Here is a 121,103-nt window from a genome sequence, read left to right on the forward strand (position 1 = left end):
GCTCAGTTTAAAGGGCCTTAGGGCTCTTTTGCAATACTTGATTTTGATTGGTCACTCGCTGCATTATTCAGCAGTATTCGCCGTTGACCGTGGCAACATTAGTCCGCTCATCCTGAACCTGTTACTCTCCTCGTGATATCACACAACGAGCTCAGCTGACTCGCACTTTATCATTTCCAACGTAATAACTGGCGCCATTTTGCGTCATCTTAGTTGTCGACTGTAGTGAAAATCACCCTCAGAGGAAGTTGGTTTGGTCTTTTTTTTAAATGTTCCGCTATTTTCTCTTAGCGGAAGCGTTAAGATAATATACAGGCAATATAAACTCATATCAATATTTAATGGCCACGTTTTTATTTATTTGTGGAGTAGCCCTGAGCGGGATAATAGGGGAGAGCGAGGCACAACCAAGAGAGTGATAAAGAAAAAAATGCTCCAAAATGTAAAAATCTTTGGAAGATATCACTGAACATTTATTTAAAAATAACAAGTACATATTTGTATTTATTTAAAATGAAACAAATCTGCTAGACTATCTAGACTAGACTAAGATCTCCACTCTTTCACTGGCTTTGCCACTAGCTAACACAGCCAAGGATGATCAGATGGATTGACAGATGAGCAGCACTTCTCTCTTGACCTTGCCCGCGGCTGAAAAATGGATGGACGGATGGATGAATGATTCAGTGGTAGATAGTTATCTACCCCGTTCCTATGGTCTTTTTTGCCTATAGCCATCTGATTATCATCTCAACTTCTGACTCTGTCCCTCCCACATAACACGTGTTGTCATCAGCCAACATCATAGAAACAATCAAATAGGAGCTGATTCCTGTTCTTACAACACATGCATCTTTTAGGCAGTTTGGATGGTCCTCTGCCAAAGAGTGAACAAAACAACTGTTATGAGAAGCAGAGCCAAATTGAGAATACATTAAAATCATAACAGTGTCAACTGACCCTCCCATCTGTAGCTCAGCACTAACTCACCAGTAATACAGACCACCCCATCTGCACACATTCATTCACAGGCTTACCGTGCAATGCTTCCCACTTCAGCTGCTCAGTGCAACACAACCATCTATGAGCACTGTGCAATTAAGCAAGGTATTAAATTCATTATATTCCCAGGGGAGTATGAATAGACTGGTAAGTCCTGTATGATCAAAACTAATAAAAGCATGCGCGCTTTTTTCAATGAGGCAACAAATCTCTATGGATGACAGTATAGCCATGTCAAATGGAATTGTTTTCTAACAGTTAGAAAGATAACATTCATAATATAAAAAATATCGCAAGTATTTTCAGTATTCATTAAATAGATATCAACATGCTAACAGCTCTATCCATTTAACCACACCTCTTTAATGTTAAATGAATAAGGCCATAGAGAATTTTGGAAGGTTATGAAGGACAAGCACAGGATTATGATCATCACTTGAAAGTTTAGTCTAAATATAATGACATTTCTGTAATGCTGAAACACCTTTGACCTTAGAACTATTAAAATGAAGAAAAAAAAGACCAGAGTATTTGTTTATAGACTATTATGCCACTATTAATGAGCTAAAAATGTATACATTCAATATACTTTCTGACTCTACTCTCCTCACTTAACTGATGAATACATGGAGGTTTGGTCTTTTTGTTCTCAACTTATCATAGCCAAGATTTTTATGTTTATCTTTCAACATAGTCTGGTCCAGCTAACAACAGGGAAAATTGTGGGGTAGAAAAATAAGAATTGATACCATTTGTAATTACATAACTAAAATGGGTTAAACAAATCTACATTTATTTCTGAATGTTATCCCTTATATAAATGTTTGTTCAAACATTTCAATTGGATTAAGCTAAAATGTGAAGTGAAGCTGTGTGTATATGTGTGTCTGTGTTTTATTACCGTTGGAATGTAGAAATCTCATATTTAAATCTTAGGCCTGGTCTCATAGACAGAGCATGTCAGTGCAAGTTGCTTTCAGTTCAAACATGCATTTTAGTCTGGGACTAGGCTTAAGCCTTGTCTGTGAAACAGGGGGTAAGTGCATTTAAATAAATATCCAATCGTAATGACCAGTTTCTGATTGAGAGAATGAGTCAGTGGAACAGATGAGTTTCTCTGGAATGGATGTTAAGTGAGGATGATATCTGGTGTGAGAATAAATCAACATGCTTACAGTAGGAGCTAGCAGGCCTATCTCACTCACAGACAATCTGGGCTCTCTGTCCTAGAAAAAAAACATGAATAAATATGAAATCATATTAAACCTGCTTCTACAACACTTCTTATCAAAAATACAACACAATTAAACAATTTAAACAACACCCACAAACATCTATCTATCCGCTGTTTGAATCTATCTATGTTTGACCACCAACCTAATCATTTTATTTCCAGACTCGTAGGCCTACCAGTCGTCCACACACGTATCCATGAGTCATACTTTCACGAAATAGGAGTTTGCTCAAAGTTATACAGTCTCTGGTTTGCTTTGCTGCAGATAAGAAGAACCGTTATAATAGAGAAAAATAGCAACATGATCTGCGTCAACGTCATTATTTAACTTTAGTCGGTCAATTGTACTGTACACGCACATGCAGATCAACCTACTCTATTGGTCAATCATCATTTCAATCTCCACAGACTCCACACGATATAAGTAGACTAATGAACGCACACCTTAGATAGTATAAAAACAAAAACTATTCGACACGAGCATTATATTACATAGACTGTGTAGGATATTTCACGTCGGTTTTGATAGCCTACTTCATTGCGCCAATGCTTCATTCACTGCATTGCCAGGCATTTGCAATTGTTGGCCATTGGCGCCCCCAGGTGGAGAATTTTACAATATGCAAATAGCACGATTAAAACCTCGTTTCTTTATTTCCATTATTTTTTATACAGGATTAATTCCCTCGATTTCTACTGTAGGAATCAAGATTGTGTCTGCAAACTTTTTGGATATCTTTGTTGAGTTTTGTAAATGCAAAGACTCCTCTTCCGGACTCAAATAATGTCAGGATGACAGTATATTGTTTACTGTTTTTTTTCTTCCTCGGGTCAATGACCCCTTTGTGGATAAAGATATGAAGCAGGGATCCCCTGTAACATTTTATTACAAAGTCTTGCCTAGAAAAATGTGTAGGCCTATAGTAGGCCTACCATATTAATAAATCACTGTTCAAAAGTTTGGGGCATAAGGTTTTCAATATTGATAAGAAGTGTTTTTTAAAGCACCAAATCAGCATATTAGAATGATTTCTGAAGGATCATGTGACAGTGAAGACTTGAGTGAGTAATGGCTGCTGAAAATTCAGAAGCCTTGGTAGGTATTTGGGTTAGGGCCATTAAATACTATGCAGATATGCGTGTCCCAGAACCCACTAAACTCTTGACATTTAAAGTTTCAGAATTGCCATGTCATGACAGAGCCTTATGATAGACTGACCTACTTAAAGTTTGCCAAACTAGAAACTGTGATCTGACACCATGATGACTTGACCCCTGTCCCTGAACCAACTGCTCTGTTTGGGCAACCTTACAAAAAAAAAAGAAAAACACACACACACAAAGTTCAATAATTCGTACTAAATAAATGTACATTCTTAGAATGAAATGCAACTTCTGGCAACAAAAGTCACCTTGGTCTGTTTTAATTTCCTTGACTGTTCAGCTTAGAAACTGAAACCTTTAAACTGCATGCACTAATTAAAAAAAAAAAAAAAAAAAAAAAATTGACAATAATAGGTTATAGCATTTTTATTAAAACATTTGAAATACAAAAAGCAGGAGTACTCGCACAAGCCATGCCCATGCACCAGCACATAGTAATATAATATTGTTAAACTGTGACATGCTGCAAAATATTGTTAAATATACTGAACATTTAAAACTTAAGCCGCAGCATACATTTACTTCAAGTATTAAGTAATTCCAATATATAAAGCAGTCTCTATTTACACTTTAGCAAGCCTATAATTTTGTAACGGTATACATTTCATGTGGTAATCAGCTGTGTTCTTGTGCAAGAGATGAGAACATACAGGCAAGAAAGTACAATCACACAGAGTTATGGTTTTAACCTTGTTCAATAACCCTCGGACCAAAAATATAACATTGAACTCAAGTTCTAATCTCTACCCTGGGGCCAGTGATCACTTGAAAAATGTTGTGACACCTGGAAAAAAAACGCATATCAACTCAATTACTTGGAAACACAATCCATAAAGCAAATTGTTCAGGTTCAGATTTCCCCACAGCAGTGTAAGCATACATGTGTGTTTGTGCGTCTTACAAGAAGGGTTTGTTGTCATTAACCTGTTTCTTTAAATACCTGTCCCTCACTTTTCAGAGAACCCTCCACACCTCAGTAAACAGAATTTCAGCAATGGCCAGCAGCATTATAAATAAAGAATCACTGTCAGAGGGAACTGAAGTACAGTATGTGAAAGGACCAAAGAGAATCTTTATGTTATTAGCAGTGACAGATATGTCTCTTATTACGTTACATGTATGGAACTTTTGCCTTTATGTACAAACCATCAAATGGCCAACTTCTGATTCCATTTACAGGTAAAAAAATATATTAAGCAGACCTCTTTATCAGGATTTTTACAGTAATGGGAATATAATTTGGTTGAACTTAAAGATGTACTTCATTAAAAACGGCATCTATTAAAGGCATGCTTTTCAAAAAAAGAGAAGTCAAGTAAAGACTGCAAATGGTACTAACATAAAGCACTTTAAAGCATGAAAAACATTCGTCACTGCATTAGCAACTAAAATAAAACATAGTGTCACATCATTCACTCACTGTTGTTTCAAACCTGTATGACTTTATTTCTGCACAGCGCAAAAAAAAAAACAGCATTTTGTAAGTTAATGTGTCCAAAATAACCGACTGTCACTGAGGCATTTTTCAAAATATCTCGGTTTTGAAAACAGGTTTGGAATGACATGACGGTGAGTAATGACAATTTTATTTTTTGGGTGAACTAGCCTATCTTCTCATTACTCAACATATCTGTGACTGTTACAGAGCATTCTAATTAAAAAGTACTTATATGGACCTATTTCGTTTGATATTCTCTTTCTTTCAAACTAATTTTTAAATGACATTTGTTTTACTTCCCTTTTTCATTCATTCAAAAGATAAAAGCATTCAACATAAAAGATTATTTTGGCACACTACAGTCATCTTCACCATTTAAAGTCTCTCCTTAGTGTCACTCTTCTCTCCTCAGTCTCTCCTCAGTGCAAAATCTGCTAAACCTACAAAATCTACTAAATTTCATCAGATATGAGATTCCTAGTCTTAATTTATGGTTTTGTGTTGCATTTTGACTATTTAATCATGATAGCGGGTCTGTGGTGGGCTCAGCATAACTTTTTCTGTTTGGCTTCATTCCACATGTAACATTGGGAATCAACTCCTCTCACCTGATGAGATATAGGCAGCTGCCATGCATATGTGAAAATAAAAATGAACATTAAAATGTAATACATTCCACTGGTATAGGTAACATTTCGCTGTGCTGATATTACTGATAGTACAATGATGAGATGGTGCACAAGATATGTAACAGAGCACGTGGACGAAAGAGTCGGTCCTCTTTTACTGTCCGCCTATGACGTGTGGGTTAAACTGCACTATAATGATAGTGATATCATCCCTGTACATGCGAGCTAATTCCTCTGGCAAGCTTAAAGTCTTTGACAACCTCTCATGGTCCACCAATCCAAACTCGTTACTCCCCACCGCGTGCCGAATCAGGTGTGTAGCTGCATTCTGGTCCTCGAAGGTGGAGGAGATGCGAGCCTTCCTTTCCTGCAACAATCCCTGCATCTGACCCAGGGTCACCTTAAAGCCACCAACACTGACTGGCTGCTGCTGGTGCACTCCAGTGAGATGTTCACCCACAATCCGCACCACCTCCTGCCTGTGTAGCGTTTCCCACAGCCCGTCCGAGCCCAGCACCAGGAAACGATCCTGTGGACGAAGGCGGTGTCGTGTCACCTCCGGTGCCGCCGTAAGGTAGGGTGGCGTGTGGTAGTTGGGTGGGATGAACTTGGCATGCTCATTCTCATGGAGCTGGTCCGGTCCGGACTCAAGAACACGGCGCTGCAGCTCGATGCTCCACTTGAATTTAACGTCTCCGAAGGCGCGGAATGGCATGAGTAACCCCAAGAGACGATCCTGCTTCACCACAGTCTTGGCCTCGGAAAGCGGGTGCTCGGACCGTACGCGCTGCACCTCGGATTCGTTCTGCGCGTTGTGGTCATCGGAGAGCGTCAAGGCAGAAAAAGAGCCATCGGGTTCTTGTACGCCCAGGACTGCACGGCCATCTCCAGTGTTGGCAACATGCAGCTCATTACCATCGATGTGTGCAACGCATGCGGTAGCACCGGAAAATGCCACACGAAGCATCCAGTAGTGCAAGAACGCATTTGAGTCGCCAACCTGTGCTTCGAGGGACATGTCACTGTCCAACCTTTTAAAGGCACTCACAAGAGCTTCGGCAACATCAGGTTGCTCCCCAGGAACGCTCAGGTCCAGAAGCTCCTGCCAGTACGTGCGCAAACTGGCAAAGTAGAGCCGTGAGGCTTCCTTGCTGAAGTAGTCGTTGGGATGCTTGTGCCACTGCAGAATTGGGTGAACAGGTCGTCCGTTCTCCACCGCGTTCTCCAGCTCCGTTAACGTCTCATGCGGCAGCAACGAAACAGCAATGTAGTAAAAGAGCCGCTCGCTGAGCGCCTGAGCACAAGCGCAGCCTGCATGGCCATCGAATACTCCGTAAAGCATGCCGCGCGTCTGCAAGCACGTCGCTGCACTTCTCCGATCCTCAATGGGTGCGTTTGCCGGTAGCTGGTTGCTGTCAAAGCCCATGACTGAACTAAGGTTCTTGCCATCAAACTCAGGAACTTTGAAGTTGTACTCATTTGCCTTTAGGATGCTGTTAACCTGAGGAGGGGTCAGGTAGTAAGTGTGCCTTGCAGACGAGGTCCTGTATCCCCGTGACTGGTGATGCCGCCATCTTTGAACAAAACTATGTGGCTGAGTTGCATTGGTGCAGGGATGAGACGACAGACTGCAGTTTTGGCATGTTATAGCTGGCACCAGGATTTGACCAAATCTCCTGCCATGGATGACCCTGAACACCTGGGAGGTAGTAGCCATGATGATTTGACCTTACCCACAAAGAACCTGCAGGGAAACCACAGCACAATTACAAAAATGAAACAACTCAGATTTTACACTTGCCTGGATTTCAAGTCTCGATAGTCAGGATGCCATGATTATCAAGTTCTTTAGTCTTGATGTAAAAACCAAATTACTGTAGTCATCAGAAGATTACTCTCATTGACTAAGTCAAGGCTAAGGTCAAGGCATGGAAAATTCATTCCGTTCAGGATGGGAGAGTGACCCAAGGCTATTTATAGTCCCAAGCTACATTCTTGGCATTGGACACATTGACTGTCCCACTGGCCTATTACTGTTCCCTGTAACATTTAGCCATTACATAAAGAGTTGCAAGAGATGTGAACATATGTATAGGCTGCACATCACTGAAAAGCACAAATAATGACTGTAATAATATTTAATAGACGAAACGCCGCAATGAGTTTAATAACACAGGTCATAGATCATATACGGACTGGAGTAAGCATGTTTCAAGTTTTTTTGGACATATTTTATATACTCTTGTAGTAGTGCTCTAAACATGAACCAGCACAGTGTATGCACACATATTTAATCACTTCTTCATTTGAAATAGACTATTATGTGCAAATAAGGATACTGATACAGCCGTACGTCTGATCCTGAACATACACTGAAGTAGATACACAGATGTAGACAGAAAATTTTAAGAACAATGGACAAAAAAGTAGCTGTCTGACGCGTGTCGTTTTTGTTCAGAGACTGTAGTGCTTGTAAATGTAATGAAAATATTATTAAACCTTTTAAATGTTCTTCCGCGTTTCTCCCTCGTTCTTGTGAGTTTGTTGTTATATTTTTAAAATGCATCAAGGTGCCCTCAACTTATATTTTAATATTTACATGTCTGTATAATTAGACAAATCAAGTCACCTTCATTTATATAGGGCTTTTTACAGTACAGATTTTTCAAAGCAGCTTTACAGTGATAATAGGAAATTAATGACAAGACTTGTTCTGTACACAACAATAAACGACGATTGTTTTGGCTTTACAGCAGCTCAAGAAGAAAGTCATTGTCTAGCTTAAATACATTTTTAATTGATTCATTTCCGTTGTAAAAATCATTAGTTATCTTAGGGGCCGCTTACACAACACCGTTTTCAACTGAAATCAGAAAACTTTTAATGCGCTCTGGCAGTTCATTTACATGACAATGGCGTTTTGGTGGTAAGTAGTCAAAAGTAGTCGATCTCCAAATGCAATGTAACATGAGGAGAGTAAAGATGGAAAGCTCCTAAAGCTTGTTTCCATATAAATTCTAAGTGTCTAAATTATCATGCTTTTCATTGGAATTACAAGTTCATGAAATTTCCTCATGGAGTCAGTTCATTACGTTGCATTGGAGATCGACTACTTTTGACTGACAAAATTCCAGCCACCGGAAATACTAACTGATAAAGTGAGTTGAACAAACCCTTTCTTTTTAGTAAACTTTGTGTACACAAACAATGTAGTCAATGCTCAAGTTCATGTGTAGAGCCCCTGGTGATACTTTGAGCACAGTTTCATGTTGTGTCGAGCCTTCTCAGTGTTTTTAAAATAGCGATTTTGATGCTATCATAGAAGTGCCCCTAGCACTCTCATTCAAAAGGCATTTTGAGCTAAAAACGGTCAATCTTAAAAGTGCCGTTTCCATTATAATTATGCTTTTACACGAAAGTTTGACTCGAGTAGATTAACAAAAAAAGCCTAGGTTCTATTTTGGCGACAGTTACCATTTAATGGGACTGAGAAGTTAAAGATGGCGTGACCACCACAACGTTGCCCAACATCAAATGGCAAACGTAAGACGCAATGAAAGCGAAATGAAAACTGCGCTACTCATTATTTTGTGCTTCACGCTGTTTGGACCAATGTCAGTGCAGTGCGAGCCGATCTTGATCAAGCAACATTGTTACTACACACTACCTCAAAGTTTGCCTTGCCTTTTTCAAACGAGTCATAAGCCGTTTCGTTGTGATGTCAAGACGAAACATTAGCATATTGCCCGCCCACTTATTGCGCGCGCAGAGACCAGGGAAAACCTCAAACCGGCAGCTGATTCCTGTGGATAGTGGATACTGGACAGCCTCAAGACGCTGTGCTCTACAATGTGAAGGTAAAGCCAGTTTTTTTTTCACTGCCCAAGAACGAGCATGTGAAGAATCAGTGGTTAAAATTCATCTTTACCATGATACTACAGCAGTAGGCTATAATCCTAAACTTTTGCGGTGTTCCCTTTATTTTACTGACGACTGCTTCTCAAATCTCGGAGTTCAATGCAGGATTTGCAAACCGCTTGATCTTGAAAGATGGTGTTCAAAATACTTAGTTTTGAATTTTACATTGTGTAGGTCTCTTGCTAACTGGCTAACTCACATTATTACTGTCTAACTGATATACTTCTACTAATCAGCTGTGGGCCACTATTACCTAAAACGGTGTCTATTAATGCAGATTGTCTGTCGTTCTCACTACTTTGAGGAAAGATTAAGCATGGAGCAAGATTTGTTTTACCAACGTTTGTTACATCAGTCATTCACGCCAGAGCTCCGCTAATGTATACATTGCATACATGCACTGTTATTGATACAGTTTCCACATGTTCACCGGTCCGCAATATATTAGAAAAATATTAGTACAAGTAAAATAATCGGTTGATGGACATGCACTTGTTAATGCTGATGCTGAGGAATTACAGTTGCAACATCTCATAATGTACCTCAAACTGAGTAGTGTATCACTGAGAAACGTCTTGCTCGAGTCGTGCTTGCGATGGAGGTTCGGGTTGAATGACTAGTTCTTCCAATGTTTCATCATCGGACTCTCGCTCGGATTGATATGGTAAAATCGACGTCATTGTTTGTTACTGTGTTTACTTTACGGTGTAGGAAGCCTCAAACACGCAGAGCTGACGTTGTTATGGCAATGGGAGTTTTTGGTGCTGTACGCAGCAAACCAATCACAACAGACTGAGCCGTCTGGCCAATCAGAGCAGAGTAGCTCACAAAGGAGGGAGAGATTGATTCATCTGGTGAGTCGTTTGAGAATCATTGAAAATCTGGTGATGTGCAAATGTATATTATGACTATGAGAAAATTAAAGTTTTTTTTTTACCTTTGATCATGTAAACCTGTTGTAGGAGACTCCATAACAACATTAGGAAACTTTAAAATAGCAAAATAGTTTTATTTTAATAATGTGGATAAATAAATAAAAAACAGTGGTTTAAATTCAAACTTTTCTACATGTCTTTTAAAAAAAAAGGTTATTAAAAAGCCAATAATTATCGATATTGAACGATATGAAACATTATATATCGTGATAATTGTTTTAGCTATATTGCACAGCCCCAGTACAGGGGATATTCTAGTAAGTTAGTTGACAGGGCTGCGTTGTGGTCGAGCGCACTGGTCCATTTTCTGATCTGGATACGCACGGATCCAGCGGAGTACGGTAAACCTTAATGTGTTGTAAGTCTGTGTTTAATTGGTTATTTTCTCTCCTTTTCCCACAGCTTTACACGCCCATTTCTTGATACTTTTTCAACTCTTGAGGTGAGACTTTGAGACCCCGTCCTTTAGTTTTTACTTCCAATTTGGGGGTTCTTAATCTCAAAATATGTCACACCCTTTTGCAAGCATAGTACACATACAGTGCACATAAGTCATCAACAAAATTGATACAGAAGGTTAAAATAAAAGTGCCATACTCTAAAAACAACACACGCGAAAAGAAGCGGAGTAGGCTACTTCGCCCCGTCCACATCACCAGGCTAACTCGCTATTAAGTTTCCATGTTTACATTTGAGAATGGCAACATAATTAAATAGAAATAATCGCAGAGAAGCTTAATCTAATAAATGTCCATGTAATTAACGTGGAAAATGTTCAGATAGCACAAGGTTTGTATACTGCAACCCCCATGTTTTACTGCGTAACTGCATGTCTCGTGAACAGATATCAAACGCTAATGCGTCTGAAATACGCTGTTTGGAAATCATATCATCGTACGAACTGCATGCGCAACTCATTACCACTAAACAAAAGATGAGTATTCTTACCTGAGGATATTAGTGAGTGACTGAGTTTGTGGTATATGCTAGATTAGGCAACATTTGTTCATAATATGCACAGTTCACCCCGCCCGCATCCTGCGAGTCTAGTTCGTCTCCAGCCCACACCGCCCGGACAAGATGATTGGTTCACTTACGTAGCTGCTTCGTCATCAGAGGTGTAGCTAGCTGCGCTCACCAAACCTTCCTTTTTTTCCATGATAACAAAAATAAAAAACAGAAAGAAATATAGGCCTACCTAATTAATTTATTGATAATTTTAGGGAAATTTCATATTCACAACCAAATTTAGTAATTCTAAACCCTCTTTTGTTGTTTTTGGTAAGGAGACGGAACAGTAGACTACATCAAATCCATCTATGATTCAAAAAATAAGGCGGCTGCTAAAACCAGTCGGTTATGCTCTATTTTTAATGTATTTATTTGAATTTACCCCTGGTTCTGCTCTTGTATAATATTTTTGTATTTGACTCTATTTGTGTTCTGTTGAATCGCAAAGAGACTTAATAAAGATTTATATAAAATAATAATGATAATAATAATAAACGTCCTTTTCCGGTCGATATTATAATTAAGACAAAAATAGACATTAACAAGAAATATATTTTATAAATCTCACCTGCACCCACCTCTGGAGTAAATATCACTTGAGACTGAAGGTATAGGGCTAGAGGCCTTGCAGTGCACGCAGGCAGGCTATTGGTTTTTGGTTATTTGATCTGTCTTTGTTTGAAAGGAACAAATGGAAAAAGTGTTTGTTTATTTAAAAAAAAATGGTTGTGTTCAGGCATATCTAAATATAAAATATAATGACTTTTATATCTACTTGCAAAACCTGATTATTAACCCACACCAAACAACTAAATATATGCTGGTGATTTGCCATTAAATTATGTTGCCTAGACCTGTTTTCTCAAAGTGGTAGAAATGGGGCAAATTGAGCCACTTTTGGGTGACCACTTTTTACAAAAAGTGATATTTTTTATTGCCCTGTTATAGAAACATTCTTATAATTTTAGTTGTCAGGAGACCCAATGAAGCAAAGTCCGCATCTGAAACACTTCCCTATAGTTGGCAAAACTTTTGAAGAACTTTTTAAATGTTGAAGAAGATATTTTGAAGAATGTTTGTAACCAAACAGTTGACTATAGTATTTTTTCCTATATGGAAGTCAATGGGTGCTGTCAACTGTTTGATTATTTTGCATTCTTCAAAATATCTTCTTTTGTGTTCAGCAGAAGAAAGAAACATACAGGTTTGGAACAACATGAGGGTGAACAAATGATGGGTGCATTTAATGAAGTTTTCTAAACTCTTAACAAAAAGGAAACAAAACACCAATAAAGTGCACTATTTAAACAAACGCATAAATAAAAACAAAATCTACATGAATAAAAATTATTTTTGTGTTATAAATTTGAATTTATATGAAGTGAATCAGGGGGGAAATTAATTTATTTACAGAGATACACTTGTCTTACAATCCCTGAATTATAGTATTTTATATTTTATGTAAATATGCTTATGTAAGACACATGAAAATCCTAACTGCTAAAATGCTTCTTTATATCGGTGTTTGATGTTGGATTGGAACACTAGATTCTGCTCTCCTTTCATGAGAATGATTATTAGATGCACAAATACAAATAAGTGTTTGTTAGAGTCTAATGCAGGTAAACCCAATCTGGGTATTCAGAAACCCCAGGAAGTAAAAACTGGAAAAACTGAAAAGCTGTTGGTGGGGAACTGAGGACAACATCTCAAAAAAAGGTTAAAAAAACGAATTAGGATCATTTCAAATATTAGAAAATTAAGCAAGGATTCTGTGAAAACAGTATCCGTGGAAGAGCTTACGTGTGCTGTGAAATCTTCGGTTTTCCTGTAATTCTGTAATAGTCACAGTGTCTGTAAAGAATGTCTTCAGCAGTTCTAGAAAACCAAGAAAGTCCGGCAGTGTCCCGTCTGCAGGAATATAACTTATGTGTGTCCTTCACAGCAGAAACGGCTTCAGGGTCTAAGGTGATCTGCAGTTTGCACAATGAGAATCTCAGACTCTTCTGCTTGGAAGATGAACAGCCTGTGTGTATTGTGTGCGCAGAGATTCTGAAAAACATGCCAATCACAGATTCTGCCTCATTAATAAAGCTGTTTCTTACAAAAAAGAAACATTTATTTTCATTTGAGGTCCCTTTCATCCTTAATTAAAAAGTGTGTATTGGCAAATGTATTTATAAAATTTTGATTTGTGGCTCAGTGCTTGAAATACATACAAACAACATTTTAAACCATTCTAGGAGGAACTCAATACTGCACTGAAGTTCTTGCAAGAGAAACGTTAACACACTAAAGAAAAAAACATAAAACATCTCAGGACACCAAGGTGACCATTTTCTACATGGACAGAAATGTGTAAATGCAGAGGTGATTTAGTTTAATTTTAGTATAATTGTGTTTGTTTTTATATTCAGACTCAGTCTGAGCTCTCAGAGCGACAGATTAAAAAGGAGTTTAAGAAGCTTCTTCAGTTTCTGTGAGATGAAGAATAAGATACAATCTCTGCACTGAGGAAGGAGGGAGAACAGAAGAGTCAGATGGAGGAGATTGACAGACAGATCTCAGCTCTATCCGACACAATAAAACAACATTGAGGATAAGATGAACCCCGGTACGTCATTTCTACATGTGCTCTTTCTACATCAACTCTTTTTGTGCAAAAAACAACTGATTGCCAACCCTATTCAAACTCTCGCCCTATATTAAGAATCTCCTTTAACACAATCAATTTATGCAAATATCATTTAGTTGAGGAGATAATACATTTAGCAGAACTTTAATGCCACAATGACAAGGTAAGCGAGACATCGTGTCACTTTTGTGTTTTTGATTGTGAACTCAAACTCACTGCAGTTCTGACTATTGAAGGTTATTCCAGAGCCCAGAGTTTACAGCAGGATCCACAGATGCTTTCTGGAGCTTTGATTAATGTGGCAGATCAAGACAGAGACAGGTACAGAAAAACCAATGACTTACAACCACAAGAGAAACACAAGGGCAATATATACACAGGCTAACAAGAGGGCGTGGATAAATTGTCATGGGAACACAGGAGGGTAACCAAGGAAACTAGCATGACACACCTTTGGGAAACCAATCAACATGAAAACTACAAAGAACTACAAAACATGGCACAAGACAGGAAACAACAAAAGAGTCCACTAACACAAAGGGAATACATGACAGATGCCATAGAAGAACCATTTTGGATTCCCGAAAGACTTTTTGAGTAAACTTTTTTTAAAAACATATTTTTACTCTAAAGAACTGTTTTTCCAACTAAAGAACGGTTTGTGCAATAGAAAGGTTCTTCATGGAACAACTGATGTCACTAAAGCATCTTTATTTTTCAGAGTGTATTAAAAAAGTGAATTACATAGTGAATACAAAGTGACTACATAGACAGGGTCACTAAAACACACGAGTGGGCCCTCTTCTCCCCAGTCCCAATGAGTAGTACTAGTATGGTACTATAGAGACCATTAGTAACCCTGTTGTATCTCTCATCAGTTCCTGTGACTCTGGACTGCAAATTCACACCTGATTCTCTGATGATCTGACCAGTCTGAGATACAGCAAGATGCAGCAGCTGGCTCCTAATAACCAGAGAGATTTTACCCATATGCCTGTGTCCTGGCTCCAGAGGCCTTTGACTCAGGAACACACTTTGAGACTATTCATAGTGGTTTAGTAACCATAGAATCAAGCCAAAGGAAGGAAACAGCTTTCTTTTACACCAGTTTTACACTAATGTGTGTGGTAAATATTGTGTACAATCTCCAGAGAAATCCATCAGTCCCAAAGATTTAAGTTGCTCCAATCAATCCAGTGTGTTTGTGTCTGATCTTGACTCTTGAACTCATGAGTGAACTTATGTCAACTGAATCTGAATCTTCTGCACTCTGAAGTCTTTCATTCTGACTGTATGTTATTAGTGACATAGAACCAGAACGTCTTGCTCTTGTCAAGTGTCTTTACATATAATGTATCTATACAGGCAATTCCTTTTTTAGAACAGTTTCTTTCAAACAATTTGAGTCAGTTGGGCTATACAAGAAAGTGACCAGTCTGTTGTTTGTAGTTTAGTTTGATCATGTCGGACCAACAGTTTCCATTGATTTGCTATTGATGCTTTCTTACATGTAAGAATATGCATAAATGTGCAGTAAATTCTGTTATGATAATTAAAAAGTCACAGCAACTATACTGGAGCCACTTTACCAAGAGTTTCAAACATTGAACTTTGACTTTTTCTCAAAGCACTGAAGCATCTGTTAAGATATCTTAGGCTGCCTGCCAATTCCTTGAGGTGTGTCTTTGTCATGCTAACTCAAAGCACAAACACTCACGTGATTGACAGGCATCATGTGAGGCTCCATAGCTCAGTGGTTAGAGCACTGGTCTTGTAAACCAGGGGTCGCGAGTTCGATCCTCGCTGGGGCCTGCTGAGGGAAAATTTTCCAATGTGACCAGTTCTTAAAATTACCCTGAATTGACATACTGTGGTGACTTGCAATGCATGAAAAGTGAAAAGAGGTGTATCCAGACTAGTAATGCCCTGATTTATGGTAGTATCCACAAGTACTCCTGACCATATATATTAAATTCCATCAGTACTTCCGAAATTATACCAATTCTGACGTATGTTGCTAAGTCATTCTACCATGCTACAGACATTTGTTGCCATGGCAAGTAATCTCCTCAAGGATTTTGTCAGGGGACATTTTCACACCTAAACCAGACAGCTATTGGGCCATAGACTTTCCTCAAAAGTAATTTCATTGGTCAACTTGAAATTTATCCCACCCAAAACCCTTACAGCAAAGTGACATCATTGGTTACATGTAAAATAAACCACTTCCAAAACCCTTAAAATTAATGATTTGGTTGGTTTTCTTTAAAACATATCCCTCCCAAAACCATTGCAGGTGAGTGATTTGATTGGGTGCAGGCCAGGTGGGCAGACAGAAATAATATAGTTTAACCAATAATTGATTCTTTGTCTTCATTAGGGAAAATAAATCTATATTTAGATATTAAATATATCTAAAACATAAAATCAGTCAGAAAACAACATTTTCAACAGAAAACAGCATTTAAAAATACAACATCTACTTTGAATGAAAGATTTCAAAGGCAGTAAATAACACATGAGATGATGTGTCCCAGCAGACTCCATCAGCTCCTGCATGAATTCACTACATCTTCCTCATCTTACAGAGCTCCACCCTTTCTGTCCTCCACAATGCTCTTTCTGTATTTGTCTTTGTTGATTTAATCTCCAGCAACTGCAAAATAACAGTAATGTAATCACTGACAATACTCATTACAGCGAGTTACATATCAATTTCTAAACTTACTGTTGTCTCTCTTTGGCTTTTTGCCACAACCTTGATTGAATGAAAGCTGGGCCTTTCCGGAATAAAAAATGAATAGCTACTTCTTCCTCATAGCCTCATCATAAATCTGGTACCTAAAAGGCATAAAATATGTTTAGTAACAAAATATTCAGTTGAATAGGTAAAACAATGCAAACATGGATACCAGTACTAAAAGATTACAATCTTCTGAACTTCTGTTATATAATCTCAGGAGATGAGTTGATCCTTGTTTATACTGTGAAAGTACAGTACAAAAAAATCATTAATTTAGATAATCATTCCTGGTTTGTGCATGATGTTGAAGTGGATTCTGCTCAGAACTGTGCAGGCAGTGTTTCAGGCTGTAGAAATGTTGAAATGCCTCAAGAAGTGTGACCGACCAGAGATCAGTAAAAACACAAAGGTCTTTGCAACGACCCTTTGCAACTTTTTGGGGGCATTGATGACTATTTGTAGAGATACTGCTAGAGAAATCACTTCTCCCCTAAAGGACTAGATCTTAATTTCTGTGAAATAATATGGAAAGAAGAATGAAGTTGGGGAGAGAGGATACCTTTAAATTATAAATCATATGTTGTGTAATGGCTCTGTCAAAAATGATAAAGCTAGCTATATAAGAGTTCAGTAGTTAAGACACTATTTTGAGGTTGTTTTGTAAAAGCTTCCCTGCTCACCCCCCTCCCTCCATCTGAGAACACAGCAGCTTAACTACCGGTCATTAACATATGAAAGATCTTCACACCTAACAGCCATCAGTGTTTCAGCTGTGAATGTCCATGAAATTTCACGGATTCCTGCATATCTCTCTGTACGCCACGTATCTGGGTATTTACTGTTCTGTGTAACTTAGCTCAGTTTTATCCCACATACATCCGGCAAACCTGAAATTACACAGAAGTTTACCATAGGCAGATGTTACTAGATTCTACCCTTATCATGCAGTGTTGATGGACATGGACCTTCACAGAGGGAGGAAAACTGCCTCAGGTCGCGAGACCAGGTCCTGGTCTTCAATACAGGATCTTTTTGACATGGTAAAAAGTTATACCTCGGTATAGGCCAAATACCAGGCAGACCAAGATCAACTACTAAAATAAAATCAGACACTTTATTTATCTGCAATGTTGTGAGTGTTTCCAATGAGGGGTTTCAAGAGAAATTCATTAATAATTAAGTAATCAATCAATCAAATAAATGTACATTAGATACTGTTTAATACATACACATACTGTACATACACATACTGTGCAACTGGTTATATTTCACACCAGTATTTGGATCAGTTTACGTAAGATACACTTTTAAATATAAAGTGCTGTCTTCATGTCTTTACTGTCAAATTATGCCAAAAAGGCTATAAGGAGAAATATCTTAAATCATTGCATGATACTTTCAATGCTTGACATGTTATTTTGAAGTATGTTTACAAGCTGTTTAATTCAAAGCATTTAATAAAAATAAAAAAATGAATTACATAAAATTGAATTTAATAAATAAAATAAATTCATGATGGAAAACCCTTTAAGGTTCTAGAACCTTTTCTTAGGAGTGTCTTTTTAAAAGTTGAGGAGGATCTCATTTAAAAGACGAATTTCCAGGTTTGTTGGTTTATTTTCCTCTAATACCTCATGAGACTGGTAGATGGCAGCAAAATAAAATGTATCCAGTCATCAGGATTTACAGTGTGCATTGCATTATTTTATTTTTGGCTCACATACAATTACAAATATAGGTGATACATAATATAGGCTACATTCACAATCAAGTTCAACCATCCACAAGAATTAGGATTTAATCTGATTATACATATAGGCTTTTTTAAAAATATAGTTTTTTATTTATTTACATGAAAATTATTTATTTTTACTCTCTATCTTTGAATGTTTTTAATGTATCACCTGTTCTCCCAGAAACTGCACTCTCACAGATTTACACTTACACACAAAACACTGGGCATTGGGCAAAACAAAGGGCATTGTATGAACAGTCTAGCTCATCGAGGAGTCAAATACTCAACATGTTCAACACAGAACTGACAAAAAGTATATTTAATCTATTATATGGAAATGCAGCTGTGAATTTTTACTCAGTCTGAGCTCACAGAGCAGGAGATTAAAGAGGAGTTTAAGAAGTTTCATCAGATTCTTCAAGATGAAGAAGAAGCTACAATCACTGCAGTGAGGAAGGAGGAAGAACAGAAGAGACATTGAGGAAAAGATAAACGGACAATTTCGGGGGCAGCAGATAGCCTACTCAAGTGAAAAAAGGGCACTCTTATAATTATTTATAAAAAGCAAAGTTACATATTGTTGATCACCTTTTAAAGCTGCAGTCCGGCACTTTTTTGGGTTTAAAAATATCAAAAAAGACATTTTTGAAAAAAAACGTAACCAGCCAGTGTTCAAAACGATCTGCTTGCCTTACCTCGATTCAAAACGGTAAGCTTGTAATAATGATTTTAATTCCAGTGGTACTGGTGGATTTCCGCGGGAATTTCGAGCATGTCTTTGCGTCATTACGTCACTTTGGTACACATAGAGAAGGAGTCCCGGCTAGCGTGTGTGGATGATGGAGGTGGAGATTTAGCTTAGCACTTGGTATGGCGGATCCCGAAAGTTTAAAGCGACAATCACCAGTGACAACTGGAGATTCACCAGTTGTAAAACCCAAAGACTTCGGACTTCAGAGTGGCTACAGGAAAAATATATTTTTCACGTTTTGACGTGATATAAGCAATCGTTAGATTTAATCAGCATGATATAGCCTACTGCAATGCTTCCCCCCACCCCCCGAATTTGGTCAGAACAAAAGTGAATGTTACTTACTTGTTCAGATGACATTTTCCGATGAAAATTCTAATGTTGACACTTTCAAAAAGTATACTCTGAGATTGCTGATGACAGTAACGTGACGGTACGTTCACACGGGGCTTCAGCGTCAACGCTTGACGGAAGGCGTGGCTGAAGTTTGGCAGACGCCATGATCATAGCAGCGTCAGCCAATGAAATTAGACAGGAATGACAGGATGAACGTGATGAACGTGATTGGCTGCCGCCTGGCTACTGTATTTGCATAGAGCGATCCTGATTGGCTGACGCTTCCGTTTGCGGCGCTTCACTGGCGTTGCTCGCGGCAGAAGTTGAAAAAATAGGCTTGTTTGAGATGAGCAAAATCTGCGCAGAACCGATCACCGGTGATCAGCGCAAGATGCATGCCGGTTAGAAATGTGTCCGAGCGCGGTCCGCCTGGCTCTGATGCCATGCTGACGTATGTCAAAAAACTCTCGCGAGCGCAAGGCGCACGTGTCGGATTCTGCAGTCGCGCGCAGTTGCTCTCCACCGACTGCGCTGATCAAAAGCATGATGGGAAACGACTTGCTGACGACACAGCTTAATACTCATTGGTTTAAACAACCTTGACGTATTGTTCTCTTTTAAAATGTTTGAATTTAAAACTCTGATTTCGTGTTTTTATGTGTACAAATTATGTGTGAGTATTCCCAAACTCTCTGACAGTGCGATCTCTATGGATTATGTGATTATGCAATTTTTATCAAAAATATAGGCCTATAGGCTATAGGCTATATAACATGTCTGTATTAAAGAAAAAAAAAAGATTGATAAACAAGTGCTTTCGGTGTCTTGTTCATTATATTTATTTTCATATAAAAGCAACAGAACTTAAATTACATCCAGTTTATTAGCAACACTGTGCACGAGCGTGAATCCCGTGAATCCCGCGATATCCATCTTTGATCTCACAGGTGTCAGATCCACTGCGAGAAGAGAAAATTGTCCGGCTTGCCTGCGCTTTTTCCACTCCTCCCCTCACTGCAGCCGCCTACTCTCGCATACAATTCAGGCGAGGCAAGGCGCATCTCAAACAAGCCTATTCTCAACTTCTGCCGCGAGCAACGCCAGTGAAGCGCCGCCGACGGATCCACAATCCTTTTCGGCAACGCTTGACGTCACCCATTCAAAGTCAATGGGAAGCGTTGACGCTCACGCCCCGTGTGAACGAACCGTTACAGCGACGCGGCAGCCTCAATACATTGTGTTCATCCGCGCTGTTTCATGCCGATTTACTACCCACGCACAGTTAATAATTCCGCGAATAACTGCAATTGCAGATTTCTAACAGAGATGGCGACAAAGAGGAAAAACGACGGACTGCAGCTTTAATTAATTACACTATTTAACACTATACACTGTATGGGCTGTAAAACCAATTAAATGAAATCAGAATCAGCTAAATCCATCTTATCATTTATCAAAAGCAATTACTATTGCCTAAATAATGTTATGAGATGAATGTTCTAAATATAACATTTTTAATATAGAAAAATGAAATGTTGGGAAAAATGAATTGCTATGAAAGTAAAACCACCACACCAGTTGGCAGCAAGTCATAATAAATGAATCATATAATCGTTCCTTCAACTGATTCGTTCACACCGGCCGACTCATTCGTGAAAGCAGAAAGGCTGCATCCGAAATCGCATTCTTCCCTACTGTATAGTAGCCTACTATTAGTAGGTGAAAAACAGTTTGTGACAAAGAAGTAGGCCTATGTTCAAATTCACAGTAACTAATACCGTAATTCACAAAAACTAAAATATAAACTAAAAAAATAATAATAATCTTGCAAAAAGGCCACATATCTGGTCAGAGGTCAGGTCACTGTGCACGTGCCAGTGCCAGCAATGTGAGAAATTATTAGTTTTTCTAGGATGATAAATGTTTACCTCAGTTCTGATTATTTGTGTATAACTGATGTGTACTATATAAATGAAAATACAGAATTAAGATCAGCTACATTTTGTTTTATTAATGTTTCAAAATAATATATATATATATTTTTTTAAATGTATTCCTTTCTCAACAGTTTTTTTTTTTTTTTTGCACGAATGAGGAATCGTGGTTCTAAATCTGCCTTGATACGATTCTTCTGCACTCTGAAGTCTTTGATTCTGACTGTATTACTGTGTGACTCAGTTTAATGGTATCTCTATAGAACCAGAAAGTCTTGATTTGGTCAAGTGTCTTCACATATATCTACACAGCTGATTCCCTTTCAGAACAGTCTCTATGTAAATAAAGACCTCTTTCAAACAAACTACATACGTCCGTTGGGCTACAAGAATGTGACCAGTCTGTTGTTTGGACTGAGATTAGTTTGATCTTGTTTTTTCGCTGAAGCATCTGTTAAGATATCTTAGGCTGCCTGCCAATTCCTTGAGGTGTGTCTTTGTCATGCTAACTCAAAGCACAAACACTCATGTGATTGACAGGCATCATGTGAGGCTCCATAGCTCAGTGGTTAGAGCACTGGTCTTGTAAACCAGGGGTCGCGAGTTCGATCCTCGCTGGGGCCTGCTGAAGGAAAATTTTCCAATGTGACCAGTTCATAAAATTACTCTGAATTGACATTCTGCAGTGACTCGAATGGACATGGACCATCACAGAAGAAGGAAAACTTTGACTTGCAGGTTGTGAGACCAGATCCTGGTTTTCAGGACAATGTTGTTGAATCTGCTTTGATATGAAAGATCTGAGGTAAAGATCTTCCTTTTTCTCTATTAAAATGAAATAATTTAGGTGATGCTTTTACTTCATGGTAGATTTCATTTACGGCATCTTTTTTACTCTATACAGTACAGTTTCTCTATACTGTTTGTGACATCAGAGAGACATTGTCATATACATCATAGTACAGAAAGATGAGATGTTACTGAAATGTTACATTTCGTTCTTCATTAAAGATTCACTTATGAACAAACAAAATCATTCATTGTCATGTACATGAATGAAGTAATTAATTAGATGAGGTTCAGTAGCTGTGGTTAAAATAATAGTTTGTAAAACAGTGGTCATGAGTTTGGGATGCAAGATCTGCATTTCATCATTCACCCCATCAAGATCGATCAGAAATCTTGGAGTAATATTTGATGACCAGCTGACCTTCAAAGACCACATTGCAAAGGCAGCTCGATCATGCAGGTTTGCACTGCACAACATCAGGAAGATCAGGCCTTTCCTAACAAGCATGCAACACAACTTTGCGTCCAGGCTCTGGTCATTTCTAGGCTTGCTTACTGCAATGCTCCTCTGGCTGGACTTCCATCATGTGCAATTAAACCTCTTCAAATGATTCAGAACGCTGCAGCTCGTCTTGTCTTCAACGAGCCCCAAATGCCCCTCGTCACACCTCTCTTCATCTCTCTGCGCTGGCCACAACTCGATGCTCGCATCAAGTTCAAGGCATTGACGCTTGCTTACAGATCGACCACAGGCTCAGCTCCCTCCTACTTTCACTCGCTCCTACGAGTCTACATCCCTACCAGAAGCCTACGATCTGTAAATGAGCGGCAGCTCGTGGTGGTACCATCACATAGAGCCACAAAATCACTCTCCAAAACATTCACGGTTTCTCGCTGGTGGAATGATCTCCCCAACCTCATCCTGAATACAGAATCCCTGACAACATTCAAAAGACAGCTGAAAACTCATCTCTTCCGTGAGCACTTGACCTCATACAAAAATATTTCCTTTTCCTTGAATCCCTCCCTTGTCTGGCTTATGCTACTCTAAGCAATGTCTAAAACTTTGTATTTTGAGCACTTCTTGCGTTGTGTGCTGTATTCCTAATTTGTTAGTTTCTTTGGATAAAGGCGTCTGCTAAATGACTAAATGTAACCTATGAAAACCAAAGGCCATACAGCATCTTTTGGGGGAAAAAACAGCTTTAGAAGACCACTGACCAGGCAAAACAATATCAATACTATTATTCATTTAAATACTTTATTCATTGAACACATTGTGAACTGTTCTAATAAGGGGTTTCATGAGGTTGACAACAGAAATAGTTCCTTTTCTATTTATAATCTAATTTACACTGGGTTACTGGTTATAGTTCACACTAGTATTTGGATCCATATAAGAACTTAAGATTTGAGCTACAATGTGCATTTGCATTGTATCATATTTGGTTCACAATACAGGTACAAATATAGACAATTATTGTGTGAAAAACAGTGTAAGAAAAATAATAATAAAAGTAGTTCATTCAAAATAATCCAATGAATGTCTATGCCTGGAAAAGAGTCAACCCTCTTTATTTTGGGGTTCTCTCTCATGGAACAATGCAGGTGGCTTTACGGAGAGTCAGGTATCCGGTCACCACGTCTGTGGGCAACTGACGGATGTAGGAAAACTCCTCCGTTGACGCAAAGCGCAGTTTAGTCTGAGGGTCAGTATAGTTTGCCTGGGACACAAAGATGTTAAAATCATTAGATGAGGTTAGAGGGTACATCCAGTCAATTACATTAGCAATGTTTCTACATTATTAACCAACTTCATTTTACAACAGACTCACCGGTAGACCTGAGATGTCTGAGTACTTTTTAGCAGGTTTCATAGAAGGAGGTGCATCTATGCTGCAGTCTTAGAGAAAAACAACTAAAGATTTAAATCTTGTCAAGTAAATCAACACATTCACTGAGACTCTGACCTGAGATGTAAACACAATCTGTCAATTATTATTCTGATCAGATGTTTAAACTCTTATTTTGACAGAATTAATCAGAGTTCAATTACTTTTGTAAGTCAGACTTACAGTTAGGGTCAGATATTTTCCAGGGCAGCGCTTTCTCCGCTGCTAAAATCTGCTTCAGATTCTTCCAAGTCCTATTCTTCTTCCCTGCTGCTGCTCCACCAATACCTGAGTGCTAGTGGAGGAAAAACGTATGAATGTATTGAAATGTTTCTAAGTACATATGGGACTTTTTGTGAGAAGACTCTTACCACAAAGTTAGGGTTTTTAAAAGGCAGACACTTTGTGGCAGTCTCTATATCAACAGGTGCTGCTGGTTTTCCTTCACAAGTCCCCTCCACTGGAGCAACCTGAGACAAATGCAACACCAACGAGAAACGTTTAATTATTAAATTAAACATGTAAACAGTAACGTTGGTCCCGTCATGTTGAAGTCTAGTGTTTTTTTCTTTACCTGAGTTTGAGTAGTTGACGATGGAGGTTGAGTTTTTTTCTTTTTGCTGATGTTATTATTTGGCTGCGGTATTGTGTGGATCGCGGGACTGACGGCTCGCTTCTTGCTCCGGGCTTGAGCAACTAACGCCGCCGCTGTCTGTGCTTTACTCGTCGAGAGCGTCACTGGGTTCAAATCCCTTGCTTTTGATATTCCCGGTTCAGAAGACGCAGACATTTGTAGTTTTAAGCAACGAACATAACCTGGAATTTTGTAAAAACTATGTTGTGAGCTCGTTAGCCTACAGCTAAATCACAACATCCTATTCACCCGGAAGAGATGAGAAGACCGTGACAGCGTGCGTTATATTTGTATTCCGTTGCTACAATCGATTGCGCCCGATGGTTCCGCTGGTGTTATGGGTTGCAATCATAGACTGTAAAAAATTATAATATTATTGTAGAACAAATATAATATTATTTATTATTGTATTTATCTTCCAACTAGTTGTCTAGAGATGGCCTACATTTGTTCACAGCAAAATCGAAAAAAGAATAATGGATGTTCTAGAGTGACTGAGCCAAAAATCTCTGTAAAATATTTGTAATATAATTTGAAATAGGGTCTACAAATTGCCTTTTCCCATTCCCAGCAGTTAGAGCTGAAGTTAAGTTTGATTTATGCCCCATGACAGACTCGTTACAGAATATATGAGAATAATGGCATTTATATTTCAATCAAACGTGTTGCTGGGGAAATAAATGACTAATTAACTTTGTTAAAAACAGATGTCAGGTAATTATTTCTCCCCTTTCTATAGATTTTGATTCAACGCCCACCACAGTGGCATTGTCCTTCATTACTCCCTTCTCTCCTTTCTTTGAGTGACAGAGAAATGTAATGAAAATGTACACATCATCAAAAATAGATATTCCAATTTTAACCATTTTTACAGAGTAGTGGTAAATTCGGGATTTTGACTGATGTACAAACTATAAACATATCTTAAACATCTATATTTCTTCTCATTAAGGATGTCTATTTTGATTTTATTTTTACAGCAGTCATAGTTGCATTGTTGTTGTTTGCCAGTGTAGTTCATGGCAATGTAATACTGACAAGCACTTGAATTTGGTGGAAAAGCTGCATAGTTATATAACAATAGAAATATTAAGATACCATTTTCATGTTATGCCTATTTTACATTATGCCCACAGAGAGGAGACTTCAGAAGAGGTGAGTGTTTCCTTTCTTCATTTCATTCTCTCTGTTCTTGTCCTTTATATGAATGCCATTACTTGTCATTTCACCTTTTCTGCCATCTTAAATGTCAACTTCAGAGTTCACTTTGTTCTCTTTCATATGGACCCCTCTGCATGTTTTGAAATGAAATATAGTTGGAGGCATAAAGAGAAAAATGTGACAGAAATCACCTCATACAGATCGACACGCTCAGTAGAACATTATGTTGTCCTTGAGTTTATTCAGTAATGCCAGTACTTTTAGCATTCAAACTTCTATTCAAAAAGCAGACTGTCTTCTTTTTTCTTAAAAAAAATGCAATAAATAAAATAAGTAGCCTAATCCTGCCGAGGCAAAGGCAAATGTGTTGTTATAGTATTTTGTGATTTTGTGAACATCACCTCAGTAGTTTAATTTTGTCAGCACTACAAGCTGTTTGGTAGGTTAACATAATTCTTATATAAAAATTATTTGTATAAAACTAACATGCCATTCATACACACACACACACACACACACACACACACACACACACACACACACACACACACACACACACACACACACACACACACACACACACACACACATACACACACTCTCTCTCCTCTTCCTTGAAGAAAACAACTAAGATGTTGCAGGCGGCCGCTGATAAGAAGAGACAGAGCTCCTCTTTCCTGCTATAGTGTTGCGTCTGCATCCTCTTTTGGCATTTGACCTGAATACAGCTGTTTGGTTTGCCTCAGTTTAGTTCTCCTGTAGTGTTTTGGCTTTACTATGGATGAGTTACCGTTTTTATAAAAGGTTGAGAGAGGACTGGGGCAAAGAACATACTGAACACACTTGACGTCTCATTTATAATTCATCAAGACGAAGTTGCTACAAGTGGCTGGTGCATGCAATGCATAAATAAACTATAGCTGGAGATTCTGTATTGAGGTTCAATTGCAAACAACCATTGATATTTTATGAATAAAACTTAACTGCAATAAATGAAAGATTGGGCTTATTACCAGGTCATGTTTAGAATGTCCTTCCATCTCAAATACACAATGGAAAACAGAGATCTCAGCTGTGTGTGTGTGTGTGTGTGTGTGTGTGTGTGTGTTGTTAGTTTATGGAACAAATGCTCAGAGTATTTCAGAAGATAAAACGTGACTAAACATGCAGTGTCAGCAGTCCTAAATCGATATTGAATAATAGCACCAGATATGGCACTATTTTCCAAATTAATATTATTGCACTCCTAAAACATAAGCAAAGTCATGCAAGTACACGACACAAAAATAATATGTTAATTTTCATTCATTAGGATGTTGAATATTAATACTGCTTTATTATTTTTACTTAAGCAACTTTAAAATAAACAGAATAGAGATAAGAAATTGTATTTTATAAAAACATTAACACTGAAAATTAGGACAAAGCAATTAATTCTCTGGAAGGTTTTTACAGCTGCCAAGCAAACAGGGCAAGGGTCATTGTTGCTGTTGCCATTTTTTTTTTCTCAAACCAGGACGTGAGTTCTTTCTTTCTTTCAAAGTGCAAAAATAATCCCACAACAGGATGTCAACATTATAGAGCAGTTGAGCTTATTTCAAAGGGGGAAAAAATGGTGGTAGTAGGATGATGGCTGACATTATGTAAAATTATATAAGCAATGGAATAAAGTAAATATCACTTTGTAAAGTGTAAACATACTGTATTGACCAAAGTGCTATTATTTTAAAACGTTTAACAGTGGACACATCATTCTTTGATCTGAAAATGTCCTCACCTGTTTTACACACCACTGGTTTCACCTGGTGTGTTAGTGCAAGACAACTAAATTCAAATGAAGAAGGCACTAGTCATATAAACATATAGTACTGTGCAAATGCCTTAGGCATTTTAGTATTTTCACCCCAATTAAATTATTTTAAGCCAGTTATTTATATATTTTGTTGTAGTGTGTCAGTAGGAAATATTAGTTTACATTTCCAAACATTCTTTTTTCCATTAATTGTAATAATCCAGTGAGATTTGTGTATGCACAAGGAGTCCGGTAACAGTCGGTTTGCTCCACACAGAGATCTGATCTCACCATCATTGAGTCTGTCTGCGATTACATGAAGAAACAGAAAAAACTGAGACAGACCAAATCCAGAAGAACTGTGGAAACATCTCCAAGACTCTTGAATAAACCTACCTGCAAAGCTACAGTAGCCTACTGTGAAAAGTTTAAGGCACTTGTGTAAAAAATGCTGTAAAGTGAGGATGCTTTCAAAAATAAATAAATAAAAGTAGTCAAATTGATTTTATTTATCAATTAACTTCTACAAAAATCTCACTGGATTATTTAATGTAATTAAATGTCAATGTCAATGTTCATGTTATTTGCATGTTATGTGTATCAGTAGAAAACCAGTATTATTTTCGAATTACCGTGCTCCCCCCTGCCTCATATCCCCTTGAGATGAGATTTATGTATTTTTAGTCTGGAAAAAAATCATCATATGACGCAAAAATCGTCATATTGCGTCATATGAGGATTTTTTGGCCAGAGGCTAAAAACTCTGCATGTTCTCAACCCGCCCATAGAGGGTGGGATCTCACTCACAGAATACAAATAGTGTCAGCCATCTTTTTTTTGGAAGCTAAGCTAACAGGTTCTTATTCTGTGGAGAAAGCGGAGTAGTAGGGGTTACCATCCTCTTTTTCCCGGACATGTCCAGCCGTCGAGATCGTCCAAAATGTCCGGGATTCGGCTTTTGCTTTCTGCAGTTGCCATTCATTGTTTACACGCACACCTTTTATTTCAATCTAACTGAATTCATTCCAATTGGTGAATCTGAATATAGTGTTTACATGAACGCTAAACAAGTGATTGGTTAATGTGCGTTTTAGAATTGCTAAGAAAATTCCCGCTCCTCCGTGAGAGATACAAGACCGGTGCATTCTCCCGCGGCCGGTGCCGCTCATCAGCAATCACACCACTGGCCTCGCGCCATTCTCCCGCGGCCGTCAGTCTCATCCTGCTCGCCACAGTAAACATAATGAATGGCGACTCTAGAACGCAAAAGCCGAATCCTGGACATTTTAGGCGACATCAAAATACTGGGCAGACTCGGAGACTCACTAGTAGGAAATCCTAATAAATGAAAATTAACATATACTTTTTGTCTTATTTAGCCTTGTTGTTTACTGCGCAATCTCTTACCGGTAGGCGCGGCTTGGGAGTGGCCTCCTAGGGCAGCGAAGCAAGTGCATTCTGGGATTCGTTGTCTTTCATCCCCATAAGCCAACAATACATTTTCTGGCGTTTCTCAGTCTAGAAGGCACCAAATTCAAAAATATTTTCACATTTCTTCTACATAAATGACCCATTTTAAATACACATTCATCTTTCCAGAGGTGAAGTATCCCTTTAAACAACATCGTTTCGTGAACATTATGCAAAACAAAATGTTCCGGTTCAGCCTAGGTCATATTAGTCATTTGGCATTTTGTTCGGCCAGTGCAATTCATGGATCATGCATTTTAACAAATTTTAAATGTTTAATTTGAAAGCCATTTGATTATTTAGGCTCTCAACTATTTGAGAGCCATTAATGTGGTAAACTCTGCAAAACCAACAATAACCCCAAAAGTCAAACTAGTCCAAACCACTAAATCATCAAAGAGAAAAACAATCTGGGTGACATTTTATGAGCTGTTAAGATTTATTGGTTGGTTGGATACAACAAGAACAAGACCCACTTGTTAAACAGAATCAGGAGGGGTGGTCACATGGGTTAGCAAAAGAATGAAACTATACATAACTCTCCCATTCTGACACAATAATATCTGCAGCTGTTTTTCTTTACAAGGATTTTAGCCAGAGGTTAAAAGGTGGTTAATAATATTAAAATTTTCCACTGTCCATCCATGGCTGTCATTCTTGAGTGCAACTGATGTCATTAAAATGCCATTTCATTGACAGTTCTCTTCCGGGTTGACAGAGTGGGCGGGTCTTTTCAGCTGCTCCGTCTCCGTTAGACCGAATAGCGGCGCTCACTCAGTGCTTTTAGCCGGAGCGCAGCGCTCATCCCGCGGACGGAGTGTCCTCGATCCTCGGCCAATTTACACCATAATTACTAGCGAACAGGCCGCCCTGCGCGCACTAAACGAACGGGTTACCATCCCCCTCGGAACGAGACAGCGGATTTGGAGAAAAGCGCTGTATTTCGGGACAGCTCTCCGCTCGACCATGTTTGGGATTAATTGAGGTACTACCATCTGAAGATCACATTTTTTTTCAGCGCGTGGAGCCTCAGATCCGCACTGGGACGAAGCGAAAGGTCTCACCGGTCTCTGTTATCGTCTCGTGCGCTGTAGAAACGAGAAAAGGTAAATCATTTAATTTGTGTATCTAAAATTTAACCCGCATAATTGTCGGCTCCCGAGTCCGTTTCTCGGGCTGTTCTGTAGCCGACTGTTTTTCTGGTCTCTTCATGTGTCAGTGTTAAGCAGAGAGACAGGACTGTACAAGAGCACCGATGTTTCATTACAGGAATCCGACTTTTGTAACGTCTATAAAAATTCTTGAAAGAAAGCGAAACAGTGAATGCATGTATGGCAAGCCGTTTTAACAAATTTCCCCCATTAAAACGAACTAGTAGCCTTGTGATTAACTTACTGGTAACGTTAGTTATTTTGTCATTTACTAATAAGTAATCTAATATAACTAGTATAGGGCCTATTTTGGAAACACTATTGTATTATTACAATAATGTCCTGGTAGGCTAGTTATCGTTAGTTAAATCATAATGCATGACCTATCAATGAGGAATACATTTCTTAGAGTGTTTATTAGGCTAATCGTTGTAAGTAGCCCAACATTAATCTTAACGTAAGATATACAACCCATGTATTAATGTTATACATGTTGAAATTAAATAAGTTAATGCTTTAAAAGTTTTCAGTATTAGTTCATGAACCTGTGAATTGAATTGGTTACCTATAGTTTTCCGTTTCACTAGGCTACTTTTCCTGCATAAATGAGACACGTCTAGTATCTATCCCAGTTGTTATAAGTTATAACAACTACGTAACATTCCTTATGTCACAGTTTGCAATTTTTTTTTTTTGCCGTGTGAATGTAATTATTTATCAAAATGGCTTCTTTATAGGCCTACATTACAATCTGACCACTATTTAAAATGTTACAGCAATTGGAATAGGCTACATCTTAATGTCTACTTTTCAATTGTTATTAGGAAATGGAATAGGTATTAATTAATAACCATTAAAATACTAAAATAGTCACTCACTAGTAATATATAAATTAGTGCTAAACATTACTAGTTAAATTCTAATAGGTGCTCGCACTAGACAGAAATACATGGCTTATATCTAAATCACAGAGAATTCAGTGGCAATATTTTGTTCCAGTTTGTTACCGGAAACATTGGAGTACTTGTCATTTTGGCACAGTGACTAGTAGCAAAAAAAGAATAAGTACTGATATCTAATGAATATGTACTAGTGATTTATAACACCATCCTACCACTAGTAGGATCTAGTATGTAATGAATGGCTAAAAAAATGAGGCCTATCGAAATTGAAAAAGGCTACCAGTCTCTATTGGATTACTTGAAAGGGCTTGCCATAACTTTGGTGTTCAGATTGACTTGGCATGTAGCAGACATTTGCTCTTTTGATGGCTGCCTTAGTGGAAAAGTCAAAAGTAGGCTGACATTAAAAAGTGATCATTGAGCTGATCCTCAGTGAGCTGCTCCTATTCTACTTCTGTCGTATTTAGTGGTGGGAAACATTGACCCCCAGATGCCTTGTTTGTCTGTTCTGAATGATATAATTCTGCAATGCTTATTGAATTGCACTCTCCTGTTAAAAGAGCTGTTTAATGCCCAGTGGCTCTCAGGAGTCCATTGATGACATGACAGGCGAAATTGAGCATGCTTTTGTCGAACACCCCAAGTTGTCATCATCACGTATTGTGTTTCGTGCAGCTGAAGCACTATAAATAAGTTGTCAGTCATGCTTACAGCCAACGACGCCCCTCAAACTGCTGGCAGATCGGGCAGCGTCCACTCTTTTAAATTTAATTACATTTGGGGAGCTCTGTGGTGGGGCCGTCTTTATAGATCCAGTAGATGATTGATCATCAAGACAGACTGTGCACTTATGTCTCAGTAATCACTGGTAGGACCATTAGAAGATGAGAGCGTGGAGACGGCGGGCGGCGGGCCCCTGGAGTCAGAAATGAAGCTGTACAAGCAGAGGGTGCAGGAACTGATCTGTCATGTTTTTTCACAGAGGAGAAAGGACGAGCTATCCATTATTTATCTGCTGCTACTTTCACTGGCCTTCTCGCCTCTAAACAGTGCGCTGGCTATGTGGATTTCGGACAGACCCTGGCTACATGTGTGTTTTTAGTTGGGAGGAATTGATAGTCCCAGTGTGTGAGGGGGTAAAAGCGTTGCCTGAGGGCATCAAATGGTTGCTGTGCTTGGAGAATACGTTAAACCTAAAAGGATAGATGCAAAGCATCACTTTGAGACTGTCATGCATCTCTAAGTCTGTGCAGCATTGTTTTGCCTAATTCAATAAAACATTTTTATTTTATTTGTTAATTTACTGTAAGCTATTTTGACATGTCCAAAACCTCAACTAACAACATTCCAAAAATATTATGGTATTGCACAAAAATAGTAGTAGAAAATGCCTTAGATGCCTTAAAATGAAAAAGAAAAGGAACAGGCCATGTGATGTACATTTCAAATGGTTATAATAAAAACACTGGCATTCTAAGAATTTCATGCAGCTAAAATAAAAGAGTAATTGGATAGAGATCATCTTAATGGAAAAATATCAATTATTTTAATTATGGTGGCCTTTTTTAATAGGAAGTGGAAAATTAATTCTGTTGAAAAATCTATAAACAGACATCATATTTTGCTAAATTGCAAATAGGTTTTGATGCAGAAGTCTTTTTTTCCCATTGACAAATTAGTAGATTTAACCAATGATTAATTAATCATTAATTAATTATAGATCTTATTGTGAACGATTGGATTCATCCATGTATTTTTATTCATTTTACAGTTTTTTGATGTTGTAATGTTTCATTAAAACGTCATATATCAATCTTTCAGTGAAAATGACTCTCTGGTGATGTATACCGGACTTCTCCAATGAAACTGCTTAGTCTGCTTAAACCCCGCCCCTCCTCAATCACCCAAAACCAGCCACATCTTAAAATCCAATCAACAACCTTGAATAGAACCAAGTTCCCAACCTACATTTCTCCCCTTTTTTGATAATCCATCATACTCAGATTTAGACTATATCACAATATAGATGAAAAGATCTGTTGCTACTTCCGTTTCATCATGGCTTCGAATTGAAAATTCAAAAAGTCATTAAAAATATAATGTTCTTGGCAATAGATAAGGTCAGGCAGATTTGAAAGTAGCTCAGTGCGGAGTTATCTTGGAGAGGAGAGGCTGTCGGGTCCTACATTTATAGGAAATGAATCATATTCAATGGGACCGGTCTATGCAGCGAGCGCAGCATGCTGTTTCCCCCTCAGCAAGACTTCAGCAGAACTGCAGATGTGTGTGAGGCGCATGTTGTTGGGCTGACAGTGGCAGCGGCTCTGCGTACGACACTTTACTGTGCGTTTGTCTTTAGCTTCATTCCTGATGTACGTGTTTACACTGATGTGCGTTCGTCGACGTTTGTTTTGGGAAAGTGTGTGTGTGTGGTGTGGGGGGGGGGGGGGGGAGGTGGTATTTAGTGTGTTCCTCCAAGAGGCTTTGGAACAATAGTCCCATTTTGTGACTCTCCCTAGCTGCTGCCCGGGCCTGGCCGAGCGCTTGCCAGAACAGACGGACAGATGGAAGGGATCGTGTTCCTGCCGGCACCTGGCATCACAGAGCACAGGAATGCCATTGTTCCTCGGTAACCCAGCAGCCGACTCGCTTTCCTGGACATGCTATGTCGAAGAGAGGGTGGAACTGAATTATAAGTCGCATGACGCACTGAATAACAGTTAGAGTGCTGTTGACCATCATTGGGGCAACGTCTGACATGAGAGCTTGGGAGGGTGAAAACTTCCGAGGGAAAATCTAGGACTGTTGTCCAGGGTCATCGGTAATGGATTAGATTAAGACCCTCGGTTAGCACTTGTGAAGCACTCTGATATTGACATTTGGGTTAATGGGGATCTCCAGAGGGCCTGTTGATGGCAGATGCTAGACGAGACGGGACCTTTAAGGCCATATTTTAATACATTCATCTCAAATAGAAATGAGCGCAAACAAATAATGTTTCGTAACCTTTCCAGCTACTTCCTCTCAGTTAGCAAGCACCACCACCGTTTACTTATCTCATGTCTAACCTTAAGCTATTTGTTGAGTTCAAACAAAGATTGCCCAGCCTTATCTCTTCAAGATTACTGGTCTAAAGACGTGGTACACTTGACTCTGAGCATGCAAAATTTCTTTGGATACTGCAGCGGTTATGATATGACGTCATGCTCTGAAGGAGTGTAGTGTATGTGTAGTGTGACAGCCCCTTAAGTTATTAGAAATAGTACAATTTACTGGTCTCGATAGTTTAAATTTGGTTTTCTGATTATGATCGTTCTTGTACGCAGACACCTGTAATTAGGGCTCCACGTTTAATTGCAATTTACATGAAATCGCACTTACACCGATTTTGCTTATCGCATTTATGAAATCGCAAAGGCTGCGATTATTTTGTATGCGCAGCTTGTCATTGATGCACGGCTTTGCAAACGCTGCTCCATCTGAAAGCGCTGTGAACTGGAGTCACTTATAATGTGCATTTGAAAAAGCAACACGCGTCAAACACCTTTCCAAACATGAGAAGCATTTATGAGCCTCTTGTCCAACAAAAAGAACATGCTTTTACTCCAAACTCACTTCATAACGACAGTTGAGGATCATTCTGTGAGATGATGTGGCTTCTTACACAGAATAAGGCAGTCGTGTGTTTATAAGTCATGTTTAATCAATCAAAGCATCAATCTTCTGTTTATTCAGCTACAGTGATAATATGATGCCCATAGTAGGGATTTCCTGGAATGATGTGCTTTATCGTACTTCTATGGCGGGGCATATTTGGCGTGTCTGCGTGAGAGCGCCCACTGGTGTTCAGATGGAGCAGCATTTACTACCGATCAGCCACACCGCACTGACAGAAAATAATCGCAGCCTAATCACGTGGGGTTTCATTGTGATTTAATCGTGCAGCCCTGTAATCCATACATTGACATCCCTGAATGCATAGCGGAAGCTCACTCAGCTCAAGTAAAATGTTTGTGCCGCTATACAGAATTGCATTGCTTTAATTGTTTTCTGAACACTTCCTCCATGTGCATTTGGGTGGGCAAACATATATGCTTTTAAAGTGTATAAAGGGATACATCACCTCTGTAATGATGAATGTTTATTTAAAATGGATCATTTATGTAGTAGAAATGTGAAATTATTTTTGAATTTGGAGCCTTCTAGACTGAGAAAAGCTAACAAGTCTAGGCTACTAGTGAGTCTCCGTGACGAGTCTGCCCGGGATTTCGAGACCGCCCAAAATGTCCGGGATTCGGCTTTTGCGTTCTACAGTCGCCATTCATTATGTTTACTGTGGCGGGCAGGATGAGACTGAGGGGCGCTGGAGAATGACGCGAGGCCAGTGGCGTGATTACTGATGAGCGACACCTGTGAGACGCACCGGTCTCGTATCTCTCACGGAGGAGCGGGAATTTTCTTAGCAATGCTACAACGCACATTAACCCATCACTTGTTTAGCGTTCATGTAAACACTACATTCAGATTCACCAATCGGTGTGCATGCATGTAAACAATGAATGGCAACTGCAGAAAGCAAAAGCCGAATCCCGGACATTTTGGACGATCTCGACGGCCGGACATGTCCGGGAAAAAGAGGATGGTGGTAACCCCTACTACTCCGCTTTCTCCACAGAATAAGAACCTGTTAGCTTAGCTTCCAAAAAAAGATGGCTGACACTATTTGTACATTCTGTGAGTGAGATCCCACCCTCTATGGGCGGGTTGAAAACATGCGAATCTAGCGCCTTCTACTGGCTGTAGTTTTTAGCCTCAGGCCAAAAAATCCTCCGATGCAAAAAATACATAAATCTCTTGTCTCAGGGGGATATGTGGGAGGGAAGCACGGTAATTTGAAAATACTACAGGTTTTCTACTGATACAAAGCTAAATGCTAAATCCTGAAGTATCCCTTTAAGTACTATTATATGTTAAAGAGAATGTTGTTGTTTATGCATATATATATATATGTTATAATTATTATCGGCATAGTTTGTGATTTCTGTCTTCTGTTTTTGTTGAATGTGACCTAAAAAAACAACAAACAAAAAACAGCTCCTCCCCCAAATTCACGCCATTGGTTTAGCTAGTGTTGCTATGTCCTGCTATGCAACTGGTCCGAATTTTCAACGAAATCACCTATAATAGTTTACTTGAGAAGAAACTCTTGAGATTATCTGGAACTGGCTGATGTGCCATTGTAATTTTAGTATAATTTCTAATATAGTTTTAATAGTTTCATCTTAATTTATATATTTTTTGTCATTTTGTTCTGTTTTGTCATTTTTTTGTCTATATATATGTCTATATAGTTTAGTTTTTTATATATCAGTTTTAGTTATTTTAGTACATCAATCTAAAGTTATGAAAATGAGAAATGTTGGCAACTAGCTGAAATAAAATATTTTTATATTTTATTTCAGTCAACGTTTATATATAACAAACTAGTTTTTTTGGTTTAGTTTTAGTTAACTGTAATAACCCTGGATGTGCACATTTAGTAACTGGAAATGAAATGTTTCAGGTGAGGAACTGAAACATCAGGGAATATAGGAAGAAAGACTGCTAGACAGAAAGGGGGAACTGTCCTGTGAGCGGTGGAGCAGTAGACAGATGAGATCAGCAGAATATTCCTCCAACACCCAAGGTTACTTTTGAAAAAGTAAAGCAAAAGAGCTTATATGTGGAAATGGCACCATAACAGGCACGTTTTGAATAGTATTAGTAAGTAGGATGTTCTGTGTCTAATATAAAACAGAAAAAGCTAAATATTTTCTTTGATGTTCTGGTGAAAAAAGTCATACAGGTTTGGCACAAAATGAGGGTGACTAAAGATGTCAGAATTTTTATTTTTGGGTGAACTAACGTTTGAAGTTCCATGTGTTTGTCTAACAGAGGCAGCTGGACTGTAATTACATTTGCTCCAGAGTCTTTTTTGCTGTGGTGGAGATGCAGATCTCCAGCTCATGGTCCACCGGTTAGCAAATTCACCATTATGATGTTCTCTGTGATTTCTCATTCAATTGGGGGGAAATATCTGTAGGATATGTTGACAGACATTTGAGCCTGTGTTCCACTGTTCCACGCTGGTCTGAAATGAAATTAAAGCTCATTACGGCTGATTTGATCTGTGGCCCATCGGTTGACGTCGCATGTTCTTTATCACTAGGCCGTCTATCAGATATGCGTTAGGCTGCCATCTTGAAATCCCACGTCTTGAAACTGCATTTGGAGCGTATATTCGGCTTTGTTGACATTAACAAGATTATCTCTCCTCATAGTGGGCTGGAGGATGATTAATCACAGGAGATCCCCTTCTCCACGCATTGGGATTCTACTTTGATTTCCTTTCATCTTTGCTCTTCACAACTCCCTTGCTATCATTCTCTCCCTCTCTTTCCCTCCTCCTGTTTTTTTCTGTCTATCTTTTTCTTTCTCTTCGCCTGTCATATTTAGCAATGAATAATTTTGCCTTCAAGCGCAAGGACCTAAATGCAATATCATAATTTTCTGATCTGTGCCAGTTGAGAGACGGTGATCTAAATTGATGTTTTGTGATGGCCAGAGTTTTATAGGCAAGTTTTGTGGTAGTAAAACTTGTTTTAACTTCCTCCAGTAGAATTTTTTAAAAATCTGGAAATGGTTCAATAGAGCAGCCGGCAAAACTTCGGAATTAGACTGGAGTAATGAGTTAGTTGTCCACTTGCTTCCGTCCCTTAATGAAGTCAGAGATTTTAAACTATATTAAGTGGCGGATGGTATAAAGGCCCAGGATGTAAAGTGACTGGCTTTAGATCGGGTAACAGGGGCACAAAGGAAACAGGCAGATTACATCGTGATAAAGAGACGTGCGCTGAACAGAACTATAGAAACTGGGATGTTGGTCGAGTTACAGACGCGTGTGCTGAAGAGAACCGAAACTGGAATGGAGGTTGGGTTACACAGTTGAAGAGAGAGCTGTGTTGTGTGAATGTGAGTGGAGGTAAAGAGGGGATGTAACATTGAGACGGGGGTGATTCTTGGATTTCACTCTTTTAGGAGCTCAGCTTCTCGCTGAGCTGATGTGAAAAAGTGTGAAAGGATGCGGGTTTGAATCTTTCTTGAATCTCAAAATAACATATTAGAGAAGCACAATGTATTGATACCATACTGCTTTTTGGTAGATATTATTATTTTAATGTATTGCTATCACACTATATTGGATATACACTACTGCTCAAAATGTTGGGGTCAGATTTTTTTCTCTAAAGAAGTCTCTTATGCTCACCGAAGCTGCATTTATTCTATCAAAAACACAGTGAAAAAACAGTAATAAACAGTTATTCTGTGAAATATTATTCCCATTTGATTCTGTTTTAATATTTTTTTAAGTGTCATAATCCTATCAGAAATAATTTAAATGAAAGTTTCAGAAAACAACTTACTGACCCCTCCAAAAAAAACTAAATTGCTTTTTTTTGTCTGTAGATGTATATTATTAACAGTTTGTGGCAGTTTCTGAACACTTATCACTGTATTTGGCCTATAACCCATACGCCACTGACTATAAGGGAGGATAATTTATAATACTAATTTTAAAGTTTCACAGATTTTTTTGGGGGCAAACAGTTGGCTAAACTTTGAGACGAAGATGAGATTGAGCACATGTTGCAGCAGTGAAAGGTTAGACAGTGAGATGACTGGTGACCTCATTCTTATGACTCTAAAATGTCTTCTGACGTGCGTATTGGAGGAAAAACCTCAAGTGCGTGTGCTGGATGCCCTGCTGTTAGCGTGTATGTTTGACAGTGCTTCTGGCCTTCTCTGAGTACAGATAGTGTTTTATGGAAAATAGGTCATCCTTAGCCAAAAGGTATCAGAGCCAGACTTGTCTAAAGGAACAGCACTGAGTTGGGCCTGCTAATGCAGTCCATGCAAAACAATTTCACTAGCAAGCTGACAGGCCAGTTCCAGTATGTTACACCTGCAGTTTGGAAAAGTCTGGCAGGACTAATTGAATCTTTTCCTATCAGTGTTACAACATTTCTGTCATGATGAGCCGTAGCCTTCATTGTAGCAAACCTTTTTGCAATGGGACTCAGGAGGCCACAACAGGGTTAGTATATTAACTAAAGCTAAAATCATAAAAAAACTGCACAAAATCACCTCTTTACTTTTTGTTAATCTTTAACTTAATGCTTGACAGTATGAAAGCCATCTTATCTAATTCAGCAAGTAGCCCGTGCTAATCGCTAAGCTAACAGACTAATCACAACATGATTTCAGCAACAAGCAATGATTTTTTTTTTTTGCTTTCTCATTTATTTTTATTTTTTATTCGTAAACAGTTATAAATAATATTCATTATTATTCGTTTTTTTTTAGGATATGGCAAATATTTTTATATTCCCATTCACCGACTCTGTTTACTTGCAAACTGCCACCGTAGTCAGATTATCTGCTAAATGATGTTTAGGTTTGCTTTAGGGGATAGAACAGCGTGCTTGCTCAGGCTCAGCTACTGCTGTCCTAAACGTCTCCACAGACCTCATTCTGCAATGCTAAGTCCTCAATTGCGGCATGTTGAGCTTGTATCACTTCCTCAGTCGATGGGAAACCAACCCTAATGGTGTTCATGTTTATGTAGCTGGTCTCCAGAGCTGAAGAACCAGGCATTTTGCAACTAATTTATAACTATATCGCATGATGCTTAACAACAATACTGTGACTTGGAAAGAAGGATGTAGGTAGCCGATGTGAAGACCACTGAAGACTTAAATAATGATACATGATACCATGTAATGATGCAATATAGAGATTTTGTTGTGTGATTGCTGCTTTGCTACACAATTAATTTAAAAAGTGAACCAATTCCTTTACAGCATTCAGTTTAAATATACTGCCATTATGACAAAGGATTTTTTAATCCATTTATTCATTTTTGTAGCACAATTAAAAACAACTCATGCTGGCCAAAGTGAACAATAAATTGGTACCATATCAGTTTTCAGCAAATATTTTGGATATTTAATTGTACATTAATTTAAAACATTTTTAAATTTAGATTACCTTGACATAACGCTCACTTAAAGTTAATCTTCCAAAACACAAACAATTTAATAACATTGTTAAATGTGATCTTTAGCAGATTTCAAAATAAAAATACATTTCTCATACTGTACATTATAATGTGATGCCTCACATGTAGCATTTAAAGTAATTGGTTTTAGTTATTATCTTTATTAATTTAGACAAAATACTATCTGCAATTCTGCATATGTGACCCTGGAGCACAAAACCAGTCACAAGTCGCACGGGTATTTGTGGCAATAGCCAACATTGAATGGGTCAAAATTATAGATTTTTATTTTATGCCAAAAATCATTGGAATATTAAGTAAAGATCATGTTCCATGAAGATATTTAGCAAATTTCCTACCGTAAATGTATAAAACATTTGTTTTTGTGAGTGAATGCAGCACAATCGTGATCATAAATGGACAACTTTAAAGGCATTTTTCTCAATGTTTCGATTTTTTTGCACCCTCAGATTCCAGATTTTTAAATAGTTGTATCTCAGCCAAATATTGTCCTATCCTAACAAACCATACATCATTAGAAAGCTTATTTATTCAGCTTTCATTAAAAAATTGACCCATGTGACTGGTTTTGTGGTTCATGGTCACATATTATCAGTAATCTTTCATAACCAATAATGTTAATGTTATTATCATGTGCATGAACGCATTAACAAATCAGAGGTGTTTTGATTGTCTTATTGAGTGAGATGTAAAAGTAGACTGGTCTACATGTTAATGATTCATGCTTCTATTTGCGGTGACACTTGAAAATGAAAGCTGAAGAAACATCCCTTGACACTCAAAAAGAAGCTTTAGTACCAAAGTTGAATAGCCCAGTTGGTTATTTTCAATTTTGATATGTTGCTCCCCTTGCTTATGCAGAGAGTGTGACAGTCAATATTCACTTGGGAAATAAACAACTCAATGTAAATAAGAGAGTCATTCTGTACAGAGTCCAGAACCCTGTGCGTGAACAGTCGATGAGCTCATGCTGAACTGCAGGGTCTCTTATGAAAAAATGTGAACTTACAATGAAGCCTTCATTCATTATAACAGGATGAGTGTTCTAGTGTTGTTGTGTTGCTCGCTTCCCATGTATAATTTGAAAAAATAAAATGAATAACAGTTTGTTTTTCATGGTGATAACTGCTAAGAGTGTAAAGTTGACCCTTTAGACACTCGATCCTCTTCTTACTGATGTATAAAATAGCATTAAAGTTAATAAGAAACATGCTTTATGGATGCAGTCTAAATAAAGCAGCTGCCCCGCACTTAACATTTAACTGATGTTAATAATTGCAAGTGTCAAAAGAAATAATCTAGAATTGTCAATAATTGGAGCCCTAGTACTGCAATGTCTCGTGAATTTACCCACACACTGTTTTCACTTTGAGCAGGAGTGACGGCAGCTTGTGCCTTTCTTGAGAGGAGATGCATTCTCTCGTTTCACAACTCATTTCATTGCGTGTGTGTGTCTAGCTGGTTTGGGGTTGGCAGACGTGACTTGTCCATAGCGCTTGCATCTGTGGCTGTGCCTCCCTGAAGTGTTTACTCACACTGCGCTCTTGATTGATTTTCTCTCCCATGCAGTCGCCCTCTGTCTCAAAAAGAGAGAGAAAGGCTGTGCAGTGATATCATCAGGATTTTGCAGGGTGCTCTCTACAAATGGCTTCAAATAAATCGTTTTTATGTTCTCTCATTTTCTGCAGCCAAGCTTTGTCTAACGACGGCACTGCAGTGTAGTTCAGTTCAATCAAGTACATTAAAACTCTCGCAGACATTAAACTGTTATCATTGCTTTGTGTCTTCTGTTACATTAGTGCACTAGTCTGTTTGAGCAAACTGTCCGGGGAGTGGGGCAAGATGTGTCACCTCCTTAATCCAGTAAACCAAACATGTCATTTTTAGACACATGACCATACAATCATATACTGCTGCCTTTTTAGCTTTTTGTATTGCATGCATAGTCAATTTCCTGGAATGGCAGGTAATCATAAATTGTATGTTCAAAGCAAAATATAAAAATAGACTTTACATGATGGTAAAAATAATTGATTTGTTATAAATTACAAATGTAAATTATTTGGCTAATTATTAGCCATGAATTATTAAATGTTGCATTTTGCCCAAAATGTTAGCTGTGTTGTAAAATGTATTATTGCTATTTTAAAATGTTGAAAAATTTAGCATTACATTCAAATATTTTGATTATTAAAACATTTCCTAGCTTGTTTATGGAAATGTGGGATTATGCATTGGTTAATTGTTTTTTCCCCTCTCTCAATATTTGGATTAATGTTTTATTTGCAATGTAAATCATTCAAATATTCCCTAAAGATTAATTTGTAGACACTTTCTTCTAATTTCAGTTGAAATATATTAGGCATATTAGTTTTAGATCAAATTTCTTCATGCCTAGAGGACAACTTTGAAAGAAGTGGCACAGCTTACCCACTCTCTCCTGCTCAGTCTGTTAGCACAGCTTCTCCTGTCCTGCAGGTTTCTGATGTGCTGCGTGTTTGCACTATGCTCTCACAGTAAACTTCATGCCTGCAGACCACAGTCTGCCACAGAAGAAGAGCTCTCCACAGACCTGTGATAAGGGGACAGGCCTCAGCGGAGCAGAGCTGTGTGGGTGTGCTTCTGTCTCTGTATCTCTCACTTCAGCTTTCTGTGGCTGCAAAGGAGCAGGTTCACATAAAATCTCTCAAGAATTCAAGCAGACAAATCCAAGCACTGAACATGAGCAGTGCATTGAATGAACACTGGAAAAATAAAAATGAATCAGTCTTAATAGTTTTTTTATATATATTTTATTACTAGCTCATATAAATGTAATATTGGTCTTTAAAAAAAAGAAGAAGAAAAAAAAGAACAAATAATGAAATTACAAGCAATAGCACAAATAAACACAACAGAACAAACATACCAATGAAATAAACTGTTATTTTCAGGTTTTTCATGTAGGTCTAAACTAGATTTTCAGGTTCAGAGATAGTAATCAAATATAAAATATAACTGCATACTGCATAGTTTCACTGTATAAATATAGATTATCCCTTATTACAGTTATTCAGTCAAGAGCAGTGAGCAAATATTTTTTTTTCTGTTTCTTGTTTGATTAACATAAAATAAAAACAGCAGCAGGAATATTATTTAGGTTTAAGTTCACTTAAGACATAACTGACTGATGTTTACGATGATACTCGACAAGACGTAGCCTGGCCAGCCAGACTTACATCAAGATGTTTAGTCTGGACACTGTCCATAGACTAGGCTTACTCTGAGAGGCGGGATAAACGGCTGTCTCTCAAAATCCCTCTGCACGCAATAGGATAGCGCTACAACCAATCAGAGCAACGAAGAAGGTGACGTGGTGCGTTTTCCCACCAGCGGAGCTAATTGGTATATTAAACTTATTCCGTATCCAGTCGGCAAAACTCCGAACACATCTTCCTTTTTTAAAAATGATTTAAGTGCCGTTTTTTGCTCTTTTCTTAAAGAGAAACTTAACTCCAAGTCCTCCAGAGTCGTGGCCAAAGCCGATTTGAAAGACTGCTGTTCGACAGCTGCTGCCGCCATTCTTTGTTTACAAGTGCCTATGCCAGCCGTCGCAACTCTGTCGTCATATGTTAAGCCCGCCCCGCATGCTCTATACACGACGTGATTGGCCTGACCCAATCTGGGTTTTTGCTGCTAGAATGTGTATTGAGAGTTGCTAGACTGGCCCTGGCTGCAAAATACATTTTGCTGCCGCTAGGGGCGTCTAGATTTCTAGGCTAGACAAGACGGGCATTTTGAGTGAATATGTCCGTTCAAACTCAGGAAGACGTGAAATAATATTCGTGCACTGTGAGACACGGCGTTCTGGGTGTGCGCTTTGGATGTGTGTTGCTGGGCACACAAAACTTATCACACACCACGCAAGTACCAAACTGAGAGACGCAGGTGTCTATTTGCTTTGAATATTTAAGTTGGAAAGGCTTAAAAATGCGCACAATTGTTTGTCTGGCAGTCCGGAATCAGGCAGTCCTAATTGTTGAGCCCTGCAATCATTTTAAATGCTCCAGATAAATGTAGGCATCACAACATTATGATGCAATGTATGAGAAGAAGATATTCATTTTGAGATTTGCTAAATTTTACATTTAACAGTGTTATTTTACTTATTAGTATTAGATTAAGTGAATGTTTAATGACAGCAAAGTAAAATTTCCTGTTTTAGTCAGAATTGTCACATGCCACATTATGGAAGTAAATCGGGCTGTATATGTTAGTTCATGTTGACTTTAAACATAAACCGCTCACTAAATGTATTGTTTTATTTTCATATTTTTAAACAGACATTTTTTGCAATACCAACATGATTGTACAGTATCGCTATTTACTGGGAATTAGCGTCCCACGTCAGTCTCTTTGCAGCGACTAGAGCAGGTATAAAGTCATAATGCCGGAGGGCGGATAGAGAAACAGTCTCTGAGCAGACATTGCTGTTGCTGTTTGTTCCTTTGACTCATCCCAATGATGAACGCTCAAATCCCGAGCCCACTTCTGTGACATTGAGTCACATGGTGTCAGGGTATAGCGAAACACTTTAAAGTGCATGCTAGAGTAGAGTCAGGGATAGGGCTGACCTTTGGATCTGTGCAGAGGTAATTTCCCTCCTACTTTGTCTCCATAGCAACTCACCTCCTGATGTGGTCATATCATGCCCTTATGCACATGCTCGTTCATGTCTCTCCCCTGAGTCTCATCTTACAGTGAGTTGGGAGAATTATTCCAAATGTCAGGCGATATTTGTTTTGGAGTGCTTGGTTTCTTGTTAACATTTTGTGCGTGTCTCAGTGCAGGAACACAAACTGGCCATGAGGGCCCAGGAGTACGCTATTGCACAGACGGTGGGTCAGCCTATCCTCCAAGTACGCTCATCTGATTTTGGGTGTTGTCTGAGTTCTTGGTGATATGCCTGTGGTTAGTCAATGACTTGAAGTACCCAACTTTTAGTCTCAACTTCTAAACGCTCTTCAGAGTGTCTTTTTTTATTAGATTCCCCATTAAAGAAAAATCTACTTATCATTGGCGACAGATGGAAAAACTGCTCATCCGAATGTGGTTTTGTCATGTATTATCTTGGTAGGATGCGCACCAGTGTTTCCTTCATGCAACAATGAACACCGTATGAGTCGTGATGTCTGATTTATTTGTGAAATAGTGACTTATGAACTGGATCTTTTCAATGATTCAGTCCAAAGATTCACGAAACAGCCTCATACTTACTTGAGGCTTAAATCACTGGCTGCACCCGAAATTGCATACTTCCCTACTATATATTAGATGAAAAACAATATGTGAGCCAAGTATTATGTCCGAATTCACAGTATTCATAAACCAGTTGGCAAATAGTACCTGGATGATTAACTACACTTAGTGTGTAGCGAGTGTGCAGAAGTGCACATCTAAAACTTTGCTTTCCAATGAGGCCACAGGATAGGATTTGTGTATGGCAGTGAAGCAATGCAACTGATTCTGGTATAGGTCACATGACATTAACAACATGACAGATGTTGTATATGGATTGTATTCATACTTCACACATTCATTCTATGGGGCAGATTTACTAAACAGGGCAAATTAGCGTGAGAGCGCAATTCAGAAACAGCTCCTAAAAGGGAAAATCCCCAAAAAACATATGCAATAAGGTCAGCCGCAAAAATAACTGTCCACGCCTTTTCAGCGCTAATTTTTCAATGCGTGTCTTTAGTAAATCCTGGCAGTAGTCTTTTAACGCCAAAAGATTGTTTGCGTTGGTGCAAGCTGTTAGTAAATCTGGTCCTAGCAGGCCTTCAGTGTTCAGCATAAGTTAACACACCCATGCTAAAGTTGACTAAAAAGAGGAATAAAACATTTATCTTAATGCCTTAGTAAAAAAAATTAGGAAAACTCCAACCTTTTAGCACACCAATTTTCTTTGTGAATGAATAATATATCGTAAATAAATACATGTTCTTCCTTAAAATACAGGGTGCATAACAAGTCAGGACACCCCTATGTTCAATTCCCATAGAGGCAGGCAGATTTTTATTTTTAAAGGCCAGTTATTTCACGGATCCAGGATACTATGCATCCTGATAAAACTTTGGAATTAAAATAGCCCCACATCATCACCTACCCATCACCATACCTAGATATTGGCATGGTTTTATTTCAGTTCTAAGCCTAATAGCTGGTTTGATTTGGATTGAGAGAGGATCTTATTGAAAGTACCCCATGCCAATCTCTTAAAGGTTGGAGTTTTCCTTATTTTTTAAAATTAAGACATTTAAGATCAATTTCCAAAAGATGATCTTTTATTACTCTTTTTAGTCAACTTTAGCATGGGTGTGTTCACTTACGCTAAGCACTGTATATAGAACACTTTTTTTTTTAACTGTCGCAAAGTAGGCCTAATTACTTATGCAAAAATAGTACTTACTTAGCGAGTTTAGGGTTTTGGATGCAGTCACTCAGTCAGATAGTGAATTGTTCAGAGTCCTCACTTTCAATCAAACTTCATTGGTTCTTGCAGAAACTCGAACTGGCTTGCGTGACACGAGAACAAACCTCATTGGCTCTTGCACGGCAAACACACGTTTGATCTTCTGTTTACCATAATTGATGAGCTCTATGTATGTGCAATGTTGATCAATGTTTATATGTGAATAAAAGCATCATATAAAGGCGATCATGCCTCTTCAGAAAAGTTGGACTAAACCGCTTGATTATATTTATGTCTTTTTGAACTTTCTGAAGCATCATAGTTTTGGTGGAATGGGCTTTCAGTGGACGGACTGTGTTTCGAAGATGAATGAAAATCTTATAGGTTTGGAATGACATGAGGGTAAGGAAAAGGGCATTTGAACTATTCCTTTAAAAGCTGAAGCTAGAAGCTGTGAACGTAGGAGCTCAATGAACTGAAGCACTTCTGAACAACCATCTGTATTGAGTGATTCTATAATTTATCAACTAAAGTAATTTGGCTTCAAAATGTTTCATTGTAAGAGTCAAAACAGCTCCCTAGTAATTTTCTTTTTGTCTGGAGCCCTGGCATGAGGTTTTTGTTCACAATTGGAGTAATTATGTTTGCTAATAATAAACAAGTCCCAGCGAGCATTAATTATGAAAACTCTGCAGCATGCTTTGAAACTGAATTGTATTCTGCGGGAAACTTCTGGTCTGAAGAGAAATTAACATGCCTGCTGCTAATAAGGAATCAGTAATAGGCCTGGTTCATGTAATATAGCAAATCCGAAATTAATTTCTGGATGGACATACATGACCCACACGCACATGTGTGCACACATTCTTCATGAGATCACGAAGTTTGAGGGGCCTCTTATCCCAGTATCAGATGAACTTGCAGCAATGTAAAGCTCAAAGAGGATTAGTATAAGACACAGACACCAAAAAGAGAGATATTGTAAGCGTATGTGTGTGAGGTGCTCGCTTGACCGATTGGTGGCTTGATTGGTCACAGCCGGGTCACAAAAGCCACAGGAGATCCAGAAAGGATTTACGAGAGTCCAGCGGATCAACCCGGAACATCTCTGAACAATTCCCTCCCTCATCCCTCGCTCATCTCTCCATCTCTCTCTTCATCCTGTGCACAGCCCAGAGGATTAGGCTGGATTTAAGAACACACTGTATCAGGAGATGACTCCAAAACTCGACTGTCCCGGAGTGCTGCAGCTGGCGAGAGATTGCCACATCTCGTCTCTGTGGGCGCTGCTCAGTTCAGTTCTGTTCTTTCGTAGTGGTTCTGCTGGCTTGCACCCATTAGTTGTACTGTTTAAGCTCTAAAGCTAATGGTATTAGCGTGAATCTGCCCGGCAGTCAGTTAGTCATTCATTTATCACCCTAGCTGCCATAGTTTGACTCCTACAGACTGATCTCTGAGAAATTTGTTACATTTTTCATCAAATCATTAAATTAAAGCTGGTTTGAAATTTTATAAAATTGTGAGTACCGGTAGCCTAAAGTAGTAGTGTATAGCTTAAATTTAAAATATTTAGGGATGCACAATATACAAGTACTATATCGGTTATCGGCTGATTTAAATTTTTTTTTTTTATTATTATATATATTTGTTTTATGTTATTGGCTGAAATTGTATATTTAATTATTCATACGGACTTCCTCTAAGTTTTACATTTAGAATAACTTTGTCCATCATCTAACACTCACTTACACACATACTTTAATAAGCTAAATTTAGCTATTTTTTAGGGTATATGCATTTTTTCCATACCATACATTATAATTTCTTAATGCCTACATTTTCTGGATGATTGTTATTTTATTTTTTATTTAGACATTTTTATTTTCCGTCCTTCCATCCATTTCCATTTTGCTGGTTTTGTTTTTAATAATTTAAATGAGACGTTATATTATTTTTGAACTGATAATTTACATTAATAATATAATATACTGTTTTAATAAATATATATGTTTTGGGTTCACTTTAATGATAAATGTATTTAATGCTGTCTAACTTTCACTACTAACATTCACCTTTTTTTCAAGGTGAATATTAATAGTTGTCAATGTGATTAAGTTGCCATTTAAAAAAATCTCATCTTGCTCACTCGCTTCAAAGGTCAGAAAATTGCTGGAGGAAGACACCAGACAGTTGTTTACTAGTGGTCACGATGACATCACATCCTGTGCACCAGCTGTGTTTCCTGTCAGGCAGATAGCAGTAGTATCCATCTGTCGAGAGTTAGGAAGACCCGTAAGGAGTTAAATGTGTCCGTTTTGTGCATGTGAATAATGCCATTTGGCGAGTTAAGGAAGATAAAAAAAAAGTGTTGTGTCAGTGTCTGTCTACAGTCACATTTCATCATTTTGTTAACAACTCATCATGGGCTTTTGGAATGGAGGATGTTTTTGTGTGTGCATGGATGACAATAGACCATATGGGGATTTCCATATCAGACAGGAAGCACTGGGACAGTAAGCAAGCTCTCCAAAAAATCTCTTCAAATGCGCATGGGGGATCTCACCTCAGCAGTCCGCAGACATAATCGCAGCTTACTGAGATAACTGCGGTGTCAGAAATGCAATGTGTGTGTGTGTGTGTGTGTGTTCAAAGCCTGTCTTTGCTCCCAATGACTTTATCTTCAAGCTCTTGATAGAATGTATCAGCTCCTAGCAGCTGTATACACACTGCGTACAGTGTTACCATTGTGTTTGAGAGAGACATTGAGCAGAAGAATGGTCTTGTTAATTATTTACATATTAACCATCTGAATCATCGTGCCACTGTATAAACCTATTTTATTGCAGCGGTCATGTATGTATTAGGGAGACGGGAAATATTTACATGTATCTGCCGTGCATGCATGCGCTTGTGCGAAAGTTAAGCCGGTTGAAATGGCTCTCTGCCTTGGGCTTGAATGGCCTGAGCTCGGCCGCACAGAGACTCCACAGACTTAATCTGCCAGAAGCAGAGAACTAGGCCAGCTGCCGGACGCTGTGCGCACGTCAATTACCGCACAATAAATAGAATATTGATGAAGCTCTAAATCATAATTGAGAGGCCTTTATAACGAGTGAGCTGGAATGATTGCTAACCGGCTGATTCAATCTGAAGCCAATAGCTTAATTAGTTTAATTCATACGGCCTGACTGTTCCACTTTCCCGATTAAGGTCATCTGATTTGTGCGGCTCAACTTGGAGAATGCGTGGAGCTGCTGGGTTTTAGTGAATCAGAGGTATTAAGAGAAATAATTCACCATTAATTATCCTACCCTCATGTTGTTTGAAACTTGGATAATAATTTTTTCCCCTCTTTGGAACCCAAAGGAGATTTTTATTTTGCAAAATGTGTTTTCCACACGTGTGAGCATCAGTGACATAAGAGTGTTCACTGTGAAGAACAGGGAAAATCTTTAGCAAGATCTAAATTAAAGCTAATGTACCTGTTGGCTTCATATGTAAAAAAAAAAAAAAACACGTTTATATTATTTTCAAGGAATCCATCTAAAAATTTCAATGTCAATGTGAAAAGTCATTTTTCCTTGAACCAATAGATGTGCGGGTACACATTTTTAAAATATATATATATATATATATATATATATATATATATATATATTTTTTTAAATGTATTAAATATCATATAATATAATATTATTAAATAGTATTATACATGTTATATTAAATATAATTATAAATATTATATTAAAATATAATATTTAAAACTTTAATAAGATACGAAATAAGATTTCAAGATTTTTCAGGGTAAAATTGCAAATGTGACATGATGTCACCTTAAATTATGAATATAATAATAAAAAATAATTTTTTTCTACTATCACTTTTCTCAGTTTTCTAAACTGATGTTGGCATGTAGAGTGAGAGACTGAGACAAAGCAGAGGAATTTGTTCATTCTGATCATTCAGTCTCTCTCTGGGCTCTGATTTGCATGATTGGTCGGTCTTCTCGGCTCAGCGGCTTCACTGCATTCCTTAGTCTGACCCCCTGAGAGCTGGTCTGAGGAAAAAGGGGTGGAATTTCTCTGTGGTGTCCCTCTGTTTTGCCTCGCTCTTTGTTTCCTGTTTTCTTTTTAAAATAAATGTAGACATTATGGTAATTTATGAGAAAAAGAAGTAGTTAGCTATGCAGGTGGTCTAAATTTCCATATTATTCTAGTTCTATTATAAATAATTCTCAAAGTACTGAACTAGTAGTGTTTTTTTTTACATTTTGAATTTGAAAAATTAGGTAATTGAAGCAACTGAGTCCACACATATCCTTTATACGAGAGAGAGAGAGAGAGAGAGAGAGAGAGAGAGAGAGAGAGAGAGACAACAGTGTGATCAGTAAGCAGCAAAAGTGCATTGTGAATATTGATTTAAGTGGCTGTTATAAACTTCACAGTCTTTGGCTGATCCCTGGTTTTTGACAAACTTTATTATGAATGTGTTCAAGTGATTGGGCAGAATGACTCAGCAGACTGAGAATCTAAAATGAATGTTGTCTGCTTAAACTGTCTATATTCTAAGCCACAGGATTGTGTGGTGAAATGGCAGCGGGAATGAGACATGCCTCTCATTCCTGTAATTCTCATTAAGAGCAGATTGAGGCCAAAAGGAAGTCTGTTAAGCGTGTGCTGCTGGGGATGGAGGGGGTCTATTGAAGTGCTACAGGTTGGATGCTAATTATAACTTGATGTGACGTTGGCAGTGAGTTGCTATGAATACAGCAGGGTGTGTCTGCCTCCTTATTCCCCACCAAAGGGATCCGGTGTGTTTACTACAGATGGAGAAACTCTTTAGAGGAAATGGGCTGTTTGGATTGTAATCATACAGTGCCAACAAAGGCATGTTAAACTGCATAAAATGACTTTAATGAGCCAGCATTATTGAGTAGGTTTGAATTTAAATGAAATTTTAGTTGGACTGGTAATAGATTAAAAAGTTAATGTGACTCTTTCACCACATGACTAGTATGGACAGAGAAATTCACAATTATTTATTTGTTCGAATTTTGACCGCTATATTGGCATCTTTGTGTCCATGCCAAGGACAGTTGGATCAACAGAGGATTATGAGCAAAACAGTTATTGTACGAGAAAATTGTATCTTACTTTGTCTACTCTTTAAATGGCATTATGGTAAAAATGGAACTCTATTATGGCAACAGCTTTCTTACCTGTACTCGACAACAGCATTTTGCTTCTTTCAGTTTTTTCAGTTTTCCCCCATTCCGATTGGGCTAAAATGCTGTCCGTAGTCATCCAGTTTGAAATGTTAACTACAAACAGATATTTTTTTCAGATTTTAACAATTTAATTAAACAATTTAATAATCAATTAAAAAGGAATTTTTACCTGTTACGATATTATGCTGCAGCCACATTGGACCAGCTGGAAAATGGATGGATGAATAATTCAGCTGTGGGCGGCATCTTCTGGCGAGACGTGGGAATTAATTTGCCGTGTGACTCTCGCAGTGCATTATGGGTATTCTCTTGCCGTTGAGCGTAGAATGGTTGTACACTCATTATTGCGGTGCATTGTGGGATTGAATGAGTGCACTTGATATTGTCCACTATGGTTTCGGACACCACTGCAAATGGCTATCCCCTCAAATAGTGTCCTATTTAAGGGTATAGGGGGCGATTTCGTACACAGTCAGCCTTGGAAGGCCTCGGAAACATGCCCAGTGTTTGCCCACGGCAAAAAAAAAAAAAAAAGCGAGAAAAAAACAATAACAATTCTCTATAGAAGTCGATATATTGTTTGTTTTATCTCCATGCCATTGAACATATCACTTGCCTACAGTCCACATCAATTTTGCAATCAGTTGATTGTTTTTTCCAGATTGACTTAGGCCGTTCACACAAGATGTGTTTGTGCATTCTCTCTGTGTTTTTTTTAAATTGTAGATCTACATACATGTGTCAAGCTGATGTATTTTGCAGTCACGTTACCATGTCATAATGTACAATGACACCATGCCTAGCAGTTCAAATGCATTATGAAACCACTTTGTTCCATTCATTGTTTCTTTGTCTAGCTGTTTTTGAACACAAAGAATGTGTCTCATGCTTAAGTACAATACTTGTATCAGCTTGGCTGGGCTGATTGTCGGCTCACAAAAACATGCTTTTAATTGGTTTTGTTTATGTATGGGTCAGGGGGGCATGCTAAATACTTCTAACACTTTATTTATTATTTTAATTAAGTGTACTAAATTAACATGTTAATATTTACATGTGGTTTAAATGATAAAAATTTTTTTTTTACGTTTGGGATTACAAGGCAGTGGAGAGTTTCAGAAATCTTTAGACCAGTAGTATAATATTCAGGTTTTTTCTTTCTTCACTGCACCAAGGGCTTTTGGAGCACATCGTTTATCAGTGATCTGACTCTGCTGCTGTGCTTTAGAAAGTTCTTTTTAGGACTGCTTCAGTCAGAGAAACGCTCTGTGAAAGAGTTTGAGGAAGTGAGTCTCACTTCAATCCCATTCAAATACTGCATCGGCATGTCATAGGCCTACATTTATCACATATTTCCAAAGGAAAAATATAAGAATTCATGTAAATGCAAAACAGAAACATTGTCAGTTCTATTTGACCCATAGCCTACTGTTTATAAAGCGAAAAATGTATATAATTTATATAAACTTTTATCCAACTTTTGTATGCCTGTCACATACACAACTGCCACAAACAAACCAAGATTTTAAATGTCTTTTTCGAATAAATGAAAAATCTTTCTCTGCTAAATGCTGAACTCTCTTGCTATTTTCTCATAGAAGAAGTGGTGAGCCAATAATTGGATTCAAAGATGAGAAATTAATGCTTGATCATTTTAGAGGAACTGACTGTGGCAGCATGTGTTGTTTATTGTGTGAAGTTTAAAATGGAGAAACACTTTCACAGTGACAAAATTAGACTTCATTATCACTCTCTAATACTTCCACATTCATCCATCCCACAGAAGATTGTGTGTACATGTTTACACAGACTTAACACTGCATGTGTATCGGAGGGAAAGCTGTTTTTTCTATGCAAACAGATACAACAGATAGGTCTGCACAGGCTTTAAATTGAAGCCTGAACCCGGCCCGTACCCAAGATTGTTTGATCTGACCCTACCCGACCCTTACTGCTAAATTTGAAGCCCGAACCTGAAAACACTTTCTAACAAAAATTAACTTTTTGTAATGTACTGTATTTCAGGATTGCGTGCAACAGTCATTAATTATAGTAACGTAAACAAGCACAGTTTAATAAAGGCACATGCCTCTTCATTAAGCCTTTGCTGTAGAGTAGCCTACCTGTCTTCTTGCTATCGTAAGTCAAAAACGTCTTTGCAAGTCCTGCACGTCGTGCTGACCTCTTTGTTGGAACGACAAGTTCATAATTCTTTCCTCAGTGCAGCTTTCACCGCATCATTTGCCACGAAAATAAGTTCTCCCTCATCGTGCGTTGTGCCGTCTGCCGTGTTGTGACCCAAGTATGCCGCACAAGACTTGAAAAGTGAAGTCAAACAGTATTGCGGAGGTCAATCATTGGGTCGACGATTTCCAGCCCGAAAGCTCCCAAAAACCCTTAAAACGAGTATAACGGAGTGCATTCTGGACGGTTTAAAAGTTTAAGATGTCCTGGTCAGGCCATTGGCACGTGACGATGGACAGGAGTCATCCCATTCATCCCAGTCATCCCAACACAATCTCAATTAAGTCATTCAATTGACCATTCGCAGGGTCTGTTTGATTGACAGGTGATCTGACCAATCATAATCCGCCATCCGCTGAATCCGCCATTTTTGTCCGACAAAGCAGTCAGGAGAGTTAGTAGATTAACGTTGGAGGATTTGAACTTGAAAAACTGAGTGTACTGACGTCTTTCCACAGTTAAAACAACATTCCTTATGTTCATTTATGTTTATTTGATGCTATAAATTAACTAGAAGGAAGAGATGATCGGTTCATGAGCAGCTTTAACTGAGGCTCTACAGCAATCTGTCAGACACATTAAAGAGCCACAAACGGTATGTATTGTTTAAATTTCGTTTAAAAATGACCAAATTTGAAAGTTGAGACTGTAAGACTGTCCTGTTTGTCAGCACCTTGTCAAGTGTCGGCTCTGCTCCGTGATGTATTATTCACTGCGTGAGAACATGGTGTGTGGCGTGAGAGCGGCGTAGCTTGTCGGACATAGTAACAGTAACTAAAGGGGGCGGGTCTTTGCGAACGGTCTATAGAGAATGAACGCGGAGTGAAACGCGTGACGTCACATTCTCATTCTCTATTGTGCTCTCAGAGTTAGTTAGCTATTTTTATATAGAGCCTTCAAGTCATCGCTCACCACATGTGTAATCCACGTTTTGAGAATTGGGTCCCACTCTTTACTGTAGATACTTATAGAGCATACTATATTAATGTCACTTTGGCATAGCGATCACTTGAATATTCAGCTACAAGTTATCACACTAAAAACCTGTCACTCATGAATGATCATGCCTACCTGCTGATCGCTGATTGGCTAAAAGTGCATGCTCGTCGGCGACGTCAGCACCAATGCCAGCCGAGCCGACCCTGTGGTGGGCCTGTTTAACATCATGATGACTGATTTTATGGAGTACACATGCACACTTGAGTTTTGTTTATTAACCAATTAGATTATAAAAATTAAGATGATTGAAAACAGCTGAACTGACCCTAAACCCTCCCAAACCAATCAAATGCAAAACCGCACAATCTGGCAAAACTGCAGCCAAGGTAGTTCTCATCAGGCAAACATGTATGTTCAAGTGTTTGTTTTCCCAATAAGTATGGTTTTTGTTAGTTTTTTGATGGGGTAAAAACAGGGTGTAACATCATGATTGACAGCGGGGCTTGCGATCGAGTCTGTGGGAGCGGGAGTATGGGCAGGACCTTGATGCTGGAGCTCCACCTCAGGATCACTGCTGCGCGGACTCTGACTCCTGACAATGTAATTCGCCTTTGGCTAAGCCACGCCCTAGAATGTAGATTGACCAATCACAGCGCAGCCAAGAACGAGCTCCACAGAGGGTCCGACACTTTTTCACAGCGCTCCATTGACTTCAACGCAGGAGGCTCATATTTTTGGTCTCAGCAGGCTATTACGTCGTCGTTTTATAAAAAATATGGTTAAACGTTGTGCCTGGGGCATTTGTAACACAGATACGCGTTTCCCAGAGAGGAGGGGGGTGTCCGTTTTTTCCCCTTCCCAAAACCGAAGTTAAATACTAAAGTGTCGTCTTTGGATTAAACTGTGTGGACGTCCTCACAGTCAGCGAAACCCCTCAAGGATCAACAAGCTCACTTTTGTGCTCTAAGATACATTTAGCTTTTAACCTTACTGTGAAGTTATACTAGTTAGACAGTTTTATGCTGGTTTAGGTTATGATTTCGGTTCTCTGCCCTAATTGTTGATATGCTAGCACACGCTGCTAATAAATACAACTTTATACTCACGTAGTCCGTTTGCTTTGTAAATAATAACGATTATAGAAGTGAATAGAGACCTACCCGGCTTCGCATGAACAGTGTTTCTCCTGATATTGTGAGTCCCAGCCTCCGTCTCCATTAGGATATGCTGTGGTGGTTCATATTTTGACTGTGACCGTTATGCTTTTGCCTCTTTTTGGATGCCTTGTTATTGCTTGCGTTTCTCTGGTATGTCTTGAATAAAGCCTTCAAACGCACACTGCAGACACTTTTGCCTACTTCTATCGGACACTTTATTTGCTGCTTTATAAAAGTTTGATAAAATTTCAGCAGGAAGAGCCGTCACAGCATAAGCCATGTCGATACTAAACCAGAGCCCAGATGAAGTTGTCGGAGGTAGCAACAGTAACTAAGGGGGGCGGGGCTTAGCCAAAGGTGAATTACAACGACTGTTACTGGGGTATTTTGGCTTCATTTTTCTACTGTGGAAGGAGTCGGAAAAAAAGTTATATTTAGTTACAAACCCGAACCCAACCCTAACCATATCGTGTCACATGATTGTGATCCATGTGTAAAAACATGCATGTTATTTTTAATATGGCTGGTCGGTTGTTTTCTCTAAGATGTTTACTTGATTTATGGACCTCTTTCTCTTTCGCTCTCGCTCTCTCTGTATATATTTATTTATTAGGGGTGTAATGCTTCTCGGTAATAAACCAGACCGTACTGTTCTCCACCCACAATTCAGCACACATTTGCACCACAGTTAATCTCAAATCCAACGACGCATCTAAAATATGCTTTAGTTGAAAAAAAACAATGCATGTATGTGTGTTGCAGTTCAACATGGCAAGTGAAGGAGTCAAGCCACCGATAGAGCGACTGCCTGCATCATATAAATCTTCTGTCTGAGAACTGGCTTCCCAATACGTTACAACAGCGATGGTCAAAAAATGGTCAAAACATTGACTCTTCACAAACTTAGTTCGATGTGAGTGCCGTATGCTTAAAGCAATGCATCTAATCTGACCAGTCATTTACGTCGCCATCACCTGGGTGTTGCTAATAGCACACGAACGCAGGTGAGACCGAAACCAATGAGGGGAGAGGTTGATTTCAAATATCAACAGTGTTTCTCAGAAATCACGTGCTGCATCTTTGCTTAATCAAAATATACATTTATTTAAAAAAAATTGTACTGGCCCCACACTTCTTAAAGGATGTCTTCCGGTGTTTATAAAATATACTATATGTTCAATATACGTTTTATTATATAATAACGTTTATGAATTTAAAATCTATTTTACTTGATTAAAAATTGTTATTGTGAAATTTTGTGGAGATTTTTTTCTCTTACACATTCTTAAACCACATGCTCTCTCAGAGAACATTCCTGATTGTGTGTATGTCTGGGATTTAAAATTTAAGTGTGTCGTCCTTGTTCTGCTGCAAAATCCCTAAAAAGGAAACGGAGAGACAGACCATAAAGAAGACAGATTAAATGTAGTTAAAGGTAAAGCAGTCAATCCCTATTATAAACTATAATAACTCTCATCTCTTAATCGTATAGTGTGTTTTTACTAGCGTAGAAGCTCGTCGTTCTGTCCAACCATGAGCTGTTGCTTTTGCCTGATGCTCTATGGCTCTTGTATCAGCTTGTCCGCCCACCCAGGACACGTCTGGAAGCTTTCTGCGTTGTTTCTTTTTCCTTTTTCCCCTTTAAATTTACGACTGTAGTTGTGTTAAGAGGGAGGAGGGAAAGACGCTGAGATGGGGGATAGAGTGAAAAAAGTTTTCAAGAGCCGTACATGATGTTACAAAGCTTACAGACAGTCTTTCTTTCACTCTCAACCATTTCCTTTGTTACAGTTTCATTCCGCCAATCGTACGGTGAAATGTTCTACCCAAAAAGAGAAAGAAATTGGGTCAGGGAGTGAGAGAAAAAGATTGAAGATGAGAAAGAGAGAGAGAGAGCAGAGCGTATGTGTGTGCATTGGGGTTTGGTTGGGGTGTTGGCTGTAAAATGACTGAGATCACTGTGGGCCGCACTGAAGAGAATCACATTTCACTCACCACAACTAAACGCATGCACGCCTAGTCCCCTACACTAGAGCAAACTTCAGCCTTTTGATTATATGTGATCGATCAGGACTGGAGACTGATATATTGCTGTCATGTAGTTAAATGTGTCTTTAAAAAGAGTTTTTACTGCAAAGCATGTTTTTTTTTTCAAATGTAATTGAATTACCTTAATTTGACAGCAATCATTTCCATCCTTTTCTAGTTTCAGTTTTTTTTCTTCAGTAATTTAATTCAAAGTGGTTGTAAAACTGCAATGATTATCACATCAGGTTGTAACTTCAAGGCAGCAATTGCATATAAGTTTTATTTTAGGGAACAAAGCCCAAAGTACATCAGCATGTAATTTTTCCTGCACCATATGCATCTCAAATAATGCTGTTACTTTTCTGTGTCCACCCGGTGGGCAATTAAAGGGGCAAAAAAACATCCCATAACCTTACAGCTTAGTCTAGTACATTTACATTTGACAGATGCTTTTATCCAAAGCGATTTACAGTGAGTGCATTCAAATAGTCAACCGTTCATAATGTCAAATACGTTTTCATTTAAAAGAACATAATTTATATGTATTTTTTTTAATAAGCAAAAATCTACTTAGCTACAGTCTTGTTTGCTTGACTTTTCCAGCTCAATGACAAACAAGTAGCCTTGAGAACTCCTGCACATCTTACATCTTTTCTCTGTACTTGACCGTTGTATGTAGCAGTCATACAATCTGTACTTGACCCTTGTGTGGTGACTTGTTGGTCTTTTCACATGTACATTCATTTAGCAGGCATTTTAAGAAGCCTTTTATAAAATCTATGTAGCAGAACTGGCACAGTGTGATAGAACTAAAACTACTGAAATGTTTTTTTTCTTTTTTTTCTTGACTTCAAGTCATCAAATAACATTGAATTGGTTCAGTTCAAGGGTAATTCATATGCTGGATGAGTTTGAAAGTTAATCTGCCTCCAGATTTTCTGCATGTCAGTCATAATCCCAATCTCAATCCCAATGAATCTCTTTCAATGCTTTAATCCTGTTTTCTGTGTGGCTGTTGTCGGACCAGCTCTCCGACCGCATGTGCCAGTGTATGACCAATATCACACGAGTAGCCGTACGCTATATCAACACACAGCTGCTGCGTTTCGCCCGTATAGAGCCATATTGCACAGCTACGAGTGTGATATTGCGTTTATACAACAGTTTGACGGCACAAATATGTAAATAAATAAGAAACAACAACGGACTGTTTTTAAAAAACCCTCTTAGTGCTGAACTTCTTCCTTCCGCCACGGATTCAAATCTCAAGTTGACAGTTTAACAGCCCAAGCCTCCATTACTAATTCTAAAATGTCATTTTAGAACTAGCAACGAAGGAATTCTAAGTTGCTTCATTGAAGCTTATTATATTATGTAGAGTATTATGAGAGAGCGATCGACTAAGCGAGCACGTTACCTGCATCTGACTGATATTCTTCAGGCCAGTCTTATTGTGGTGAGCAGGACGAGGTCGAGGGACGTGAGAGAACGGCGCGAGACCGGTGGCGTGATTAATGATGAGCGACACCTGCAGGCGCACCGGTCTCGTATCTCCCACGGAGCAGCGGAGGCATAAAGGAAGAGCGACGACTGTGAAGATTGAGAGAGGAACGGGCCTAAGTTTTATGTGATGTTTTATTTTGTTTTGTGTGGCCAGCAGTCGTCCGCGAGGGACTGCTGGCTTATACTTTCATTTTTGTAATTGTTTGTTATTCAAATCTGTGAATGTTCATCGGTTCCCGCCTCCTCCTTCCCATAACAATGAACTTCGTTACACTTATATTCACAATCACAAAATCAGTTTGAATGTCCGCTGAGGAAAGCGATATCTTTGTTTTTGTCCTTGTCCTTTTAACAGTGACATCAATAATCAATGAATTTGTAAGTTGCATCTTATAAGGTGTTGTTTAAAGTCAAAACAGCATCTTTGTTTCAGTCCCTTTCAATACAAGTCTTTGCTCCTGACTCACTCAGTCTTTGCTGCCATATAATGGTGCAATAATGTAACTTTAACTGTAGTCGAAATCACAATCACTAACGGACCCTTTCTCAATACCAAATACGATACAACATTGTTTGTATAACATTTTTATTGAAAAATAATATTTAAATAAACAATAATAGCAATTATAAAAGTATAAGAAGTTTGTACAATAGCAAATAAACATAAGCAAACAGTACAAAAGCAGCGCTCTATTTTAGTACAGGATTTTATTTAAAAATATAAAGTTATTAAACTTAACTTTTGCCTTTAACCAAATGGATTTACTCTGGAACAAGTAATAGATTAATTAGACTAAAGATTGCCCGTTTTATATAGGCTACCCAAAATGAATTATACCTCATGTTTAAACATCCATCGGCAAATTCCCGAAGGACTGGTTGAGATGAAGCTGCTCTCAGTGGGTACATGAGCGCTGAAGCTCACATCTCTGAAAACGTCTAAACAAATAGTCAAATAGATGCAATATAAGTCGCATATTTGAGGTCTATATAACTACATTCTCACCTAAAAAGAACTCTTAAAACTACATTCCTTGACACAACAACGGTAGTATTTGTAAAATGGATTTTCTCGTCCACCATGACACTCGCTGTGAGAGAAATGCTGCAAGCAGAATGATACCAACGGTGAAATGGTTCCTGTGGTGATACTGGTAGAATATTGCATGGCTGGAAAAGGCTCTCAGCCAATCAGATTCAAGAACCAGAACGAATGTTTGTGTGTGTATATATTATATTATATTACACACTAGACGTGCGTTTGTGGTCACACTTTTTTATTTATTAAAGAAATTAGTACTTTTATTCAGCAATGATGCATTTTAATTTGTCAAAAGTAACAGCAAGAAAGACTGTATCAGGGTTTCCAAAAAAAAAACATTAAACCGCACAAATGTTTTCATCGTTGATGATAATAAATGTTTCTTGAGCAGCAAATCAGCATATTAGAATGATTTCTGAAGGATCATGTGACCCTGAAGACTGGAGTAATGAGGCTGAAAATTCAGCCTTGCCAGCACAGAAATAAATTACATTTTAAAATAGAAGAGTTATTTTAAGTGGTATTGTACAATATTACTGTTATACTGAAAAATATTTATAAAAAAAAAAATACTGACCCCAAATCTTTGAATGGTAGACTGTGTTTTTGAATGAAAGCCACTTTAATGTCGCATAAATCAAATAAGATATGAAAAAGAAATAAAAAATTGTGTATTTTATATCCTTATATCCTTTTACAAAATTCCATTAGCCATCGGTAGGTGTAGCAAAAAGTTAACATTACACCCTGGCTAGACAGTTATTGAGGTGAGTGTAGAGGCTCTTCATCTCATTCAATAATGAAGAGATGATAAAGCGTGTTTTATCTGTTGCCGTTTTGTGATGCTTTTGAAATGTAGCATTTTTATAGCAGTAAGAAAGAAGTTTGTTGTTGAGTTTATGATGGATTTTGTGTGCAAGATTTATTACATTGGTTGAGGTTGTGGCTTGCGTGCTTTGCATTTTAAAGAGGAACATTTTGTTGGTTTTCTCTGGGTTACACACACACACACACACACACACACACACACACACACACACACACACACACACACACACACACACACACACACACACACACACACACCAACAGTTTCTCCACCCATGGACACAGATGTTTTGCATGTTTTAAGCGTCTGTCTTGAGTTGAGTACCGCATGTCATTTGAGGCTGAGCTCTCTCAGACGTTTCTCATGCTCTCTTAGGCGTGGTGCGGAGCCAGATGGACAGAGTCACTCTCGCTCCCTCGCCGCCTTCAATGACGTACCTAATGTTCCAATGCTGTTATACACACACACACACTCTTCATAGTAGTAAAGGCCCCGGGGTGTGTGCGGTTTCACATGCTCAACTGCGAAATGGCACACACTATGGTCGCTGACCACTTCTGTATCGTATGTAAGCAAACCATACAGGCTTTGTATAACAGCTGGCTGAGTGCCAGCGCTTTACTCAGCGCGGTATTACACGCCATGTGCGTCCATACGCACCATAAAACCCTCGTAAATTCCTTAGCCTCGCTCACATTAGCAGCAGCACTTATGACATGGCACATTGACATTTGGGCTACGATTTCCTTCAAAATCCTGTCATGTTGCCCTTTCTGATGTGCAGTCAGATGAATGCACTAGTCGGAAGATTAAAGGATGTTGCCATCATTTACTCCCCTTCATGTCTTTCCAAACCAGTATGACTTTTTTTTTCCCGTGGAATGGAAGATTTTGCTAGTCGCTCTTTTCCATGTAGTTAGCCTAGAATTGAATGGAGACTGAACATTTCAAGCGTCAAACAAGACACAAAAGCAACATAAAGTAGTCCATACCACTCCCCGGAAGCCATATGATAGTTTTGTGGGAGAAACGCATTCAATTTTAAGTTATTTTGAATATAATTCAGTTCAAAAGAATAATAGTTATATCTAGGTCATGAATAAATTTGAGTTGGATCTTATTTTTTTTATTAGGTTGAACTGGTTCACAAAGATTAAGGCATGCCTACTTTTTTATGGACTTTGATATAATTTTAGGATATTTTGCATCATTTTCGAAGCTTGAAAGCTACACAAGAACTAATTGTGTAACTTTGTTTCATTTTATAATTACTTTATAAACATGTTGTTGATCATTAACTAGAATTATAATAATATAGGGTCAGATTTACTAAACGGTGCAAATTAGCGCCAACGGGAATGGAAAGCGTGTGATCTACTTACGATGCACAAATGAAAGAACACAGACGTAGCCGGATTATTTCCATGACCAACGCAATCTACCAATAACAGCGCAAATTAGCGTCTGGTTTAAGACATGCTTTTTTGGGCTGTAAAATATTACGCAAATACCGGTTAATAGACTAGCGCAAACCTTAGTAATGTGGCATGATTCCTTTAATACTCTCCTCCCATAAATTTTGCGTCTGAAAGGGAAACTTCTACAAATGCATATGCAATAAGGTCAGACACAAAAATAACCCGTCTACGCCTTTTCAACGTTAAGTTTTCACTGTATGTCAGTTGTTTCTTAACGCCAAAAGAGGGTTTGCGCTGGCGCAAGCTGTTAGTAAATCTGATCCATAGTGTTAATTACATTTTTTATTAATAATAGGCTATTATTTCACAAGTCTATATTATTTTGAACGCAAGTCTTTAGGAGTCCACTATACTTGTAGACTAGATGTATTCATTTTGATTAATTCTTATTTTAATAATATTTACTTATTTTATTTTTAAAAAATACAAAAAATAAATGTTTTCTATAAATATACCACACATGCCCAAATCACTTAATGTTTGAGGTTTAATAAATGATTTACCATGGTATTAGCATTCGACCAAGTGACCTCAAGTACACTCCTGTGCTTACAGTGTCTCTGTTTTCTGTAGTAATTTGATTGACTGTGTCATTGTGAATGACGCTTGTACTGTCTGATTCTCTGTCTAGTTTCATTTCCTTACTGAAACCAAAAGCAATGTGACTGCTGATCTCACGAAGAAAGTATCAATCTGAGTGAGCAAGCATATTTTCTAGTGTGCATGTGAAAGAGAGAGATTTTTTTTGTCCTGAATAGTTTGTGCTATTTCCTTATAGTTGGGATGATGATTGCACCGATGATCTGATCTATTAGCAGGAAGTCCGTGTCAGGCCGTGGAGTGGAGCAGAGACTGTATCCTGTCATGCTGCCCTGATGGCGTCAAACCTGAACATATCTGTCAGCGAGAGAGAGATAATGGAAAAGATGTTGACCAGAAATATTTAGTTTTTGTCCTTTTTTCCCCCTTTGGCATGCATGAAAGGTGCATTGGCAGAGCTGAGTAATTTGTTCCTTCAAGCAGCAATTCATTTTAAAACATCACGCCTAATAGTTTTCAAAGCTATTGAGTAGATTAATCACTGAATGGCTCTATTGACATCAGCTCTAGAAAAACAGTATGAACATATTATTGCAAACATATTATTCCATTGACACTATAGACCTGAATTAAAATTCCAGCATCAATTCTCAAGCACTTCCACCATCGCACATGCATCAAAAGCTTTTGCCAATGCTAATAGTATTACTATATATATGTTTACATAAACACTGTATATACATATATAATTTTGTATAATTCTTTGATTAATAGAAAGTTTAAAATAACATTTATTTGAAATGATTGCACATGAGTGCATAACTACGATAGAGAGGATAGTCCAAACTTCTACCAGTTAATTAATTGTCTACCGGTATGTTGCCCACCCCTTTATGTGATGTATTAATTTTTAATATGGTATTAGACGGATATACCCAATGTAGTATATTAGATTATAGTATATATTTAATTGACTTTACTGTCTAATTTGGAAAAATACTGATACAGACATTTACATATGTGTCACAGCAGGTGTTGCTTTGTGTGTGTGAGATAATGTGTGTTAATAGGGCAGCGAGTCAGCTCACCTGAGGAGTGCAGCTCTCTGAGGGTGATAAAGTGTTAAAGAGGGAAGAGTAAGTGCTTTTGTGATCAATGTAGTCCAGGAGCCTTGCTGTTGAAAAGTGAATTGATCTTCATTGAGAAACACAAAAGGTGTCACCTTAGTGTTTTATTATATGTGTGTGTTTGCAAGAGGGTTCATGTTTGTTCCTTTTTGTAGGTTCTTTTGTGTCCAGTGAAAATTGTGTGTGTGTGTGTGTGTGTGTGTGTGTGCACTGTCTGCCTGAGAAAATTGTATTTGCTGACATACACAGAGTTGTAGCATGTTTCAGTATGTCCATGGTTTTGTCCACATTTTATACTGATTACTTATGTTAGTGGCTTTCCTTTCCTCTTTTGAAATACAACAGATATGAGTGATCTATCATGTAGACGTGTTCAACAAACGAAACTCCACCCGAGTCCTCCATTTTGAGACAGTTTATGGAAATTAAGATGCAAACAGATAATTTAGAATATGTCATGGTAATTATCAGAATATTTAAATATGACTGCCAATTCAGTGTTCAGCAGTTGGACTCATTTCACAGGCAGATGAAGGTCATTTGCAAATAAAATGGTTTGTTAAACATACATTTCAAAATACGTATTTCAAAAAATTTCAATTTCAAAAATTTCAAAACACATTTCCCACACACCGCTAGTTTCAGTTTAATTTGGCTTTTATAATAAATAAGGCATGTGACTGGTATCAAATTTTAATGTTGCGATAATTGCTGAAGCTTTTATGACGGTATAAGATATTATCACGATATTGAAATAAGTTGCAAAAAAAAGTGTTGCCATGCTATAACAGACAAGTTTAATAACTTTTTCTTGTACCGGTAACTAAAAAAAACGGAACATATAAATACAATAAAGCAGTGCACGAAAATTTATACAGTAAACTAATGTTTCAAAAAAAGACCCTAAAAAGGACAGAATGTTCACGCATAGGCTACCTGTTTTTTCTCGCCATAGTCGCGATGTTGCTGTTCAGTACAGGCCTCAGAATCGCCTCTCCACCTTAGCCCAGCATAGAGCATAGTTTTGTTTTTTTGGTAAGTTCCGTCGCAAAATTTACATCATAAAAGCTGTTTTTTGTTTGTTTTGTATTTTTAGGTTCAGTGTTAAAAATGACTGTGTGAACGCTAAGAAAATCATGACTAAATTGATAATTTCAGTCGAATTCTTTACTTTGTCCATTTTCACCAGTATGATGTGGATAAAACGCACCTGATGTACTACAGACTGATAAAATACATTAAATTCTGAGTAATGCTAATAAACAACATGTAATTAATATATAATTATTTCAAATGACAGCTTGAATTTCCATCGTTTGTATTGTAAAAAAAAAAGTCATTTAAAACTACAATAATTTCAAGAAACTGACTAAAAAGTGAACTAAAATAAAATGCTAGAAAAATGTATGAAACATCTTGAATTTGTGCAAGTGTGTGTGTCTGAATTGTGTGAAGGATATAAAGACTTTTTGTTGCCGTAGTGACCTGCCCACAGTAGATGAGAGTCTTTAATTGGGCCTTTGTTCACCTAGCAGCCGTTTCCATGGCTCCTGGGAAAGGCGCTAGCACTAGCAGTGTCACACACACCTCAGAAACACAAGGTTTTTGGAAAGTTGTCTAACAAACAGTCTCTGGGTTTTGATGAGGTGTGTGTGCTGTGGTGGACTGTGGAAAGGCTCAGTGACCACCACCTCGCACAAGACCTTACTGCCAATGTTTGTGCGAGTGTCACTCTCCGTCTAAAAGAGATGTTGAGCTGCATGCTGATCTTTTTCATTCATCTTAGCTCAGAATGCAGTACGCCTGAGCCACATATAGGAGAATAACCTGGATGCCATCATCCCAAACTCACACACTATGCACTCACACACAAACACTTCAGTTGATAATCATGAGAAGGAGGTATTGAAGGATAGGAAAAGATTATATTAGTGTGGAAAGGCCACTAACTTGGAGGAGAAGAGGCTGTCTGAAATAATCATGCAGTCTTTTCCGATCATGACTTCCCTCTTTTTTTACTTTTGTACACGCAGAACGCTAAATGCGGCTGCTTCATTTTCATAAAGCGATTTTTGATTTCCCATGAGTCTGGAACTTAATCATCGTTGCGTTGGTAATGGTCATTCTTTATATCTCTTGAAACCTTTTTTAAAAGGAAAATGTGGGACATCTTATAAAAAAGGAATTATTTTTTAGGTATTTAGAGACAAACACATAAACGAGGGATTATGTGTTTGTATGTACATAAAATCTCAGGCTCTGCCTAAAATGCTGTGGACTTTGATGATGATTGTTATTTCTGTCTTTTTTTTTATTATTCAAATGTGATTGTATAGATGGTGACAGTCATTTATTATCTAAATGCTGGATCAATAGCATTTTAACAAGTGTATTTAATATGGCACACAAGGGTTTTATTCATTTTGATGAATGCTTATTTTAATATTTACTCAATTTACGTGAATTATTCATTGACAGAACTATATCGATTTATAAATATTCGCAAGGATTATCTGCTGAAGTAATAATCTCAAGTTGGCCAAAAATCAGCCTATTATCAGCTCAGCTTCTATACTGTATAGTGTACTTGTCAGTAATAAATGTGTGGTTAATGTAGTGTTACTGTTACACAGTGTAATCCCTCTAACAGTCGACTTTGTTTGTTACAGGGAGCATGCGTGAGTAACGGGTTCCTGTGGCGGGACCTCAAGCTCCTCCCCTCATCTGGAGCCCCTGCGCTGTAGGATACGAGACCGCCTTCCTTCACCCGCTCTGACCTCAGTTCAACAGGTACGCACTGAATATGCAGCAGACAATTATGCCATTATGTAATTATTCTTTATTATATAAAGTGTGAATTAATATCAGCTCAGTTTTACTCACAATGCATAGTTAATTTAGTGTGACAATGAAGCAGTTCACATATAGCGTCTGAAGGGGAAGAACTCTATTGCGATCTTTCCACATTTGTGTGTAAATTTACGTAACTAGGTGTTTCTTTAACTTCTGGGCTCTTTTGGGCATGTGGACTTAAATAGAAAAAATGTAATATCTTAAAACACATTTTTTTCACACTTTATTTAATTTGTCCAACAGTGTATAATCATGTAGTATGCTACAGGAAAATGTGGTCGTTGTTTTCGTTTCTTAGCACCCCCTAAGCACCCCCCGAAATTGTTATTCAGATAAAAATCTAAATGTGTCTTGTTGATCATTTTAGCTGTGTGTGTGTGTGTACATTGTAATGTAAGCCAGTAATGTACATTGATCTGGGTTACACCACAAAATGGCTGAATGATTGCAAATTGAAGTATTTAATTGTACTTATTGTTTCTGCCAGGCTTTGCATTGGTAATCAATTTGTGTTTGTTTTCTGCATTGGGTGCAGTTTTTGCATCACAGCTCCCTCCATCTCCGTCACCCTTTTTTTCCGTTATTTTGTGAGTCTTTGTGTGTGTGTAGCTTGTTAGTTGTGCTGGTTTGAAAGAGCCTGTGCTCGAGGCAAGTAATCATCTGTGAGAGGAAGAGGAAGTTGCAAACTCAGGCATTGGGGAACCGTGGTTGTATCTCAGTCTGATTTCTACACCAATTTTGATTTCTTCTTGAATGATTTCTTCCTCTTTTTATGATGATAATTTCTTAAACCCAAAAAGTTTGAAGTCTTGAGAGTTTTCTGTTCACTAGGTCCGTCTATTTCAAGCCCCTTGAAAACACACACACACACACACACACACACCTCGCACTTTTGTCTCAGAGTCAGTGACATCACCCCTTACTACCGGTTTCTGAAATTAGACTGTTACATTGTGCACTATTGTTACATTCTGGGTAATACTGCAGACCTCTGAAAACAGGGATCCTGTTATAGTTACTTTACCGATTGGCCCATCCCCATAAACACACATGGGATTTATGGGAAAGTGAGAATCATCCATCTCTTCAACTACATCCTCCTTTTATTTTCTTTCTTCATCTGTTTTTGCTCAAGTGCTGACTTTGGACTTTGTAGTATGTTTATTGAAGGACATTAGTTTTTACTATGTCAGGATGGATGGGAAATTGTTCATACTGCATATAGATCATCATGGTTATGAGTCCACACACACACACACACACACACACACACACACACACACACACACACACACACACACACACACACACACACACACACACACACACACCAGTGGTTATTTGAGTTGTAAGCTTGTAGTCAGAATTGAGTGTGTAAAGGAACTAACTGTGCCACTGAATAATTCCAAGAAAGAACGTCTTTCTGCACGCAAATAAACAAAACATACCTAGCAACCAGTATTACCCAAACAAATGTGGTTATTTTAATGAATCATTCAAAAAGTCTCAGTTTGAATCAGTATAATGAATCCTTCATTGAACAAACTCTCTGGATATCTTTACTTCCTGCAAATTACAGTTTGTAGTGGCATTTAGTCCCCCTGAGGTACAGTTCAGACTCCATTAGTGTATTAAAGGGGTCATGACATGGTTTTTTTTATTTTATTATTATGTTCCCTTAGGTGCAAATATAGTATTACCATAGTTTTTTTTTCCAAAAAACTTTTAAAATGTAGTGATTTATGACCTTTTCCCACCTGTTTCTCATCCTCTGATTCAAACAGTCTGTTTTGGGGGTGTTTCCCCTTTAAGAGTTCAGTGTTAACGCCCACTGTTATGATTGGCTAACGTCAGTGCCTATGCATCAATTATTAACGCCCCCAGCCAGAACATTTGCGGATTCGGCGCAACTGTTTATTAGCGGGTGATGCATGCAAAGCGATGGCTCTTGCAATGATAAAACCTTATTGTTGTGGTGATCGTTCATTTTCCTCTGATTCCGGCTCAAACATAAACGAAGACTGGATCAGCCCGTGTCCACATGGAAAGTGAAACTATTTTGAATTAATAAAAAAAAATTAACCCGAGACACTTGAAAACGGATTATTGTTGCATAATTATCCTATAGCTTAATTTGCTAACAGTTTAACATTATTTAACTAATTCCAATGAAATGATAGGGTGTACCACGGACAAAAATGCACAGGCCATATTTGAAGATGCAGCATTGATAAAGGCAACATTTTTAATTTTCTATCACAAGTAGGCCTACTAGAAAAGCGACATATTTTCAAGATTCTCTTATACAAATGTGTTTATATTAGCCATGGTAAAAAGTACGTTTGCGTCGTCGTTGTTGAGCCCAGAATATTCGGCACGGACGTATCTTTGAGCAACAGTTTTCTGGCAAAGCCAAGCATCATATTGGGATTTTTTCCTCAAAACAGTCATTCTTCAAATGTACAGAACACTGCCGTGACTGGGACGTCCGCAAAAAATAAAGTGCATCCATTTTTCCCTGACGACTGGATCTTTCAGCGTATTTAAAAAGTAGTTTAAAGTTTTAAATACATTACTTACAGTTTGCGTCGTCGATGTTGAGCCCAGAATAGACGGCACGGACTTATCTTTGAGCAACAGTTTTCTGGCAAAGCTCAAAACAGTAATCCTTAAATGTATAGAACAAACGCTTAAACTTAACACTGCCGTGACTGAGACGTCTGCAAAAAATAAAGTGCATCCATTTTTCCCTGACGACTGGATCTTTCGCAGCGTTTTCAAAGATGTTGTTTGTCCACAGCCAGGAACAGCACATCTGCGGCGTCGTAATCTCCCTGTACACACACCCACTCGCTGTCCGTCGACTGAACACTTGTGAGGCGCGCAGCGCGCGGGCGCGACAGTGATACGTAATGAGCGTAGTTGTCTTGCGCTTAAAGAGTAACTGTCTTCTGCTGGAGGCGGTCTATATGCAAACGCTGGTACGTCACTTCGTACCGTGACGTCACTTCTTACCATGGATCCAGAACGAGCTGTATTTAGAGCTTGATTAAATAAATGATTCGTTTATAATGGGGAGGACGTCTTAAGCTATGAAACTTGCAGGACGTTTTAATGGTACAAAGACCTCTTATATACCAAAAGATCAAGGCAAATTTGGTTTCTCATGTCATGACCCCTTTAAGCAGTGAACAGGTCATATTTTTTGTATTGCTGGTAAAAAACAAACAAAAGGTATTTGGTCACAATCAGCTACAAAACTGAAAAGCATCTCTTGTAATATAAAAAATAAATTGAATAATAAAAAACAAAACTTAGAGAATAGTTTTCTTTGCACATTAGAGTGACAATGGCGGATGCACAGTTTAAGCTTTTTCAAGAAATCACAGAAAGATGAGCGAGAAGGAGAAAAACATCACCTTTCAACGATGAGACAGCGAGTGAAGCGGCACCTGAGGCTTCCCATTTCCAGGACACACACATTTCATCACTGAACTGTAGTAGTGAGACTTCCACGACACATCATTTTGTGCTCTTGCGTGCTATCTGAACTCTCCAATCTTGTTTTGGGTTGGTGCATAGATCGTCTCTTCTTCTTCTGCTCCTTTTCCTGTTGTGGTGGTTAGCAAAACAGTGTTGCATTACCGCTAACCCCTTCTGGATTGTAGTGTGGATCACCTGACTTCTGACTGTATGCACCGAACCGTGACGTCTATGCTGTGACCGTTCGGAACGAATACATGTACAGTTACACACCTAATATTATAATAGCATATATATATATAGGCTACTCAAGTTAGTAACATCACTACTTTTTCCTTGTTACTCTTTAACACTGTCGCACACATTTATGTCTTGTCAAAGTATGTAATATCTGAACTACAAAAAGCACATATGAGTAGCAGAAACAGATGCTTCAGACAGAAGTGACTCCCACACAGAAGTTTTACACAGGCTTGAATGTCTCTATAGAGCAGGAGCTGGACGTGCTCTGCAGGAGTCATTAGGAGACTTAAGCTCGCTGTGATAACCGGTCTGGGTCTGTTAAACAGCCGCGATTCTTTTGCTGTCATTCACAGAGAGTTCATTATGCAGGACTGTATCTCGCTTTTGTGTTAATTATAAAACGAAGTCTGGCAGCTCCGTCCTGCTGATTTTTTTCTTCTTCTTTGATGTTTTATCATCACACACACACACACACACACACACACACACACACACACACACACACACACACACACACACACACACACACACACACCACATCTTGAGCATTTTTTAACAACTTGCCTGAATATCTGATGAAATATTATTTCAGGAAACTTTTCTCTCTCTATCAGACTTGGATTCTGTCCAAATCAGTCTCTTTTTTTTTGTTGCTCTCACAGTGGGTGGCTTGTGTTTCTACATTATGTGAGGTTTATTTGGTTGTCTATTTAAATGTCTGTTACTCTCTAACAGAAACAAATTTTCCTCTCTCTTTTTTTTAAACAACTCTGAATTGTCGATACTTGTTGTTGTTGTTGATATATATATGAAATGCACTCCAATTCGGGTAAGGTTTAAAAACATTTTTTTAAGCAGTCTCTTATGCTCAACAAGACTACATTTATTTGATTAAAATACAGTACAAAGTAATTCTAGCAACGATGACCTTCTTTGTCACTCGGAGGTGTTGTAGGATTATTTCTGACGCGTGAGATTCAAACAAGACGCTTCCAGTCCAGGACTGCATTTATCCCTTGTATTTGTCACAGTTCCGATGCCAAAACACACATTATATTTCATCTCTTCAGCTCTCGGGCTACCCAGATACCAATTAAAACCCACACTCCACTCAGTGTCTAACAGTGGAACTACAACATATTATAAATAGAACATAATGGCTCTTAAAGTAATATTGTAAAATATATTATTTTCATTTTAATGTATTTTCAAATTTAATTTTTTCCTGTGGTGGCAAAGCTGAATTTAATTTTCAACAGTTTTCAGTGTCACATGATCCTTCAGAAGTCATTCTAATATACCGGTACTAATTTGATGCTATTATGTATCATTTACATTTTTATTTATTTTTTATTAATGCTGAAAATTGTATTTATTTATTTACCATGTGTTTTTAGAGCTAGAATTGTAATACTGTCATATTTCACGGGACACTCTAAATTGTCAGTGAAGCATCGGCCTACTTTGCACATCTATCCCAACAAATCCATTCATCACCATTTATGCAAACGATTTTTTTGAAGTGCTACAGGTGTTTTGGAAAGTGCTGTGGTGGTTTTTGTTGCTATGTTGTGCTTTCGGAGAAATCACATGTACAGTATGAAGAGGATAATTATTAGCAAATGTAAAATATTTTTGGGACAAAAACTATTTTAAAAAGCTAAGACGGAGGAAGGCCATAACTGGTCTTTCAAATGTGGATTAGACAACACATGGAATTTTTTCATGTTGTTTTACCACTGCTTTTTTAAAATAATTGATTAATTAAATGATTTTATTATGTTTGTATTATATATCCTGGACAAGGTTACAAAGCATGGTATCAGTACCAAACACAATGAATATTCTATAGAGTATTTGATCAAAGTGTGATTCTGGAGGGACAGTGCCTGATATTCTGTCCAATTATTCAATGCTATTCCTCATTCCCAGGTTCTGATGTCCGTGACTTTCCTATAACTAAACTGGCTTTTGTTCCTTTGAAATATGTTATTTATTTATTTATTTATTTATTATTACAGGGACAGTGCATATTAATAAACATTTCTGCCAATATGCCAGAATTAGCCAGAAGGCTATTTTTCATCTGCAGTCCCCGGACAGATGTTAAAAGTCACCCTAAAAGAGAATAAAATTACATTAAAAAAAAATGTACAATACATTTTGTAAGAAATCCTATTATGTTAAAAAAATACAGTCGAAATACAGCAAACCAACAATCAAACAAACATCTGACAAAGACATAACATATACACACACACAAGGCAAGAAGCCAGCAATGGATAGAGCACATATAGAAATGTGTTAATGTTGACAGCTCTGAAATTCAAGAAGCCATTTCTTTAAGTGGTTCTTAAATGTACAATATGTGTTTTGATTCCTGATGATTAAAGGAATGCGGTTCCATTCAGTAGCAGCTCGAACAGAAAAAGAAGTATGACCAAATACACTTTTTCTAAAGGGAATGACACAATCTCCCCCCGCTGCACCTCTGGTTCTGCTATGATCAGCTGTACGGATGTTAACAAACTGGTGGAGTGGAGGGGATGATAAACCATGAATAATTTTGTATAGAAGACATAGATTTGAGTATTTGACCATGTTTTCCCAGCTGAGTAATCTATGTTTTTGTAGTATTGGACAATGATGAGAAGTAATTGATCTCTTATCCAAAATTTTAACTGATCGTTTGTAAAGTGACTGCAGTGGTTTCAGAGACGTAACACCAGCTTGTGACCAGATGGGTAAACAGTAAGTGATATGTGATAAGATCATAGAGTGCATGTACATTTTTGCTGCCTGTGTGGACATTTGATGGCGAATGTGTCTAAAATTCATGAGGTTAAACTTGATGCGATTACAGACCCTTTTTACATGCGATGTGAACGACAATTTTGAATCAATCAAAACCCCCAGATATTTGTATTCTGACACGATCTGCAGTTAAATGCAGCAGTTGTTTGTGTCAAGCAACCATCAACAGTCTGGCAGAGATGCAAAACTGCACTCCTGTTCTATGCACATCTACATTCGACCCTACAAACAATGAAGTGTTAACTGTGTGTTTTAATTCTAAAATAGAAGAATCCCTAAATGTGCAAACTATGTGCGAAGTGTGCACTTTGCAGCAGGAAAGTGCCTTTTGAGTAGTAGTGCTAATTGTATTTAGTGTGTTAAATGCCAAGGTATTTAGTACAGTATTGACTTTGAAGGAGTTTCTTGCCAAGGGTTGTGTGTTGTTCACCAAAGCACAACATGCTGTAAACATGCAAAACGAATCTTTTGTTGCATATCTGAATTCATTGCCTACAAGGCACTGCCAGTAAAATATTAAAGCTAAAGCAAAAATAAAGAGGGTGGGGGGGATTCTGAAGAGGGCCAATAACTAGATAACACACATTTTAATCATGTGATCCTCAGTGTACATAATGCATATTTAACTTGAACTGACAAGCATACAAATTGAAAAAGACTGGAATCACATCACACATGGATCATATGCACACAAAAATAGAGCTGTGTCAGATGACTATTACCCACCCAGAGCGTTTGGACGCTGCATGCACTCTGTTCTTCAATGCAGCGTGGATGTGCGCTCCTGCAGTTACCACGCATGTTAGTTGAGCTGAAATCTGATAAAGCGTAGCCCGTTCGATTTTTATGACCCATTCGTACTGTAATGCCATCAACCTTGTAATTGGTTTATCCGGCTGCTGTTTGGGATTGACTAATCTAATATGCATAATTCAATGTCGCACTGAAGTCAAGACCTGCACGAACTGAGTGTGCAAATGGAGTCTTGACTGTAGTAAGTGTAGACGCTATATTGAGTTTTCACGAATAAAAAAAAAAGAGCTCTGAGGAACAGATGTACAATCCAATCCATCTGTCTGTATGTCCGTCCGTCTAGTTTTTGTCTGTCTGTCTTTTTTTCATATTGGTTTGTTTGTCGGTCTATCTGTCGCTCTTTATATTGTCTTGTTTGTCATTCTATTTGTCGTTCTATCTGTCGTTCTGTCTGTGGTTTTGTTTGTCGTTCTATCTGTCGTTCTTTATATTGTTTTGTTTGTCGTTCTGTCTGTGGTTTTGTTTGTCGTTCTTCTGTCTGTGGTTCTGCCTATGATTCCTATATATTGTTTTGTTTGTTGTTCTGTATATGGTTCTTTATATTTCTCTATCTGTCGATCTATACAGTATGAAACTTCATATTGTTCTGTCTGTCTGTCAATCTATCTATCTTTCATTCTTTATATTTACATTTACATATCGGCCCTATGGATCAGCGGTGTGTCTGGAGAAAGAAGAATGAAGTATATGCTGAAAAGAACACAGTTAAGCATGGTGATGGCTCAGTGATGCTCTGCAGCTGCTTTGCATCATCTGGCACTGGAAACCTGCAGCGTGTGGAAGGCAAGATGGATTCATTGAAGTATCAGGAAATACTAGGGGAAAAGGTCATAACGTCAATGAGGAAGCTCAAGCTTGGTTGTCATTGGTCCTTCCAACAGGACAATGATCCCAAGCATACTTCAAATTCCACCAATAAGGCTTGGTTGCAGATGAAGTCCTGGAAGATTTTACAGTGGCCATCAGTCACCTGACTTGAACTCCATTGAAAATCTCTGGTTGGATTTGAAGGCGGCGGTTGCAGCACGCAAACCCAAGAATATTACTGAACTGGAGGCCATTGCTCATGAGGAATGGGCTATGGTTCCTCAGAAACGCTACCAGAAGCTGGTTATGCATCCTGTTCGCAGCAGGTCATAACAGCAAAAGGGTGTTCTACTAAGTACAAAAGATGCTGGCCATGAAGCGGTTTAATAATTTTGAGACTGCAGAACTCATTAAAAGTTGCATTTTCAGTTGAATTTGGGGAAACCACTTGAAACATTCTTTGTGTTGAGCTATTTCAATAACTTTTGTTTGATTTGTTCATTGCAAACAGCTGTTTTGGAATTAGCCAATTTTGCCAATAAACCTGATTTGAGATGGAGGTTGAATAATTTTGATTACAACTGTATTGTTCTATCTGTCTGTTTCTTTATGTAGCCTATATTTGATATAAAAAAGTGCATGAGGAGATACAGTAGCTTTCACAGAGACATCATAATCTCAGATGAAATGTTCTCTTTTCTCCATTGTGCTAGTGTGTGTCTGAAATAGGGAACTTCACCGAAACATTCCGAAAGGGAGATAACAGAGGTGGAGGCGTAGAGAGAAAGATGGAGGGACTGTGAATCGAAATAAGGAGATGCTGTAGGGGTTTAATTTGCTTTTCTCTAACAGACGGCAACAGCCAAAGAAAGTTAATTACCCTCCTGTCTCACATCTCGATGTGTGTGTGTGATGCGACCAGGGGTGCGAGCAAGTGAGCGGGTTTCTGCGCCCATCTGTTTTCCTGCCAGCCAGAGTTGTTAAGAGGCTCTCTGCTTTAGCATGTTAGTGGACCTCCCCGGTTACTTTTATGTTATCTGTTTTATGTACTGGATTTGTTTGTATGACCGAAGGCTAACTCGTATTCCTGTTTGTGTGTGGCGTGTTGAACAGGTATTAACCCCCCCCCCCCCACACACACACACACACACACACACACACACCACCACCAGCATGTGACACACTGGTGGTGTGCCTGTCCATATGTTTCAGTATCAGAAACAGCATGAATATTGCATTACGTGAAGACATGTTAAGAAGCCCTTGCAGGATGTAACACAGGAAGTGAAACTCCAAACCTTAAAAGAACAATCACAGTCCCGCTCTGATATTTGCTAAGGGGGTTGCAGGTGCAGAACTTGCATTGAGAAAGTAATGTTCTATTTTTGTAGTTCTCTTCGAATGATGATTGTTTATAAGTGCACTTGATGTTATTTCAGCTTTTCTCAGAAATCTGTTTTTCTCCAAAGATAAAATCTGAATTTACCTGCAGTTTTTTGAAAAACACCAGGTTCATGTGGTTCTTTAATTCCCATCCAAGTTGGCCTCTCTGAATTGCACCAAAAGTTGTTTTGAAATACTATTCACTGCTCGTCACAAACTCTTGTTTTTACATAACTAGATTAAGCACTTAGTGATGCCAGATACAGCTATCATACTTCTCCTGTGTATGTGTTGTTATTAAAATTAAAATTGTCACAATGTTCTCACATGACCTAATTGCTATCCGGATGCTCAAGCTATATCACGGAGTCATGCAAATATTATTTTACATACATCACCGTGAGAAAAAATTACTGTCAACTTCTTATAAGACAATGGTGTTTGTCCAAGGAAGTGTGTTTTGCATATATAGTATAGGTGAATGGAACAAAAGGACTGCCTGTAAAAGAACAGGAGGGTGAAGAGAGAGATTAGATGGTATTGTATTTTCATTAATTTTTATTCGTAGAATGACATATTGTAATTGTTTTTTTTATGTGATATTTAGTTTAGGTTAATGATGTCACACTTTGCCATTATGGGCCGGTTGCACTAGGGATATGTGTGTCTGTTTTCATCTTTCAGGCTTGTGCTCACTCAGGTGTGTGTGTGTGTGTGTGTTGTCACGGTGATGAATGTCTTGCCCAGCTGGCGTGGGCAGGGGCCTTTGGCGTTGCCACTGTGATGGACGAGGGCCACCAGAACAGTGGCATTACTGCTGTGCCAGTCATAACCTTGAGCTCAACACACACAAACTCTTTGACTGCTGGTGAGACTCCCTCAGAGACATCAGATGCCAGAGGATTTTGGCAAGGCTTTGACTACTTTAACATCGTACTGCTCCGTTCTGTCTGTCATTCATGTTTATGTCGTTTAAATATCTCTTAATAGTCGCACCTGGGCATATTAGCGCACTGACACTTAGATAGATGAAATTACTAACCCTGTCCTACAGTAATACAGTATATTTATAAACAAAAAATACATATGTATTTTTTTACAGTTCGAAAGTTTGGAGTTAGTAAGATTTTGTTTTTAATAAATTAAATCTCGTCATTTATGAGAAATGCTTCCCTGCCAATGACGAGTTTTTACGGCTTTCTGTGTTATCACTGTTATAAGGTAGGGGCGCTATTACGGATTTCCTGAACGAATATATATATATAAAATTTCATATATAAAAATAATACGATAATCAACAATAAACAGCATATAAATCAAAATGACCTAAATACTGAAAGAAATGTCGACCCAGGAAGTGCCATAAAACTGTAAAGCTTTGGGGTTGTTCGACTCGATCTACTCTTTCTAGGTGATTTTCTCAGCTTTATGCAGATTTTTTTTTTTTTTTCAAGTGTTGATAACTTAAAAACATTTTTTTTGTTTAAAAGCGTATTTATTTTGATATATTGTATGTTCAAATATTCAAACAACAAAATATTCTGGAGGCCTTGACATTTTTGTGAAAATTACCAAATTTGCTAGCGTTGGCCCTTTATTCATTTATATATATATAAATATATATATAAAAATAAATAAAGGGCCAACGCTAGCGAGAAAAAAAAAAAAGATATATATATATATAAAATAATTATTCAGCACCATATAAACATTAGAATGATTTTTAAAGGATTATGTGACACAATATAAATGGCCATGTATGGATAAATAAATAAAACTAATAAAAAGTACTTATTTAGTTATTCCTTAAACGGAGTAAGATCATGTTACCACATTCATTATCTTGTTAATTAAAGTAAAGTAGCAAGTCATGTACACATTTTAAAGAGCGTTTTTGAGATTTTGTGAACCATAAAAGTGCCATTTAACTTCGATTTATTGGTGGGCCAGAAAATAAAGAAGAGTGACAGGATGGCAGTGGTCAGTGTTTCTTTTTGTCTTTTGATGGCTTTCTGTCCCCTTCAAATTGACTGTCTTAAGCAGATTTACCTCTTCCCTAGAGCCCAAAGAGGGCCACACACACACACACACACACACACACTTCAAACTCTAGAGATACCGTTGGACGGGGACAATGACAGAAGTTTGGTACGGCTCTCTAGAGAGAGAGTCACTGAGGAGAGGCTTTCAGGTTTGTTTTTTGTCAAATGCAGTGTGCTAGACAGCCTCCTACTCAAACATGCAGCACAAGAGAGGCTGTAATGGACTGGAATAAATAAATGTTGTTCCAAACTTGTGTGACTTTCTTCTTTGTTGTTTTTTTGTCCATATATGAAGGTCTGTGTGTCCAATGTCGTTTTGAACCACATTATCCATTTTATGGACAACAGTTGAACAGTTGAACCTTCTTCAAAATATCTTGTTTTGTGGGCCAAGGAAGAAAGCCATACACATTCATTTTTTGGGGGAACTATCCCTTTGTTTCTTTGAGTGTGACTGTCTGGTGTAATACTTTTTTTGACCTGTAGTGTATATCTATATATGACATACTTTTACACACACATTTACTGAATGAAGTATTTGTAGAGAAGGATTATGCTCTACAAATTGGTTTTGAATTTTTAGGACTAGTAGGACTTTGATTTTGTAGCGATTCACTGGAGCTTCAAGTTCTCGGAGTGTGATTGGTGATGCCATGTAATTATGTTATAATGATCTCTCCTTTATCAAAGCATATCACACACTGCTCACCTCCCATAGGAACATCGTCCTTCCTTCCCTTTTATTTCTTCTTCATCTCTCCCCTTTTCTCATTGCATTTCTAGTTGGCTAATAAAAGATTCATTTCCAGTTCATTAATGAAGGCAGATGGCTGGATTAAAGAAACCCTGTTAAAGAACGGCATTTCCACCCACCAATAGGGCAAAGGTCAAATCTGAGATTCTGTTTGAGCAGTTTTTGGAATAATTACTCTGAATCATCTGCTAATGTTGTATATTGAGTCAATTGTCTTATTAGTATTCTCTGTTCTTTGCTTGTTGTTTGCCCTTAACGGAGGTCACAGAAAATAATGGAACAATAGATTTTTTATTCTCTTTTTATATAAAAATGCTTGATGTACTATGGAGAAATACTCATGTGCACAACGCAGAGATGCCCAGTCAGTCCTTCAAGACCATTTATTTGAAATTAAGATGTAAAAATAGGTCATTTATGACTATGATGTAATGAATACATTAAAATATGTAATGTTTTAGATTACACCATTCTCACACACACACACACGCACACACACACACGCACACACACACACACACACACGCACACACACGCACACACACGCACACACACGCACACACACGCACACACACACACACACATATCGAAGTCTGTTCAGTTATTCAGTAAATTGGTTGTTGTGTTGTTCCTTCACGTGCAAAGAGCTTAGGCAGTTAACAGTGGTCTTTTACATATGTCTTAAAGATATGTTAGTAAAAAGTAAAAAGACTGTTTCTCAAAGTTGTTCTACAAGATTTATTTCCGAGGGTTTAGAGAGACTTTTTTTGGTGCAAGAAACCATTATTTTATCCTTGGACTTTAGGGGAAAGTATCAAATGTGAAAACATGTCCACTCTATGGTCTCTTTGGAAAACCTCTAGTGCTTTATTTTGGTGTGAAGATGATAAAGTGTCTGTGTTTGTAACTTTTTCAGGTAGCAGTCTATGGTAAGCTATTACTCACCTTCGAGGCTTGTACAGATGTATTATGTTTGTTGCTTGAGTGTGGTGTTTAAAACAGGCTGGTATACTGTAAGCTGTACCAGGTTTCTGTATGGTTTAACCGTGGTGGTTGTAGGTGTGAAATATCACTGGCAACTTTTCAAGTGTTTACTTGTTGTCACTTGTGTTTGTGTGTAACATACTGTGCGTGTTTGTGTGTGTGTTTCAGGTGTGAAGATGAGGAAGTTTGCGTACTGTAAGGTGGTGCTGGCCACTTCTCTGGTGTGGGTGATGATAGACATGTTCATCCTTCTCTACTTCAGCGAATGCAACAAATGTGATGAAAAAAAAGAGAGAGGATTGCCGGGGAGAGACAGTAAGTCTCACACACACACACACACACACACACACACACACACACACACACACACACACACACACACACACACACACACACACACACACACACACACACACACACACACACACACACACACACAATCACATAGTCTTCTACTTTTCTTAAATTTTTCTGTTGATAATAAACTAACACTTTTTGGCATTATTATAAAGAATTGTTTTCTTAAGCACTGTATTTTGTAATAAATAAATACAGAATATTTTGGAATATTTTGTCATCTCATGTTTGATGAATTGTGGCTAATATAGTTGTATGGTTACCATGGTAAATTCTTTGTAAGCTGTCTTCTCAATACATGTTTTGACACTTTTTTTTTTTTATTTTTTTTTTGTGGGATTGACAAATAAAACTTTTAAATAGGTATACAATTGTGGAAATACCATATATATACTGTATGCATATAAAACTGACTAACCCAACATCCAAACCTTACCCACATTATGTTGCGTTACACTTTATGAGTCACTAATTACACTGATTTAAGTCACATGAACCCAAGTAGCTGCATCATAACAGTAGCAGATATTTCAAGTCGAATATGACCAGAATTCTTCTCTGGGTATCGTAAAAGAAATAAGAACCATTTCTCAGTTCCCAAACCAATTATTTACTGTATACATATTTTTTTTGCAATTTGAAGACATCACTGGAGGTTCCTAAAAGGAGGTTTTGTCAGATTTAGCTAACCTCTGCAGACATTATTGTTCCTAAAGTATACTGTAGCTAAATAACTGAAAACACAAATACAGCTAATACAGATCACACACACACACACACACACACACACACACACACACACACACACACACACACACACACACACACACACACACACACACACACACACACACACAGTAAGAGGAATATTTCCACTAGAAACAGTATGTGTCTGATGGTGTTATATTGTGAAATATGGGTAGGTATTGAACTGTGTGTATTTCTGTGGGAGAGAAAAATAGTAGAAGTATAATATGATAGTTTTAGAGCTGTATTGGCTCTACATCATCTGAAGGATACAACCACATTCCAGCTGTGCTGCTTATTTTAGAGGATGGAGAGAATGAGGAAAGGAAGAAATCACGAGCAGTGCTTCTCAACTGGTGGGTTGCAGAGCCATTCTGATGTGGTAATGGGCATTAGGGGAAATCCAATGCTAAAAGCAAATAATACAATGCCACTAACCATATAAATGAGCATAGTTTCAATAGCAAAACAACAGACTTATAACAGACAGATCAACCAGAAATATGGAGAAAATGCTTCCCATATTTTGTGTTGTTAATGTCAGTTTTAATAGAAAATGTTAATATTTGATTTAAGGACATTTTAGATTACTTTTAGATGATAAAAATGTAAGTACTGTGATTAGACTTGATAGGAATGTAAAATATGAGTCCTGAAGTAAAACCAGTTGAGAACCGTTGCCTTAGAGACTATAAAACGAGCAGAAAATCACTGAGAAAAAGTATGAAGTGGATGGTAATGCAGTGGGAAAGCTCATCCTCTTACAATGATTTAGTTTGTCTGACCCCTGTATCAGGTCACTTTGGTTTGTTCTGTGTGGTCACTCAAGAGCTGCTTTACTTTGACCAGCATCTCATGAAACAATAACCCTAAAATAATCTGCTTACCATATTAATAAAGCACATTTTCTGCTGCTTGTGTGTGTTTCTGTAGCGATGATTATACGATTTCGACCCCCAGAATACCTCATGAAAGCCATTGGATTTTGCTGAGCAGGGAAACAGGACAAAGTTGCCTTGTAATGCGCTCAGTCCGAACAGCTAAATCCTGCCCACTCGACACACGCGCGGCTCACCCGTATATACGCGCACGGCGTACGCATACACAAACACACACGAAACAGGCAGTTTGCCTCTTAGAGCAGATGTAATCTCTTACACTGTTGCAAATCTGACCTTAATCTCACCAAAGCATGCTTTTTGAGTTATTAATGATCAAAGCTCAGCGCTTATCTACCCACCCGAAATCTACAAAAACACACACTTCACACACACATGACACAATAAACAATTGTGCACAGACATCGAGGCCACACATTCTTTTCTGTGGGCAAACACTTATACCACTGACCAGTGTCAACTTCAGACACTGGTCGAGTTTTATTAAAACTAACATTAGAGGTGAAACGGTATGAAAATTTCATAGTACGATTATAGTGACCAAAATTACGATTATCAGTATTATATTATTATAGTATTTTGTTAAAATGAGATGAAAATGTTCAAAAAGAACTCATACACACCATGAAAACATTTCAATATATATAAATATATAAATATATATATATGTGTGTGTGTGTGCGCATGCGTGGAGGGCCTATAACTGTGAGTTATAGGACAAGAAAGTTTACCAGCCATAAATATTTTTTTCATATACCGTACTCGCCAACACTGATTTTTGCCGCTTGGCGAGTGTTAATTTTAGGTCCTGTATGTATGTTGTTGTTGTTTTTTAAAGTGTGTTTGCTTGTTTGTCAAGGAGACCAGTGTCAGTGAAGAGCATGACTAAGATAAAATATGAATGTGTTTTTATGTAAATAAATGTAAATGTGGGAACTTAATATTTTTACTCCACCATTTCCATTCAAGCTGCAGTTTGAATTTATGCAAAAAAGTGTCACAGTCTAATTTGTTTGTGTGTATTTAGGTTACATAAAATATGAGCTGTGCAAATTAGCCTTAGAAAGACAAAGGAGTCAGGCTTTTTTTATTCCGAAAATGTTGTTCCTGTTGTTCCAATCACAGAATACATAATTTGAGATGCGGTGGAAATGCAACTTGTGGTCCAGTGGTTTTTCATTAAAAAAAAATCTTAGAAACCCCCCTCCAGAATTCTCTGGTGATGTGTGTATATCCACTATTGGACAGATTAAATAAACTAGTGAGAGTGTGATGAGTTTATTTTCTAAAAGTCCACAGTATGGTATGGGCGTTTCTCCAACTATGTACACTTGTGCCTGCCTACAAGTGTCCATAGTTGGAGAAACGCCCGTACTTAATCAAAAGCCAAGGGAACAATCTTGAATCTGCGTGTTTGTGTTGCAGCTGTGTTTCAGAGGCCTCATGATGGCCCAGGGGAGATGGGAAAGCCAGTGGTCATCGCTAAAGACCAGCAGGAGAAGATGAAGGAAATGTTTAAGATAAATCAGTTTAACCTGATGGCCAGCGAGATGATCGCACTCAACCGAACTTTACCGGATGTCCGGCTCGAGGGGTGAGTGTCTGCTTGTGTGTATTCGTAAAGTGAGATTGTTTTTGTTTATTAGATGAATTTTAAGCCTGTAACTGGCTTAACTGTTATGTTTTGAGCCGTGAGGGTTGGGGTTTGACTGTTTGACTTTACACGGATTGGGTGACGTATCACAACGTGTGTGTGTGTGTGTGCGCGCACTCTACGCTGAGTGAAATGTGTGTGGCAGGGAGTGAAATGTAAACATTGATCCGTGAAATGTGTTTATTTTCTGCCCCTCAGATTAATTACTAGAGAGGTATTTTTTCTCAGCTGTGTTTGAAGCAAACCAATAGAATCAACATTTTCAATTAAAAGATAAGAGTGTGTCAATTACAGAGTCCCAGTCATGACCTAACCACACACACACACACACACACACACACACACACACACACACACACACACACACACACACACACACACACACACACACACACACACACACAGCATCAGGCCCATAACTTTCAACTTGACAAGAATGTGATCTAACTCTTATAACTTATAACTGTTCCTTGTAACAAACTTATTAGAATTTTTAATCTAAAAGCTTTACATTTGAGAATGTAAAAATTTGAATTTATGCCTGTCCATATGTAATACGTACACATAATTCACAAAGCGTGATATACAGTACCATTCAAAAGTTTGGGGCCATTATTATTTTTTTCTTTAAATTAATTGATACTTTAATTAGCTAATTTAGCGATCTCGCTTCAATTGACACTAATGCCAGCACAACTTTTTTTCAATGTTTATAATAAATAATAAATGTTCTTTGCGCATCAAATCAGCATATTAGACTGATTTCTGAAGGATCGTGTAACACTGAAGAAGACTGGAGTAATGATGCTGAAAATTAGGCTTTGCCGTTACAGGAATAAAACACACTTTAAAATATATAAAAATCGAAAAGAGTTATTTTAAATTGGTATAATATTTTATGTTTGTTCAAATAAATGCAGCCTGGGTGAGCGTAAGAGACCTCTTTCAAAAACATTTAAAACCTTTTACTGACCCCAAACTTTGAAATGGTAGTGTACAGTTGGGTGATTAATTATAGTAATGCATGTTACATGAACACTGCAAAGAATCAAAACTTATTACTGAACATTTAAGGTTTACATTGAATATTTCATATTTTAGATGCTTTCCCCCTGTATCTTCACCTAAGTTAACTTGTCTGGACTTGACTGTAGACTATGTAGCATGTGGTGAATTGTTTGACGTGTCGCAATCATTCACCCTAAATGTTATTTAAACCCCTATTAACCTATGCGAGTTTGCCACATCAAACATTGGCAGTTAATGTGTGTGTTGTAGAGGTCAGATTACTGTGTGTGCATAGTGCGTGAGTGTGTGTGTGTCAACTATTTATTTTAAGCTTTGCAATATTAGGTTCACTGAGGTGAGGAAGAGAAAAGAAAAGACGTGTAGAGAACATGTCAAATTCGTCCTTGAGAAAGCAAAGAAAAGCACGTTTGTGTGTGTGTGTGTGTGTGTGTGTGTGTGTGACGCTCCTTTTGTTCTATTGGATATCACTCCAAACTTTTCTCTCTCCGTTCCCACTGCACTAAATAATGTGTAGTTTGTCCTTCTGCAGTGGACACACACACACTTTCAAAAGACCTTGCCTTAAATATTTACGATTTTAATAAGTCCCTGGATGTTCTCTCTTTCAAGGCGTGACCATGGAAACTATTCCACCATGACAATAATGTCACCCGGGTCTCTGAGCCAAGTAAAGCAGAAGCACGACTATGAAGCAGACGTAATATTCACACACTCGCATACAGCTGCACGTCAAGCATTACGTCAAGTGTGTTTAATGAGCTGAATCATTAGCATATGCATCCTGGCAGTGTCTGGCGTGGTGATAAATCACTGGGTCACTGGAGGGATCTGTAGGTCTGATAAAAATGCCAGGATTATTGCTGTTTAATGAGTTTTGTAATTATGTTGTGCCAAATCTCTCTCTCTCTTTCTCTCTCTCTCTTTTGTGTGTAAATGAGTATAAATATACAAGCAGGACATTTTCCTTCAACATTCCTATCAAGCACTCATAAGCCAAGCCCAATTCCTGTCTCCAACAAGTGCTTAATTTGTGCCGGATCCTGTTCCGGAAAATGTTAAATTTGTTTGCATCCCAGTATTTGTTTTACAAATGATCTGACAGATCAGATACATTGTCAAACTGTGACCGTGTGTGTGTGTGTGCAGGTGTGCTTGGAGGTGACAGCCAGTCTAGTCTACAGTTTTTTTTTTTTTTTTTTTTTTACCTGTCAGACAGCATTTAACAATGCTTGTTAGTGCCCTTATTTCAATTATTTGCCCTGAACAGATGTATTTTTGACCAACCTGTTTTCTTAATATGCAGTGTTGCATGATCCTACTGACAAATCTACAGCAACCACATGATGTGATTATGTCAACATGCACAAGTTTCCAGCATCTTGTTAAATCCATGTCATGAAGGATTCGAGCTGTTCTGGGGTCCTACTGAGTATTTGAGATGTGTACTTAATAAACTGGCCACTGAGTGTGAATGGAAAATAACATGCACCTAAAAAACAATTCTGTTTAATTGTTGTACAATTAGTTTTTTTGTAATATACATTTTCACACAGCAGACCTATTGGCACCAAAAGCAACTGCAGAAATATCTTTTTTTAAAGCATGTTTACTAAACACTCCCTTCATTGGTTGGACAAACAGATAGACCCGCCCCAAACTCACACCATTGGTTGAGCCAATGTTGCTCTGAGCCACTATAGTTACACTATATCTAAACCTTAAAAAAAAACATCTTTCTTCATTGACAACCATTCAAAATTAGCTTTGTCTTCTGCTTTTAAAAAATTGCAAGCAATTGTTTATTTACTTATTTTCTCTGCATAAGCAGAAGGAAAAATAAAACACTTCAGCTTTAAGGATCCTTTTTTTTTATCTGGTTTGAGGATTAGATTCTGATTGGACTGATTTGACAGTATCTTAGCAACGCTCTTCAAACATGTAATTATGCTTTACTGTGCATCAGCAGATGAACCTTTTCCCAGTTACCTCACTGTTTTCCCTGACCTTCTGCTCTCTCTCTTGTGTCTCACACACACACACACACACACACACACACACACACACACACACACACACACACACACACACTGTGTGCTGTGTGTGATGTGTACTAAATTACTGTTTTGCTGCTCTGAATGGAGTAAAATGGAATACATTATTCTGTTTCTCTAAATTACATATCAAAGGAGGACAAGCTAGCGCCGGAGAGAGAGAGATGTGATATCAAAGAAGTAAGATATCTCAATCTCTACGGAAGGAAGGAAGTGAAATTACTAGGCAAGAAAAAAGGAAAGTGCAGATGAAAGCAACTAAAAATGTATCTGCCAAAGGGAAAAGTGTGTGTGTGAGCAAACATCTTTATGTATTTTTTTTTTAAGCTGGTTGTGGCTGTTTCTTCCCGTACACACCCCTGCATAAACTATCTAAATACTGTGTCGACTAGATGAGTCTCAGTGCCAGACATGATCCTTTATATTGGGAGTCAACACAGGAAACAGAACTTTGATTGACAGAAAAATCTGCCAAAAGAAGAAGAAAAGGAAATAGAGTTTCATATTTGAGTTTAACTGTGGCATATATAACATTAAATTAAGCACCAGAATTTGGAAAACATCTGATGTACTGTGTAGACGTAATTAAAACCAGGTATTACAAATCGTTCGAGGAACAAAAACAAGCTATTTTTTATTAAACAACTAAACTTGAACATAATAACCTTACAAATAAAAACACTGCAGGTGCTGGTCATAAAATTAGAATATCATCAAAAAGTTGATTTATTTCAAGAATTCAACTTAACAGGTGAAACTTATATATTATATAGACTCATTACATGCAAAGTGAGATATTTCAAGCCTGTATTTGTTATAATTTGGATGATTATGGCTTACAGCTTATGAAACCCACAAAATCAAAATCCCAGAAAATTTGAATATTACATGAAATCACACAGTAATTATATATTAATACCATGGTCATTGAACCAGGTTTTGGTTCTTTTGGCAGTGTGGGCAGGTGCAAATCCTGCTGGAAAATGAAGGAAGCATGAAGTGCTCTGAAAATATCCTGGTAGACCGCTGCGTTGACTCGGGATTTAATAAAGCACAGTGGACCAAAGTCCTCTTTTCTGATGAGAGCAAATGTAGCATCTTATTTGCAACTCCAGCAGATGACATGGCTCCCCAAACCAACACAGACTGTGGAAACTTCACACTGGACTTCAAGCATCTTGGATTGTTTGCCTCTCCTCTCTTCCTCCAGACTCTGGGACCTTGGTTTCCAAATGAGATGCAAAATTTGCTCTCATCAGAAAAGAGGATAAAAAAATAAAATTTTATGACCAGCACCTGTATTTGTTACTTGAAATAAAATAAACATTAACTGAAAAAATATAGATCAACAATTTTCACAGTAAAAATTAATCCTATTTCCAAATCCTTTCATTGCTCACACATGAGAGAAAGAGTTCACCTGTCCTATGCTATTCTTGCAAATATGTCAAGAGTGCATTTGTGTGGTTTTAATGATGCAGCTGACCATAGCACAGTGTGTATTAGATGTTGTTGGTCAATTCTTGTATAAAAAAATATATATATATATATATATATATATAAATAATGGTCTTACTCAGATTTTTTTAAATTTACCTGAACGTCCATTTCTTTTCTCAGTAAGCCTTATGTGCAACACACAGGTATCTGACTTTAAACCCAGTAGGCTAATAGTCTGATTAAATAACTGATCTTAGCTTTTAATATTCATATCCAGTTCTATTGCTGTCCACATGGAAACTTTCCCAAAAAAGTATTGTCCAGACCTCCGCTGGGAAGTAAATACAGATACCTCCAGTTGGAACTGTAATTGAACACCCCTGCTCTGGAATCTGGTGCCATTAACATATGATTTATTGTTGTATTGACCTTCATAACATGATTAGCTGTTCAGTGTTCATCAGTGTGCTTGATTATCTGATTGGCTGTTCTGCATACTGTTTAATGATGTGATTAGCATACAGTAATCGCTACGCGATTCGTCAGCTAAATTAAGCATTGCTTGGTTCTTAGTTTTGCTCTTTTTATTTTCGTTTTTTTGCCTCTGTGTGTGACTTTTATTGGTTTTCTTTCCCAATGTGGTAAGCAAAGCATTTTTGGCTTGTATTCGGTAATTAGCAGGTTATGCAGAACCATTAAAAGCATATGGTCAAGACTGTAAACTCACAGTCAGCATAGATTTACACAACCACGCCAACACACACTGTTTTTATAGTTGTGTGTTGCGTAGAGGGAACAGCTCACAGCTGGGAACAATACTGACCTTTTCTCCTTCACTGCATTCCTGCTGTCTGGGAGGGAAGTGTGTGTGTGTGTGTGTGTGTGTGTGTGTGTGTGTGTGTGTGTGTGTGTGTGTGGCTGAAAGCTGTACTGTGGTATGATAACACAACATTTCCTTAACAGTTTGACAGTTTTTCTTTTTATACGTCTCTTTTACTTTCAGATTCAGGTACGGTAGATTTTATTGGCGAAAAAAAAAGTAAGGGTTGAGAGGCAGTGCCTTCTAAAAACATTGGATGAGCAAATAATTGACAGTACAAAATAAACACTCAAATAAATACAATGAAATATGAGATTGATTTATGTGTAAATCATTTTTACTAGAGTTTTAGGAGTCAAAGAGGCAATCTGAAATGCAGACAAAGACATGTGAAATTGGAAAACTATCAATCATATTTTTTACATTTTATCCTGCTACTATTGTAGAATAAACGCTGAAACGTTGTGAAGTGGCATCACAACCCATTTAAAAATTATGTTAGTCCTATATTGGCTTCAATCTACAATGATTTTGACATTTATAGTCTGTGTTTTGGATTATGAAGCCAGCCTTGACACCAGCTGGTTGTTTTTCTATTTTCATGTTCTGTTTTGATTCTGTTCTTCGATATGATGAAGGTGCTGGTCAGAGAGATTTGGATTTACATGTAGCATGTGTGTGTGTGTGTGTGTGTGTGTGTGTGTGTGTGTGGTTTTGAGATTACGATGACTTTGAGAACTGATGACTAACCGATCCTGTGTGTCCTCTGGCTGTTATCGCTGCTTTAGTGGGAGAGGAAAAGTAGAAGAGAAAGGCTGTCCTTATCCCTCCCAGACACACACACAGCCGAAAATGTGTGTGAAATCACACTGAGCTGCATCATTGCACTCGATCAAGGAGGATGTCCTGTAAATGACTGAATAACTACAGCTCACATTCTTCTTCCTCTACATCTCTCTTTCTCTCTATGTGTGCTAAAGTCAAGCAAGATTTGGCCTGAGGAGCAGTATAATAATGTGCGTGTGTGTGTGTGTGTGTGTGTGTGTGTGTGTGTGATGGAAGAGTTCTACAGACCTACGGCTGTTTTTGTCTCTCTAATTGCACCAAATATATCCAATTATTCCTGGGGCCTGAGAAATGTGATTGTGTGCATGTCTGGTGTCTCTGAGGGTTTGTGTGTGTGCGTGTGTGTGTGTGTTTCATCTTTGATTCCTTCCATCTTTTGATCAGTCACTCGTTTCCACGTTGTTGTAGCTATTTTAGCCTGATTTAGCCTTTACACACACACACACACACACACACACGGCCAGGCATATGCTACCTCACCCACTCAGCTCACTCACACTTTGATGGTGTCTGTGCTGATTGGAGGGAAGGGATGCATGATCTCCCTGCTTTACAAAATTTATTTTTATATAGAGACAGAAAATCTAGGAGAACAGACGCCAAGGAATGAGAGAAAAATCTGTGCTTCATTTTAATCAGGCAGGTTGCAGGGTTGACCAATGAGAAGCCTCGGCTGCAAATTAAACCGTTGTCTGGGGTCCTGAGAGTCGACATCAGGTTAATGAATTTAAAAAGAGCAGTCTGCGTGTTTCCAGATGATGAGTTTAAGAAAGATGGGGCCAGGGGGGGCTGTGTTACTGCAGTGATGGGACATGATGGACTACAACCCCTCACCTTCACTTAATTAATCGTGTGTGTGTGTGTGTGTGATGTCGAGTTGTAGGGGTGCAACGGGTCGCAGTTGATCCGTGATCCGTACGGACCAGGCCCCACTGTTCGGAACGCATGTGATTCGCGGATTAATTGCTAAGTTTAACCATCATAGAGTGAAAGTTTATCATTTGCACGTGTTTTCTCTTGACTTGATCGTGTGCTGTTATCTTGAGCGTTCAGCCGCAGGCACCCAAAGTGCACACACACAGGAAGGTGCGTTTTAGATATAGCTCACCATCACAGAATTGATTCCTCTTTTGCGTCTCCTTGCATTTGAACGAACTCATACACACAAAATTGTCAAACTACCCGTCTCTGCAAATTCTCGTAAACACAGTCGGTTGTGTCTTAAGTGAACGGAAACAGTTGAGAGGAATCGGATGTGTATCATTATATTGGATCTGTTTATTAGGTCTTAAAGTGACAGCAGTCTATAAATACCTGCTGTTGTCTCTGTCATTAATGTTAACCAAACAACAAAACACATCTTTAACAAAGATTAATCTATATTCAATTTATACAGTGAACATCAAAGTGTTATTTTACATTTGATTACATTTCTGTACCTGAATACTGTTAGACCTTACTTTATTTGTAACTTTGTTATATTGTATTTTTATGCTTGTATTTTGTGTATTTGTTCTTATTTTATTAATGACTGTGCACTAGAGGGCGGATCGGGCCGCATTTTTCTGTCAGAGCCCGGCCCGCATCCGACAGATCAGTAACCGAACCCGACCCGAGCCTGACAGGCATTAAAATATTTTTGTCCGACACAGTTAAAATCTAATTTTCTCATACTAATGATGACACATGTACGTTTGTTTGTGTGGAAAGCCCGCTTTTATAAAGCAACTGTAGGAAGGCATTCGGAAATACAGATGAGTGCATCAGCACATGGGGCAACAAGGCAAGCGCACGTTAACACAGGCACGCGCACATTATGCACGTGTTTCGTTGTCACAGCTACATAAAAAAAATTCCGCACGCAGGAAGATGGATGTTAGTGTAATATTTTACATTTATTTTAATCACAAAAACAAACCTTTGCATCAAGTGAAACAGGCCCGTTGGCTATACCTACATAATAAGCTTTTTTAAATTAAAAATGTTCAATGCCTTATCGCGCTGATGTGACCGAGCCTGACCCGAACCCGAACACCATTTCTAAATATCGGTCTGAACCCGGCCCGGCCCATCGGGTCCCGTCGAGCTCGGGTCGGGTTGGGTATCCATCCTCTACTGCACTTGTCTTTAATCATGTTTAATTGTTAAAAGCTACATTTTTGCTGTGGTGTTGAAATACTTAGTTACATTACCCCCCCCCCCCCCCCCCCTTTTTTTTTTGTTTTTTTTTTTTGGCTGATCTGAAAAATGCTTTGCTCCACGACTCAAAAACCGTAATATGATCCAAACTGTGAATTTAGTGATCCGTTGCACCACTAGCAAGTAGGTTGGAAGGTGTTTTTTGCCTCTAATGTTGTTTTGATGTTTCAATGTTATTGTTTTTTGGAGCGTTGTGGTTATATTTTGCGTCTTAATGTGGTTTTGTGCTTGATGTTTTGTCTTTTTGGGTGATCGCAGGCCAAAATCCCCCAGCTGTGCCAGGGCAAACAGGAAATGAGGCAGGAAGTGGAAGCGTGTGTCCCACTTTAGCTTTCCAGATTCAACAAACACTGGCTTTCCTGTTCCTACCACAGCACAGACTGGCACAGTGACCTGCGCTTACATAATCGCCAAACAATCAACACATTCTCTGAACCCACCCACAGCCCCTTAAATGGCCAATGAGTGCCCTTTCTCTGACTGACTGACAGAGATTTAGACCAATGAGAAAGTAGAGGGATGGAATGCTTATGGGAACATTTATTGGAATAATTGTTGGAAAAACGTTCTGGAGGGACATGGTGATGGGGACAAAATTGAGATAGGAGGATGTATGTTGCAGTCCCTTGAGAAAGTTTGTGTTCGCCTGCAAAACTTTTGAGTTTTGCAAAGTTTCTCGGGGGAATTTTAAGGATTTACATGCAAACACAAAAGTTTTGCCAGGGACCAGAAAGTTTCTTAGGGGAACGCAAAACTTTTGAGAGATACTTCTGTGAGTGTGTAAAAAGCATTTTATACTTTTATGCTAATATACTATAGGAAATGAGGCAGGAATGCTAATTTGCATTTTATGCTAAATGCAAAAGAGTATTATTCTTTTACCATGTCCCTTTACGGGCTCTGTATTGCCAACTAAAATTGAAGTCCTAAGTCATTTACTGAAAATCTTCCCTTTTTTTATAAAAGCCCAAATTAAAATTTGATGTGTTGTGGTGGTTTATGAGACTATGAGAACTAACTATGAACAGTTATAGATGGACCGCTCAACCTTTGAGGGGACCAAGAGAAACATGATAATGTATTTCTGCTCAGCTAGCGACATTGTGCATCAACCACACGGCAAATGCTAATACTTTTTTTATATACTTTCTTTGTATAACAGTTCTATCTAAGAACGTATTAGACAGGACTGTTAAACAGATCGTAAACTAATAAAGATGAAGAATAGGAGCGCTCAGGCTGTGTGGCGTTGTGTGATGCTCTGGCGTTCTCAGCGCAGTCAAAATAAATGTCAGCCTCACCGTCAAAATAAGTCACAGCAACAAGTGGCTTACGTTACTAGTGGCTTACGTTGCTAGTGGCTTAAGTCACTTAAAAATTTCTACTAGCGGTGCGAATGTAACAACGGAAATGACCCTAGGGGAACATTTAGTTCTCTGGGAACCATCTAGTTCCTATAACTAAGTTCCTATAACTACCCGGTGTGAAAGACCCATTGACATTATATGGCCCATTCATTTTTATTGTATGAAAGCGTCAATATCCTGCTAAGCTTCTATTATTGATTAGACAAATGTTTCTCAGAGAACGAGATAAAATGAAGACTAGATAAATCAGTAATAATAAATCTCTTGTCTCTGTTAGTTGTCAGCTCATTCATACTGAAGGTTACACCTTAAGTAAGACTCTGTCATCATTTATTCCAGCATCAACTGTTTTTAGAGCTCCTCACACTGGATGAGATGCGTTCACAGTCTCTTCAGCAGCTCTCCACTTACCGCTTCTTCATAACCGCCTGTGTGTTTCGGATAAGTGCTAATCTCCTCTTATCTCTGCAGCTCTCCAGACCCGGTGTGTGTCTGTGCTCTGGAGAGGAGAGAATTTCGGAGAATGTAGCCGTTTAAATATTTTTATCTTGATTTATCCTGGTTTTGTCCATTCTGATTGGCTCTGTTTGTTTGTTTTTTTTCAGGTGTAAAACAAAGTTGTATCCGGACGATCTCCCACGCACCAGTGTGGTGATCGTGTTCCATAATGAAGCGTGGACCACACTGCTCCGAACGGTCCACAGCGTCATGGACCGGTCTCCGAGACACCTGCTAGAGGAAATCGTGCTAGTGGATGATGCCAGTGAGAGAGGTGAGTGTGTGTGTGTGAAATGTTCCCACAAATATAATAAAATCTGAAATCACCTACATTGATCAGCCAAAGGTCCAAAGTTTAACAGCTTTGTAAACATGCTAAATAATGCCTTAAAGAAAATATAAAAATGCAGAAAGGGGTTTAGGGTTAGGGGATAGAAAATATTAGGGGATATTATCTCAGTATAAAAACAATAGAAGTCAACGAAAAGTCATCACCATGAAAGGAAAAACAAAAGTATGTACGTGTTCTGGTTGCACCTATGAGGACCCCCAAAGTCCTTATGTTGTGGTGTGTATTCGGGTTTCAGGCCACGCCCCCTACATTATGAGGACACGCCGATTGTAATTCAAAATGCTAAATGAACTAATTATTTTTTATTAAAAATGTAAAAATGCAGAAAGTTTTCTGTAATGGGTAGGTTTGGTATGGGCTAGCAAATATCATAAGTCTGTTCAGTATAAAAACCATGTCTTCATAATTATAGGTGTACCGTCATGTGACTGTGTGTTTGCTGAAACCCTTTCTTGTTGTTTGAAGCAATAGTTAAAAAATAGTAAATATTATGTCATCATTTTCTCACCCTCATGCTGTTAAAACCTTGTATGACTTTCTGCTATGGAACTTAATAAAAAGAGATATTTTAAAGAATTTTCACCATGCTCTTTTCTATAGAATGAAAGGTTTTAAAGCTACAAAAATAGCATACAATGTTTATGCTATATTCCAAGTATTGAAGCAATATTATGGCTTTTAAATGTTCAGAACCAGAAAGAAATGAAGCCATTTTTTATGAAAAACCTTGAAAATCTTGTTGAAAGGCATCAACCATTCCCTTTCATTGAATGGAAAGGAGAAGCTTAGACATTTTGCTATACATTTCTCCATTCACATTCCACCAAGGAATAGTTAGATGTTGCGTAAGAGTGAGAAAGTAATAGTAGAATGTTCAACTTGGGGTGAACTGTCCTTTTTAAAGTTACAATGTAACGGACATCCTATAGAAATGGATTATTGGAAAAGAAAAAATGTAGGGTGACGAGTGAAGACTTCCATCAGTTGTTGATTGGATGGAGGCAGATCTGAATGTGAGCTTGAGGTTGAGTGTAAGAAAGAGGCAGGGTTTAAGTGGACTAAATCTGTTGTTTTCCCCGAAGACAGAGGTATGACATTTTGATTATGAATCATTCACAATAAGATCTATAGCATGCCTTTAGAAAATAGATAAGGTAAATTTCCATTTCATGCTGACAGATGTTTGTGGTGCTTACAGAGGAGAGAATGATTGCACAGATGTCTCTTGCATACACAAATAAATGCTCTCGCACAGATCTCGGAGTTAAGATGAGGACATTGAACTGCAGAGCTCCAGAAATAATGACATGGTTTTGTACTTTCCACTCTTTGAAAATGCCTGTATCATGTCAGCTTTGCTTTCAGTGTGTGTATGTGTGTGTGTTTGTGTGCAGTAAAAGGGAACAGAACACATTTTGAGGAAAAAGATGGCCGGTGACCTTGTTGCGTATTAACGTCAAAGATGAAATGTGATTTACGCACTGTAAAGCGAGCGTGTTTGTTAAGACAGATTTATAAAGAGAGAGAAAGAGAGTGTGTGTAACTCTGATGAGCTCTATTGTGTGTCTACTGCTGTGTGTGGGTTTGCAGCTCTAGTCTTTGCCGTTATCTGCACTAACCTGTAATTTGGCTAGATTATAGGATTAGTGGATTAGTAGGTGTAATGAATACATACCTGGAATTATATTATCATTAACTTGCACATAGACACACACACACTCACATATATCTATGCCTAAGCCACTTGTAGCATTTAAAACAATTGATTTTCATTTTAGTGTTTTATTTGTAATATTTTTAGACCATTTAAAAAGAAATTCATGGAGAAAGCAGAATTAATATCGCCCATTTATAGGTTATCAGCCATAACATGAAAATAATGATTGCCTTTTTGGTATTGACCAGAATTGTATTACCAGTGCATCCCTGATTTAGAATATGCGAACCATAATATTAAAGAATTGTGAAAACAAAGAAGAAAAATTAAAAGGCTTTGAGCTTTGTCACATTTCTAGCTCTTTCATAAACTATGCAGTGTGGATATCATCCACTGCGGTTTAAATTTTATTAAATCCTAAAATGATATATACATTAGTCTATTGAGGCTAACACCTCACTGTAAAACTCATTAAAATGACTCATGAGTCGTTTTAAATGATAAATCAAGTTATCATATGCATACTGCTCTGGAGGGATACGTGGGAAATCTGATTTTGCCGTGTTGTTCTTATTAGTGTAATTATTCAGTCCAGGTTTAGACAGAGCTGCGCTTGAATCTACCTGCACTTTTTCCCCATAGCACTGAATCATTTTCTCTGCCACTGCAGAGCCGTCGCTTCTCCCTGCATTGATGTAAACAGAGATCTGACGAATGTCGAGGCAGTGATACGACCAGACACACAGAACATTTATGAAAGTATAGTAAAACAAAGACAGTGAGTAAAAATTTGGCTGTTGAGCATTTTTTGTCATAAATTGTACAATGTCGTGAAGTTCAACTGAATCAGACAACTGAATTAGTTTGTGATAGGTCATGTTTCCTATTGATTGTTAAATTAAAAGAGAGCTTAGAGACGTGAGGTAAGAAGATCTAGTCTCCATGTTTACCTGGTATAATTTAAGTTATTTATCCAAATTGTAATTTTATTAAGCAAAACACAGGCTTTAAGAATAAAATACATGAATTAATATTATTATTTTGTGACATTTCTTTAGGGATAGTATCATATCTGTGTTAAACTATGCGTGTAACGTGTTAGATATGTTAAACTATGTTTCAGCTCTTTTTGTCCATACAATGAAAGTGGGGACTAAAAAAAACGTTGGTTTGTCCCTGTATGGAAAAAAAATAAAAATAATAATGTCTTCTTTGGTGTACTGGAGAAGAAGAAATTCATACAGGTTTGGAACAACACAAGAGTGAGTAAATGATAGAATTTTCTTGGTTGAGAAATAAAGTCGCAATATTTACTAAACTAAAATTAGCCCCTTTCACACATTTCATACTCGTTACTGGTAAATAACCAGTAAATTATAGTTAAAGGAGTAGTTCACTTTCAAATAAAAAATTTCCTGATAATTTACTCACCCCCATGTCATCCAAGATGTCCATGTCTTTCAATCTTCAGTCGAAGATTTTAAAATAAATAAAATACTGTTGTGAAGAGAGATGTGTGAAGAGAGATGTGTGAACAGGACCTTTTCAAAATACTTTGATAAGTTGGTTCTGGCAATTTACCAGTACGAAAAGCTGTAAATTTTACATTTCCATAATTTAATTAAATATTATCTTTTTTTGATCCACTCACAAAACCTTTGCAATTCCCTCACAATCCCCAGTTTGGGAAACCCTGACACAGAAGCTGTAATAGTACGAGAAGCTGTAATATTACCTGTAAATGTGTGTGAACAAAGAATGAAGATTACTGGTATGAGCACGTACAGTACAAGGTGAGGTAAGAAGTCTTCTTTGGCCCAATTTACAATGGAGAGGACACGATTATTCTGCGCTGTTTAGCTCTGCTGCTTTTCAATAGTTTTTCTATGTAAATATGTGCTAGATGGACATTGTTGACCCTTGCACTGTCTCATGACCCTGCCTTCTTTTTTTATTAATCAGCGCTGTGGCTCTGCAGTTGGATACTATTATGTGTATCTCGTGTTTTTAAGAGACAAACGTGTTCTCTGTGGTCATCCCTTTACGCCTGTCACTCAGAAGTCAAATTTTTTTTCTCAAAAGGAAAAGAAACTAAAGCACTTCTGCTCATGTGGGCGAATGAAGACAACAGCGCAGCGTTTAAAGATCATTGTTCTGCCTTTGCCTGTGTGAACAGCATTTTTGTGTATTTACTGGTAAAGCCATTCTGGTAATTGTAAAAGTAATTTACTGAGATTGCTGTGTGAAAGGGTTGATATATTTTCATATGTGTTAAGTTCATTGTTGTAGGTTGTGTTGGGAGTCCCACTAAGTGTTTTGCACATACAATCCCGGTTTCGCCACTGACTCAGAGTGACCCGAGAGGTCAGGAGTGTTTCGGCTGACTGTAGAAATATGCCTCTGCTCTGGAGTGCCAATGACTTCTGTATAACTGACCTCTGCGCGACACTGTTGCCCTTCGGCATCATTGCCATGGCTGCTGAAAGCGCTGCTCGGGTGCTCCATGTGACCCGGCTCGGGGTGGACAGCTCCGGGGTGAACATTCACTCACAAACACAGACAGCAGCCAACGAGACCGCTGACAGCACTGTGATGTGATCATGACACACGCACGCACGCACGCACACACACAAACTTACATAAACACCCACACCCAGATCTGTTAGGTATTTAGAAGAGGAACAAAACAGTATTGGGAATGTTGCGAGCTAGATTCAAACCCACATTGTGTGTATTAGTACCGTAGCTCAATGTTTTTTTGAGTTCACTGTGTCAGGGTTTCTCAAACTGGGGATTGTGAGGGAATTGCAAAGGTTTTGTGAATGGATCAAAAAAAGATAATATTTAATTAAATTATGGAAATGTAAAATGTAAATAAAATACATACCGGTACTTAAAAAATAAAAATAAAATTTTTTTGTTTACCTGCATGTCATGTGACCATTAACCAACATCAGAGAACCACACAAATGTAAATGTGTTGTTTAATTATTGAAATATTATCCTAAAATCTCCAAATTTCAAGTAAATATTCAGGTCTAGGGGGTTGGAACTTGGATGACAATAATAGTTGTGAATCTCTGCTCTAGGCTATTACAATAGGAGTGACCTAATGTATTTAACGTTTGGTAGTTTGAGACATAAATCAGTGAATATCTGCTCACTTCAAACCTTCATTCAGTGGAAACGCTGACCTTACAGTTTCAGAAGAGCACTATTTATCTGAAGGACACTACAGAAAACACTATATCTCCTTTTCTCACGGTGTCCTTCATATTTTTTTTACTGAATTGATTCTCTCTTTCTCTCAAGGTTCCTCTTTGTATTTATTTTGCTCTCTTTTAGTTATCAGATATATGGTTTGTATTGGAAGGTAAATAGTGAATGTAACTGCTAGTGATAAGATCTTTTCCTCATTAGCGGTTTCACAAGTGTGTGTCTACCTTCAAGTGCCTTGTACTATTTTGAGCATGTACAGTGCTATGCATAAGTTTAGACACCCATGCTAAAGTTGACTAAAAAGAGGAATAAAAAATCATCTTTTGGAAATTGAACTTAATGCCTTAATTTAAAAAAATAGGAAAAATCCAACCTTTAAGGACACCAATTTTCGTTGTGAATGAATAATGTATCGTAAATAAATAAATGTTCTTCCTTAAAATACAGGGTGCATAAGTTTGGACACCCCTATGTTAAACTCCCATAGAGGCAGGCAGATTTTTATTTTTAAAGGCCAGTTACTTCATGGATCCAGGATACTCAGCATCCTGATAAAGTTCCCCTGGCCTTTGGAATTAAAATAGCCCCACATCATCACATACCCTTCACCATACCTAGAGATTGGCATGGTTTTATTTCAGTTAGCCTAACAGCTGGTTTGATTTGCATTGAGAGATGATCTTATGGAAAGTACTCCATGCCAATCTCCAGGTATAGTGAAGAGTGTGTGATGATGTGGGGCTATTTTAATTCCAGAGGCCAAGGGAACTTTATCAGGATGCAGAGTATCCTGGATCCATATAGTAACTGGCCTTTAAAAATAAAAATCTGCCTGCCTCTATGGGAGTTTAACATAGGGGTGTCCAAACTTATGCACCCTGTATTTTAAGGAAGAACATTTATTTATTTACGATACATTATTCATTCACAAAGAAAATTGGTGTCCTTAAAGGTTGGATTTTTCCTATTTTTTTAAATTAAGGCATTAAGTTCAATTTCCAAAAGATGATTTTTTATTCCTCTTTTTAGTCAACTTTAGCATGGGTGTCTAAACTTATGCATAGCACTGTATGTTAGTTCATATTGAGTCTGTGTGTTGTTAACTACAGGAAGCTGAGTACACTACTTGGGTTTTGTTTTCACACCAGTGTGGCTAAAGGCTAATGTTAGCAAAAGACGTGTTACGATGTTACGATGTGTGTTTGTATTCTCAGTAGGATAAATGTTTGTTTAATGTGTGGGTCAGGTTTTGCATTCACTGTGTGGACAAAAACTTGAAATCACCTAAATGATGGACTCTAGCAAAGAAAACGACTTAATAAACATTAAAAAATGATCATCATTTACTCACCCTCATGTTGTTCCAAACCTGTGTGACTTTTTTTCTGTAGATCAAAAGAAGATATTTTGAAGATTCTTTTTTTTTTTTTAACTTTCGTCCAAACAAGGAAAGTCAAAATTGACATTTCTGGACCCAATTGACAAAAAATGTCCCCACACAGATTCCGTAATGGATATTATCTTCTTTTGATCTGCAGAAAAAAGTCACACAGGTTTGGAACAACATGGTTGAATAAATGGTGACGAAATGTTCACTGTGGGGTAAACTAATCTTTTTAGATCAGAGATAGGGATCGAAAAACATCATTACATCACTATAAAAGCTATGAAAGTCAATGGAAAGTGCCCACCATGACAGAAAATGTGCAGCTGGAATAACTGTAATAACATCAGAATTCAGTCTGTGGGTGAGAGACTGCAGAGACATTGACAGAGTGTTCATCCAGGAGTGCTTTGAAGCATCATTGAAGCCCATGGTGTGTGTGTACACACACACAAACACTCCTGTCTAACCACTGCGACATTTTGACAGATGCAAAAAAGACACATCGATGTCTTCTTTTCTCGCTCTGTCACGCACACACACACATGCACTAGTTCATTCGGTAATAGATTGACTGCGCAGGTCACGTCCTGCATAAGAATAGCTGCCAGCCCCCCTCCTCCCTCATCTGTGCTAATCTGCCGCTCCTGTGGAGAGATAAAGACCCAAATTCTTCCTCTCATCTTCCTGCCGCTCAATTTTGTCCTCTAATGATGTCCTCTCTTGTTCTCCTCCTCTCTTTCCGCCCACTCTCTCTTCCTCCTCTTTATTTCCACTTAAACGACTAGAGGAATACGGCAGGATATCGATTTACGTGTGTGCATAGATTTGCTCACGTGTCTGCAGAGAGTGATGAGTGTTCATTTGAGTGGAGCATTGTTTTAAACAACATGTAATGGAGTTCGCAATGCCTTTAATTTCCATAATGTGGCATATTTACGCCTTTAAGTGGGAAATATTGTAGGATGGAACTTATATGTTGTCAGGTTGTTTCTGTGGGATGGAGTTAAAAAGAGACATATCACCAGATAATGACATGAAAACAGGAATAAACGTTTCCTTTCTGTTTCTTGAGTGTTTTTTTTAGGGGGTTCGCTGGCATGAGAAATCCCTGCTGCTCCTGCTCTCTTTGTAGTTCAGAGTATTCAGGTCTGTTCTGTATATCACACCTCAAATAAAGCATGAGAGAGCAGATAAACCCTCTGTGAGACTGCATTGCACAGACATGTCCTCCTGTCAGATCTCCTAAAGGGCTATTATTGGATCTGTGGGAGTGTTTGACATATATAGATTTTTTTGGGACAGATTTGGACCCGTGTACAGATTTGTTGCTTTTTTTTAAAAGGAATGTCTCATGAAAATTCTGTCATCTACTCACCCTCATGTTGTTCAAAACCAGCATATTTTTTTGTTTTGTTTTAAGTAGATATTTTTGCTAGGAAAATGTATGTTGTATGTCCTTGCGTATGCCCTTTTCCATGAAATGTAGGTTAGTGGGTACTGGGGCCGGTTTTCTTTTCACGTTCATTGGTTGTAAATGAGGATCATGGACATTCTGCTTAATTTTGTGATCCACTGTTGAACTGTCCCTTAAAATAATCACTTACAGCAGTGGTTCTCAACCAGAGGCCCTCAGGAATTTTCCAAGGGGGCTGCAGGATGAAATAAAGTATTTAAAGGAATAAAATATTGTTAATTTATTCAAATAAGATAACTTAAATCTAAATTAAAATCAAGATGTGAACTGAAATCGCATATAACTCAATTTAACTTGTTTGTTTTAATTGAAGAACATACAATTCTGGAATACAGAACATAACTTCTAGATTCAAAGATGTTTCATGGTTCATTAATTTAATATATTACAATAATTTATGATGTTAATAAATTCAATGCATCAACAAAAAAGTAAAAAAAATAAATAAAAAAAAATCCCTCAATCGAGTCAAAAAGGTTGAGAACCACTAACGTACATGTTATCTCAACCATGAATGTAACCGTTGATGATTCACAGGCTTCTTCTGTATTGTTTCACAGTTTCAGTCTGATCTGTATGTGTCTGGACACACAGATTATTTAATGGAAACAGAAAGCACTGATATCCCACAGTAACTGGATGATCAGTATTTTAAGATGGCTGCTGCAGCTGAGGATGCTGATCCACATGAGCCGAGAGCCGATCATGCAGATGCTGATGTAGACCAATGCTTTATTAATGATTGAACTGGGGGGAAATTGTTAAAGAAAGGTTTCCTATACATCGCCAAGACCAAGAATATGCCCCCCACACACTTTTTGGGCAATAATCATATTTCAAGAGCTTTACTTTGTTTATCCATAGTGTGGAATAAAAGTTGTAGGCAGCCATGGAAAAAGACAAATTTAAGGGCAAGAAAAGCCTCAGTCCACTGGAGGCATTGTCAGTCTTACAAATGATCACGGAGTTGGTTAGAGGTAATCAGCAAATCAGTTACGAATATTGCCTGACCTACTGTAATTAATATTCATGAGCTAGATAAGATTGATATTGCTCCTCACCCAACTTTTCAGATTGTGCCTTAGTCCCTGGCTAAAACGTGTATTCAATGTATGTGTTTGCATCTGGAAGATGTCCTTTTTAGACCGTTTTCTCTTTGCATCCAATGATGAATAGAAGGAAATTATCATTTTGAATGTATGCGAAGTCACATCCTCCCCAAGTTACCTATATATAATTCTTGTTTATGGGGAGCCAGTGTGTAATTGTTTGTTACCTCTGTGTGCATGTAGACTTTCTGAAGCGGCAGTTGGAGCAGTATGTGCGGAAGTTGGAGGTGCCGGTCAGGGTGGTACGGATGGAGCAGCGCTCGGGCCTGATTCGCGCTCGGTTGAAGGGGGCGTCCATCTCCACAGGTCAGGTGATTACCTTCCTGGATGCCCACTGTGAGTGCACAACCGGCTGGCTTGAGCCTCTCCTCGCTCGCATCAGACTTGACAAGTAAGCACTACTACTTCTGAGATGCAATACTTTAAGGTATATACTTGCTTGAAAAAGAATACATATACATGTATACAGTATGTATGTGTGTGTCTGTGTGTGTGTGTGTGTGTGTGTGTGTGTGTGTGTATATATATATATATATATATATATATATATATATATATATATATATGCACACACTTTTAATTATTTAAAAATATATATTATTCAAATAAATATATACTACATATATATTAATGAAAATATTTTCATTTGGAGTTGGTAAGGTTAGTGACATGGTGTTTTCTTTTAGGGTAAAGGCTAACGTGTAGTCTGTAGTAATAATAATTAGCTTTATATAAAAACATTAAAGTGTAACTTCACAGATTTTTAACCTGCTTTGTTGTATTGTTGCAATCAAGTTCAAATTCTTTATTGTTCCCCATGGGGGCAATTTGTTGTGCAGCAGATAGTATAATACAAAACACACACACACAATACAAAAATTGCCTACCTTGCAGGCATAGTTAAAAAACAATACAAAACAATAAACAATCCATAAATAGTAAGTTAATATGTTATCTACGGTTCTTTATAGAATCAAAAAGCAGAATTGCTGCAGGTACAAAAGAGTGTTTGTATCTATTTGTTCTTGATTTTGGGAGTTTAAAGCGTAATCCTGATGGCAACATCTGAAGGGATGCGAACTGTCTGGCAGGATAGATTCAACCCTTCTTAGCATCTGATTCTGATAGAGTTCCTCCAGCTCTTTCTGCTATAATGCAGCTACTCACCTTAATTAACCTTGGAAGGGAGTTTTTTTGTTTTACAGTGATGGACCAACAGATTAAAGAGAAGGTAACAACTGACTCAACAAACGACCTATAGAACAGGGTCATCAAGGACTTGTCCACATTAAACTTAGCCAGCTTCCTAAGGCAATACAGACGCTGTTGGTCTTTCTTGCAGAGCAAACTAGTTTTTGGTTCAAAACACATGCTATCATATTTTGTCTACTCTTTATGGTAAAAATTATGCATTATGGTAAAAAACCTGACATAACTGCAGTTTTTTCCAGCCCATTTTTTCCCAGCAGTGATACTTCCGAACTTTTCCCCCCGATAAGTAAAGCATGAAGACTTAGAAGAAGACTTGGGAGAATTCTTTCAGATTTTGTTTCAGTGGTTGGGAAATAGCATTCCACTAGTCGATTGATATCTCGCACATATATGCGGTCACAAACACAAAAAATGTACACCCACAAGCACATGCCTTTTATTTAATTTCTGCAATTTGTGGTGGAACATAAAAGCAAACCAGTCATTTTCACACTTTCTTTTCCGCCCTTTTGGCATGCCGGTTTGCAGAGAGCTGAGCGATCAATAGCTCTTAGAGTTTCGTTTTTTCCCTGTGCTTTATTATTACAATTTTGTAGTTAGGTTTCACCCCGGGCAGCATTTGTGCTTGAAATGGAGAACTTGTAGCGTATAGAAACATGAACTCACTTTTATCTGAATTTGATTCTTTGAGGATTTATGTGCAGAGAATATCTCCTCTCTTCTAAACATGCGCACATGCCCACATACACATGCTGATTCTCTGTGTTGTGTTGCCTCGGGCGGCCTGTTGGGGCATCATTAGCTGATGAAGCTTCAGTCTGCTGAATTTAGGAGAGGAAAGTGTGCGTGCAGTGCATGTGCGTGCGTGTGTGTGTGTGTTATCCATCCTCGTTGCCTGGGTTAGCATCACAGCGGGCTGCTTGGTGCTGATTGATGACACAAGTTTAGCGAGACGTCCCCTCTGATTTGTGTCTGCATCTGTTTGAGTAAAGAGAGGTGTGTCTGTCGTGTGCCAGCTGAATTCAAAATAAAAAGGGCATTCTGTGGCGGACAAAACTCATTTATTCTGGTAGTTGAGGTTGTCTTTGTGAAAGTGCACAGCTAATATCTCTTTTGTGTTTGTGTTTCATAGGAAAACCGTAGTGTGTCCCATCATTGACGTGATCAGCGACGACACATTTGAGTACATGGCAGGGTCTGATATGACATATGGTGGGTTCAACTGGAAGCTGAACTTCCGCTGGTATCCGGTACCACAGAGAGAGATGGACCGCAGGAAAGGAGACAGAACGCTGCCTGTCAGGTAACACACAAAATGCTTATTATGCAGTTAGATCAAGATTAAATAGGATGGTTTATGTCCATGGTAGAATTACCTACTAGGCTTATAGGGATTGTTGACCTAAAAATTAAAGTTCTGTCATTATTTACTCACCCTGATGTCATTCCAGACCAGATCTTTCATGGCTTCAGCAAAAATATTAAGCAGCACAACTGTTTTGAACATTGATAACAATAAGAAATTTTACTTGAGCACCATTTCAGCATCTTAAAATGATTTCTGAAGGACCATGTGACACTGAAGACTGGAGTAATGGCTGCTGTCAATTTAAAAAATAGATATTTAAAATTGTTATATTAATATTTTAATATTTCAAAATATTATAGTTCTTACTGTATTTTAGGTTAAATAAATACAGCATAAGAGATATTACTAATATTATAATATTTTCCTCCAGTGAGAGGTTTAGACTGACATGAGATTACATGACATAATATTTTATGAGAAACATTTATATATTCAGTTTTAGTGTCTCCATGGGCAACAGACATTATTGTGAAATATTTGACTGCTGAATGCTGTGATTGACTAATCAGAAATCTAGAAGTACTCCTGAGACCTGTATAATAAAATTAATATATGGGGATATTGTGCATGTGTAATATTTTCAGTGTAACAAATTAACAGAAGTAAATTTAATTGCTTTTTTTACTATCTCTTTTTTGATTAACTATTTCACCAGGCAGCCAAGAGTAAAGGATTTTTTTTACACAAAATTAAACATACAAAGTAAACTAAGCAGGATTATTTCTGAGAAAATGGGTCTCATTCACTAAGCATGCGTGATCCTTTTAAAACCCTTTCCCATTTTTTAACGGACAGTAAAAGATATGGCATATGAAAATAATAAGCGAGAAGTGATATAGATGTCACAAACCAGAATTGGATCACCACGACACAATGAATCAGAGCATTTGTGTTAACCACTAGCCAATGGCTCATATATGTAAAGGCCTTTTAAATGTAAATTCAACATACATTTTTTACTTTCCAAAAAGGTATTGTACATGCAACTTAAAGCGAAAAAGTTCTCCAGCCCTGCAGCTAAACACTAGAGTTAACACACAGATGAGGGAGTTTTAATCCACACCAGCACTTTGCCAAGAGGAGAGTGTGTTTTCTTGCTCACCTTATAACTACAGGAACCGAGTAGCTCTTAGCTTTCTGCTGCTTGATTTCTTTAGAGACCCTGTGTTTTTCAGAGCTCAACGTTCAGAACGTTCTGACACCACACTTGTACCCCACACACACACGCACACACGGCCCCTCGTTTGCTTCATCTTCTTTTACTTCAGTGCTTGGTTTTCTCTGCTGCTTTGAAAACAACTTGAGAGCATAACAAAAACAGGTTCTTACTTGAGGAAAACATGACTGTAAATGAGACGTGCTGCAGGGGATGGATGGAAGGAAAACAGGAAAGAACAGAGGGCGCCTGCTGAGGGAAATGGACAAACAAGAGTGAAAGATATTTAAAGAAGGATATGCTGTTGCCAAAATAGGCACATGCAAACATGTCATTTCTATTGAAGATCTCGTTCCTCTGAGTGACACGCGACGTGCTTGTTTGTGACGGAGTGAACTGGAGAGGAAGAGCTGCTTTTATAAGATATGATCATTCCCCTGAAGGGCCTGTTTTTGCATCATAGAATTAAACACTTGTGTGTGATTTTTGTTTTGCATTGTCTATCAGGACCCCCACCATGGCAGGTGGTCTCTTCTCCATAGACAGGGATTATTTCCAGGAGATTGGCACATACGATGCAGGGATGGACATCTGGGGAGGAGAGAACCTGGAGATCTCCTTCAGGGTAAGTCTCACCCCCGAGATGAAATCATTCAACCGCAATCCTACCCACAATTCCACTTTTGCATGTATAGTATGCAGTTCGGGTGTTATTAATGATTCGTTCATGCTCTGAGAACTAATATGTATCTGTGTTTATCAGATTTGGCAGTGCGGGGGGACGCTTGAGATCGTCACGTGTTCTCACGTCGGTCACGTGTTCCGTAAGGCGACGCCGTACACGTTCCCTGGCGGAACTGGGCAAATCATCAACAAGAACAACAGACGGCTGGCAGAGGTCTGGATGGATGAGTTCAAGAACTTCTTCTACATCATCTCACCTGGTCAGTCACATTACATGCTACACATCTGCATCCATACACAAGACGCTTCAAAAATAAAGATGTGTATGGTAACTACGGGGCTATGTGAAATATATTTGGCAACTTTCTTGGTTTATTATTTGTCATTTTTCCCCCTGATATCGCCGATAATCTGATTGTTAAAAATCGACATCAGAGCACTTGCGAGATATCGTCGATATATACGATAATATCGTAAGACAAAATATAGCAGTTATTTGAAATAACGTTTCCTTATCTCCTCTCTCAGTCACGTCTCTTTGCCATTCCCTGTCTCTGTCTTTTTCTATGACTGTCTCTCTATCTCTGTGTCTTTCTCTTTAATGTGGTGTGTGTGTGTATTATCAGCGCTCTTGGGCACTCGAGCCATATTGACTCAGAAGGAGATGTTGGATAATAGATATTAATGTCACTGTCAATAGTGTCCAGTGCAGCACAGAGCTATCTGTGTGACTGTGTGTGTATTGTGTTATTCTTTCCCTCCTCTATACTAATGCCTCTGTAGACTCTCTCCTGATTATTAGTGCTGCAAGGCAAGTGTTTGAACAAAATCCTAACAATAAGTATCAAAGTTCAGCATGTATCTCGTCCTTTGTTGTTTGTGCTACAGGCAGGAATGATTCCTCAAGTGATGCCGCTTGTGAAGGAGAGGTGTGCTATTAAATTAAGCGATCAGACTTTTGTCTGGGGAACAATAGAACGGTTTAATTGAAGGAGAGATCTCAACCAAACATCCTACAAACCACCTTGCGAAGCCATAGCAATCCAGAGCATTGCTTAGCAACCTGCTAAAAACCACCGTAGCACCCAAAAATGCGCTAGAATCATGGTGGATAAACTAAATGTCTAGCTTTATTCACCATTTTACATTCTGTGTACGTTTCTTTGTTGCAGGTGTGACTAAAGTGGATTATGGAGACATCTCTGTCAGAACATCCCTGAGACAGAGACTGCAGTGTAAGCCGTTCTCCTGGTACCTTGAAAATGTCTACCCAGACTCCCAGATACCGCGCCACTACTACTCGTTGGGAGAGGTCTGTATTCTCTCTCTCTCTCTCTCTCTCTCTCTCTCTCTCTCTCTCTCTCTCTCTCTCTCTCTCTCTCTCTCTCTCTCTCTCTCTCTCTCTCTCTCTCTCTCTCTCTCTCTCTCTAAAAATGCAGTACACATGCTGATAGCAAAAAAGGGAAAGCATTGCAGGGTGTGATAAACACATTTCTGTGTGTGTGTGTTAAAGAAGTGCAGGTGTGAATTAGCGAGGGACACTCTTTTTCTCGGGTCACAGGAATTGATTGTTGTTGTTTTTTCATTCTAGTCACTGTGTTCAGGAAATGAGAGGCATTTATTCTCTCCTAGTCTGCTCTCCCTCTGTCTTCGTCTTGTTTCCTTTTCCGTCTCTCACCCTTTCGTTCCATCTGTCCATCGCTGCCTCTCTTTATCAGACATTCTTATGAATAAAACATACATGTCATCTCTGATGTCTGAAACTCGCTGAGAACGGAGTCTGTCTGTTCTCCCGACTGGTTAAGGCTCTATCTTCCTTGTGCTGTCCACGGTTCATTCACTTTTAGCTCATCCTTGTCTCTCCTTGCCGCTGATGGTGACATTGTGAGGTGTAGGGCAGGACACTGACAGAATAATATATGGAGGATGTGACGTCACAGCGATGATCCACATGTTGCCAGTTACTGCCCAAACGTACAGCAATACACTACCGTTCAAAAGGTTTTTAATGTTTTTGAAAGAAGTTAAAAACTTCTTATTTTCTTGGTGAACTTATGCTCATCACCAAGGCTGCTTTTTTTTTTTTTATCAAATAGTAAACAGATATATTGTGAAATATTTTTATTCCAATTTAAAATAACTCTTTTCTATTTAAATATATTTTAACATTTTAATTCATTCCTGTTATGGAATACATTTTCAGCATCATTACTCCAGTCTTCAGTGTCACATGATGATCCTTCAAAAATCATGATATGTTGCTCAAGAAAAAATCTTATCATCCAGGTTGAAAACAGTTGTGCTGTTTAATATTTTTGTTGAAACCCTGATTATACACGATTTTACAGCAATTTTAGATGAATAAAAAGATCAAAAGAACAGAATTTTTTGTAACAATGTAAAAGTATCTGATCAATTTAAAGCATCCTTGCTGTGAGGAAATGTATTAATTTCTTAATTAAAATAATCTTTGTGACTTTTGAAAAGTAGTGTGTGAAAATAAGGTTTAGGAGCTGGGACAATACGCTAAAACTGAAAGCATGAGAGTTTAGGGCTGGGTAAAAATATAGATTTTACGATAATTTGCATATTTCATTTGAACGATCTCAGTATTGATTCTTAAAATCCCCAAATTGATCTTTTACTCTATGCTCGGGGCTGTACATTAACTTTTTTTGTTGTTGCACATAGCACTGGTGCTACAGAGGTTGAAAGTTTTGTAGCACGGGCCACACAAAAGCAAGTTATTTCAAACACTTGACTCTTGACGTTATTGACTCTTGACTCATTTGTTGTGTAAATGCTTCTCATTACGAGTTTAGAGATGTTTGGCGCGTGTTTAAAACAAAATTTCATAATCACACCAAACCGCATTTTCAGTTTAATTTTGGTTAATTGTGCAGCCCTAGATTAGCCTCACACACAAACAAGCACACAACAAGTGCTCGCTTCACAGTTCACACAAACATGCAGCTCTGTTTTACACACATGCAAAACTGTATCACACGTGTGCCACTGTGGTAAGTCTGTTCATCGCAATGCCTATTTTTGTATCTGCTTGAAAACGTATGATTATACCCAGGCCTATGAGGGGCTGTGCATTCCAGTAATTTAACCTCCATTTGTTTTTAAAAACGATTGGATTTTTTCTTTCATAAAACAAAACAGCCAAGTATTAAATGAGTGTTTACATGAAACATTGGCTAAATATAATAGCATGCTGCCAGTGGAGCTGTTAAATAAGTTTGTCATGGTTTAAGCCCCACTGATCTTGACGTTTGTGTAACTCAGTGTTTTGGATGAAAGCAGTGAGCTGTCTTTCCCTTCATCTGCTGTCTTTCATCAAGTACACATTTACGTGCGTGTTTGTGTGTTTGATTGGCACAGTTGCCTCTGTTCGTCGATACTCCCCCCCACCCCCACCCGGTGTGCGATAAGCTTTGGGTAATTAACCATGTTTCACACTCAGACAGAGACGTGACTGTTTATTCATGCAGGAGAGCTGCTTGAGTGTGTCTAATCTATTTGTGTGATCTGTCCGATTGCAGATCCGTAATGTGGAGACTAACCAGTGTCTGGATAACATGGCCAGGAAAGAGAATGAGAAAGTGGGCATTTTCAACTGCCACGGCATGGGCGGCAACCAGGTCAGCTCCTCATCTCTTTCTCACTTTAAAACGCTTATTTAGAGTAATGATGTTGATCTTTACAACAGGTTTGACACTGATGTATTGTGACCTTTTCCACCTGCTCAGGTTTTTTCGTACACAGCCAATAAAGAGATCCGAACTGACGACCTCTGTTTGGATGTGTCCAAACTCAATGGCCCGGTTATGATGCTCAAGTGCCATCACTTGAAAGGCAACCAGCTCTGGGAATATGACCCTTTGGTAAGTGTATCAGGGTCATGAAAAACCTGGAAAGTCATGAAATTTTTCAGGCCTGGAAAAGTTTTGGAAAAATTCATCAACCCAGAAAGTTTTGGAAAAGTCATGGAATTTTTTTTAAAAACATTTATATACTAGAGTATATTTTATAAATAGAATAAAGCAACCTCCGCGTCTGTTTTCAGGCCTTCCCGCTTACCGTAGCTCTCTCCAGTGCTGGAAAGCTTTTCTAAAATTAACGTGGATCTTAAAGCTCTTTCCTAATCAGATCCTTCATTTTCCAGTGATATTCTTATGAGCTTTTCTCTTTTGTGATGTCTCTCAGCCATCTCTCTTTCTACAGTCTTTCTTCAAATCTCCCTCTTGCTCTCTACACAGTGGAGTTCTGCGGATCAGACACAGTATTTTATCTAACCGACTTACTGGTGTGTCAGCGTTATTAACTTGTCATTAATTAGTTAAGATATGCTGTGATTTGAAAATTAAACATGGATTTTTATTTTTATTTTACATGTATACACAGATATTTAATGTAGTGTTAGGTCATAAATATTTGCCTCAAAAGTCATACATTTATTGGTAGAAATGTGTATGAACCCTGATTAGATTGTAACGGTAGGGGAACGTTACCATATAACTTTAAGATATGATAAAGTTAGAGGATAACGTTAGGAGAACTTTGGAGTGTAACGTTTGGGGACCTTTGGAATGTATCGTTAGGCGAATGTTGGATTGTAAGGGAAGGGGGAACGTTAAAATGTAATGTTATGTGAACGTTAGATTGTAACGTTGAGGGAATGTTATATTGTAACATTAGGGTTACATTAGAGGATAATGTTAGGGAAACGTTGACGTGAACGCTTTTTACAAGTTGAAATCACGTAATTGCGGTACTTACGACATGCCGTGAATGTACCTACAGTCAAACATGATCTAAAACAGCCACATAAACTAAAAAAAACTGATGAAAACATAAATTAGAAAGTGAAATTCTCAGGGCCAGACACAGTATTTTATCTAAGCATCTTACTGGTGTGTCAGCGTTCTTTAAACCACATAACTATTAAACCACATAACTTGTCATTAAAGCTGCAGTAGGGAGTTTTTAGAAAACGTTGACTTAGCCTGAAAATTTGAACAAGCACAACGTACAGGTTACTCCCCCTTGCTCTCTGCTGCGCTACAGCCCTCCCTCCACAGCTCCTCCGTGAACGCGCAGGCTAGTAAGCAGGGCCACCAATGACGGCGGATAAACAGTTATGGCTCATTCACTAGTAGGAACGAAACATCAACAATATGCTTTACATTGACTATGGCCTGGCCATACTTTGACTACAAACTTGGTTCTCAAATCATTACGTATTTTGCAATACATGTAATGTAACTTTATAACGTTGCACTCTTTCTATAAGTTAAATAGCTAGTAAGATAATATAACGGTAACTAACGTTACAGTATGCAAGTAATTATTCTAGCGATATGTAATGCAAGATAAGGTTTGCTAGTACATTATTTCAGCAACATGACAAGCCAGTGAATTAGCAGGTTTCAATTGTTGCTTTGCACAGTGCGTGACATTTTATCTGTATGTTATGCGGCTAGAGTTTTGACACCGAGTCAATGGGCTCCGACGAGGAATTCACCCCCACAGCGTGTAGTTCTTATAAAATGAAACAAATCAAGCAGGGATACTTACTTGTCAAGCAGAAATGTGGCTAACTCTGCATCGGTTTTTAATCCTTTCAGGGCACGTAACGTTAGCTCCCTCCACCTCTGAAAAGCCGCTCCGATGTTTACCATCGTTTTATTTCGGCTCTGTCTAATTCTTTCTTTTTCGCTTGTTTATCGTCATCAGTCTTTTTCCGTTTACCCGTTTTTGTTGTGTGAGCAGGTGCCACTCGAGAAATTGGCAGTTTTGGTTGTTTGTCCGCCATTAGCACAGCTGGGGCACACCGGCAATCTTGAGTTTGAACCACGGTACGCGCTGTGCAAGAGAGGGGTGTGATCAGCGCGTACATGAGCTTGATTGACACTGCTAAGACATTCCTCCTGGCTCTGATTGGTTGTTTCTGACCGGGAGCGGTGCATTTCTGCACATGGCAATAGGACCACTGGGAGGAGCCAGAGGAGCTTGATTTTTTCACAGATTATCTGTCTCATATTCTACTGTCAAGACATAATGACAGTTTTAACAAATATGTAAAAAATATATTTTTCAAAAGTTACCTACTGAAGCTTTAATTAGTTCAGATATGCTGTGATTTTGAAATATGAACATGGGTTTTTATTCTTATGTTACATGTATACACAGATGTTTCATGGAACGTTAGGTCATGAATATTTGCCTCAAAAGTCATGGAAATTAATTGGTAGAAATGTGTATGAACCCTGGTAGTATGTGCTGCAGATTACAAAATCACATCTACAGTAAGGCTCTTACTGTTCAATGGGGCAAGGCATTGGATAAATCTTAAAATGAACATTTTGAATGTATAGCCACAATATTTAAACATTGTAAGTGTTACCATGAGACTAGAATTGCTTACTAACCTAGTCTCAACTCATGTCATGTCCATGTAAAGCAGGAGTTGCCAACCCTGCTCCTGGAGGGCTTTCTTCCTGCATACTTCACTTCCAACCCTGCTTCAACACACCTGCCTGATATTTTCAAGTAATTCTGAAGACATTGGTTAGCTGGTTTAGGTGTGTTTGATTAGGATTGGAGCTAAACTCTACAGGCTCTCCACAAGCAGGATTGGCTACCTCTGATAAAAAGCCCTTTTGCATGACGAAGACACGTAAAGGATTGCAAAAAGGGCTGACTTTGACAACTTTACTGTTGAGATACACATTTATGTATAGATTCTAGAAAAATGTATTTGCTGTAACAAAAAAATACAAGTGTCTGCTTTTAACCTATTCTTGAATGCTTTCCCCCTAGACTTCTACTGCAAAGTCAAATACTGTAAATGTTTGTTTTTACACTCTGACAAGTGAAAAAGCTGTTTGTGGTAATCAACAACATGCCCCAGATGTTGCTAATAGAGCTTCATTTCTGTTGAATCCGGAATACTCCCAGAACGTTCCTGTTGTCTGATTCTAGACAACCACTAATCTGATTCTGTCCAATCCTGCTCCTGTAGGTGTACCATCATGCAGAGTTTAGCTCCAACCTTCTCCAGCACACCTCTAGATGTTCCTAGCAATCCCCAATACCTTGTATAGCTGTACTCTAACTAAAATTAGAGCAGGCCAGGGTTCAGTCCTACTCCTGCAGGGACAATTTCCTGCAGAGTTTAGCTCCAACACACCTGCCTCGAAGTTTCTAGTGACCCTGAAGGCCTTGGCTGTGTCCGAAATCACCCCCTATACCGTTAAAAAGGGCACCATTTGAGAGGACAGCGATGTGGTGTCCGAAACCATAGTGGATGTTATTAAGTTGAGCAAATCACCTTTTGAAATTAACATGGTGCTTAATAACGATTGCATTAGTTACATTGTTACTCGACTAGGTGGCGACAAGTGACTGTTAAAAAGTTCTCATTGAATCATTAATTCAAGAGATTCATTCAAAAAGGCTGATTCATCCAGTAATGAAATAAGTGAAGTATTTGAGCAAGTCATTGAATCATTCATTCAAGCCAATTTAAAAATAAATAAAAATGCATACTAATTTGTTAAATATTTTTAAATAGACTGCAGCTATTCATATTTTGTCAGAACCTCTAGTAATTTACATGTTATTTTATTTAGGTTGTCTGTTCAGAATCATGATCTCTATTTGAAACAAAAAAAAAATCATGATTCTTAATTAATCCCGAGTGTCCAACTGCTGTACACGGCTAGGGAATACCCATAATGCACTGTGAGGGTCATGCCTAATGAATTCCCGCGTCTCGCCAGAAGGCGGCACCTAAAGCTGAATCATCCATCCATCCATTTTCCAAAGCTCTGGCCCGGTGTGGCAGTGTTAGACACCCCTGGACTAGGAGCTAAACTCTGCAGGAAGGTGGACCTCGAGAAGATTCGACGTCCAGGGGTATCAGGGTGAAACCTTAAAATTACATTTTTCTGGGTAGAAACCAAGGCAACCATCAACAATGTTGTCAACCAAAACATTGTGCCAAACCACCATTCTGCTCACACATTGAGATCATTTATGCTTGTCTATGTTCCTTGACAGTTCTTTGATGCATATGCGCTTTTGACTCTTGCGTTTCACCTTTAGGGTGTTGATGGCCTCATATATGTCATATAACATCAAAGACAGTCAGCTAACCCTTTAAGCTGTCTGTCTGCAGGATGTCCACTCATCTTTCTCTTGTAATGTATGTGCATGAACATCCACCCTGCGGCTTCCCTTATAAACACTGTTGGAGGGATGCTAGTTTAGTTAGATCAAATCACCTCTCAGTCAATCTGAAAAATACATCGCTCCATTTTGGTATATGACTTAAACGCCACTTCAAGCCTGAGGAAAGTGAATTAGCCGAGGGGAGGAAAGAGGAAGATTGCTTTTTGCGTTCCTCTGCTGTTGGTTTAAAAAGATGCCTGTTACTCCAAAGCCTCCTCCTCTTCCTCGCCCCAGATTCGAAGCCCCCACCATGCTGGCCGTGCGCCCGGAGAGACGGAAGGCTGCACAGAATAGAGAACTCGAGCTGAGACTTTCCACTGTCAGATAAAGGTTCTGTTTTCCCTTCTGGAGAGAGAGAGAGACAGATAGAGTGGAAGGAAGGGGGATTCAGAGTGAGCGAGATCAGGAAATCGCTTGCCAACAAGAGCACCTCTCCTGCATGCATTACCATACATTACCATCGCTGGCTCATCGACGTGTGTGTGTGTGCGCCTTCACACCTTACGTCTTATAGGTTCTACCGCTATCCTAATTGTATCTGTGCAGCTTAATGCTTCCCGCTAGACTGAAACTCTAGAGCACTCAGCTCACCCAAGGCCCATTACACACACTCACACACTGTAAAGCAATCCCCGTGCATCGACAATTTGTCTTTGCCCTGGAGCGCACAGGTTGTCCAGCCGTGCGTGTGTAGCGCAGAGTGGCATATTGCTTACTATCAGTACTATTATATTACACTATGAATCCTGAGCACAAAAATACCTGGATGACCTACTGTATTTGCCTGAATGTGCAGGATAAATCCAGCACACAGCATGGGATCCCACAATGCAATGTGCTTAACTTGAGCTTTTTTTGTCTAGTGTGACAAATTAAGTATAGTAGTAGACATGATTTTTCATTTCCACTTTACTTATTTGGTTGGGCCGCCGAACGTTACCAGATAACCAGATTAAATCAGCGGAACTTGCAACAACAATGTTCATACACCATACAAAAAATATTTTTTTTAATTGTCCTGCGACCCTGTAAATGGAAAGAAGAAGAAACTGTGGATTTATTATGTTAAATTATTTTGTATAGTCTGTTTGTGTGTGTCTTTTTTATATATATTTGTTTCGTTTTATATTATTCTACTTTTTTTTTCTCTTTTTTTCTTCCTGCAGAAGCTGAGTCTGATACACGTGAACAGTAATCAGTGTTTGGATAAGGCGTCTGAAGATGACAGTCAGGTGCCCAGTGTCAAGGACTGCACCGGGGGCCGCTCGCAACAGTGGCTCCTCCGCAACGTCACACTGCCCGAGATATTCTGAGATCGCACACGGATGGACAGATGGACAGACTCTCACAGCGACGCTGATGGAGAGAGAGCGTGAGAGAGAGAGAGAGAGAGAAAGGACTGCTTTCCTCTCAATCCTGGTGGTCTGCCTTCAAAATGATCTAAGAGAACAGAACCGCATATGTATATGAATCTCCCCATCACTCCACCTTGCAGAGGGAAAAAAATAAACCGAACGATGGAGAGGTAGACTTGTGGAGAATGAAACTAGAGTTTGATGCCCTTATCCTCCTCGTGCGAGGAGCAGTGGACATTTTGGTTATGTTTACGAGAACGCCTCCCTTTTAGAGTATCAATGTGTGCGTGTTTATGTGTGTGTGATTGGAATGTGTGAGTCACAGTGTTTTCCACAGGAGGTTTCTTTTTTTATTTAAGTATGTTTCAAGCCTTGTAGAAGTGAAGGGTATCTAGCACATGAAGGAGAGGCTGACGTGTGTTTGAGTGCATGTGAGATTTCAAGGGTCACATATCAGGATGGACGTTCCAGTGGTCTGCTATCCGTTAGAAGCAGGGGCTCCCCCTACTGGTCTATCAATCTGTCTCAGTCAGTGGACTACCTACAATCAATCACATATAGATCTATAATCAATGAACGTGATGACTGATCATCTAGGACGTGTTTCATATCGTCGGTGTTCATGTAACTTTTTTTTTTTTTTTTTTTTACGCCAGTGGTTGAAACTTTTGGTTTCTGCATTTTTGAGTGCCACGTACAAGCACTTTTCACTAGTTTGGTTTTGTTTGTTTTAGAACTTTAAGTCTGTCTTTTAAAGGTAAGATGGTAATTAGACACGTGGTTTCAGGACTGTCCTGAACTTACCCCAAAATTGTTGCCTTCCTCTGGATTCCAGCCCTTTGGCCGACATGGGCTACCCATAAGCACGTGGGTTGATCGGGAAGAGATGGATCATCTTCTGTCATATCATCCAACAGTAAAAGGGCTTGGTCTCACTCTGTACATGCACGAGAAAGAACTCTTTAGACTGATATCTTTCTTTGTTTACGTTCACTTTAAATTGTTACTGATTTTTGTGTAGAATTGATCATTCATTGATTTGAAGCTGACAGTCTAGTGCCCGTGTGAGGCACTGGAAGCTGCTCACCACGTTCATCTGATGTCTGATAGCATAAAGAGATTGGCCTGCATTTCAGATTCATGCATTTCATTCTTCTGCATTTACTTTTAAATGGTCCAACATTTCATTTCAGTCGTGATGGTTGGAAAATGAAAGTGAACCCCTCTGTTTTGAGAGTTGTCTTGTGGAATCAGGAATCGGTTGTGATTTTTTTGTTTTCCCCTAAACACTCTTGGCTTGACCCTGTCTAAATTCTTCAAACGATCTGTACTATTTGTGTCAACGTGTACCAAAAGATAAGATTCTACATTCAAGAAAAAAGGAGAAAAAATCATTCTAAATAAAGATTGTACGTTGTGAGATACTAAATTGTAACATTGTGAATACAGATTCTAGATTCTAAAAAGCTAAGTTCTTTAAAAAGGTTCTAAATTTTAAGCTTATAAATGCTGATTCTAAATTCTAAAAATCCTAAACTGTAAGATTGTAGATTCTAAATAAAGATTCTATATTGTGAGATTCTAATTCTAGAATTCTAATTGTATGTTTGTAAATGCAGATTCTAGATTCTAAAAAGGATTCTAAATTGTATGATTCATATATTCTAAATAAGAGGGTGGTTTCAATGGTTGGGTGAAGATCTTGCAAGCATTTGGACAGGGCCTCAAGATCATCTGTGTAGATGTGAGTGTGAACAAGTGTGTGTGTTTATATTTGTCAAAGGGATGTCTTTTGTTTTTGTCTTCTATGTTTAATTGAGGAGGGTCTGGCCTGCTGATTGGTGGGTTAGAGAGCCCTGTGTTGAGATGATCCACAGAAATAAACCACAGAAAGTTTACAGTCCAACTTCTCCATTAGCATTTATGATCTTTGTTCATGTGCACACACACAGTTTCATGGTTAAAAAAATGATCCACAAATCCAAAATCATGCTGCTATATCACTTTATTATTAATAAACATGTTTATTGAGAACTGCTAAGTTTGATTTAGTTCCATGGCAGTGGTCATTAGGTTGTGGGGCACCATGCAAGGCTGTCATAGCACTAATTGTGCTGGATATTTAAGCTTAAATATGATAAAAATGATCACAACTTTCATAATTCTTCAAAAGTGCAAGGTTCAATCTGTTTCATGGTTAGAGTTTTGCCTTGCTTTGGTTTATCTCTTGGTGGTGTTGAAGCATGAGTGTCATAGACCTTCTCAGATACTCAGGTTAAGGCCATGGTGCTAAAGTAAAAAAGAATAAAAAAAAATGCATCTTTGATTTGATTGCAATACATTTCATTTTACTCAGCTTTTGCTCAACTCTAAGATCTCACACCACTGCTCTCAAAAGATTAAAGCACCGACAAGAACACTTACTAACGATCTAATTAGCCAGTGTTTGTTTGCCTTGGGGAAACTGAATTGGATAAACTCATTAAAAGATATTCTATTTCCATCTTTAGTTGAAGATTAATATGAAAGTATATTAATAGTTGTTGAAAATAAAATAGCATCTTTTAGTTTAGCGAATTATTAATATTAAATCCAGATTTTAATAAAGTACCAGACAATATCCTGCTTTTAATATGCAGTATCCCTGTTCCTGAGCCTGAATGCCTGCTTTCCACAAAATCATTTCTGCTGATTTTGCTCTGGAGTTTTACGTGTGTGTGTTATGAGGCAGAGTAAAAGACTTGGTTTGGTGAATTGGCTGGAACAGTGACTAGTGAGTAGCATAATGTTTGAATGAACTGTCCTCTGGTAACCTGGTGCTCATACTATGCCCTTAAAATGCTTCAGTATTTTATAATTGACC

General features: G+C 38.2%; 3 protein-coding genes and 1 long non-coding RNA gene across 6 annotated transcripts; 1 reads left to right on the plus strand and 3 right to left on the minus strand.

Moving 5' to 3' along the window:
- Positions 1-559: 559 nt before the first annotated feature.
- On the minus strand, positions 560-2,789 carry LOC307006001. 2 transcript variants are annotated; one of them, XR_013799372.1, is made up of 3 exons: positions 2,612-2,789; positions 2,178-2,495; positions 560-2,024 (listed from the first exon to the last, which is right to left on the minus strand). It is a non-coding gene; the product is annotated as an uncharacterized lncRNA (long non-coding RNA). The 2 variants fall into 2 exon arrangements; XR_013799373.1 differs by having other exon boundaries at positions 560-877; positions 1,904-2,495.
- Positions 2,790-3,751: 962 nt separating this feature from the next.
- pdp1 (pyruvate dehydrogenase phosphatase catalytic subunit 1) lies at positions 3,752-11,456 on the minus strand. Its single transcript, XM_079627048.1, has 2 exons — positions 11,269-11,456; positions 3,752-7,211 (listed from the first exon to the last, which is right to left on the minus strand). Exon 2 carries the CDS (start codon positions 7,182-7,184, stop codon positions 5,622-5,624), a length of 1,563 nt encoding a protein of 520 aa, XP_079483174.1. The 5' UTR covers positions 7,185-7,211; positions 11,269-11,456; the 3' UTR covers positions 3,752-5,621.
- An 11,926-nt stretch (positions 11,457-23,382) lies between these two features.
- ino80c (INO80 complex subunit C) lies at positions 23,383-25,089 on the minus strand. Its single transcript, XM_079624899.1, has 5 exons — positions 24,721-25,089; positions 24,518-24,616; positions 24,330-24,441; positions 24,090-24,157; positions 23,383-23,978 (listed from the first exon to the last, which is right to left on the minus strand). The coding sequence occupies exons 1-5, from the start codon at positions 24,934-24,936 to the stop codon at positions 23,847-23,849; spliced, it is 627 nt and encodes a 208-aa protein (XP_079481025.1). The 5' UTR covers positions 24,937-25,089; the 3' UTR covers positions 23,383-23,846.
- Positions 25,090-29,911: 4,822 nt separating this feature from the next.
- galnt1 (UDP-N-acetyl-alpha-D-galactosamine:polypeptide N-acetylgalactosaminyltransferase 1) lies at positions 29,912-120,272 on the plus strand. Of its 2 annotated transcripts, none has more exons than XM_079626852.1 (13): positions 29,912-30,309; positions 67,612-67,732; positions 81,287-81,433; positions 84,547-84,715; positions 95,133-95,299; positions 104,407-104,614; positions 106,568-106,738; positions 108,468-108,585; positions 108,724-108,904; positions 109,817-109,956; positions 112,193-112,291; positions 112,400-112,534; positions 118,052-120,272. In XM_079626852.1, the coding sequence occupies exons 3-13, from the start codon at positions 81,295-81,297 to the stop codon at positions 118,196-118,198; spliced, it is 1,674 nt and encodes a 557-aa protein (XP_079482978.1). In that variant the 5' UTR covers positions 29,912-30,309; positions 67,612-67,732; positions 81,287-81,294; the 3' UTR covers positions 118,199-120,272. The 2 variants fall into 2 exon arrangements, with proteins under 2 accessions (XP_079482978.1, XP_079482979.1); XM_079626853.1 differs by having other exon boundaries at positions 29,976-30,188.
- Positions 120,273-121,103: the final 831 nt, after the last annotated feature.

Source organism: Phoxinus phoxinus, assembly GCF_949152265.1.
Source record: "Phoxinus phoxinus genome assembly, chromosome: 10".
Classification (NCBI taxonomy): domain Eukaryota; kingdom Metazoa; phylum Chordata; class Actinopteri; order Cypriniformes; family Leuciscidae; genus Phoxinus; species Phoxinus phoxinus.

What these genes read in the sequence shown, in the direction of transcription:
- pdp1 (XM_079627048.1), bottom strand. Translation starts at nt 7,184, where the DNA reads ATGGCTACTACCTCCCAGGTGTTCAGGGTCATCCATGGCAGGAGATTT.
- ino80c (XM_079624899.1), bottom strand. Translation starts at nt 24,936, where the DNA reads ATGTCTGCGTCTTCTGAACCGGGAATATCAAAAGCAAGGGATTTGAAC. An exon ending in GAAAATATCTGACCCTAACT is followed by an intron (nt 24,158 to 24,329) that starts GTAAGTCTGACT and finishes TTTTTCTCTAAG; the next exon opens with ACTGCAGCATAGATGCACCT. An exon ending in CAGACATCTCAGGTCTACCG is followed by an intron (nt 23,979 to 24,089) that starts GTGAGTCTGTTG and finishes TTTGTGTCCCAG; the next exon opens with GCAAACTATACTGACCCTCA.
- galnt1 (XM_079626852.1), top strand. Translation starts at nt 81,295, where the DNA reads ATGAGGAAGTTTGCGTACTGTAAGGTGGTGCTGGCCACTTCTCTGGTG. An exon ending in AGGATTGCCGGGGAGAGACA is followed by an intron (nt 81,434 to 84,546) that starts GTAAGTCTCACA and finishes TTTGTGTTGCAG; the next exon opens with CTGTGTTTCAGAGGCCTCAT. An exon ending in GACAGAACGCTGCCTGTCAG is followed by an intron (nt 106,739 to 108,467) that starts GTAACACACAAA and finishes ATTGTCTATCAG; the next exon opens with GACCCCCACCATGGCAGGTG.